Genomic DNA, 144179 nt, shown 5'->3' with positions numbered 1-144179 from the left:
TATGGGTGATAAGCAAACTTCTACTTTATTTGTGACGCAGTTCACTTATATAGGTGTGGTATTTAGCCACGCCTCCTAGGCACAACAGTATTGGTTAGATCCACACAGCTTCCTCCACATTCTCCTCCCACATCCGGTTTCTGGTTACCTGTGAGGCCTACCCCTTGCCTTGCTCGCACAAGGCCTCTAAGGCTCCATGGCTTTGCTCTTAGAGCCATTCTGCAACAATTCCCCCCTTTTTCTTTGTGCGAGCAAGACATTGCGGGTTATTCTGTTCACCTGTTTTATCACACAACTATAAGCAAGTCTACTGAGTACAATGATTAACCTAACAATGATACATAAGCGCAGTACTTCAAACAGCAGTGTTTAAGTCAACCTGTAATGCCCCGTGAGGACAACCATCTAGTTATCCCTAGGTTATTGCTCACTTGCGATTGCTGGGTAAGCTGAGTCAGGGTTCTCAGCTGTGCGTGCATCGAATTAGAATGATCAGAGAGATTCATACAGCACATTCCATCAAACTCTTCACATCCATGTCCCTGTTCCAACAACAAAGGTTCTGCAGTGTTGCATGTCTTACATAGTCAACATTAAACAACAAATCAGAGATTGCCTTCGATGCAGGATTTGTCTGCTTAGCAACTCAGCAACCCAGTCTGTTTAGCTGCGCCAAGGCCCCTGCCGACGCCGTACCTGGCACGAGGAAAGAAACTGTTACAATAGTGTCAGGTGACCAAAACTTACATCAGATCTACAGTTAGCAGTAAGACTAAGTACAAAGTGTTTTAAGCACCTTAAACGGTGCTGTCACTGAAGTGTTAGGGGTCAACAGGGCCAGTCTTCCAGTAACAAGGTCCCCTTTTTTATTTTTTGAGGGAATGCCAGGCCAGGCTGGATAGCTGCAGATCGGAACATTCCGCTGAGCAGCTTCAGGGGATGATCGGTAGAGTGGGAAGTGTTGCGGGAAGCATACCTGAACCACACGCTGGCCTTCCTGTAATCTAAAGGGCTAGAATTTACATTTGTCGCAGTACCATTCACCTTGGCTTAGGCGCTTGTTCAACTAGATATTACACAGGTACCCATTCGCACAGCCCCTAATAATTCTACTCCCGTGGTCCATTTAGGGCAATAGGTGAATATGGTACCCAAGCGTCCCAATTATCTGTTGTGCTGTTGAGGTTGGCAGTGCTACATACGACATGGCAGACGGGCAAGGGCCAGTTGCCTATAAGAATACCAACCAAACATTTTGGAAACGGTTTACCAAGGGAAGGTAAGGCGAGGCAAATGGCGCTCTGCCCCGCAAACTTAACCATCATCGCCCACCCGTTGTTCCTGGGCTGCGGAGGCAGACAGCTGGCCGTTTCTGGAGTCTTCGTTACTTTCAGGAAGAGCAGGGGAAGATAAGGACACAGTTTTGGTCCACTTCGCAGGGACCCATTGTGTACCTGTGGATGTAAGCACACACATATAACCTTGCCCCATGTACTTCACTTCTGCCGGGCCCTGCCATAGGCCCGTGCTGGGATCATGGTACATGACCATCATGGGTGCCTTAGATTCAGACACCGCGGCTCGGCTGTGCACTCGAGCAGGGGGAGAGTCCTGATCTGCAAAAATGCATAAGTAGTTCAGAACAAACAATGCCTTAGACAGTCTTTCTTGCACGTCACGAACGTCACTGAACTTTTCAAGGTACCGTTTCAGGGTCTGATGCGCCCGCTCAACTATGGCCTGTCCCGTTGGTGAATGGGGAATGCCAGCCACATGTTTGACTCCCCATTGTTGACAAAATTGGCACATTCTCTCACCTACATAGGCAGGCCCATTGTCCGTTTTTATTTGCCGAGGCACTCCCATAACGGCAAAACAGCTAGTTAGATGCCGTACTACATGGGAACCCTTTTCTCCTGTCTGGGCTGTGGCCCACAGGAATCTGCTATATGTGACAATTGTGATGTGCACACACTTTAGGCGTCCAAACTGCGGCATGTGTGTGACATCCATCTGCCATACTTCACAAGGGCCCAAACCCCGAGGGTTCACCCCAATTCCCAGCCCTGGTCCATGATGGCTGCAGCTGGGGCAGGCCCTGACAATGCCTCTTGCTTCCTCCATTGTAATCTTAAATTGACGGAATAGTCCCTTGGCATTCTGGTGAAAAGTGTTGTGGGCCTCCCTGGCCTTTACGAAGTCGCTCAGGAGTGCAGCAATGGAAACTAATTGATCTGCTCTGTCATTGCCTTCCCCCAACCCCTGTGACCATTTATGACTCCGTATGTGGATGATGGCGTAAGCACACTCCCGCTGATGAATGGCCGCCTGCAGCTGACGCAGCAGGTCAAACAACTGCCAGTTTCAACACTCTCTGAGCCGAGCATCCTCAATGCGCTGAACCACACCTGTGATGTACATAGAATCAGAGATTACATTTATTTCTGTGTGATGCCAGTTCAAAAAGGTCCAGACGACTGCCGCTAGCTCTAGTCTGCAGTGAGTCCTCTGCTTCCGCAGCCAATATCTGCTGGTGCCATTTCTCATCCTGCATTCAGGTTGCCGCGGCACACCGAGACTTCTTTCCAGCATCTGTAAAAACTGTTACTGCATTGGCCAGCAGGCGCTCACTCCTTTTTGGTATCTTGATCCATTCTTGATGGCTGATCCAGCACAAGGTGGTGGATTGCAGTTGTTCTACCTTAAGCTCCGCAGCCTGAGACAGCAGGCTGACTTGTAACACCTGTGAATGCTGGAGATACCACTCAAGATCCTGCCGTTTTATTGGCAGGTAAATAGTTCCAGGTTCCTGGGCCGTTAATTGCAACACCCTCATTCGGCCCTTTTGGACCAACTCTGCTAAATTTTCTATTTTCTGTTGAATAGTAGTTTTGGGCCGGACAGCAGTAAAAAGCACTCGAATATCCTCACCTCCTCCCCCCTTTTCTTTTTGCACTGTGTCAGTGCACCCAAGAGTTGCTTAGGGCCTTGTAATATTGTAAGGTCTATGGGAAGGTCTGGGTCTCGACGGTCAACCCATCTCTGTACGATTTGTGTGTTGATGCGCTGAATGGTTAGCCGCTGTTCCGGTGTGGGTCGCACCGGCCGTGCTGGGTCGGTGCCTTGCAACAGGGGTCTCAAGGTGTCAATATCATTGTTTGAAATGCCCACGACAGGACGCAGCCATTGTATATCTCCAAGTAAGCGCTGTGCGTCATGTAGGGTCGAAATTTGAATGTGAAGTTGCAGCTTCTGCGGTCGTACCTGGCCCTCTGTAATATGCCAACCTAAATATTTCCAAGCAGGGCCGTACTGATTTTTTTCAGCCACGATAACTAGTCCTTGTTTGCTCAGTTGCTGCTCCAGTAGGGTCTCTTGGTCCATGGTGAAGGGTTGATTTTGGGCGAATAGAATATCGCCCATATAATGATAAATTAATGTTCCTGGCCATATCCGGCGAAGGGGCTGGACCGCATTGGCCACAAACAGTTGACACAGGGCAGGGCTATTTCTCATGCCCTGTGGCAGTACAGTCCATTCAAAATGGCGAAAAAGTGCTGCTTTATTTGGCATTGGCAAGGTGAAGGCGAATTGTGCGGTATCTAGTGGATGCAGCTTAATTGTGAAAAAAGAGTCTTTAAGATCAATAACCAGCAGGTGCCAACCCTCTGGGAGCATAGCAGGGTTGGGCAATCCTGGCTGCAAGGCACCCATCACTTGTATCTGTGCATTCACAGCTCTCAAGTCCTGTAGCAGTCTATATTTTCCTGATTTCTTTTTTATAACAAAAATTGGCGTATTCCAGGGGCTCATGGAAGGTTGTAGATGTCCCTGTTGTAATTGTTCCTGCACTAAAAGCTGCGCTTGCTCTAGACTTTCCTTTTTCAGCGGCCACTGCTCGACCCACACCGGAGTGTTAGTAGTCCATGTGAGCTGGATTGAGAAAGTCCATTGTGCAGCGACCTCTCATAAAAATGCTGGTTAGTCAGCATCAGTCCCAGCTGGTCTAGCACATCTCGGCCGATTAGGGCATTCACCCTAGTGGGCAACGGTATAATGGTTGCATAGATAGAAGCAACCTGACCTTCGACGGCCACCTGTATTAAATCAGAGCTGCATTGCACAGAAGCAGTGCCACCAATGCCTTCAACCCCGCCAAGGGTGGGGTGGCACGGCCACCAGTGTGGCCACTTGTCAGTGTTTATTACGGTGATATCAGTTCCAGTGTCCAGTAATGCTGGTAAATTTAGACACTGGTTCCCTCGAGACCTTGTGGAGTCCACTACGGGTCTGGTGGTCATTGGGACAGTTAGCATAACAAGGCCTCCCGTGGAGCCAAATCCTTGGGACCCACGCTTGGCGAATGAACCAGTATCTTGCATTGCAGCAGTTAATTGTGGCAAGGGGACTAGCTGGGCAATCTTTCTCCCTACAGGGATATGAATCGGAGGAAATGATGTTTGAGCTACAATGCAAACTTCTCCAGTAAAGTCTGCATCAATCAGTCCAGGTAATATGAACAGACCCTTCAGTCCACTGGAGGATCCCCCAAGCAGCAATGCTCCACGGGCTTGTCCATTTATCATTAGTGGTCCTCATACTGCTGTGGGGATCTTACACGGCCGTTGATTAGTGAGGGTCGCATCTACTGCAGTCGCCAGGTCCAAGCCGAGGCTCCCTCTAGTGGCGGGCTGCAGGTCCGCTGCGGGCCGCAGCTCCCGGCTGCTGGTGTCGCACTTGGTGCTGGCCACTGGGCGGCAGCTGATGGTGTCGCACTTGGCGCTGGCCACTGGGTGGCGGCCTGAGCAGGGGCCGCAATTGTTATCTGCGCGAGGCGGCCATTCGCGCTCATCTGTCCGTTTCCCGAACAGCTGTAGGCTTCTGTGCTGTGGCTGTTTCGGTGACAATTAGAACACCAAACAGTCCTTCTGCAGTTTCGTTTCAAATGTCTTCCGCCACATCTGAAGCAACGAAGCTGCGGCTTGCATTCACGTCTTGGTTGTGCCGGCACTACATTGTTGGACCGGAGAGGACCCAGCGCTGCAAAAGCCTGTACCTGAGCCTGCGCTGCCTCCCTCTGTGCCTGAGCTATCTCTTTTCCCATTTCTCTAACAGTTTCTACAAGTAGTGCCTGAGCTCCTACTGGCACCCTGGTCATGAGTACTAGCATAAGTTCTACGGTGGCATCTGCGGGTAGGGTGACTAAAATACCTTTTGTATAGGTGTTGCTATTTTCCATGACACACTGGCGCAGCAGCGGACCCCTCATATAATCTGGAGTATCCGCTAAACTGATGGCTGTGGTTAGTCTGTCCACAAAATCAGCAAATGTTTCATCTTTTCCCTGTTTAATGGACATGTACGAGGGGGTGTGGGGTGCCGTGCGCACTCTCTGCATGGCTTCCCGGGCAGTAGGCATGGATTCCAGACAGATGTCTGGCCCCATTTGCACTTGAATGTCTGTACTAGCAAATCGCCCAGTTCCCATCAATTGTTCTGTTGTAGCGCCAAACAACGGGTCATTTTGGCCTCTGGGCAGGTTTGACGATCTATCACAGAGCTGTTGCCAATGCGCCTGCCACAATAGCTGCTGCGCTTGTGTCATGATCATTCTAATTATTCCCTTAATATCTTCAGGGCATAAAACTGTACCACTCCAAATATAACCTAACATCTGTTTAGTGGGCTCACCGTGCAATCCTGATTCATTCACCGTACTTCATAACTGAGTTAAAAATTTCCAATCTAGGGCATAATGGGTTCCCTGTGTTCCTCTCAGTCCATCTGGTTCGTACCGGACTGGGAAGGCTCGCAAGTCTTCTAGATCTCTCGCTGGGGTGTAGTCTCTATTTTCTACTGCGTGTTTCAAAATGGTGCCCCAATCAATCTGGCGCCGAGGCACCGCCCTCTTTCTTTTGGATTCCTCAACATTTATCATGCGTATGCCTTCTAACACACTCTCTCTGTCCTTTTCAAAGTCCCTACTGCCGGAATCCCTCTGCTTTTCAGAACTCGACTGGGGCGGTGGGGGAGCAGGGAGTTGGGCATCCTCCGCTGCACCTTCTGATGAGGAGGGAGGGGGAGAAAGGGAGGGGGAAAAACCCTGCGCTCTGAGCACAGGGAGTACCCCGCAAGTTGGGGAAAACGAGTTATAATCTTCCCTTGGCCTTAACTGACCGGGGACGTCTGTTCCTAGTTTCTCTGTTGCTACAGCGGCAATTTTCTTTTCCACCTTCTATTTTTTTATGCAATTTATTACTTCTCTCCAAGGCTTACCAAATTTCCTTGCCGTTTTATCATCATCAAGCATCGAGTCAAATAACTCATCACCAAACTTTCTCGACTCACTCTCCTCAAATACTGTATTAGGATCTACAAAAAATCCCTTAGCCTCCCCTACAGCCACTAGACAAGCTAGCTGCTTTAGAGTTTCAGGCTTAATTCCCCACTTTTATAAAAAGCGCTGTAATAAGTCCAGGGCTACCTCTCGGTCCATTTCCATGGCGGCCTTTTCCGGATCGTCTTCTTCTGGATCATCCTGTAATCTCGGTCTCCGGATCGCCCTCCCGACGCAGCAGTGTCTGGTTTGCCCCAGCGGCGGACTCCTTTCGGTTAGTCCAAGCACCCGGGTCCGTCACGCCACCGCAGCAGCATTGCCCGCGCTCCCCGGCTGCTGCCGCCGGTGCCGCTCACTCGCCGTTCTGGGTCCCTGATACTCAGGGCCCTGTATTCTGGGTCCCCGCTAATTGGGGCCCTGTATTCTGGGTCCTTGGCAGCCGGAGCCCTGTAGTCCACGTCCCTGTTTGGGCGCCATTTGTAAGCGGCGAGGAGAAGCAAGACAGGCCAACCTAATATGGGTGATAAGCAAACTTCTACTTTATTTGTGATTCAGTTCACTTATATAGGTGTGGTATTTAGCCACGCCTCCTAGGCACAACAGTATTGGTTAGTTCTACACAGCTTCCTCCACATTCTCCTCCCACATCCGGTTTCCGGTTACCTGTGAGGCCTACCCCTTGCCTTGCTCGCACAAAGCCTCTAAGGCTCCATGGCCTTGCTCTTAGAGCCATTCTGCAACAAACCCTTGAATAATTTGCTTTCATAGCTTGCCCTGAATTATATTGTCATATCCTTTTTGTCAGTTGTCAGGGAAATGTTGTATGATGTTGTGGAAGCAGGGCAAGCTTTATTATTTACTGAAAAGCATACATGTACAGATGCTCAACTGAGCATCTTACTAGGGGAATAACCCAGGTGGTGTCCAGTGTCATAATTTTTCAAGTCATTTTAGATATCCTAACGTACGTATATCACTTGACCTCTAGCTGGATCAACATAGTAACAGTCTTCCATTACTTCTGTGCCATACCTCCCAAGCTGTGTTGATGTTTCTTTTACCCCATGTAGGGTGAAATCGCAACTGCATTGAGTCCTATATCTCTATCAATTGTAATCAGAACATGTACAGTCAGCTCACATGCAGACAGATGCATTAAAGACAAATGTGCAATTGCATCTTCAGGTCATGATCAAACACAATAACAACAGCAAGAGGAATTCAGATAATTCCTTTGGAATGCAAGTATTTGGAAAGAATAGCATAGAAGTGCATACCAAATGAGCAAGGTGATCCAAATGCAGATGCCTGCAGGTTTAAAGCAGGTTGAATGACTTGTGATCAACATGGCTAAGTGTGGCTAACGAGTCTACTAATTTAATTGAGAACAGAACAGTTAGGCCAGTCAACAACTGACTCAGTAAATAGCCAGGGCAATGATAACTGGGGTCTCCACAAACCTTAAAAAAAGTGAATTCATCTCACCCGATTTTAGACAGTGAGTAGACCTCTGTGCCTGAGCTGGGTATTATTATATATCCAACTGAGAGAAATACGAACATCTAGGGCACAGTTCATCTTTTCTAGTTTATTAAACTACATTAGGTTGAAATAAATTTCTTCCTAACAGTGTCTATTTCTCTTCATTGGCAATAAAAAGAACCTAGGGCTACTAGTTTAAATTCAGGCATCTACATTTGATCAGAGGACTCACACCTGGGTGTCTGTAGATAATAGTGTGTCTTAGATCAGAGAGAAGCTCTGCACCATCTGCTCCAGACAGGCTTGTCTAAAGCTCCAACACAACCAGAGGTACTCTTTATCGGCATGCCAATTACAGGAACAGCTGTATTTATCCTTAAATATGCCCTGTAGCTAGAGGTACCTAATCCCATCCAGTTATCTTATTATTATTATTACAAATATTTTAAAATTGTTGCAACCATAAGCAGAAAAAAAATGTAAACAGTCAAAATGAACAAAATTAAACTAATAAATGAATAATCAAGTAATTTGTACCCTTCAGCCATCCCACCAAAATTAACCACTGTAAAAAAGGCCATGTGTGGAAAAAGTACTGTCAAGAGGAGATTTGAGAAAGTATGCCACCAAAGTAAAAGACTTAGATCAGGATTTAGATTTCCCATTAATTACAGCTAATGTTAACACAAAGAAATGGGAAAGAGCATCAGGGGTGGTGAAAAAAGTATGCAAAATATTATCTGATTTTACTATCAGGAAAGAATCCAGCAAAAGGTATTGTTTCTTCTGTCACTGCAGTCAGTGTCTTAGCAGCCTGAAAGTTTAAACCAGCCTGTTGTTTGGCAACACAGGTTGCCAGGGCAACAGAGGCCAGTGTCACTTCTTCCTGATGGATTCTGCCACTAAAATACAGAAATCAGGGTCTTGAACTGACCTGATGGGTCCTTCGAAGACATTATTTTATGCCATGAAATCCCTATCTCACAATACAGCACTGAGGTATTCTGAAATATGAAATGTGTTTCTCTGTTTTGGCAACGCTTATAGATTTGTTGCAGTTCATTTCATTTAATGTGATGTTGTTTGCATGGATGTTTTGAAGGTTGATATACTAGTCAAAAGAATTCTAAAAAGGACATTGCTGTTCCTGAATTAGCCCATTTTCTCCTGGTAAGATCAGGTAACAGATATAAATCATAGAGATTAAAATCTTCCTGTAGCTAGCTATTTAAAATCTATGTATAAAATTTTGCACAACTACGTGCACATACGGAAAACCAGCAACAGGTCTTAGTGTAGAGTTTGCAATGTTTAAATAATAATTTCAAGAGATATTGCTTTTTAATTTTGGGTTGATACAAACAACAACAAAAAAAAATCCACTGAAGCATAGGAAAGGTCTTAAGGGAACATGTGAAAGAGAAAAAATCTGAACTAGACTCCTTCCTCCCAGTGTAATGAAATTCTTGGTTTGTGCAACATCAGGGACCAAATAAAATTCTCACTCCTTTCACTCCTAGGCCTAACTTTGCTCATATTCCCCCTTGTTTAAGCCCACAAGTTTTTTTCTTTGTGAGTCGTTACTCAGTTCGGTGTAGAAATTCTTTTGAATGTCCCCTAAAGCTATTCTCCCATTGATCTGCACAATAACACGCCTCCCATTGCAGATGGTCTTGCTTGTCTCTTAACAAACATCCCAAGTGTTTCCATCTCCTTTTCTGGATAAATTCAGAGATAATAGAATTGTTGAACCTGATTAATTTTGTAATTTGTTATAAATGCTAATATTTTAGTAAGGTATTTACTATTGAAGACATTCCAATGTCTTTGCATACTGAGAGGGAACTCAAGCTTTTACATCTCTGTGTTAATATGTAAATAACATTTGACTTGAAGATTCAAAGTTTTGTTTTCAGGTTTTAAAATTTAAAATTATTATCTTACTTAAGATAATAATTGTGGTTTGTGCATTGCCAGCTTATAACATTATACAATTCTGAAGAAAAATACTCGCATGGGTACATGTGCATGGATATATCCCACATTCTTGACATCAGCTGATTCACTGTGAGCAATGCACAGTGATGAAAGCAGTTTACTGTAATGTGAAGCAAACAAACCTGTCAGCCAACAGCAAGAACTATATATACATTATACCCAAAGCATTTATTCAAAATGGGGCCACAGGCACCATGTGTCCCCTTTGCAGGTCACAAAAAGTGTTCAATTGCAAATAAATTTCTGAGCATATATTATACTATTCATGAAGACATCTTAATGTTCCACATATACGGGACTACTAAGACACAAAGAAAAGTTTAATGTTTTGAAGGAGCTAGATAGGCTAATGCTCTTCACTAGCATATGTTTTATATGTGTCTAAAGGTCTGCTACAAACCTAAAGAAGACATGGGCTTTGAATTGCCTGTGCTCTGTAATACATTTCATATATATCAGAGAAAGATGAAGAGGAAATCATGCTATCTAAATTTATACTTACAGCTGAAGCCTTTGCAATCTGGTCTTTCTGGCCATCTTTCCCCTGGGCTTTTCAAATGAAACATCCATTGAGGGGTTTTATTCTGATAATGCAGTGCTCTTAGGGATTTCAATATATTAACTGTAGGTAGCCCTACTAAAACACTGCATAAATTTAAAAAAAATACCTCTTCAAAATAATTTTTAAAATTTGCACAGCAGAATAGTTCCTCTTCAGCACCACTAGAGACAGTAGCTGAAAGTAAAAACCTATGGGATGAACATTTATTTTTTTATTTTTTTTTTTTAAGTTAGAATCATGGTAATTATGTGTCCATGGGCAAAAGAAAAGGAATAAAAAAGTGGAATCAAGGCAACAGAGTGATCATTTCAAAATAATATAAAATTTGTGTTGTATTAACCCAGGTTGAAAGCCCACAGGGAATGACTAAGTCTGAGATGACCACATTCAGCTGGAGTTTTCTTTCAGTATTAGTTACTGCATTAAAGCTTCTAACTTGCTTGAGTGCTGCTGATCCATGTATTATTTGAGCTACACTAAAACAGTTATTGAAAATTAATTTTAGAAACCAAACTACAAATACACAAATGATAATAACTGCATTTTATTTTCCTGTGAGTTGTATAATAGTATTTTGTGTGAGTGAATTGCCATTCTCAACATGCTAGTTTTGACCTAATGTAAACAAGATAGCTTCTTAATTATAATGTATCTGACTGTACTGAATTTACCATAAATTAATGTGCTGTATTTAACAAATGGCATTAAAACTAATCATGAAAAAAGGATTTGATGCTGGCAAGAATTCAAGATTATTTTTTCTAAATCCTCTGAAAACTGCAAATTGTTACAAGTGCATTTTGAATGAGGGTTTTTATGAAAACCACTTATGAAATAAGTTTATAAGTTGTCCTTAAAGTACATACATAAAATTTAGTAATCCTTTTAAATTGAAGGTTTAACTTATTTTTATATATATCCTGTTGTGTCATCCTTATTTATACAAAGAAAATTCTTGCAATGCGTATGGTGTCATCTGCTTCTTCAATGAGAAATATTTGACTGTTGCCTTTGTTCAAGGAGGGTATAGCATCTCTCCAGTTAGCAGCACAGTATCATTATTACTCCTATATAGATCAGATATTTGCTGCAAATTTTGGAGGGTCTTAGCCACAGAATTTCCTAATTTAAAATTGTATAACCTGTAAAACACCTCTCTGAAACAGAGGACAGTTATGTCACAGTAGATTTCTGTAAAATAATTAACATTATGATCAGATTTTAAGTGCCAAACATGTACTCCACTGGTTTTTCTGACCCTTAATTTGAGCTACCATAGTTCTTTTGAAGATCATGTCATACCTGCTCAGACATCCTAGAGTAGCATAAATGGCACTGGTTGTTATAGAATTTTTTAAGTGTTGATTGAAGTCCCTGCTCAGCAGTCACTAGAGGGCAGGATTTAGTTTCTGAAGGGTAGGTGGCTGGAGCCATTTGAAATGCCCTGAGGTATCTGGGATAGGTATCTGTATCAGATAGATACAATACTTGACTTACTTACAGGAAAAGTGTGGTGCCATACAGCATCGTCTGGAGGCCAGCTGGTACACAGCAGGGTCTCTTAGATGGTACTAGATATTCATGTTCAGCAGCTATAATAGCAGCTTAGGCAGCCAGGTAACACTGATACTGTGTCCTGGGTTCAGCAGTAGCAGTCATTTTTCTCCTTCTTAGTAGCTAGTGCAGCACTGTGTTTTGAATTTCGGCCTGGGAAGAGAGCTGGTAACAATGATGTTTTAGTCTGGCCAAGGACTTTGTGAGCCTCATGCTCTGCCAGGGAGGAGGAGGAAGCAGAGACAGGACACCTGACCCAAACTGACCAAAGAAGTATTCCATACCACAGCACGTCATGCCCAGGATGTAACTGAGAGGGACCCGGAAGCGCTAGGGCACTGTGGGGTTGGAGGAGGTATCGGTCAGTGCTTGGTCAAGCAAGTTATTTCTTTTATCATTATTATTATTGCTGGTAGCAGTAGTGATTTGTGTTATACCTTAGTTACTAAACTGTTCTTATCTCAACCCGTTGGAGTTGCATTCTTTTGATTTTCCTCTTCGTCCCTTCGAGAGTAGGGGGAGGGCAAAAAGGGGAGGAGTGAGTGAACGAGCTGTCTGGCTGGGTTTAAACCATGACATATTTTACTCACATTTAGCTTTCTGTCTCTAGAAATGGGTCCTATCCTACATCTAAAAATATGCTTTTTATATGTAGCATAAGGTCAGAGTTGCTGTTACATCTGAAATCTTTTTCAGCATGTTAATTGAGACCAGCATAATTTTAAAAGCCATATTCTCTCAATTCAAATTCAGTTAAGAATCCAGCACCCTGACTGAGCAGAGTTCTGAAAACTAGTAGTCATGCATTCAAAATATCACAGATCCCTGGGAGATAGGGAGAGACAACTTTTTTTTGGTTTTCCTCAATGACTGTAATTATTAACAGTCTTTTTCACTGACCTGAGAACATTCAGACCCCATATTGGTGATGGCATGTCGGATGTGTCCAACATGCAGCTTTCCCAAGGACAATGCAAATTAAGAAAAAAGGTCTGTTATTTTTATTTTATTTCTTTTCTTTTTTCTTTTCTTTTCTTTTCTTTTCTTTTCTCTTTTCTTTTCTTTTCTTTTCTTTTCTTTTCTTTTCTTTTCTTTTTTTCTTTTCTTTTCTTTTCTTTTCTTTTCTTTCTTTTCTTTTCTTTTCTTTTCTTTTCTTTTCTTTTCTTTTCTTTTCTTTTCTTTTCTTTTCTTTTCTTTTCTTTTCTTTTCTTTTCTTTTCTTTTCTTTTCTTTTCTTTTCTTTTCTTTTCTTTTCTTTTCTTTTCTTTTCTTTTCTTTTCTTTTCTTTTCTCTTTTCTTTTCTTTTTTCTTCTCTTCTCTTCTCTTCTCTTCTCTTCTCTTCTCTTCTCTTCTCTTCTCTTCTCTTCTCTTTTCTCTTTCCTTTCCTTTCCTTTCCTTTCCTTTCCTTTCCTTTCCTTTCCTTTCCTTTCCTTTCCTTTCCTTTCCTTTCCTTTCCTTTCATTTCATTTCATTTCATTTCATTTTATATTATTTATGGTTTGTTCAGAATTAGTAGGATTATCTGATGATTCCTTGATTCACTGTCTCTACTGTAGGAAGAGGGAGTTGCAATGTTTGAAAATAAATTACTATGTCAGAGTCTATTTAGAGCCATATGAATACAATACTTATACATATGTAAGATACATTCATTTTATACAATAATAATTGATTCAATGAAAAAAATCACTTCATGGCCCCTCACTACCATTCAGTCATGGCTCTACCATAACCCCGTAGGAACAGAATGTTACACTGTAATTCAACCACATTTAGCAATCAATTTCCTCCTTTTTTTTCTGCGAAGGACTGATGTTAGTGTAATTAGCATTACACTTTGTGTAGTATGATGAACTCACTTGTTCATTTCCCAATGAAATGCCACAAGCAAAACCCTGCTCATTTCTCCACCCCTCCCTGCCCATTTCTTCCTGCAGCTAACAAGTACTTAAAAATCGTGGTCCTTTGAATATTGTAATTCTTTCTTTTTTTTCTTTTTCCTAAGGCTTGCATGCTCTTAAAAGCTATAACTGTATTTAAATTAATTAATGCTTTGAGTGAAAGCTGGTTGGAGTACTAGTACTGTATTAAAAAAAAAAACAAAACAAAAACCTAACAGATAGTCTATATGAAAATATAACAGTGTGAACTCTTTGGAAGCTGTAAGAGGAGAATTTCTTCCACAGTAAAAGGGAAGTCTGGAAAAAAGGGAATATTTGATGCAAAGTAGAAGAAATTTTCCATATGCTTCCAAAACTACTGTAGCACAAATACTTCAATCCACTTCTGGCACTTAGTATTAGTCCTAACAAATTTCATAATTTCATGCTTTAGTTTGGAAGTCAAAAGTGATGCTAGTTGCTTAGTATTTTTACAATAACTGCTATCACAGGGATCAAACTGAACAAGAACCTGTAAAATTAATATTATTTTTTTATTATTTCTTCTGTTTCCATAAAGCTGCTTTGCCTGCTCTCAGTATATCTTTTGGTCTTCACTCAGTAAATCAGTTCTTATTTATGATAAATTGATGTCCGTCTAACTAAAAGATTGTACTGTAAGTGACCCATCTATCACCTTTTTAAGCTTAAATTTCACATAATTTAAAAATAGAAGATGGAGTAGCATGACTAAAAGATACATGGCACCAGGATTTCACATCTATCAGGCTGCTTCTTCAACAGGAATTTGTATTTTGGAGAAACTAAATTAAATCTCTACATATCTCATTTGTAAACAGAGAGTATTTGCTCTCAAACAATGATATGTGGATTGCCAGAAGCAGGCATCAGGATGTTATTGAAAAATTCCCAACAGAGCTAAAGTTTTACTCAGAGGCTTACACCTCAAAGCAGTCTCTGCAGTTCCAGAAATTGATCTGCTTGTGGCAGAAAGTTAAATGGTTTCTGAAGCCTCATTTAAAATATAAGCAAAATGTGAAAAGAAGGAAAAAGACAGAAATATCAGACAAGCAAAACAAATATGACATAAAGAATTGTCAGGAAGTGTTCCTACTAGCTGTTGAAGTACAATTTTAAAATTATGTAAGGTACAACAAATTGAAGGAAATCACTGTTTTATAAACCTAATTCAACTCCTGTCAAATAATTTGAAATAGTTTTAAACTGTATTACCAAGAGTAAAGTAAAAAGAACTCTTCTTTCAGCACACAGGATAATTCCACTAAGATATAAGGTGTGAGGTGAATTACAATAGATATATTTGGACATCAAAATATAGTCAATTTTGTTAAAAAAGGGTCATGGCCAGATTCTGTGGTTTAGCTAAGGTTTTTCAATAATGGAGTAAAAGAAAAGATGGAAGTAATGCCCTCTCCAAACTAATGTAAATCTGAGGCTGAAGACATTTCTGCTATTAATCAGTATGGTACAAGTAACTCTTAAAGGGAAACAAATTTCTGCTCAGGATAAGTTGAAGAAAGAGATTAGTAACTCCTGTCAGTCAGAATACCTTTCTGTGGGTGAAGTATTGTTTGCAAAGTAATATCTAGCAATCAGGTGGATTTTAAATAAGAAGAACTTCAAATCCCTTGAACACCAGCCAGATCTAAGGACCTTAGATTGTTTAGGGTAAGCAATTCTCTTACGTAATATAGATGTTCATGTATTACAGTTTCAAATCTTGTATCTCATAGGAAAAGTTCATATAAGACAATTATTTTTCTGTTATTTTTCTTTGCATGTGTTTGGTTAAATCATGGACCTGTACAATCATAGAATCATTGAGGTTGGAAAGCGTTTCTGGAAAGAGCAGTGTCCTGGGTTCAGCAGTAGGAGTCATTTTTCTCCTTAGTAGCTGGTGCAGTGCAACTTACATAGCAACGACTAAAACCATCGGTTTTATCAGTGTTGTTCCCAGACTAAAAGTCAAAAACACAGCACTGTACCAGCTACTAAGAAGGAGAAAAATGACTCCTACTGCTGAACCCAGGACAAGCAGGCATGAGTCCTAAATATGATAGCGTTTCTTGTTAGGGAAGAGAAGAGACATTCGCAATTGATCCTCGTGGGTCACCTTTACATCTAACCTATAAGAAAAACTAATTTGTTTTAAATATCATTCCCTTAAGTACTTAAACTTTCCAGACTATGGAGAGACATTTTCTTGCATTTAGAATTTACAATTGCCTTTTGCAGGCATCAAAGACTGAAGCTATAATTTGTAGCAGACAGGAAAACGAAGTCTTACCATGCACTTAGGAATAATCCAAGCTTCACTATCTCACCAGTTTTAGGTGTCTAGCTGTAATAACCTATACTACAAGCTACAGGGCTTTTGGAGTTGGGGCTTGTTCATTGACTACCTGAAGATGATTCCATTTTGATAAATATTTAATCAGCTAAAGGAAATGAGCAAAGATGATTCTGTAGCATAGCAGATACCATACAATAAGGAAAATCTAGTTCTATTAAATTCCCAGACATATTAGACTACGAAATAATGGGACAGCAGGAATGAAAACTAATTGTCCTTCCATTCTGAGTGGATGTTGTATCCACCAGGTACTGTGCAGTCTTGCTTCCTTTCTGACTCAATAAATATGTGAGGATATATTCTGCAATAGATTAGCTCCAGTAAGGCTCTAAAATACCCATCCAATGCACATTTTGTAAATTGTACGTGTTTCTAACCTACCAGCCATAGCCAGAGCTGGGAATCATAGATGTAGCTTCTGTTTCTAGCTCTTGTTGGATTTCTGATTGACTTTGGGCATTTACCAACTTAATTTCTGCTTTTGTCCTCAGTTACCTGTTCTTTAAGTTGCAACATGATGCTGTTATCAGTCAAAAGAGCAAGTTTTGAACCACCTCTTTAGTAAGTTTCCTGCTGAGTACAGAATTACTATTTATACAATTCTTACAGTTTTGGACAATATTATCTTTCAGTGTCTGTTTATCAAGAAATGTATGTTGATTTCATTTGCAATGATAATGATTGGTACAAAACAGTACTCACAAGCAAATGAGGTTCTAGGAGTTCAGTAAGAAGCAGTAGAAGATTCTGGCACCATATGAAGTTGAAAACATTTTTATGTGCCAGAATTAAATAAAGAGAGATTTTGTCTGATGAAACAGTGAAAAATTAATACTCCACTTAGGTGAGTAAACTAGTTCAGGGTCTTTCACTTTATCTGCAGACTGGAGGAAAAATAACTGTAACTTCATCATTTTATATATTTAAAATCATGTCCCCCCAAAAAAAAAAAAAAACAAAAAACCAAAAAAAACCCTATCCCAAAACAAAATTACAAAGTATGATCTGAGAACAGTAACAAGACAGTGAGAGGTTCTAATCCAAACTCCATAATAAGAAAGTGGTAGTACATTAAAAAATGTTTTTATTTTTATCTCTGTAAATTACTATTTGGGTCTTTTATTTCTGTTTGTCTTCAGGAATTGAAGAGATTGTTTAACTGTGGTCTGTACTAACTAGAGCATAAATTGTTCTTTACCTTCAGAAAGTGTAATGTAAGTTAATGCCAGAAAAGTAGATTTGTTATGACAGATGTACAATTTTTGAAACAAGGGAACCTCTCTGCTTTTGAACTTGACAGTATCAGTAAGGCTATGGTACATCAATACCTTATTCACGTACTTGATTGTATGAGTTCCACATATGAGCGTCTCTACATTTTCAGATGGAAAACTCAGTACTCCTTTAAGAAATAAAACAGCATGGAAATGATATGGCTTTGCATTATAGTGCTCCTAACCACCCAGCACTTTATTCAATTTTAAAATATTACCTGACACTTGAGACAAAACAAGTTGCCTGGGACAAAGGGTTTTCAGGACATCCCTGCATAATGGCTAACATTATTGCACTGCAAGTTGCAGTCTACAAATATGAAATTTCAAGAGCTGGGAGAAGCTAGGCATGTAACACCCTTAAAATGCTCATTTTCTTAGGCCTTTTGGAAAACTCAGGTTTAGATGTTAGAGCAATTCAAACAAATATGAGTCATTTTAGTACTCAGGTTAAACTATTTCACTACCTCAAAATAGAAATTTGTTATCAAAAGACTATAATGAAATGAATTCTAGACTCATTCAGTTCTCCTCAGTGATGTCTTTTATTGCTTTACTTATTTCATTCTCATCTTAATTAAAAAAAAAAAACAAAAAAACAAAAAAACAAGGCAGGAAAATCTTTCTTGACTCTTTGTTTTTCTGAGGAGTACTACACAGCTAATAAGAACAGCTTGTTATCTAACCTTTTTGATGCATCCATGGTAACCAAAAAAAAAAAAAAAAAAAAATATCCACAAGCATGGAGTACACTTGAAAGCAGTCCCTGTGATTTTGACCCTAAAAGACTCTCCACAATGTTGGAAGCCTATCATTGCATACCGTTTATTTTTTTGCAGCTTGTGATTTTGCAGTAAACTCAAAGGGCAATCTGTGCTACAGCCTTAACTAGTATAAGTGAGGCTGGTGGTGCTGGATTCTGTATTATTTGAAGCTGAATACTTCAGCTTCTGTAAATTGATCTTTGAGGAAACTTTTTTCTTATATGGAAATGCTTCAGTGACTTTCTTCATGATTTTCAGGCTGCTACATATACATGGCACATGTTTTATGTTCTTTCAATATATATTCCTTCGCACATAGCATCAAAAGCAAATAACTCCACAGGTGATTGATGGGCTTTGGATTTTTTTTTTTATTTAAACATTTCCACTAAGGGCAAAAAAGCACATAAAAGATTTTCTTTAAATTTTGTGAAATAAGTGATGCCTAATCAAATGAATTATTTCCAAAATACAAACTCATATTTTTCAGGGTTTTTTTTTTTACCCGAAACACTAAATGTATATATTTATAATGTGATTGTGGTCCTTGAGAAATTAACTTTCTAACAACTTTGACCTATACAATGACCTTATAAAGGATTATTAAGTATTATTAAGAACTAAGGCTCTGGTATGACAGAGACAAACTAATTATGACTATTTTGGATTGTTTTACCCATGATGTGATTTTCAGTTCACTGACATTTTGATCCATAAAGCATTTTAAAGACCGTTGTTCCTTTACATTCATCGGTTAGGTCCTCTTTAAGCTCAAAATTTGGTATACTTAAAAAAAAAAAAAAGCTGCAGAAGTGCATTACCCCTTCTATCCTCTAGTGAAAAAAAGTTACTGTTTGACTTGCCTGGGGCAGTCAGCAGTCAGGTGATAAGCTAAGCTGGCTGTTTCCATGCAGTATGTTTCTTCTACTGCAGAAATTACTTGCTCTTAGAGGTGGAAAACAGTATGGCCATTCAGATAGACTAGCTCACCTCATCTGAGTCACAGGTTGCAGCTCATAAAAGAGTACAGGAAGAAGCATGAGTGTGACTGGTTATACGGAACTGAAGATAGAATAGTGGTGTAAGTATGAAACGGAGGCTTCTCCTGTGATCATATTTGTGGTGCACTAGGGTATCTTGACAGTGCATATGTGTGCACTCAGCACTCTCAGTCACCAGTTTCCCAGTGGTCCAGCAACTACCCCATTACATAGTTGACTGAATGCCATAACTGCCTTTGTAACAAAGCATTTGTCTAATCCTTGCAAGAGTTTCCAGGTCAGAGTCTCACATTGTCCCAGAGAATCTGCCATGCAGCTTCTGCTCTTCAAAGGTCACTTGACAAGCATCATGTGTACATGCCTGTGAGCTGGTTAACCTCCTAGGCGAGGGATCTGGCTACCTCATTGACTCCCTCAGTCACATTCTTCTGTAGAACTGACCAAGCTTTATATGTGTCTGTGGTGCAGAACCTAGAGTGAGTACAGATGGGTGAGGGAGTGTGGTGATCACTAGTGAGGATCTAGCTGCACTGTCTGGCGAGTAAGTGAAGCGGCTTGGGAACCAGGGGGAGTGTGTGTGAAAGGAACTCCTGAAGAGCTGCTTACTGAAGGGACCAGAAGAGTCTCACCTAGCTGCTGGAGAGACCATAGGCTGGCGTCAGCTGGAACTCTTCTGTATGTGTGTATGGGAATGAAATGGAGCTGGCTACTGAGCCCAGTTATTAAATTATTAATTTATTTAATAACTTATTAAATGAATCAACTGTACATGTGTGTATGTCAGTGTGTACATGTGTGTCAGTGTGCATATATTAGTGTATGCAAAAGAGTCTATACTAGCAGAGAGAATGGGTCTGTGCCCTTGGGGGCTTGTATATCCTGCAGCAGTAGGGGAGCTTGGGGTCCAGAAGCAATTACTGGGGAGCTTGGGTGTCTGAGTCCAGCTGATGTAGGGATCTGCACTGTACATATATATTTTTATTTATGTTCTTATAGATGACAGATAGATAGATAGATAGATTAGATAGATAGATAGATAGATAGATAGATAGATAGATAGATAGATAGATAGATAGATAGACAGATCCCACTAGTAAACACAGAATCATAGAATCATAGAATCGTTAGCGTTGGAAAGGACCTTAAGATCATCTAGTTCCAACCCCCCTGCCATGGGCAGGGACACCTCACACTGAACCATATCACCCAAGGCCTCGTCCAACCTGGTCTTGAACACTGCCAGGGATGGAGCATTCACAACCTCCCTGGGCAACCTATTCCAGTGCCTCACCACCCTAACACGAAAGAATTTCCTCCTTATATACAATCTAAACTTCCCCTGTTTAAGTTATAACCCGTTACCCCTTGTCCTGTCACTACAGTCTCTAATGAAGAGTCCCTCCCCAGCATCCCTGTAGGCCCCCTCCAGATACTGGAAGGCTGCTATGAGGTTTCCATGCAGCCTTCTCTTCTCCAGGCTGCCTTCATACGGGAGGTGCTCCAGTCCCCTGATCATCCTCGTGGCCCTTCTCTGGACTTGTTCCAACAGTTCCATGTCCTTTTTATGTTGAGGACACCAGAACGGCACACAATACTCCAGGTGAGGTCTCACGAGAACAGAGTAGAGGGGTGGGATCACCTCCTTTGGCTTGCTGGTCACACTCCTTTTGATGCAGCCCAGGATACGGTTGGCTTTCTGGGCTGCAAGTACACACTGCCGGCTCATGTTCATTTTCTCATCGACCAGCACCCCCAAGTCCTTCTCTGCATGGCTGCTCTGAATCTCTTCTTTGCCCAACCTGTAGCTGTGCCTGGGATTGCTCCCACCGAGGTGTAGGACCTTGCACTTGGCTTGGTTAAACTTCATGAGGTTGGCATCAGCCCACCTCACAAGCGTGTCAAGGTCCCTCTGCATGGCATTCCTTCCCTCCAGCGTATCGACCGAACCACACAGCTTGGTGTCATCGGCAAACTTGCTGAGGGCGCACTCAATCCCACTGTCCATGTTAGCGACAAAGATGTTGAACAAGACCGGTCCCAACACCGATCCCTGAGGGACACCACTCGTTACTGGTCTACAGCTGGACATTGAGCCATTGACGACAACTCTTTGCATGCGGCCATCCAGCCAGTTCTTTATCCACTGAGTGGTCCACCTATGAAATTGATGTCTCTCCAATTTAGAGACAAGGATGTTGTGTGGGACAGTGTCAAACGCTTTGCACAAGTCCAGGTAGATGACATCAACTGCTCTACCCCTGTCCATCAGTTCTGTAGCCCCATCATAGAAGGCTACCAAATTGGTCAGGCAGGATTTGCCCTTAGTGAAGCCATGCTGGCTGTCACCAAGCACCTTGTTGATTTTCATGTGCCTTAGCATGCCATCCAGGAGAATCTGCTCCAAGATTTTGCCAGGCACAGAGGGGAGACTGACTGCTCTGTAATTCCCCGGGTCATCCATTTTCCCCTTCTTGAAAATGGGGGTTATATTTCCCTTTTTCAAGTCATCGGGAACTTCACCTGACTGCCATGATTTCTCAAATATGATGGCCAGAGGCTTAACAACTTCATTCGCCAGCTCCTTCAGGACACGCAGATGGAGTTCATCAGGTCCCATGGACTTGTGCACGTTCAGATTTTTAAGACTTGGATGGTGTGGTCAGAGCCTTTGCCAGTGAAGACCGAGGCAAAGAAGTCATTCAGAACCTCAGCCTTCTCCAAATCCAGGGTAGCCAGTTCTCCCGAGAGCTTCCTGAGGGGGCCTACATTCTCCCTAGTCTGTTTTTTATTTGCTATATACCTGTAGAATCCCTTCCTGTTATCTTTAATACCTCTAGCTAAGTTTAATTCTAACTGGGCATTAGCTTTCCTAACGTGGTCCCTAGCTTCTTGGACAACATCCCTGTACTCTTCCCATGCCACCTGTCCTTGCTTTCACTTATTATAAGCCTCTTTTTTCAATTGAATTTTCCTCAGCAGCTCCTTCTCCATCCAAGGAGGTCTCCTGGCCCTCCTGCTGCACTTCCCTCTGGTTGGGATGCGACACTCCTGAGCTTGCAGCAGGTGATCCTTGAATATCAACCAACAGTCTTGGGCCCCCCTGCCCTCTAGGGCTATATCCCATGGAACCTTACTAAGCAGGTTCCTGAAGAGGCCAAAGTCTGCTCTTTTGAAGTCCAGGGCAGTGAGCTTGCTGCATGCTCTTCTCACTGTCCTGAGGATCTCAAATTCGAGCATCTCATGATTGCTGCATCCAAGGCTGCCCTGGAGCGTCACATTTTCAACCAGCCCTTCCCTGCTGGTGAGCACGAGGTCAAGCATGGCACCTCTCCTTGTCAGCTGTTCTATTACTTGCAGAAGGAAGTTGTCTTCCACGCAACTTAGGAACCTCCTGGATTGTTTGTGCCGGGCCATACTGTCCTTCCAACAGATGTCAGGGTGGATGAAGTCACCCATGAGAACAAGGGCCTGTGAGCGTAAGGCTTTTCCTATCTGTCTATGGAGTGCTTCATCTGCAGGTTCTCCTTGATCAGGCGGTCTGTAACAGGTCCCCACAGTAATGTCTCCCATAGCTATATTCCCTTTAACCCTGACCCACAAACTCTCTGTGGACTGCTCACCTGTCCCCACACAGAGTTCCATACTCTCCAGCCTATCCCTAACACAAAGAGCAACTCCCCCTCTGCCTGCCGGGCTTGCCTTTCTGAAGAGCCTGTAACCTTCCATTCCAACACTCCAGTCATAGGAGCTATCCCCCATAATATGCCTATTATGTCATACCCCAGTAGATGTGCACACATCTCTAATTCCTCATTTGCTCCCCATGCTACGGGCATTTGTATAGAGGCATCTGAGCTGAGCTCCAAATGAAGCCGGCTGATTGGTTGGAGCGGCTGGGATATCGCTACATTGCTCCAACCATTTATTATAGGTTCTGGCAACTGACTGGCTGTGTTGGGATGGAATGATGCCTCCCTCCCCCAACACATCTAGTTTAAAGCCTCCTTGACCAGTCTGGCAAGCCTCCTATCAAAACTTCTCTTTCCCTTCTTTATCAGACCAGTTCCACCAGCCCCCGCTAGACCTGGCCTACAAACTTGGGTCCCGTGTTCAAGGCACCCAAACCCCTGACTATGACATCACCCTTTTAACCATTGTTTGGCTAATCCTCCTAGCTTTTTTTAGGTCCTCCCCTGTACCCTGGAGAATTGACAAAAAGACTATCTGAGCTCCAGAGCCCCTAACAACCTCCCCCAGGACTCTGTAGTCCTTCCTTATGTTCCCCAGGCTACTACTATCTATATCCCTAGCACCCACATGGATCAGTAGAAGTGGGTAATAGTCCGTGGGACTTACTAGAGCAGGCAGCCTCTCTGCCACATCCCTGATCCTTGCCCCCAGTAGGCAACACACCTCCCTTGAGACGGGGTCTGGACGGCAGACGAGTGCTTCTGTCCCTTTCAGTGTACAGTCCCCTACTACTATGACCCGCTGCATCAGTAGAGATCTTCTTTAGCAGTGCATCAGCTGGCTGTTTCTGGCTCGAGTGCGTTTCCTCATCAGCCCCCTGCAGGACAGCAAAGCGGTTCTGCGTGGGGACAGGGGATTTAGAGGGAAGCCTCTCACTTTTGGTTGTCCTTTTCCTTCTTTTTTTCGTCGTTTTTTTTTGTCACTAATTCCCAGCTTCCCGGGTTAACGGCCTCCTTCTTTCCTTCATGAGGTAGAGGTGAAGCTCGAGGCCCCCGGACAGTTGGGGCTGGGAGCAAGCATTCCTGCTTACTCTCAGCTTCCCTGACATCTCACAGTCTATTATCAGCATCCCGCAGGTCAGCCACCTGCTGCAGGAGGACCTCCACCAGGGAGCACTGAGGGCAGCCCTGCCCATTGTGCACCATTCCCTCACAAGACCAGTGCAGGCAGTCTCTACACCCTAAGAGCTGCACTGCAGCCTCCCCTCTCATCGGCTCTGTCTGGGTGCCTACGTTGGCCACCACCACCAGACCGGGCCCTGATGGTACAACATCATCAGCCATGAAACAGAACAGAATGACTCAACTGCTCCTCTTTCTGTTTCTGTGCTACTGGGTGTACATGCTCAATCTTGCTGCAAGTTGGAACAGGGCCAGGCAGCTGCAACAGCCTCACGGCCAATGGGCTACTAGATTCAACAGGACCCATCAATGTAGGCCCATGGATCAGATGGGTAATGAGAAGAGAGCAGGAGATTAGTTCAGGAATTCTCACCAGCTCCAGCTATGGGTTCAACAGAGACTCTCACTACTATTCAGAAGGCAGCTGACCATCCCATGTGAAAAGTTTGCCTCCCAGGGTGAGTATTACCCTATGCAAAATATGTCAATAAGTCAGTTTTTAACAGCTGTTCTTTGTGCAGTGAGAGTTAAGTGATGCTAATGCTGTATCATGGCACTTGCATAACCAGATGAAATGACTCCAAACCTTCTTTAACTTTTTTCTAAGCAAAAGTAGGTAGAAAGGGTGAGAATGAACAAATTTTTTTGTTTGAGTCCTGACTTGCACAAATGTCCTTTCTCTTCATTTGGACCATTATATGCCATTTATGTATGAATATGTAACTCAATGAGTAAAATGAAACTTTTAATGTTTCTCTAAAAATGTAATGAATGTTTGACAATTTTCCAGATAACCATTCTTCTGTTGACTCATATTACTTGTGATAAATGTTGTTGTCCAGGTATATTACTCATGCATTCCAAAACAAAATACTCCCTGCTGCTTATAAAAAAATTGTGCCTTTAACCTTTGCACGTGTAAAACTTCAATTTTTTTTGAGGATTCACTACTTCTTTTTTTCTGTGTGTGTGCTAAAATCTCATTTATGAAGCCTAAGAATCCATGTTAATTTGTCACCACTGTCTTTTTCTACAAAGAGTCTAATATCTTTCTCCCTTGCAAAGCCTATAATATAGGCTTATCCACCCCTTATTCCATACAATTCACGTCATGCTCAGATCCCACATTTTCAATATACTCTAATCTTAGTGCATGGACCAGTCCCTATAAAGCTGCTGAGTCCATCTGGTCCATGATGGCAGGCTCCAGCTCTTGTAACAGAGCAGAAGAGACTGTGTGCAGTGTTCACACTCGTGAATAACCTGGGCAATAGTGTCCATTGCTAAGTCCACCCCTCGATCATGAGTCCATCTCTGTGTTGCATCTCTGCTCTGATGGCCTGAAGTGCATTGGGCCCACCAGGCTTAAAATAATTCACTGTCCCCTTCAGCAGTTTCTGCAGCTTGTTGCTGGGGACTCCATACAGCTGCCTTCCATCTCCGATGCTTCCAAAGCACTGGAGGGGTCCAGTGGACTAGATAGTTGCCCATACTGTCCCACACACCCTGCCACTCATGACTGTCCAGCCTTGGGGAAAATCTCTTGGTCCCCCTGCATCGTCATCTAACCCCAGACAAGACCCAAACCTGACTCTGCTTAACTTTTGAGATCAGACAAAATGGTTGTGGGTAGAACACAGCCTGTGTGTGTGCCAACATGCTGATCCCCATCACAATCAGCAGGCAGGTCCCAAGGACACCCAAAGGCCATTCAAAACCTTCAGAACTCTCAAACGATGCTGCTGTACTTGTCACTGGGGCTGGTGCAGCTGCTGTGCTTGCCGGCTCTCCCACCGCCAGCTTCTCTTTTTCCGAGTCCAGCTCTTCCTCCTCTGCCTTGCTGGGAAATGCTGCGTGGTCTCCTGCATCCTCCTGGGGCTCGGCGGGCGGCTGCCGGGAAATGCTCTCGGCTGTCGCGGGGCTCGGCTCGGCCGCGGGGCTCGGCTCTTCCGCGGGGCTCGGCTCCTCCACCGCCTTCTCCCGCTGCTCGGCAGCCCCTTCCTTCTGCTCCTCGGCCGCCCCGACCTCCTCCACCGGCAGCCGTCCCCGCACGGCCTCCGGCCCGGCTCCCGCTGCCGCTCGGTCCCCGGGGCCGCTCTCCCGGGCCACTTCGGCTGCCGCCGGCTCCCGGGGCCGCTCTCCCTCGGCTCCCCGCAGCCTCACGAGGAGGGAGGCGAGGTCGAGGGCCAGGCCGGTGAAGAGCAGCCGGACGGCCAGGTACAAGTCCACGGCCACCTCCGTCCCGCCCTGCTGCTGGAGCTCACCCGTGTTACAAGCCACTGCCATAAAGCATAGTGAGACAAGAACCTTAGCCCAAGCCCCACACTTGATAAACACTAACACAGCAAATACCGGCTCTAAGTAAGTTACAACATTCTGAAGCTGTGCGATCAACAAGAACAACTCTGAGAGCCAATAAATCAGCATTGTGACGAGTGACTATTAATCCAGTCAAATCTGTCGTTATCTCAACCCTCCCGGACGAGCCCCACGTTGGGCGCCAAAAAGAACTGTTGTGGTTTAAAGCCAGTCAGGTAATTCGTTCACTCACTTCCCCCCCTTTCTTGCCCTCCCCCTGCTCCCGGAGGGATGGAGAGGATAATCGAAAAGAATGCAACTCCCATGGGTTGAGATAAGAACAGTTTAGTAACTAAGGTATAACACAGATCACTACTGCTACCACCAATGATAATAATGATAAAGGAAATAACAAGGGAAGAGAATACAACACCTCAGCACCAGCCGACCGATAACTTGCCCCCCTCAGCCCGACCAAGCACCGACCGATACCTCCTCCAGCCCTGCAGACTCACAGCCCTTCCGGCTAACTCCCAGTTACCTCCTGGGCATGATGTGCTGTAGTATGGAATACCTCTTTGGTCAGTTTGGGTCAGGTGTCCTGTCTCTGCTTCCTCCCGGCTTCCCCTCCTCCCTGGCAGAGCATGAGGCTCACAAAGTCCTTGGCCAAACCAAAACATCACTATCAGCTCTGTTCCCAGGCTGAAAGTCAAAACCCTGCACTGCACCAGCTACCAAGAAGGAGAAACATGACTGCTACTGCTGAACCCAGGACATATATTCATATTATAACTGAATTGGTTCTGAAATTTGACCTGGCATTGTAGTTGAACTCCTAAATATCTGTTTTATGGACTTGGAGGCTTCTCACCTACCCTTGTTTTTGTTTTTTTTTTTAGGGAGCTTAAAGCTTTCTTTCTAAAAGTTTCTTCAGAAAGGTCTATGTTTCTGGAGCACAAATCAGGACCCTCCTAGTTAAACTAGGAAACAACATATATACATAAACACTTCTACCTTGCTTGTCTACACTTTTACATGAAAGGTTATATAAAGCATGATCCAAAGTAGTCTATGTTTTTTGTGTTTTATGTCAGTATAAATCATTCACCATGTATCCAAATATAAACCTACAGAAGTTCTGAGGTTCTTCTTACACTGCAGTTGAACAGATGTTTGGATGCACAAACATCTCTTTGTACAAAAATATGTAAGGTGTGTGAGTGGGGAGAAGAGGAAGAGAGGGAGAGAGAAATGATTCTATTATTTTTAAAAGGCTGCAGGGTAAATACAAATTCTCTAGCCTCACATTATAAGAAACTTGCTTGATTTTATTGGATCATATTTCTTTCTATGAAAATTAGCAAAATTGAAGGTTCAATTTATTCTATATAGTAAATTAAATTCTGACTTTTTGTATGAATCATCAACATACCTGTAAGCTAGCAGATGAGAGTTGTACATTCAGAAAGGCTACTGTATCTCATCCTACACAGACAGTTGTGTTCAGATAACTAGTAAAATTTGTTTAACTTTCTTCTCATGATCATTAAAGCTGATCTCTCCCCATGTGTGATCTGTAGCATCATGAATACTGCAGTACCTAATTTTATTATAATATAAACATTGAATGCCATTTAAATCAATAATCTCACTATATAGAGAGATGTAAGTGATAAAATTCTTTCATTTCGCAACTTCTTATTGGGCTCTATTAACCTGCACTGCTTGAACCAGTATGAACCTTTAGAAAGTTGCCACTCGATTTTATTTTATTCATTTATTTCTCAATAAAATCTGTAGTAATTTTTCTCTCTTTTTTCAACGTAACTGTCAGGCTGTATATTAAAGTGTGGTAGTTGGAAAGTATAACCATGCCCTAAAAAATGGATGGTGTTGGAAGACACAACAGAGACTGATAATTAAATCTTTAGGAAAGCATGCTATAATGCCTGATAATGGAAAAAAAAGTTAAGATTTGGGACAATGCAAGATCACTAAATATAAGGAAAAGTACCACAGTTTTTTTACTTGTCTTGGTCATTCATTTACTGTGTGACCTTAAGCAATTATGTTTTCCTCACTGCATTTGGTGGGTTTAGTTTGGGGTGTGTTCAGGGCAGAGGTGATTTCCTAAAGCAAGTCACAGTCTCCAGCTCTATTAATATCAGTGGTGGTCTGGAGCCACTAAAAAAGTATATTATAAGTTATATATAATTATATATATATAATTATATATATAATAAGTTACTAAAATAGAAAAAACTGTTCTTAACATTTCATTTACTGAAGAAGTTGCTATCATAGAATCACCTACAGGTAACACTATACTTATTAATTATTTTAACTAAAAAGTGACAGAGTATGGAGGAGGATTCTTGCAAGTTCCATAGTGAGGGTCAGGATATGACTACTATCATCTAGTTTTCATTCCACAGTAGTTTCAGATAATCTTTTCTACATTATATATGGATATACAATAAAATCAGAAATACCTTAAGACCCCAAACCAGAAAAGCAATTTATTTAATAAATAGTCCCATTGGGTTCCATGAAAATATTTAGATTATATTGGTGTAATTCAGTGTTGAAGTGAATTATTGTCTGATGGTACAGACAAATTGTTTGTAGACCAGAAGACTTGAATACAGTAAGAAATCTCCAGAATCTGTTTCCATTGGTATAAAGCTTTTGCTTGTTATAAAAAAGCACAGACTCCCTGAGACCTATTTCCTTAAAATCAGCTATGTAGAAGACCTACATTATTCAAAGAGCAAATGCAACGAAAACGCTATTTTCACTTGCATTTCTTCATTTGTTTTTTTGAAAGAGGAAATCAGTATTATGTTTAAGAAAAAGCTAATTAAATTAAGGAACTGTGACATTTTTGTTAATGATACCAATTAAGCAACAGAGAAAGAATGTGAAGTGAAATGCAGAGCTGCTGTCTAAAATATTCATATGAGACTCCATACTGCTGTGTTTTATTTAGAGCTGTGGTGTTTATGCATACGTGAGCATTTCAAGGGTGAAATTCAGCACAGGACAGGAGAAAGCTTTTTGAGAGCTGTTCCTATTAACAGGACGAGTCTGATTTGAGTATGTCTGAGTTTCATTTGGCATCACTGCTGAGATCTACCTTCATATAACTTCTTCATCTATTCTTTCAGCAGTAGAAAGTCCTGTCTGAGTGCAAGTTTGTACGCACACACACACAGGGACACACAGTAGAATATCAGACACTGCTTATTACTAAGTAAACAACAAAAAAAAATTTATAGCAATTTACCATCAAATCACATATTCCCATCATCAAACATTTAATGGGAATCTCTACTGAAACCACAATGTACTGTGGATGAAGAATGAACTGCAAACTGCTGCCCCTAGTAGCGTGGACCATCAGTAATTTGCAGACCAATTAGACTATAATAACCCAGGGAGAACTGTCTTGGTTTCTGTTATATGAAAGCAAACCAAAAATAATCTCTGCAGACCTATTTTCTCAAATGGCAAAGGGCAAAAAAAAAGGTAGGAATAAAATAACTAGAGTCATAAAGAGTTTGTAAACAATGCAGTATTCGAAACTATTTTTTAGGGTTTAAACTTTTAAACTTTTTGGTCATTAAGTTTCAAGTCAGGTAGAAATTGCAGAATATGAACATTTATTCAAAAATTCAGGTGTGAGTATTTAGAATTGAGTATGTAGGCACCTGTTTGAGATGACTGGTGTAAAACTTTAATCTAGTAGTGGAGTAGCTTAATTTCCCATATATTTACTGTGATAAATAAAAATTAGTTTGCTAGCAGTCTTTGAGATGTGAGAGAGGATAAAACAAACTGTTGGGTGGATTTTTGTTAAATTTCATTATTAAAGTTGCATTTTTCTGTGTTTTAGTACCAGAAGTTACATGTATCTATAGATTTTAAGTTTCTTCAAACCATTGAAGTCTATCTCCATATCCAGATATTTAAGTAAGTTTGCTTTTTCTGTTTGTTTCTTTTGATTTTAGATACACATTATCTAAGAGAACATAATGCCCCATTTTAAGCCATAGTGATATACTCTATTGCACAGATAGCAAGCACTAAAAAAAAAACCTATACAGAAAAATTCGGTTAAATGTTTTTTTAAAGATACTTCTGAAGACTTTTAAATAAAATGTGAATATTTTCATGAATGTGAACATAAAATGTATTTAAATATATAAAATGTGAGTATAGTGTTAAATAAAAAGTATGGGAGGCTGTTCATGCATGCATTCACTTGTAAAGTTAAATGTATGAAGATTTTTGTTTCTTAAAGGTGCTAAAATGTAAAAACATTACAGATAAAGAAGCAAAGTAAATATTATTGGCAAAGGTAAAACCAAAAGAACTTTGAAATGTTTATTACAAAGTAGCTACTGTTCTTCTCAGTGGGGCTCAGACTGTTTCGATATTGATCCTGGAAGTGAAGCTCACCTTTAGTGTGCCCATATGCCCATTGGTTTGTTATTACTGAATTTCATCTAGCCAAAACTGCTGGCTGATGTGTTTGAAAGCTTCAGACAGCTTGTTTCTAAACGGCTACCCTAAATTAGGTTTAACCAGCTAACGAAAATGGCCTTTTATCCTCTTCAACTTTGAATGAATGCTGGGGGGGTGTGGGACAGAGGTGAATGGGGGAGGGAAGAGAGGGAGAGAGAGAGAGTTCACTGTAATCAAGATAAAGGTAAGCACAGTAAGATTTTTAAGTGAATAGTATAATGTAGATAAAACTTTAACATCAACTGGGATAAGACTAGGAAATAGGCTTAATTAAGGTTGAGTACATTATGGTCATGTCAATGAAGTTGACTAATATTTTCTCACATCACAGCCAAGATCACAATTAGGATACAACTGAGACTTCATATGTAAAATGATGGTAACTTGACAAACCGTAAAGCCCAACTCCTTCAGGTGTTAGCTAAGATCAACACTGTCAGTTGCAGCAGCCTGTTGCACTTTGAATTGCAACAATGGAATCATGTGTCTGAGACTGAAATGACTTGGAATAGTGTTGCTCAGAACATTTGGTCATTTTATGACATTGGGTTTACCCTAATAATAAAAAGGTGGATATCTAGTATGTTAGACTTACTAAAGCACTATCCACATGAAATCTGTTAGCAATTTTGCATACAAAAATACGATATTACTTTTAGATATATATTTCCTTAATATACATCCATTTACATTTTTAATATAAATTTGACAAAAACCTCTAGAGTTCTCAATTTGGAGATTTTTTTTTTTTTTTCATTCTAATTTTATTTCCGTTACGCTAAGGGCAACACAATTATGCAAAATTGGTAATATAATATGAATTGATAATACAATTCATAGTATTAGTGACAAATGACCCTCTAAATGAACATAAGAATACATACAAATGAGTAGGAAAAAAGCAGACACATAGGTGATGACCTTAAAATGGATAACTAATATCTTGTCTATAGTATTCCACAGAAGGAAACATTTTTATTTGGAATCACTATAACAATAGGAATAAAAAGTCATTAATGAAAATTTAGTTAAACCTTTAATGAAAAAGAAGTAAACACACTTGCAGGTGTCTGTTAATTTTTTGCTTGTGGTTCAGATAATGTAGCACTCTATTAAAATTCTACTTTGGCTTATGTTGAAATTGGCATAACTTCACTGGGGCCATGCTGAAGTTGCTATTTTTATGCAAAATTCAAGTACTGCTGCTACTCATCTTGGGGGGTCAATGAGGGAAGATTTAAAAATAGCAACAGAAATAGTAACAAACATATTAATGATAAACACTAACAAAAGATGGAATATTTTTTTCCAACTTCTGTTTTTAAATAGTGCCTAGAAGGAACTTAAAAATGTTTGTTGTCTGCCCAGAAAATAAGAGATTTTATTGATTGTCCACTGAATCATTAGAATAAAAAGGCAAAAAAGTGCTTAGTTTCATGTTGGACTGTGACTTTGATGTCATCAATGAGTGTCGAAGGACAGCTATAATTCCCAGGAGGAATCATTTTTTTGTAGACATATTTCTTCTCTGGAAGTCATGGTAATGCATCCACTGCACAAGTTTGTAAGAAGCTGCATGGCAGCAGGAAAGGTGAGGGTGTCTTCATGTGTTTTCTGAGTTACTTGTGTCTCTGGAAGACAGTGGCATCTCAAAATCTCAAAAGATCAGAGTAATTCATATAATTTGTGTTCTTTCAAAGTGTTTCACCCAATTTTATAGGCTTTGGAGACATGTTTTATTATTATAAGAAATTATAAAAATCAATAATTGCTATTACAGTATAAAAGTTAAAGAGGTGCTTATAAAGAATAGCAACAGTCTTACTGTTTGGGGGAATAACTGCAATACTATTAATGCACTGTTATGAGTAATGTTATTATGATAAATGTGTTATATTACATAAAGTTTTTAAAATTTTAATAATAATAGCTACTGAAATAGTGGCTTTTATGATTCTAGTTGTATCTTATGCTGGATGTAGCAAGACCGATGCTTGAGTAAAAAACGAAAAAATAAAAGCTGCTTTCAATTCTCATCTTTCTTTCCTTATTCTGCCTTTCTTCCTCAGAAGATTGAGCTTCCTGGCTGGATACTACATGTTCTTTAGATTTCCAATAGGGTCTTATTAATAGACATAAAGAAATGCAGTCTGACTGACATTACTCATGAGAGATATGAATTGATAATGTCTCATGGGCCTTTCTGGTCATGTCCTTTTGATAGGGTATATCTCATAGTCCCAGGATGAATAAAACCAAGACTTTCATAAATAAGGACAGGGGTAGAGCGGTTGATGTCATCTACCTGGACTTGTGCAGAGAATTTGACACTGTACAACATGACATCCTTCTCTCTAAATTGGAGAGACATCAATTTCATAGGTGGGCCACTCAGTGGATAAAGAACTGGCTGGATGGCCGCATGAAAAGAGTTGTGGGCAATGGCTCAGTGTCTGCCTGGTGACCTGTAATGAATGGTGTCATTAAGGAATCGGTGTTGGGACCTGTCTTGTTCAACATCTCTGTCAGCGACATAAAAATCTGAACATGCACAAGTCCATGGGTCCTGACGAACTCCATCCGTGGGTCCTGAAGGAGCTGGTGAATGAAGTTGCTAAGCTGCTGGCCATCATATTTGAAAAATCATGGCAGTCAGGTGAAGTTCCCAATGACTGGGAAAAGGGAAATATAATCCCCATTTTCAAGAAGGGGAAAACAGAAAACGGATGATGCAGGTAATTACAGACCAGTCAGTCTCACCTCTGTGCCTGGCAAAATCTTGGAGCAGATTCTCCTGGATGGCATGCTAAGGCACATGAAAATCAACAAGGTGCTTGGTGACAGCCAGCATGGCTTCACTAAGGGCAAATCCTGCCTGACCAATTTAGTAGCCTTCTATGATGGGGCTACAGAACTGATGGACAGGGGTAGAGCAGTTGATGTCATCTACCTGGACTTGGCAGAGTGTTCGACACTATCCCACACGACATCCTTGTCTCTAAATTGGAGAGACATTAATTTGATGGATGGACCACTTGGTGGATAAAGAACTGGCTGGATGGACGCATGCAAAGTGTTGTGGTCAATGGCTCAATGTCCAGCTGTAGACCAGTAACGAGTGGTGTCCCTCAGGGATCGGTGTTGGGACCGGTCTTGTTCAACATCTTTGTTGCTAACATGGACAGTGGGATTGAGTGCGCCCTCATCAAGTTTGCCGATGACACCAAGCTGTGTGGTTCGGTCGATACGCTGGAGGGAAGGAATGCCATGCAGAGGGACCTTGACACGCTTGTGAGGTGGGCTGATGCCAACCTCATGAAGTTTAACCAAGCCAAGTGCAAGGTCCTACACTTGGGTCAGAGCAATCCCAGGCACAGCTACAGGTTGGGCAAAGAAGAGATTCAGAGCAGCCCTGCAGAGAAGGACTTGGGGGTGCTGGATTCTATGACATGGACAGTGGGATTGAGTGCACCCTCAGCAAGTTTGCTGATGAGACTGAGCTATGTGGTGCAGCCAACATGCTGGAGGGAAGGGATGCCATTCAGAGATACCTTGACACGCTTGAGAGTTTGGCCAATGTCAACCTCATGAAGTTCAACCAAGCCAAGTGCAGGGTCCTACACCTGGGTCAGGGCAATCCCAGGCACACCTACAGTTTGGGCAGAAAGAGATTCAGAGCAGCCCTGCTGAGAACTTAGGGGTATTGGTCAATGAGGAACTGAACATGAGCCAGCAGTGTGCACTCGCAGCCCTGAAAGCCAATCATATCCTGGGCTGCATCAAAAGGAGCATGACCAGCAGGTCAAAGGAGGTGATCCTCCCCCTCTACTCTGCTCTCTTAAGACCTCACTTGGAGTATTGTGTACAGTTCTGGTGTCCTCAACGTTAAAAGGGCATGGAACTGTTGGAACAAGTCCAGAGGAGGGCCATGAGGATGATAAGGGGCTGGAACACCTCTCATACAGTGACAGGGTAAGAAAATTGGGTCTGTTCAGCCTTGTTAAGGCTGTGTGGAGACCTCACAGCAGCCTTCCAGTATCTGAAGGGGGCCCACAAGGATGCTGGAGAGGTACTCTAGATATAAGGAAGAAGTGCTTTACTGTGAGAGTGGTGAGGCACTGGAACAGGCTGCCTAAGGAAGTCATAAATGCTCTATCCCTGGCAGTGTTCAAGGCAAGACTGGTTGAGGTCTTGGGCAAGCTAGTCTAGTGGAAGGTGTCCTTGCCCATGGCAGGGGGATTGGAACTAGATGATCTTTAAGGTCCTTTCCAACCCTCACAGTTCTGTGATTCTATGATAATCCTTTCCATGCAGGTCTTAATTGTCTCAGTACTCAATATTAGAATGTCTTATTTTTTTATTATTATAATCTCCAGCATAGCAGGTAAAAAACAAGACTCCCATATAGTGTTACAGAAACCTTAAGACACCCATGTTACTTCTATACAAGTAAATAGCCATATCTTATTTCCCACTCAGTAAATAAATGTTTCATCTGCATCCTTTCTTCTCTTTTTGCCAGCTAAACTTGCACAGTTCTGTTGAAGTAATTAATACAAATATAGGTAGCCTGTAAAATAATGACCAAGTAATTTTGTTAGCAAAAAGCAAAGTTTACTTACTGTTTGTAAAGCAAATGTAATACAGAGAGAGATTGGTTACACTACACTTCAGACCTCTAGTGCTGTAAACAAACATGCATATCTACTGAAGACAAAGCCAAAGAAACCTGTATTCTAGTCACATTGCATGTAATACCTAAATCAGGTAAGGAGCAGAGCTCTCATCACTGCCTGAATGGCTATTTCTCATTTCTAAAAGTTTCATTCCCACATATCCTTTAAGCACCGATGAATCTAATGGGAGTGCTTTATGGAAGTGTATCATACCATGTGCTGCAACCGAAACAAACAAAGGAATTTACCATCTGATCATTTACAGTATCACAGTATGCTAGAGATTGGAAGGGACCTTGAAAGATCATCTAGTCCAATCCCCCTGCTGGAGCAGGAACACCTAGATAATGTTACACAGGAATGTGTCCAGGCGGGTTTTGAATGTCTCCAGGGAAGGAGACTCCACAACCTCCCTGGGCAGCCTGTTCCAGTGTTCCGTCACCCTCACTGAGAAGAAGTTTCTTCTCAAGTTTAAGTGGAACCTCTTGTGTTCCAGTTTATACCTATTACCCCTTGTCCTATCATTGTTTGCCACTGAGTAGAGCCTGGCTCCATCCTCGTGACACTCCCCCTTTATATATTTATAGACACTAATAAGGTCACCCCTCAGTCTCCTCTTCTCCAAACTATAGAGACCCAGCTCCCTCAGTCTTTACTCATAAGGGAGATGCTCCACTCCCTTAATCATCTTCGTTGCCCTGCGCTGGACTCTCTCCAGCAGGTCCCTGTCCTTCTTGAACTGAGGGGCCCAGAACTGGACACAATATTCCAGGTGTGGTCTCACCAGGGCAGAGTAGAGGGGAAGGAGGACCTCTCTCGACCTACTAACCACCCCCCTTCTAATACACCCCAGGATGCCATTGGCCTTCTTAGCCACAAGGGCACAGTGTTGGCTCATGGTCATCCTGTCGTCCACTAGGACCCCCAGGTCCCTCTCCCCTACACACCCGTACACAGGATTTAAAGGAAATATGAGCTTCAACTATTTAGGCACCATGAAGGGTTGATGATCATTTTTATGCTTGCTGGAAGAAATATGGTTGCTTAGGAATTCTTCAAGTATAATGTTACATATCCTTAAAGATAAAAGAACAGATTGGTGAGTTTTGTGTATCTCAACAGTGCCCCAAGCACTGAAATTTACTAACTGACATGCCATTTAGGCACACACATAAATCCTTTAATGTTAATACTTCCGATGCTTATATGGTTGTGCAAAGGACAAGAGGAGTATTTTCACAATCATATCAGTCATGATCTGGTCTGTGCTACAGTTATTTTTGAGGTCTGAGAGCCTTTTAAGGCCATTTTGATTTATGCAGAATTCTACTTCACTTTGCAAGCCATTTTTTCCATTAAAAACAGCAAGACTACTTTTTTTTTGTTTAAAAATACATTTGCTACATGGCTTGCAAATTGTCATGAGCTGCTCAGCAAGATGCATCACAGGAACTTTTATTATCTGACCACTCTTAAAAAGACCATTTTTGCATATTATACCAAATGGAATCTATGTCAGTTATAAAAACAAAGAAACATGTGCCTCTAATAATAACAGTAATTATATTTAGCACTTACTTAGCAATTTTCATCTGCAAAGCACTTACTTCCAGCGTTAGCTACTTAATTCTCACAGAACCTCAGCAAGGTAGGCAGCTATGTTCCACCTCCCTGTAAGCAGATGCATTGTTGGCTGACAGATAATTAACCACTGACAAGAAAAGGAAAGGAAAAGGAATAGAAAAGGGGAAAGGAAAAAAGAAAGGAAAGGAGAAAGGGGAGGGACTGAAAGAGAAGGAAAGGAAGGGAGGGGAGGGGAAGGGGAGTGCAATAGATGCTAGTAAGTTCTTAGTTTGTAGACTTATATTTGCATTTTTCTGCAGGATAATTTGTTTTGTTTTTTTTTCACTGAAATTATTGATTCAATAGAACTTGAAAATTACACTAATCAATTTTTATAACATTTTGTTTCTAGGACTGTGTATTTGAAGCATCTGAAAAGATTACTCTTCCATATTGCAATTATATATTTTAATATAATCTGCCACTATGAAGAGACTATAATGTAAATATCTCATAGTTCCTTCCACCTCTGCCTTTTCCTACCAGTGCTGTCTGATTGCCAGTTAAGTTTCTTTATCGTCCATGTTTACTGCTCTGATCTCTATCGGCCTGCATAGCCCCTCATTTTGCTGTGCATTGCTCTTTATCATACTCTTCTATTATCTTTACTTATTCTCATCTTATATGTGCTCTTCTGTCTTATATTTTTGGCCAGTTTATACCCCATCTTGTCTCCCACAAAGTTTCTCTTTCAGTCCCAGCTGCCTGTCATTTATTTCCTACTTTTAGCTTGCTGCAAACAGATACCTTTTAACATTTCTAAGATTTCATATCTCTCCCTCTAGACTCCTTTTCCTTTTGCTTATCATATCAGCATGTTTGGCTCCTGCTCCCTGGATAGGACTTTCCCTCCCACACAACAGAAAATAAAATTCCAAATATGTTCAGTCTATCTATCTGTCTGCTGCTCCACTGAAACTTCCACACTAATGTACAAACCACACTATAGAAGAATTTTGTGGACAAAATCTATCAAATAGCTAGACTGTATATCTAAGCTATGTTCACTATGAGTTATTTCACACAACTGATCATGACTGGTTGTAATCACACAGTAATAAGCAAATAGTCATTATACCAAATAATGAGAGAATAGATGCATACATGAACTCTATTTTCATAAAAATCATAGAATCATAGAATAGTCAGGGTTGGAAAGGACCTTAAGATCATCTAATTCCACCCCCCCCTACTATGGGCAGGGACACCTCACACTAAACCAAGTCATCCAAGGCTCTGTCTGACCTGGCCTTGAATACCACCAGGGATGGAGCATTCACAACTTCCCTGGGCAACCCATTCCAGTGCCTCACCACCCTGACAGTAAAGAACTTGTTCCTTATGACCAATTTAAATGTCCCCTGTTTTAACCCGTTACCCCTTGTCCTACCACTACAGTCCCTAATGAAGAGTGCTTCTCCAAAGTTCTTGTAGGCCCCCTTCAGATACTAGAAGGCTCCTATGAGTTTCTCCAGGCTGAACAGCCCCAACTTTCTCAGCCTATCTTCATACGGGAGGTGCTCCAGTCTCCTGATCACCCTCTTGGCCCTTCTCTGGACTTGTTCCAACAGTTCCATGTCCTTTTTATGTTAAGGACACCAGAACTGTATACAATACTCCAAGTCTCATGAGAGCAGAGCAGAGGGGCAGCCATTGACCACAGTTATTTGTGTGCGGCCATCCAGCCAGTTCTTTATCCACTGAGTGGTCCACCTATGAAATTGATGTCTCCCCAATTTAGAGACAAGGATGTCATGTGGGACACTGTCGAATGCTCTGCCAAGTCCAGGTAGATGTCATCAACTGCTCTACCCCGTCCATCACTTCTGTAGCCCCATCATAGAAGGCTACCAAATTGGTCAGGCAGGATTTGCCCTTAGTGAAGCCATGCTGGCTGTCACCAAGCACCTTGCTGATTTTCATGTGCCTTAGCATGCCATCCAGGAGAATCTGCTCCAAGATTTTGCCAGGCACAGAGGTGAGACTGACTGGTCTGTAATTACCTGCGTCATCCGTTTTCCGTTTTCCCCTTCTTGAAAATGGGGATTATATTTCCTTTTTTCCAGTCATCTGGAACTTCACCTGACTGCCATGATTTCTCAAATATGATGGCCAGTGGCTTAGCAACTTCATTCACCAGCTCCTTCAGGACCTGCATGGCACCTCTCCTTGTCAGCTGTTCTATTACTTGCAGAAGGAAGTTGTCTTCCACGCAATCGAGGAACCTCCTGGATTGTTTGTGCCGGGCCATACCGTCCTTCCAACAGATGTCAGGGTTGTTCTCTCTCCCATGAGAACAAGGGCTTGTGAGCGTTAGGCTGCTCCTATCTGTCTATAGAGTGCTTCATCCACAGATTCCTCTTAGTTAGGCGGTCTGTAACAGGTCCCCACAGTAATGTCCCCCATAGCTGTTCTCCCTTTAACCCTGACCCACAAACTCTCTGTGGACTGCTCACCTGTCCCCACACAGAGTTCCCTACCCTCCAGCCTATCCCTAACTTAAAGAGCATCTCCCCCTCCGTGCCTGCTGGGCCTGCCTTTCTGAAAAGCCTGTAACCCTTTATTCCAAAACTTCAGTCATAGGAGACAACCCACCATGTTTCTCTGATGTCATACCCCTGCAGACGTGCACACAACTTGTTCCCCATGCTACAGGTGTTTGTATAGAGGCATCTGAGCCAAGCTCCAAATGAAGCTGGCTCATTGGCTGGAGTGGCTGGAATATATCTACATTGCTCCAAGCATTTATTATAGGTGCTAGCAACTGACTGGGTGTGTTGGGAATGAATGATACCCCCCTCCTCCAATACATCTAGTTTAAAGCTTCCTTGACCAGTCTGGCAAGCCTCCTACCAAAACTGCTCAGACCAGCTGCACCAGCCCCCAGTAGACCTGGCCTACTAACCTGGGACCCGTGTTCAAGACACCCAAACCCCTCACTATGGCACCACCCTTCTAACCATTTATTAACCTGACCAATCCTCCTAGCTTTTTTTAGGTCCTCCCCTGTACCCTGGAGAATTGACAAAAAGACAGTCTGAGCTCCAGAGCCCCTAACCACCTCTCCAAGGGCTTTATAGTCCTTGTTTATGTTCTCTGGGCTACTGCTATCTATGTGACTAGCACCCACATGGATCACTAGAAGTAGGTAATAGTCAGTGGGACTTACTAGACCAGGCAGCCTCTCTGCAACATCCCTGATCCATGACCCTGGTAGGCAGCACACCTCCCTTGAGACTGGGTCAGGCTGACAGATGGGTGCCTCTGTCCCTTTCAAAGTAGAGTCCCCTACCACTACAACCCGCCACTTTTTCCTGGCAGCACCAGTAGAGACCTTCTTTACCAGTTCAGCAGCATGTTGTTTCTGGTGTGAGTGTGCTTCCTCATCAGCCCCCTGCAGGGCAGCAAAGCGGTTCTGGTGGGGACAGGGGATTTAGGGGGAAGCCCCTCGCTTTTAATTGTCCTCTTCCTTTTTTTTTTGTTGCTGTTTCCCAGCTTCCTGGGTTAGTGGCCTCCTTCTTTTCTCCATGAGCTACAGTGGACGCTTGAGGCCCCTGCACAGTTTGGGCATGGAGCAAGCGTCCTGCTTCCTCTCAGCTTCCCTGACATCTTTCAGCCTATTAACAACATGCCGCAGCTCAGCCCCTGCTGCAGGAGGACCTCCACCAGGGAGCACAGAGTGCAGCCCTGCCCATTGTGCACCCTCCCCTCACCAGACCAGTGCAGGCACTCTCTACACCCCGAGCTCTGCACTGCAGCCTCCCCTCTTATCCGGCTCTGTCTGGATATCTATTCTGGCCACCGCCGGGGCACCCAGAGCGAGGGCTAACCATAAGGCAAACGCTCACCGTCGCACTCCTGCTCTCCCGTGATCCCTGGGGCAGGTTTTTAATCAGTCAGGGCTGGTGCCGCCCCTCCTGGTTCCCCCCCCTGTGAATGAGCTGTCGCGTCAGCTGAGCTGCCAGCTCCTGGGCAAATCTTGTCACAGACTTGAGCCTCCCTCGGTGGCTCTCGCCGCTCTGAGCTGAGGCTCCTGGACGCTGAGCTTCCCCCCACTCCGGTGTTGAAGGCATCCTCTCTCGGGCTACTCACCTCAGCAACTGACCCAAATCTGGAGAGTTCTTTTCAGAAAGACAAGGACTTTTTAGGATTCGTGGATTCATTCAGTGTATACAGCATGTTTTTCCTACAAACATTATAATACAATTTACTTTGAGAAAGTAGATACCTATTCCCAACACACATAACAGAATTAAATAATGCAAGATAAGAACACTATATGAAAAAAAATGTGCCTATACTGGTGTAAAAAAAAGGATGACATGCAATTCAAATTAAAGCATTCAGTCACAAAGTCAATAATGGAGCTAGAGAGTGGGAAAGTGAAGGAATTAAGAGAGGCAAATGAGGTCAAGCTTTTCTTTCTAATTATATCTGGTATGAGATGAAATATAGCTAAAATGGAATTATACCCTTCCCACAAATTTTCCAGATGTTAAAGGATTTTATAAAAGAAGGCTAAGGGGTGCAAAATTTAGAACACAGCAGTTGATTTAGACATAATATTTGAGCAGTTTTAAAGGCCATATCTACTAAATAGCAGAGCTTGGGTGAAACATTCAAAGTCAACAATTTATACTTCTTCTTTAGCAGTGCATCAGCCGGTTGTTTCTGGCTCGAGTGCGTTTCCTCATCAGCCCCCTGCAGGACAGCAAAGCGGTTCTGCTTGGGGATAGGGGATTTAGGGGGAAGCCCCTCGCTTTTGGTTGTCCTTTTCCTTTTTTTTTTTTGTTGGTTTTTTTTGTCACTAATTCACAGCTTCCCGGGTTAACGGCCTCCTTCTTTCCTTCATGAGGCAGAGGTGAAGCTCGAGGCCCCTGGACAGTTTGGGCAGGGAGCAAGCATTCCTGCTTCCTCTCAGCTTCCCTGACATCTTGCAGCCTATTGACAGCATCCCGCAGCTCAGCCCCTGCTGCAGGAGGACTTCCACCAGGGAGCACCGAGTGCAGCCCTGCCCATTGTGCACCCTACCCTCAGGAGACCCGTGCAGGCACCCTCTACACTCCAAGCTCTGCACTGCAGCCTCCCCTCTCATCGGCTCTGTTTGGGTGCCCACGCTGGCCACCGCCAGGGCAGCCAGAGCAGAGCTCCCAGACCGGGCCCTGATCATAGGACGAGCGCTCCCCATGCCGCTCGAACTGCCGCGCAAACTGCCTCACTGCGCTCCCTGGGGCAGGTTTTTAACCAGTCAGGGCTGGTGCTGCTGCTTCAGGCTCCGCCCCCTGTGAGTCAGCTGCTGGCGTCAGCTGAGCTGCCGGCTCCTGGGCAGGTCCTGTCGAGGACTTGAGGCTCCCTCGGTGGCTCTTGTCGCTCTCAGTTGAGGCTCCTGGACACTGACTACAACAAACTTTTTTTTTCTTTTTTCCCTCCCTGTTTGGGAATCTTGCGGGATTAGACCTCGATTTGCATCAAATATTGGTTGAAGATATAAAAACTTTAAAAGTAGCAAAGCCAGTCAAATCTTTCATAATTAAATACAAATCTCTCATTATTTAGACTCAAATAAAACAAGTTTTAATTTTCTCTACAACTGAAAAGCAGCAGCTCACTACCACAACCAGTATGCACTTTTTCCTCTTCTTCTGAAATTTTCTCAATGTATAATTTACAAGAACTAAAATGAGATGCTGTCCATAAACAGCATTTTGGAATTGTTGCTGATCTTATTAATCTTCATCTATTTTTCCTTATGTTTTTGAGGCCTCATCCTTTCCTTTGCAAATGTTTTTACTACGGGAAATCATATACTCTTTCTTGTCACGTTTTGGAGTTTAGAAACAGGCTTCTGCTTCCCCTTTTATTTCTCTGTATGGCTTTTAACTTTTTGTTTCTCATTCTTTTAGCTTTGTGTCTCCTAAACTGTTAGCTCTGCAGAGAGGTTTGGTTTGGGTTTGTTTGGTTTTGGAGATACTTCTGGTCTTTTCCTCAAAAGAAAATTTCTGGGGAGATTGGTAGCAATGGCTTACTTTTATGTTGAGGCTTTGCCACTTCCTTTGGAAACTGCAATCTACTTCTCAATTTTCCTTGGACATTTTCACTCAAATTCCCTGTTACCAGGGAATTAATGCCTCAGAACATTGTCAATGCCCAACAGACTGTCTGACTTCTTCTCTGACTGCAAAACTTTTTCAAAAAGATTGTTGTTCAAAAGGTCTGAAGTTTATAAATTCTTGCATGAGACTTGTGCTATATGCTAAATAAGTTGAGAAAGACATGGAATTAATATTGTATAGTGATTTCAGTGCAAAATGTTAGAGGTTAATTTACCTGTCATTTATGTGTTAGACATCTAAGACTGAGCTGTTCACCTTAGGCTTCATTTATGGTTGTTGAAGATAAATATGCACTTCCAGAGGGTGACTGTTTTGATCTAATTTGGTTGCCTTTCATAGGGTGAGATTAATCTCTCTCTGGAGATGCCTACCTCTTTCCATTGACGATAACACAAGCCTAAGATGACTAGAACAGCACAAGGCATTGAATTTTAAAGCACTGGTGTTCAGGCAAACAAGTCCTACCTGACATTTCTTTTATGACTGTGTGCACTTTGATATAATAACTAGACTTTACAATTCAGGAAGAGTAGACAATGTTAAATGTCTTTGAAGTATTTTGCCATTTTAAAACCAAACAAGTAAAAAAAGCCAGAACAGTATAGAGTCATAGATTCATAGAATCATAGAATCAACTAGGAGGTCATAGCAAGGTGTGTTTTGGTCTCTTCTCCCAAGTAACAAGCAGTAGGACAAGAGGAAATGGCCTCAAGCTGCACCAGGGGAGGTTTAGACTCAGCATTAGGAAAAATTTCCTCATCAAAAGGGTTGCCAAGCATTGGAACAGGCTGCCCGAGGAAATGATTGAGTCATCATACCTGGAGGTATTTAAAAGATGAGTAGAAGTAGTGCTTAGGGACATAGTTTAGTGTTGGACTTGGCAGTGTTAGTTAACAGTAGGACTTCATGATCTTTAAGGTCTTTTCCGACCTAAACAATTCTATGATTTTATGTGGGTACTTTATTAAATTTTCTATTCTTGCAGTGGTTTGTAAACTGCATTTATTAAAAACAAAACCAAAAATCACACACACACAAAAAGAACACACCACCCTCTCCCTAATATTGGCTTGGGAACTTTTCAGGGGAGGTCTAACGCTTCTAAACATTTAATTAATACCTTTATTAAATATTTTATTATTTATTTTTTGTTTGTTTTGTTTATTTTACTTGAAAAGATTTCTTGGGCATGGTATTCCTCAAATTTACAGTTGTCTCTCTTGTCTAGTTAGCCGTCTGATACTTTTAATGTATAAAAGAGACAATATTGTGTCTAGACAATTAATGTAATTTCAATTTGCAAAGAATTTTGAGATCACTAATTATTACTATGAAAAAAATCTGTATTTTGGTGTTTACATATAAACACTTCTGGTTTATAGTCCTAAGGATAACCATAAAAAACTTCAATGAAATCTTTCTTATGCTGAAGAACTTGATTAAGTATGTCACTTCACACACTGTATTACAGAGCTGTATAATAGAAATCTTGGTAAAATAGTTATTTAAGCTTTTTTTTTTTTTTTTGCTACGTGGGAAGTTTAAGGCAAAGAAAAAAGACACAAACGTTCAAATGACAGAAAAATGTTAAAATGCCTCTGTTTCTTTTAATAAATATATAATAGCAGAGCCACAGTAGAGTATGAATTACATCCTCCAATAATGTGCTTCTAGGTAGGATTGAAATGACAGAAAAAAAAAAAAAATCCCTCTCCATTATCAGGGTAATTAGTTCCATAAATTCCTTTATGTCTTCAGTGAAGAAATGGGGTAATTACATCGTGAAATTTCATTTTCCTAAGGGGACACATTAATTTATGGGCACATGTAATATTTGTTTCAGCACAAGGTTTCTGCATTCTGTACATGTACTTCATTATAAAGAAAAGAAATATTTTAAAGCAAACAAGGTTCTATATATGGTACAATGTGTATATATTTATTAATTCAGGCAATTTATTTTTAGGAAATGTCTTGCATTCTGACCTTCATTAAGTACACTTAAAACAGAAACCCAAATAATTTTACCTTTACTCCTTGAGAAAATATTCAATTTCTAGATACTTATTAAAAATCATAAAATATCATTGAAAGCAGCAAGTGTGGTGGCAACTTAATTATTACAAAACACTAGGAGTAGGGTTGAGGCCCATGTTTTATTAAATTTTATTTCATGAGAAATATACTATGGTAATTACTAATACAGCTTTATCTTTCTATTATTCAGACAATAATATCACTTCTTTTAAAGGTTAATAACATTATTATTTAATCCACTATCTTTTATTGAATACTTTGAGCCCTCTGAAGTAGAAACTAGTCAATCTAAGACGTACTGTCCTGTTGTTACACTCAAAATCTTGTGAATGGGCAAATGAAAACATGACTTATAAATAAAGCCTGGAATTTACTTCTGATGTCATTGAAATCTTAACAATCTTATTGACAAATCATTACTAGTCTAGATCTGATTATTACAAAGAAAGAAAAAAAATACTGTAGTTAACATTGTTGGTCACATGCTCCTTACTTCCTCCTCCTTTTCCTGGTGTCATGCTCACCACACTATTCCTTCTCCTTGGTGGTTTCATAATGGCAGTGATGGTGGGCGTGCTACAGTCAGTCATCAGAAGCAGGAGTCTTTTGCTGTAAGGAATGTGGTTCACGGTTTCTTCTTCCTCACTCCAGGGTCCACTTGTGGTCCTTTTCATGTGTTTGTTAACACACTTCTACACTTTTTGTGTTTCTTCAATGCTTTATGGTTCCATGTTGTATCAAAAATTACTGTATATGATGGCCTTAGAAAAAATACCTTTGCTCTCTTTTTACTGTCAAAAGCAGGTTTACTCCAGGTCCATGTTTCTGTAACAGTCCATTACTGAGTTGTTTGTAGTTGTAGAATCTCCAATACCAGCCTGTGTCCCAGCCCTTATAGTCCCATTCCTGTGCTCATCTCACATGTATCCAAAGTTCCTGTGTCTCATGGACATTGTTGTACCAGTCCTCTATTCCTCTGCTCTACAATGTTATGTTAGTCATAAGCTTCTCATTCTACATAGAATAGCTAATAACTCATATATATATAAAATTATGTTTTTAACATACAAAACCAACAAAAGTAAGATAAATAAGCTGCAGATATCTGGTCTATGAGACAAATTGATGCTACAAATGAAACAAGTGAAACAAAGCTCAGGGAAGTCAAGACAATTCAGGCAGAGTAGATCAGACAAACATCAGCCCTGAGACCATGCAAATTCAGTACAGAGCTTATGGCCTGTTAGTAGAAAAGTCAATAGGATATTAGAGAGCTATACAGTTACACTAAAAAGTTAGCTAATAGCTCTTCAGTACTGACTTTCCCTTGGGAAGTAAGTAAGGTGGCTTTATGCCTCTATGTACAATGAGCTCAAGCTTGTGCTATGTAGGGTTCTCTGTGCATGATTCATCATAAGGCTGATTCATCAGATTTGACTCACAGTGGCACCTGGCTGTTAATTTCAACATGGACACCTGGACCCTGAAAGTCCCATTGCTTTCAGTGACTCTTTGGTGCAATGAGTAGTCAGGCTCTGATCACTAGTGGGCTTCCCTTGAAGCAGACTCAAACCTCTGTTGAAGTTCTGCCCTTACTAACACAATGGGCATTAAAAGAGTGTGAATAATACCCCAACAGCAGTTGTAAGGCTGACTAGGACAATTCCTCATCATGAAGTGCACACCAGTAAAACAGATGGGCAGTAGACCCAGGGACCTTTTCTAAGAGACAGAAGATTATTAGGTTTTTCATCATGGAAATGAGTCAGTTGTGGACACATTTCTGGCTGTGTTCCTGCTTCCTAGCTCTTATTCATATAGCTCTGCTGCCACACTACCTTGCTCAGGGTAAGATGCCTCAGCAATATACCTTCTAAGAAAGTTTATTTTATAAGGATTAAGAGACTTCTAAAGGTAGCACCATCTGGTTTTGCACCACCATGTTTTATTACAATATATTATAATGCAAATGGTTTTAGCACTTTCCTCATGTAAGTAGGCAAAATTCACAATTTGTCTTGGTAGGAAATACCAACCTTCTCTCAGGTGTTGACTGTTATAGTCACTGTTGGTTAGCACTAAACTGCTGACTGTCTTGAATAGGTACAATTGAATGCAAGGAAACTTCCTGCTGAGAGCAAACTTGGGTATAGATCTAGAGTACACTGGAGCAATGCACGATTATAGCCTACAGGCTTCTGTGTGTATCAGCACTGCATAATCGCTGTATAACCAACATACTGCTATTGGCCTATGAGGCCAATGATTTTGAAGCAAACGCTCATGCACTTGTATGTCTCCTCTGGGGCAGAACTAATAGGAGGAATTGTGGAATTGTTATTTTTCTGTCTCACCTTGAAACAGCTTGAGGGTATATCTAATGTTATGCATACCCATAACTGTTCTGCTAAGCCTTTTGCTGTTAGGCTACACAGAGAAGAACAAGTGTCAAGGTCAGTCACTTTCAAACTATTATCATGTTGAAATGGTTAATTGCTATCAAACTTCTCCACAAAGACCTAGGAAATCTAAGCAGAGTTTGAATGTTTAATATTTTCACCTAGTGTGATTGTTAGATTGTGTTCGGTGGAAGAGCAAATCACAATAAAAAAACTTGCACCGAGTCAAAGAACAGTGAGTGGAAGTGCTCTAGACTCCTTTTGTTTAAGATTCCATTATGTAAAATGCAAGTAGCACTTTGTCTGTTAGCTGTATTTAGAAAATTAAAACACTATGTTTTTTTTTTGAAAAAGACCAAATTCAGTGAATATACCATGTTCTTACAATAGCATATTGGTCTGGACCATTATCTGTCAGGGAGCCAAACCATCACCCTACTTAGCATCTGTAACCTGCAGGAGTAGAGACCCATACTGAACATTGTATCGGTATCCATTCTAAAAGTGAATGAGGACCACTACTGAAATTTATACACCCTGAGCCTGTCTTTGAGACTATGCAGATCACACAGCTGCTAAAACACTTTCTTTGATTGGTATCAGACCTACATTTTTATTTGGATCTAGCCTTGTGTCCTGGGTTCAGCAGTAGCAGTCATTTTTCTCCTTCTTAGTAGATGGTGCGGTGCTGTGTTTTTTGACTTTTAGCCTGGGAACAATGTTGATAACACCAATGTTTTTAGTTGTTGCTAAGTAATGTTTACTCTGACCAAGGATTTTCTGAGTCTCATGCTCTGCCAGGTAGGAGGGAAAGCCAGAAGGAAGCCAAGACAGGACACCTGACCCAAACTAACCAAAGAGGCATTCCATACCACAGAACGTCATGCTCAGTATATAAACTGGGGACAGTTACCCAGAAGGGCTAGATCACTGCTTGACCAGGCTGGGTATTGGTTGGTGGGTGGTGAGTGGTTGTATTCTCTTCCCTTGTTATTTCTCTTATCATTATTATTATTGGTGGCAGCGTAGTGGTTTTGTGTTATACCTTAGTTACCGGACTGTTCTTATCTCAACCTGTGGGAGTTACATTCTTTCGATTCTCCTCCCCATCCCTCTGGGAGCAGGGGGAGGAAGGGAGGGGGGAGTGAGCGAGTGGCTATGTGGTTCTGAGTTACCGGCTGGGCTAAAACCATGACACCTTGAAGTACTTTTAACTTCTTCTTTTTTTTCTTTTTTTTTTAAAAAAAAAGCCATTTTTTAGTAATTTTTATTTTGTTGTTGCTGTTCTTTGAGTGAAAGACATGAGAAGTACTTTGAGAACAGTAAATTATGAGTAAATTGCTTCAGTGATGGTTTGGTTCCTCACCATGGAATGAGCTAAGCACAGCCCAGACTAAACCTTCCTGAGAATTTGTTAGAGAATGAGACATGCGATTCTATGACTCTATTTCTAGACACTCATGAACTGGAACTGTATTCTCTACAATCTGTGACTATTTATGAATACTTGAGCAATGACTGGTAGACTCATGAGCAATCCACAAAAACTGAAAGTCTGAAAAAATTATACCAGAATGGCTTTATCCATGATTGTTATCTGTTGCAGAACGGCTCCAAGAGCAAGGCCATGGATCCTTAGAGGCCGTATGTGAGCGAGCAAAGCATGGTGTAGTCCTCACAGGTAACTGGATACCGGATGTGGGAGGAGAGTGTGAAGGAAGCTGTGTAGAACTAACCAATACTGTTCTGACTAGTAGGCGTGGCTAAACACCACATGGATATAAGCAAAATGTGCCACAAATAAAGTAGAAGTTTGCTTATCACCCATATTGGGTTGGCCTGTCTTGCTTCTCCTCACCGCTTACAAATGGCGCCTGAACAGGGACCATGGACTACAGGGCCCCAGCTACCGGGGACCCGGATTACAGGGCCCCGGTTAACGGGGACCCGGAATACAGGGCCCCAATTAGTGGGGACCCGGAATACAGGGTCCTGGTTAACAGGGACCCGGAATACAGGGCCCCGGTTAGCGAGGACCCGGAATACAGGGTCCCGCTTAGCGGGGACCCGGAATACAGGGCCCCGGTTAACGGGGACCCGGAATACAGGGCCCTGAGTATCAGGGACCCGGAACGACGAGTGAGCGGCGCTGGCGGCAGCGGCCGGGGAGCGCGGGCAATGCTGCTGCGGTGGCGTGACCGACCTGGGTGCTTGGACTAACCAAAAGGAGTCCACCGCTGGGGCGAACAAGACACTGCTGCATCGGGAGGCCGATCCGGAGACCGAGGTTACAGGACGATCCAGGAGAAGACGATCCGGAAAAGGCTGGCCATGAAAATGGACCGAGAGGTAGCCCTGGACTTATTACAGTGCTTTTCATAAAAGCGGGGAATTGAGCCTGAGACTCTAAAGCAGCTAGCGGGTCTAGTGGCTGTAGGGAAGGCTAAGGGACTTTTTGTAGATCCTAATACAATATTTGAGGAGAGTGAGTGGCGAAAGTTTGGTGATGAACTATTTGACTCAATGCTTAATGATGATAAAATGGCAAAGAAACTTGGTAAACCACGGAGAGAAATAATAAACTGTATAAAAAGATACAAGGCAGAAAAGAAAACTGCCGCGGTAGCAACGGAGAAACTAGGAACAGACGTCCCCGGTCAGTTGAAACAGGGGGAAGATTATAACTCGTTTCCCCCAACTCACGGGAGCACAGGGTTTCCCCCCCCCGCCTTTTCTCCCCCTCCTTCATCAGAAGGTGCAGTGGAGGAGGTGCAACCCCCTGCTTCCCCACCACCCCAGTTCCGAAAGTAGGGACTTTGAAAAGGACAGAGAAAGTATATTAGAAGGGATACGCATGATGAATGTCGAGGAAGCTGAAAGGAAGAGGGTGGTGCCTCGGCGCTGGATCGATTGGGGCGCCATTTTGAAGCACGCAGTAGAAAATAGAGATTATGTGCTAGCGGGAGATTTAAAGGAACTGCGAGCCTTTCCAACCCACTATGCCCTAGAGTGGAAATTTTTAACTCAGTTACAGAGGAGCCAGGTCTGCAGATGGCCACATACCGAACGAGAGACATCTGACAAGAAAGACATAGCTGCGAGCAACGGAGACCCTGAGTTCGGCCCAGGATCAGACCCCGAATCCCCTGAATCCGAGCCAGATTTATATCCTCTGCTTCCAGACTCTGACTCTTCATCTCCCGGGTCAGTCTGCTCAGACTCACTGGCCCTGGAGACGCTCAGCTGTAACAATGGTTAACCAAAGATGCGATCATTACTGGTGAATTTTCTGCAATGGGCATCTCTGCATATCCTGTGTTTACTACACAGCAGGGGGCTAAAGAGTGGGAAGCTCTTGATCTCAAAATAGTTAAGGAGGCCTGACAAACAGTGACCACGTATGCGTTGAAATCCTCTTATACTCAAGCTGTATATGTTATGATTTTTCTTGCAATTGACAGGGGGAGCCCATACAGTTTCTCTGTGATACTCATGTACTAGAAGTTGGTAAAAATAAGTATGTCCAGGTTTCTATCAACCCTTGGAGATCTTTGTAGATACTGCTGGCCACTTCTTCCAGCACAGGCTGGCCACCTGTGTCGGAATGAGTGTGCATTTTGGTCAGTATAAAAGCCCAAGCCTCATACGATGTGGGGGAGGCAGAGCCTCTGCGGGGATACCCGCTAAGGTTGAGCCTGCCACCTCGCACTGCAATGGTGCTTGTCGGAGCTGGTTTGCTATTAGTCTCCACAGGGTCCTTGTGCCATGTTCAGTACGTGGAACTGTAGTGGGAGTAATGATTGTCTGGATTTTGTGCTTCAAATATTGTAGTTGTGTGGCATGTGCTTGTGGGATCCCATACACGTGTGTGTGTGTGTGTGCTGAGGGCAGACGGTGTTCTGTGTATTTTTCTTGTTGGGTTCATGTAAAAGCTTTCAACGGGTAGCTGTTTAACATTTCGGGCATGAAAGGGTTAATGTAAAGGTGCGGTTGCCGGTGGGTATTTATGGTTGCTGCTGAAGCAGGCAGGCCACTATAGCTGCTGCCCAGCAGGCTGGCTTTTGCGGAAAAAAAAAAAAAAGGGGGGGGGGGGGGGAGAGAGAGAGTAATGATGCTGCATTTAACCTGTCTAACCTGTCTACTTCTCAAGAACTGATAACCTGGGGGAGGGGGTATATTTGTGTCCTCCTGCCTACAGGTCCATGGCGACTGCCTGCAAAGTTTGTGAAGCCTTGCCATGAGCTGGACAGACGAATGGAAAAACCTGATGCCTCAGCTACAGGAGCTGACCGTGAATACCCCAAGCAGAATGCGATGGAGGAAGAGAAAGAACGAATAACTGCAAAACATCACTTGGGGGCAACTGAAAAGTAACATCCTGAATATGTGTGCTTGTAAAGTAGCTATTATTAGAGGCTGTGATTTTGTGTATAAAACCACTTGTATTTACTAGCTAGTTGCTAATAAGAAACTGCACCTTGTATTGCATAGATTTGTCACTTGTAAAAGAGATGTTAGAGTATGCAAATTTGCAGTAGCTGCTAGAAAATGCTAAGGCAAAAGCTGGAAAGATTCTAATACAATGGTAGTCTTATAAAGCAGGTGAGGAAACAAATTAAGAGGGTGGGAGAATTGCACTGGTAAGAAATTTCTTTGGCTAGTCCCTCGCTACCATCAGCATCTTCAACATGCTGCTGCACCCTGTAATAGTTACTCTGCTAATGTAAATGTGTGTGTGCCTTGCTGTAGTAGCGACTTGTTACTGGATAAAACAAAAGGGGGGAGATGTGGAGACAGTGTTCTCATGGGAGAATGCATAATTGGTACATAAACTTTGAACAGTCCTGAAAGATACAGCAAGGCCATGAGAGGCCCAAAGAAGCTTAAGCAAGCAAGATAAGAGGCTGGAATTCACCAAGTTAATGAGAACTGTGGACTGTTGGCAAGCTTTCAAGGTTGAGTTCTCACACCTGTGTTTAACCAATTATATGCTAGTCACTAAGGGTCTTCAAGGCACTGTAAGTGCTTCAGGCGGCAGACTGAGTTGCTGAGTTGCTAAGCAGACAAATGCTACATTGAAGGTGATTTCTGATTTGTTGTTTAATGTTGACTCTGTAAGACACTGCAGAACCTTTTGTTGTTGGAACAGGGACATGGATGTGAAAAGTTTGATGGAATGTGTTGTATGAATCTTTCTGGTCATTCTAATTCGATACATGCACAGATGAAAACCCTGGCTCAGCTTACCCAGCAATTGCAAGTAAGCAATGACCTAGGGATAACTAAATGGTTATCCTCATGGGGCATTACAGGTTGACTTAAAACACTGTTATTTGAAGGATTGTGCTTATGTATCATTGTTATTTCAATCATTGTAGTTGTTAGACTTGCTTATAGTTGCGTGATGAAAACAAGTGAACAGAACGACCCACGATGTTTTGCTCACACAAAAGAAAAAGGGGGGACTTGTTGCAGAATGGCTCCAAGAGCAAGGCCATGGATCCTTAGAGGCCTTGTGCAAGCAAAGCAAGGTGTAGGCCTCACAGATAACCGGATACCGGATGTGGGGGGAGAATGTGAAGGAAGCTGTGTAGAATTAACCAATACTGTTCTGACTAGTAGGAGTGGCTAAACACCACGTGGATATAAATGAAGTGCGCCACAAATAAAGTAGAAGTTTGCTTATCACCCATATTGGGTTGGCCTGTCTTGCTTCTCCTTGCCGCTTACAGTTATCTAATTCCTAATTAGAAGATATTTTTATTCTTGTTTTTAGAGGTCTTTTTCTTTTGATGTTCCAGCCATAAGTAATCAAAAAGATAATCACATGATAAGGAAAATCATTTTAGTGCTCAAATTCCAAATAAAATATCTCATGCACTACTAACTCCATGATGAGAAAATAGCTTGTGTTTAACATTCTGTATATATGAAACTTAGGATGCATTCACGAAAAAAAAAAATAGAAAAAAAACAAAAACCAAAAAAACAAAACCAGAAATTGTTTCTGAATGGGTCTCATAACAGTAATTGCCAACATTTGCAAAATCTCACTTTTGTCCCTTATTTACTTAAACTTGTTCCAATCATGAGGAATATCTCTACCTAGCTCTTGTTTCTGACATAGAATTATTCTTAGGAAAATAATGCAAATGTCAACTGCAACAGTGTGACTCCGACGTGTGGGAGGCATCATCTCAGGAAATGTTCCATAGCTGTAAATATTACTCCTGTAAATGATTAACTTGAGACATTACTGTCACCAAGCTTAAGTCCAGACTGCTTCGTTATAGCTTTGGAGCATGATGTTATAGGTGATTTTATTTTTCATTTGTTTGCTTTTTTTTTTTGAGGTGAAGGCAAAGCTACAATGGCAAAAGAAAGAAAAATAAGTCTACATCTGGATTATGGAATCCGTATATTCTTCTTAGTGTTCACGTTAAGAAGATTGATTGCATGATTCTTCAAGATGTTCAAGCTAAATAATGTCAGTATATCCCACTCAGGCACAATTTCAGGGCAAATGCTTTTCCCACATTTCCTTCTCTTTCAGATACTATTAATTTCTCCTTTGACAAATATTTTTACAGGCGCATTAAACGAATAAGAGTAGATTTTTACAGTAAAATAATTTTGTATTTTATAATTATTTTAGATAGGAATAGAAAGAATATTAGAAACTAAACTGCTTCCAGGAAAGTCCTGCTTAGATGTCAAATTAAAACAATATGCAGAATTCTTATTGACCAAGAGGGGTAGTTTTTCTGAAGTTCTGCAAGCATTGGGCTCTGTGTAAGATGAGGCTGAAATTATCATGAATAAAGATAAACCTAAATCTAGTTCATTAATTTCATCCATTGTCCGGTAATAGTTGGAAATGCTGATTTTCCAACTTGTGTTCAGGATCAGAATATAGGTGGAGTAGTAATTGCCACTATCTGTATCTTTAGTATTATTAAATACAGTATGCATTGCAAAAATAGAAAACAAGAATAAGAATGTAGTTTCGGATTTTGATTTTTTTTAGAGACTTTCTAGTGCGTCCCAAGTTAATTTTCAAAAGAAACAATACGTAATAACTGTATGCAAGGCAAATTATACCTTCAGTTCTATAGTTTGTTATGTATGCTCTACCAGATTGGTCAAAATTACTTTATATGTGCTCTAACGAATTGCTCAATTGTGTTTTGGACAACACTGACACTCAGGCAGTGTATTAATATCAACTCAGGCATTAATTAAAGCCATAAAGGTGAAATAAAAAAATTTGCTGAAGCGTTTGACAACTTTACAGTTAAACAGAATTTTTTATTAATAAAAGAGTCAAATGACTGAAAAAAATGCTGACTGTATATAAAAGCACAGTTCTTAAGTTATTTGAATTATATTTTGTTTCTCTATTACTTTCAAATACTTCAGAACAACTACATATGTCATGAACGGTCACAGAAATCATAGCCAGATTTATCCTGATTTTTTTGAAGTGCATGTTGTGCAGAAAATTTTTTTCCTGTATTCTTAAAGGGATTATTAAGTAAACTCAGACAGAATATATTTTAGCTATTCAGGGCTAGACATAACAGAATGCTCAGCACCTTTTGAACAAGGGCCAGGCTTTCCTGTGATAGTGTTGCACTGAATACAAAAGCCATATATATATTCTCCTAAATAAGACTGTGTCAGGGAGTGTTCTGGAACACAGGAACTTTGTTGTTTACACTATTAAGCTGCTAGAACAGTCTCTGTTATGGTTTAGGATGTGTCAACTAGTACTCTTCAGAAAATTACAAGTTGTTTGGGAGTTGGCACAACTTGGAGACTGATCTCAATAGACATTCTTGGAGTGGTCCCAGGGAACTTTATTGTAGAGAGATTGGTGTTCCATGATGATTTGCCTTAGTCTCCTGGAGTTGTCCTGAGTACATTTATCATGTTCCCCAGCTTTCCTCTTAAACGACTGTCAAGAATTACAAACTGAAAAATCACTTGTTTTCATGCCAGCTGAGGAATTGTCGACTTGTGGACAATTGCCTTCAGAGTCAGGTGTCTTAAACCACTGGGGCTGGGTTATTCCAGTGAGAAGCAAAAACATCTTTGGAAAGGGAAGAAGAAAAGAAGGGGAAGGAAAGAAGGGGAGGGAAAGGAGAAGGACAAGGGACAAGTTCATCCAGAAAAATCTTAGTTATGGTTTTAAAAATTAATCCTTTTTTAATGATTATTGACAACATCTGAAGGAAATCTGAGTAGTGCCAAATTTTATTTGAACAAGAATAAATATGTAAATCAGCTAGGCTTCAGGTGAACATCTGAGCTCATAAATCATAACTTGACCAAAGATGAACAGAAAGGTCAAAATCTGCAGCAAACTGAAAGCCAAAAGAAAAATGAAAACGAAGCCATACTGAAACTGTGAGTTTCACAACAGGAATGCTTTCACTGAGAAAGGGTTGAAGTGGCACTTCAATCAAATTCTGTTCATCTTGTTCTCCCTGACAAATAGTTCAACAAGCTTAAATAATTTCAGCAGAATAAATTTATGAGCAGAACTTGCTGCATTTGTGAGATTCAGTTGTATCACATTTTAATATTAAAATACCCCACAGTAAATTGATAAAATTTGTTAAGAGAAAATACCTCATATAAGTGTTTAATCTTAATGAAAATAAAACAATGGAAAGTTTAATTTCTATCAAAAAAATTAAAAAACTTTTTGTCCTGGGTTCAGCAGTAGCAGTCATTTTTCTCCTTCTTGGTAGCTGGTGCGGTGCAGTGCAGTGTTTTGACTTTCAGCTCGGGAATAGAGCTGATAACAATGATGTTTTGGTTTGGCCAAGGACTTTGTGAGCCTCATGCTCTGCCAGGGAGGAGGGGAAGCCGGGAGGAAGCAGAGACAGGGCACCTGACCCAAGCTAGCCAAAGAGGTATTCCATACCACAGCACGTCATGCCCTGGATGTAACTGGGAGTTAGCTGGAAGGGCTGGTAGGCGGCGGGGTTGGAGGAGGTATCGGTCAGAGATTGGTCAGGCTGGGGGGGGGAGTTATGGTTGGCTGGTGGTGAGATGTTGTATTCTCTTCCCTTGTTATTTCCTTTATCATTATTATTATTGGTGGTAGCAGTAGTGATTTGTGTTATACCTTAGTTACTAAACTGTTCTTATCTCAACCCATGGGAGTTGCAGTCTTTTCGATTCTCCTCTCTGTCCCTCCAGGAGTAGAGGGAGGGAAAGAAGGGGGGGAGTGAGTGAACGAGTTACCTGACTTGTTTAAACCACGACACTTTTTCAATCTATTAGGCTCTCAGTTGTCATTATATCTAAGAACACAACACCATTGTCCTCATTACTATTATTAGTTCAATATCTGTAATCCAGAATCAGGCAACAACTTAGATGGTATTTCTGACTTCTTCCTGTGTGTAGATAGTTAACATCTCGGAATAAGAACAGAAGCATAGGGAAAAGAGAGAAACCTAAAATCAGCTTATCCAGGTTGTAGTTGATTAGAAAAAGACCATGACAACAACTGAGGAAAAATAATTTATTTTGTTTTTAAAGTGTTTTACTGCAGTATCTTTTGTCCAGACAGCTAAGGAACACTCATCTACCCAAGTCCGAAAGTACTTTCAATCATATTTTCAAATTAAATGAAGATATTATTTTTGAAAACATTTCCAGAAGAGGAAATTCCATGGATGTTCTTCATGCTGACATTACATTTTATTGAAAATGTGCTTTACACAGCTGTCAGAAATTTTGCCTGAAAGAGACCTGTTTCTAGAAACTGTCATGCTTTTTTCCAAGGTCATTTCAGCCTATGCAATTTTTTTGCCTGCAGTGTGCTCTAACCACCCAGGTTTTGGTTCTTTGTTTGAAGTGAAATTAAAGTTATTAAGAAGATATTTAATGTACAGGAGTGTTACTCTAGTGCTTTGTCTCCACTGGTCCCCATCCTCCCTCAGCAATGATGCAGGTAAGAAAAGTTAGCTCTGTTTTCATTTGTTTGGTTTTTGGTTTTGTTTTTTTTTTTTTCTTTAAGAATACAGATGAATGACAATTTAAAATCAGTGTACAGTTCATGTCCATCTTATTAGGACTGAATCTGGTCACCAGTCAGGAAGTCAAAGACTATAGCTTCCTTTCATCTCACCCTTTGTAACTGTCTTTTTGTCCATTCATCATGCTAAACTCATACCATTTCTGAAAAAAAAAAAAAGAAAATAGTTAGGGTAAAAGGAAAGAGAACATACAGCATAGTATCTATACCTTTATATCTTTTATCCACAGACTGTTTTTATGTTTTACACTAAGGACCAATTTCTAGTAACACCTAGTATGTTTTCTTTCAACTGTCTTTAGAAAAGGAAGTGACCACGCTTGCCATTGGGCCAGTCCAGTCAATATTAGAAATGAGTATTCCTAATTGGACAGAGATTTTTAGAAGGCCTTGGCGTAGAAAGGAAAAATGGCTGAAATACTGAAGAGTTAAGGAAAACCGAGGAAATTATAAAAATGTTTTGAGAGACAAATTTCAGTTTGCTTGTGAGATTTTAAATTCAAAATAAAAGCAAAAGTCTGTTAGGGACAGAAGTGTTTGCAGATGTAGCAAACAGCGGAGTGGGTGCAAGAGCAAGATTTTAATTTTAGACATAAGAGCCAATGTTCAACATAATTTATTCTTCGCAGTGTCTAAGTCATTTTTCTAGGATAAACCTGTATATCTTAAGCCTAAGATATACAGCCCCTATATATTCTTTGACAAGCTCCAGAAGGCTCAATATAAAGGAGTGTTAGAAAATAAAGCACAAAAAAAAATACACATTTCACTTTAAAGTTCCTATATTTAAAGAGTAAATAGAGTAAGGACAAATGATCCTAACTTTCTGTTGACTTAGAAGTCATAAATGACTGCTTTCTTGCAGATCTCATAATAGAAATACACTGAAAGAACATTGCACTGGAAGTTTCTGAGTTACACTATTTAAGAAAAGTGTTGAGGGGGAAACAAAGTTCTTGAAGGCTGAAAAATTATTTTTTTGTAATATGTTTAAAACATATTTATTTAGAGACATATAAAAATATGCTTATATGCATAACATACTGAGTTTACTACCCTTTTTTAATTTATGGTCTCAAAATTGATTGCTTCAGGGCAGGAGAGCCTCCACAAATGACTTGTATATCTGCTAATGTGATGCTCCCTAGAAGCTATTTGCCATGATATTTGATCAAGGACACATCTAGGAAAGCAATTAACCAAATTGTTTCTGAATCTGAAGATTTTTTATTAAAAAAAAAAAATCATGCAATCTTTGAGATTCATGTGTTGCTATTAGATGTAAAGCCAGTTAATACTGTAGTAGGTATTATTACTGTAACAGTGTGTGTGTGTGCAGGGTTTTATGCTTTTCATTCCAATTATGAGGCTGTGCTATATATATTGTACTTGCCTTTTTAATCAAGTGTATACTTCATTAAAGGATAAAAAAAATCATCATTAAATCATGAAAAATCATGATGCCTTCATGAAAAATCAGAAATAACACCAATTAGTCATGACAATTTCCTTGATATGGACTTGTGATGTACAATTTTGCAACTGAAGTCAGTACAGAAAAATGTTGGTTTACTCTCATAAGAAATAACAGCCAAAACATACACTCCTAAACTGGGCCATAGCTGACAAATTAATTTCTTCCACCCTTCCTTGGGTTTAAAATAATATGTACGTATACGGATGTTTTTATTCTAGTTTTTCTATCCGTGTTATTTATTAATTCAGATTTCAGCAGTTTATAACATTTTACTACAAAAATGTTCTTTCTCTATATTAAAAACTGAAAAAAAAGCCTCACCAACCAACCGATAAAAACTAGAAGTCCTCAAAAGCAATTGGAATTGCAATTAATAGTCAAACTGTGTGATCAAGGTAAAACCATAAATAATTTCACTATTTACTTGCCATAAAACACTGATTTTCATTTTTTCCCATGCAAACTCATTGTTTTTAAGTTCAATAGATTAGGATACAATAAATTAGGGTAACTTCTTCAAGAAAAAGAGCAATGTACAATGTGAAGCTCTATTGAGAATGTAGAAAAATATTTGAAAGCAGATCGACAATGGAAGAAACACTGAACATTTCTAGACCTGTAGTAGACTTCTAATTTAACAGTACACCCATTTAAAAAACATTTAATATTTTTAAGAAATGCAATTGTTTTACTAATTTCATCAAATTCTCTATTGAATTACATATTGAAAACATGCACATTAGCTATCTGTCCCCATTCCTGTTGACTGAAACTAGCTATTCAGCTGCATGTTCCATAACTTGTCTGTATTTGCAAACTGTTCATAGAGGCACATTCATGACAAAAGCATAAGTCACCAGTGCCGTGTGTTGAAAAGGTTTCTACTGAGAAGTATGGAGAAGACATCCTTTAGCAGCAAGATGGCCGTGGGTGGAATTCAACAGCCCTAAGTGAAGACTACAGCAAATTAGGTATCTGAGCTGGTCATCTACATGCGAGCAGTAATGTAATACTGAGATATTATGTATAGCAATTTTAAAGAGGCATCTAAGTCAGGATGACTTTCCTTTTGGAGACGGCTATTCCTCATCACTAACAGTATTGTAACCAGTTCAGAAGGCAAGCAGGGGAAGCAGAAAGAAGTTCAGAATCAGAAGTTTAACTTCTGGACAGCAGCAAGTGAGGGCCTCTTTATGTGTGCATGTGCTCTGGTGGGAGGGTGTTTAGGTTTTTACCTGCGTGTGTCTGTGTAGTGTAAGTGGTTTGTTTATTCTCTGAAGTGGTACCACTTCTCCCAGAATGAAGTGATGGGGATAAGTTTAAGTTTCTGGTATTGAAACTACTGTCCAGAATGTTGACGTGGAGACATAGTTATAAACTGTTTTACAAGAGCTGCTGAGCACTGGATGAAAGCAAATCCCAGTAACTGAATACTCCGAAACATCAACAGTGCCAGTCCTGAAGGTAAGCTGTATCTTCTGCTGGTGGTGATGCCTGTTTTCCATGACTCCAGATGCATCTGAATTTTGTGACTTTCTGACTCCCAGTGCAGGGAATTACACTTAATTAAGAGGCTGATTCTATACATATTGATGCAGGGAGAATTATGCAGTAGAAGAAACTGGTTTTTGAGGTACTTGAGTCACCAGTTTGGAATGTAGTCATGGCATTCACTGAAGTACTGGCTGCTCCCAATTCCTCTGGCTGATAAGAAGAGGCACGTTATAACTTTTGGTACTTCTAAGACACTCATTCCCATGATGACAAGTTTTGTTTTAATGATCTAGTTATGACAAACTACATATTGTCTGAGTACAATACCCAGAACTGTACAGTTATTGTAAAGGAGATGCAACAGCTGGAATGACCTTGAAATGCACAAAATCTTAATCCACTTTAAGCAATTAAGAACAGTTTCTCTTTTCATCTTCTTGGGCTGACTAACATAGCTGCTCACAGTCAATGATCTATGTTACAAACAGATATGGCAAGGGAAAAAAAATGTTGCCAGGTCATACACCTTAACACTGTGCTTAACTTACCCAGAGCTCACACACCAGAGGACAGAATTGAAAGCTTGAGAAGGCTAAATATAAATATGTTAAAGCATAAATAATTTATGTTACTAAGGTAAGAACATAATTAAGGTGACATTACCTTTCTTCCAGCCGGGAGACATCTTTATGAAAAGGTAAACAGAAAGTCAAGTGAATTTATCTACGGACAAAACTAACATGATCACTCATAAATATTTGCAAAAGGGTTCCTGAGATTGCTTATTCTGCTTTTATGCTGATAGCCGTATGAGGAAATTGCTAACAATGTTGCAATAAAAAGATTTCATGTGGTTTACAGATCAGAAATTTACTTGTCAATGGATGTGAAGATCATTTTGCATTTTGTTTGATTATTTCTAGTTTTGTTTGTTTTATGTTTATTGAGGTCTCAATTAAAATAATACATTTTAAATTGCTATTAAATCTAATTTTTATTGCCATGGAGCACCTACCTCTCCTGAACTTTGAAAAGCAGTTTAGTAAGTGGAAATTTGTGGACTTTTATAATGTCCTCTGTCTAAACAATTTTACTATAAAAACCAAATCATTTTTCCTATAATTAATACCAATGATGTAAGGTTGCATAAAATTCCGAAGAAGGTGAACCTTAGTAACAGAAGTCAATGGTGTTGCTTCTGGTTACGTGAATCTGCTCATGAAGCTCTTAGCAATGGGTTTATGGTCAAACTATGAGAGCAAAATAAAAGGATTGAGTATACAAACAAGTTCTTCTCCATATTAGGAAAAAAATATTGTAGTAAGACACTACTTTTTCTAAGAAATAAATTAGTTCTTCTTGGTAGGAATAAATTATTTACAGTGAGGATGTTGAGACACTGCAGAAACCAGAACCAGACCCAGCACTTCAGTTGTATCTCACTAGTCCTGAGCAAAGAGGAAGAATAATCTCTCTTGACCTACTGGCAACTCTCTTCTTAATGTAGCCCATTACCCTTTCTTGCTGCATAGGTGTATTGCTGGCTCATAATTGTCTTGTTGTTCACCCCAAGGTCCATCTCTGCTGAGCTGCTTTCAAGACAGTCAGCCCCCAGCCTGTACTGGTGCCTGAGGGGAATTCCTCCCCAGGCACAGGACTTTGTATTTCCCCTTGTGGAACTCAAAGAGATTCCTCAAGCCTAATTTTCCATCCTGTGCAGGTCTCTCTGAATGGCAACACAACCATCTGGTGTACCAGATTATACCAGACAGCTCACTCTATATTCATGGGTGCATTATATCTCATCAGATGCCATAGATTTATGTATCTGTATCAATTTGTATAAATGTTCCCTAATCACCAAAGGAACATCTTTACAGCTTCAAACTTTCACAATGATCATGGATACCTGAGATTCCTGAAGCACATCTCGGGAAAGACCAAGGCAAAGAACGTATTGAGTACTCTGTCTTTTCTGTTTCCTCCATGAAAAAGTCACCTGCCCTATTCAATAGCAGACCCACCCCATTTCCCCCATATCCTTTTTGCTACTGATAAACTTGTAGATAACCTTTCTTGTTGATCTTCACACCTCTTACAAGTTTCAACTACAGATGGGCTTTGGCTTTCCTAACTTCATACCTTGCATTGCATTGACAGTGTCTCTAAATTTGTAGTGGGCTATGTCAGCATGCTTCCACTTCTTGTAGGCTGCTTCTTTCAGTGTAAGCCTATTCTGCAGTTCCTTGTTCATTCATGCAAGCCTCCACCTGCCTTAACTTGATTTTCTACTGTCGGGACTGCCTTCTCTTGAGCTTGGAGGAGGGAATTTTTTGAAAATCTGCCAGACCCAGACTCTTCTTCTCTCCAGGACTGTGTCCAATGAGACTTTTCCAAGCAGTTCTCTGAAGAAGTCAAAGTCTGCTATCCTGAAGGCCGTGGTTGCGATACAGCTTTTGCCTGGCTTCCTTCTCTCAGGATCCTGAAAACCATGATCTCTATAGCCAAGACTCAACTAGGTTGCAAAAGACCTTTAAGATCATCAAGTCTGACTTTTAACCCAGGACTGCCAAGTTCACCACTAAACCATGTCACTGGGAGCCTCATCTACATGGTTTTGAACACTTCCAGGGACAATAACTCCACCACTTCTGTGGGCAGCCTCTTCTAATACCTGATCACCCTTTCAGTGAAATTTTTTTCCTGATATCCAATCTCAAACTCCCCTGGTGCAGCTTGAGGCCATTAGCTCTTGTTCTATCACTTTTTCCTTGGGAAAAGAGACCAGCCACCTCCTCTCTCCATCCTCCTATCAGGTAGGTATACAGAGCAACAAGGTCCTCCCTGACCCTTATTATCCAGACTAAACAATCCCAGTTCCCTCAGCCATTCCTCTAAAGACTTGTGCTCTAGCCTCATCACCAGCTTCGTTTCTTTATTTATACCTTGCTTTATTTACATGTATACACTTGGGAGGGGTCACTTTCAGCCCTGTCTTGCTAATTATTCACTCTCTTGTCTTCCATTTTCCTGTCATTCCGTTCCACTGTCTTCTTATTTGGTCCAATGTGGAGACAGTGTTTTCAGAGGAGAATGGATAATTGGTACATAAACTCTGAATAATCCTGAAAGATACAGTGATTTGGCATATTATGATTGGATACATGTCCTGAAGACCCTTTGCAACTAGCATATAATTGGTTAAGCACAGGTGTGGGAACTTGACCTCGAAAGCTTGCCAACAGTCCACAGTTCTCATTACATCAGTGAATTCTAGCTTCTTCTTATCTTGCTTGCTTAAGTTTCCTTGAGCCTCTCACGGCTTTGCTGTAAGTGCATGTAAGAAATAGTATTTAAGGTGTTAAGGCTTTGTAATAAACGGCTTTTGTCTGATCATATTGATCTCTGACTGAGTCCATGTATTTTCTGCGGCAATCCAAGTCACTTTTTCTGGTTTTTGCTTTTCTCAAAATAGATGGAGTTTTTTTCCAGCTTATTCTGATCATTTCTTTGCAGCCACAGACTTGATAAGGGAAAAAAACAAACAAACAAACAAACCCTCACAAACCCTGACAAATTTTACTCGAGGTTACTCTAAATTATCAGTTACGGTCAGTGTAGTTGAGAAATCAATTTTTCAATCACCATGGTTTAATTCACAGCATTTATAGCAAAATTTTATTTTGCTTTCTACTTGAATAAAGGAATCTAGTCCAAAAAAAAAAAACAAAACAAAACTGAAAACCCCTAATGTCTATTACCTTTTGATTCACTACTCTGTATATCACTAGAATTATAAGGACATCTACTTTTCTTTCTTGAATGTTGCATGGCTCTTCATTCTGTCAAAACTGGAGAAATACACAGTACTAGCATAATTTTTAAGATCTTATATCTCTGCAGAATATGAGCCGCATCTATTATCCACAGATAGTTTACAATAGTGAAACAACATGTGATGGTCTTAGATGGAATAAAGTTAATTTGCTTTATAATAGTATGGGACTAGTATGGGACATACTAGTATTGCACTATGTTTTGGATTTGTGATGGAAACAGTGTTGATAACACGTGAATGTTTTCATTATTGCTGAGCAGTGCATACACAGAGGCAAGGCCTTTTCTGCTCTTCACACCATCCCACGAGTTAGTAGGCTGTGGTTGCACAAGAGTCTGGGAAGGGACCTGGCCAGGACAGTTGACCCCAACTGACCAAAGGGATATTTCATACCATATGGCATCATGCCCAGCGTATAAAGCTGGTGGAAGATAGATGTTTGTAGTGATGGCATTTGTCTTCCTGAGCGACTGTTAAGTGCAATAGAGCCCTGCTTTCCTGAAGATGGCTGAACACCTGCTTGCCGATGGGAAATGGTGAGTGAATTCCTTGTTTTGCTTTGCTTTCTTGTGTGGCTTTTTCTTATTAAACTGTCTTTATCTTAATCCATGTGTTATCTCATTTTTACTCTTCCAATTCTCTTACCCATCCCAATGTAGGAGGAGTCAACAAGCAGCTGGGTGGTGCTTAGCTGCTGGCCGGGTTAAGCCATGACACTGAAGGATGGTAGAAGCAGTTAACTGTACCCAGGGATATGAATAATTCATAATTATTGATATCCTTTGTGAACCTATAAGGCTTTAGCGAACTGAGGTAATATATATTAAAGTGATGTTTCAGCTAACAACTCTCTCACTGCACAACACAAATAGAAAATTAGAGTGCTGAAGTGTCTCAGTCCTTTCTGCTCTCTTAAATGAAAAGAAAATGCATTTCCTGCTCACAAGCTTTCCTGGAAACCAGGTGCTACATATGAACTTCTTTGCAGTAGAAGTTGCACAGGAACTATTATATTGATTCTATATCATCAGAAAAAATCCCACATTTAAATGATACATTCAAGGAGTATGCAGCACAGGGAAGCATGCTACTTACCTAAAGATGAGCTGGGTTGTATGAAATAGCAAGTCTAACACTTTCTTCACAGTCTTTCAGACAGTTTCCCTAGATTCTCTTGGTCTTTGAGATCCTACTTGATTGCAATTAAAAATATATTTTATGCTTACAAGAGATACTTAGGAAATCCATTCAGTTTTACATGCTTCTGAAAGATCAAGTGTTTAGTTTGTGGATTTCAGACTGTTCTTGCCATTCCAAATACAAAATGCTAGTTAATTTCAGTAAGGAATGCACCTCAATTTGCTTTGTTGTAATGTAGAAGTGAATGAAGAAGAAAACAAACTTAACTGCTACATTGTGACTCCTAGGAGAATTTAAGAATTATTTCAAAATTAGATTTATAAAAAATGTTTATTCGATTATAGATTATTTTTTTACTTCTTCAATTAAGAAAATCATGTAGAATAAACAGTAATTAATTAGTAATTAATTCAGAAATAACTAAAAAAATACTTTTCATTGAAAATATTCAAATATAATGAACAGAAATAAAGAAAAAAAAAACAACCAAACCCTGGTGTGTATGCACAGCTTTGCCTAATAATTTCAGATCTATTATATGGGTAGGTAGTTTTAGATGTCAGTGAAAATAAATCTTTAAGTAACACTTAATACAATTTATAAAGGAATGAGTGAAACGTAATAAATAAGAAGACAATATTCATTTAATTGCCATGGAACAAACAGATGAAGAAAGTATTGGCTTGTTTTGGGAAAATACAAGTTTCCATGGTTGCTGGCTTGTAGGATTTTTAGAAGGTGTGTAAACTGAAGCAACTGACCATTGAAAGCATCCATTTTCATAGCAGCTAAATTGTGCTAGGAGGACCATGTGCTTTGATTCTAGCTTCTTATAAACTGCATGATATTTGAGCTCCCAATATGTAGCATTAGTCCCAGGCTTTCAGATAGGAGTGACAGCCATTTAAAATCAAATCTGTGTTTGCCTGTGATCTGTCCCTTTGAAAAGGATGTCACATTAACTTATTTCTTTGTAAAGACTAACAGCAGCTAATATCCAAGTGCTTTATTACGCTTGTATCTGAACATTCATTCATTTGCTGTTTTACTAAAATGTGAGAGATTATCGACAGCATAACCATGTCAGGTGGTCATAAGGAAACTGTTGGAAGTTCACAGACTGTTCTGTAGTGCTGGATCTATTAGATCCTCGTTCTTTTCTAAGCAAAGAATTATAGTTTATCTTAAACATTTAAGCTTGTTTCCTAGAAAACAAGGCAAAGGAAAAATGCAACACTGCATTCAGAAGTTTAGTTCCTAAAACCTATGTAGGCATTTTGACAGTAACAGAGGTTGGATAAAAGACACTTGAGAAGACTAGAACTTGTTTGTGCTGCCAGGTATTTATTATTCAGGCGAAACATTTCATCAGTGCCCTAAATTCCTCTTAATCAAATGGATGAAATTACTTAAGCCTGTTACCTGAAAACAGATTTTAAAAATACAAGGGATCATTTCCAAATACAAGTAGATCTGCAGATCAACTGTAGTCTTTACATTCTGTCATAGCAAAAGCTGCATTGCCAGCAGAGGTCTTCAGGTTATCCCCTCAAGGTACCCAAATAATCTGACTGACTCTAGTTGTCTTATGTATATATATTCTGTTGTAACTCTACTAAATACTCTTTTGACATAATTTCAAAGAAGGAATTCACACAATTAATCATCACGTAAGATAGGTTCTCTTTCCAAACAAGATAGAGAGCAGCTACAAAAGGTAACTTGAGAGCTTGCTCAAATAAAAGAGTAAGTTTTAAAATAAGAGGTATTATTATCTCCTAGTCATGTTTAAAAAAACAAACAAAAAAAAAATACAAAACCAAAATAACCAAACCGAACAAAAAAAAAAAAAAAACACACAGGAGACAAATACTGCTGCACATTTAAAAAATTACCTGGAAGAACTTAACCTCATTTTTAATTGGTTCTAAATTATTTCTGTAAGTGGTAGCTTTGTTTTCCTGAATGTATTTAAACAGAAATGGGCATATTAATATATGATCAATAATAGTCTGTTATGGTTTAACCCCACATGGTAACTCACTATCACACAGCTGCTCACTCACCTCCTCCTTTCCCCCCAACCCAAGATGGGATGTGAAGGAAAATTGAAAGAATTTAAAACCCACAGGTTGAGGTAAAAACAGTTTAATAACTAGAGTACAATATAATATTACTACTACTAATAACAGTAAGTGAAATAACAAAGGGAGAAAATGTAAAACTAAGAGGGGGAAAGGGAGGAGGAAAACCACAATAAACACCAGTGATATACAGTACTCTTGATCACAACCAACTGATCAATCCCCAGCCAGACCTAAGTAGCGATTGGTCTTTTCTGGGTAACTCCCCCCAGTTTGTATACCGAGCATAACATACCGTAGTATATAGTTCGGATAGTTTGGGTCAGGTGTTCCGCCTCTGCTGCCTCCCAGCTTCTTGTGCCCTTCCTCACTGGCAGAGCATGAGAGACCGAAAAATCCTTAATCAGGGTAAGTGCTACTTAGCAACAACTAAAACATCAGTGTTTTATCATCATTGTTCTGACTAAAGCCGAAACACAACACTGCAACAGCTACTAGGAAAAAAAATAATTAACTCTATCATAGCTAAAACCAGGACAAAGTCTCACTTCACACACAGTAATTAGACCATCTACAATGAGATGTTTTGCTTTTCTTTATCATTACATATATTGTTAAAACAAACCAAAAAATAGGTAGCTAATGAGTGGCAAATGGAACGTGCCTCTGAAGACTTGTTTCATTATGGATATAAAATTGGCAATACATGGCATGAATTGTATTACACTTTTTATATTTTTCAAAATTGCATTTTGACATATAAATTCAGTGCATGTTAACAAAACCGCTTTAATACCAAGTGATATTTTATTAACATGCAAAAGACTACTCAATATTAAATTGCAGAACTTTCATAGTCAAGAGATAGTATATATTGTTTGCTTAATTACCAAAAGGGGAGGAGAAAAAAAGCATATTTCTCAGCCAATGTTTTGTTGTCCGTCTCAACTGGGTGCTATCTTCAGGTACTGAATATTACAGTATGTGTATTGTGTCTATCCAATGCAGAATTAATATTTTATTCTGCTATCCTTTACTTTCTAATGAAGTTCATACTGACTTGTGTGGCTTGTCTCTCAAGTATTAATGTATCATTTCTTCTCATGGTCTGTGTGCTAAAAGACAGAAGGCTGCTAAGTGCTCAGCTTGCTAAATAATAAATAAATTTTAAAAAATATATAAATAAATAATTAATAATAATATTTAAATAAATAATAAAGACATAAAAAATGAAAAAATAACAGAAAGTTAAATTAAATGCCAGGGTTTTGAAAATGAAGCCACATTCCCAAATTGCATATGTGAATTCCTTCCTACATCATCCTGGGCAATATGGGCAAGCAGTCTTAATCTGCTCTTGTCCAGATAAATTCTAGAACTGGTGTCAGTATCATTCATCAAGAATGCCGTGAAATTACAGGTTAATAATCCATGCCAAGTAAAGTTCATGAACCTGTATAATTTTACAGTATCTCTGTAGGTTACTGCCCTGTCATGTAACTAAAATGTTATTTCTGAAGCAGCCCATAGAAGATTTGGATCCTATGGTATTATGTAGGGAAAACACACACTTGGATCTCTCTTCTGTAAAGAGGCCCTGTGAGCTGATTTTCTTGGAAGGAGTATATTCTGTACAAGAAAATGCCTAAGTCAACCAGTAAGAAATGGCATAAAGAAGATGTGCCCCATTAGAGTTCATTCATCTCCGAGCTACAGAATTCTATTTTTTTTTTTTTAATATATTTTCTTTTCTAATTCATTTAGGATATAGTAATAGAATAAGGTACATGGAATTCTACTTATGCAAGTTCACAAGCATGAGATAAGGTTTAGGTGTTCAGATCTCTCATTTTTTTGTCAAGTTTATAAATGTAATGTTCTAAGTAGGTTCTGTGCTGACAACAGATTGGCATACAAACTTGCAGAATTCTAAGACGTGAAGTGAATGTTCACTAGGTAACTCAGTTTGGATTTCAGATCTCAGCTGAGTTATATGTCAGACACGTTAGCTCTTTGTATTTCATCTTTAGGTACTAACAAGAAACTCTTTGAGAGACAAATTTTTACTACTAACTTACCAATGTAAATGCCATGCCTACTTTAGGAAACTAAATATCACCCATGACTCTAAGTTTGGTTCCTTAAAGTTAGAATTGAGATTTTGTGCAGTATTGATCATTAGCTAGAGGACTCTGCTCCCTCTTGACTATACAGGGAGCTTAACTTTATAGTTCCTAAATTAGGAATGCCTAAAGAGAGGTGTCATGTTTCTAGCTTTCTGTCTGCTAATGTGTTTGGAGTTAAAATGATTTACCTTCTTGAGAGGTAAATGAAGGAAATGCGGTGATGTTTCTAGGAACCACCAAATGCCTGCTTTCTCTTGCTTCTATCAGTGTTTCTTCTCAGGTAGCCTTATACTGATTTGGAGTACAGAGCTTGAAATTCAACAGAGAAGTTACAATTGAGCACAAATAGAATGTTGCTATTGTAGCTTATATGCAACATTTTCAACTGTTCATTCTTTGCTTTATGTCTGATGTCTCTTTTCATACCTACAAAAATGAACAGATTTCATAAGAAAAATAATATATTTTACAACTACTCCCTCAAATATTTCAGTGACTATTCTTGGGGAACTGAATTATAAACCAAGAGCTGGTTATAAACACAGGATCATTACCATATATTTTCCTTTTCTGGGGGACAGATTATGGCTTTTGTATTGGGAGAAAGGTTTTGGTGTCAATAGAATCCCATAATCTTTTCTCTCATATGAAGCTACAGATTTAAAAGCTCAATAAAGTGTGGGAAAATAAAACAGAAAAAAAAACAACCCACCAAAACTGCAGACTTCTTTAAAAACAAAAAGTTTGAAAGTGAAAAGAAATTTAAAAAAGTTTTTTGTGTAAAAGAATGTGTTACAACAGAATGTGTCAACTTCAAACATAAATGTTCAATATTGGTAATTATACAGGGTTTACTCTTTGAAATATTCATTAGAAGTGAGGGTAGGCATAAATATACCCTAGACAGTATTTTCTGATCTTTCTACTGGAAAGACAAGGTGATAAAGAGCCTCAGGATCATTCTTGAAATTCCTGAAGTTCCATAGTTGCTGTATGGTACTATAGGTGCTACAGAAAAAAAAGAAAGTCTATGTTCAGTCTTGTCTTATGAAGGCATATATAAGTATTCTGATTTCCTGCCAGTAATAATAATAATAATAACAAATAATAATAATAATATAATCATCGTCGTCGTCATCATCATCTGCAAAAGCATGCTTGCCAAAGATAGTGATGTGTAACTGAATGGACACCAGTAAAGGAACTGAAAGTGTTGTCTGTGTAAATACTGAAAGACTGGTCCCCAGAAAATGTCCAAAATTACTTTTTTCTTGGGATAAATTTAAATACACTAGAAGATGTGTAGCAGAGCTATGTAGCATAAAGTTGTATATTTTCATGACATTCATCTAAATCTTTGTCTGAATCATTTTTTTCCAGAAGCTTTCTATAGTCTATAAATATAGTTTGCAGCTGAGCTGTACAAACCTATTGTCCTGACAGGTGTCTAAAGGTAGGCAAACAGAACTTCTCTTTAGGTACCCATTTATCGCTAATTACGGTACTAATCTGGTGACCTGTATCCTATCCAATAAGGCATTATTGCAGGATCAATTCTGGCCTCCAAATGCAGAACGGTTTGCATGTAGGGCTAATCCCTTCTACATTGACCATACATATGATATGTAGGACACACTTCAGCTCTTTTCCACATTCCTGTGTCTCTACAAATTAATCATTATTTAGGTGTTTGGTTGTTTACTTTGGGGGATTTTGTTTGCTTGTTTTAACTATTTGACATCCCTGAGATAACATGAGCTGTGCCACAGCTTGCCAGGGGTTTTCTATAGAATAAATAAAAGTAAACCTCTGTCAGACTAAGATTAGTGAAAAATTCTAAAGGAGTAAATCTGGTAAAGAAACAATTTGTTGTGCACACAAATTAATTAGAACTTTCTGAGAGGTACCGTCTAAGGTCTCTGAGCCTTGGAAGAGATATGTCTACTGTTTAGTCATTTACATCTAAGCTTTCACACTAGGCTTCTGTAATAATCAACAGAAAAATAGTAACTTCAAAGGCACAGTTTATCTTAATGTTGGTGTCAAAAATAGAATCCAACTTTTGCTCCCTAGAAGTGTTTATTCCTCTCCCTTTCTAAGTAGGAAAGGAGTTTATTGGGAAAAAATCAGTCAAATATATCTGTATGGTAGGTATATAAGGCTGAACAAGAAGAATCCTACCCTGGCTTTTGCCTCTTAAATGTTCTTCTGCATTGGAACTTTAAGCTACAGGCACTCTGCAGGGTACTCATGTGAACTCATTCAAAACACTATGTCATCCTAATACAATTAATTTTGCATGTGCTTTTCTTGAAAACTTCAAACATCCTTGTTCCAAAAATATGTTTTCTTACTTATAAATTTTGGATTGGGATCTAAGCAAACAGTCAAGAAATTGCATTACCGCACTATTTTTATGCTCTTATCTCCACCTCAATCTCAGCAGAACTATAATAGCATATTTTAACACCTTGAAGAGCGTGGAAAATAACACGAGTCAGTCTTGTTTGCTTATTCACAGTGGTCACTGAGTACTGTGAATTGTTTTACATTTTTATTGACATGTGTAGAAAATAAGTGCACTTTAAAAGTAACAAAATAGGGGCAAATAAAATAAACTTACATATCTAAATAATAAAATTAAAGTCTCCTGATTTTATATTGTAATGCAAAGAATTACATGTTACGTTTAATTTTTGATAGTTGCTTTGAAAAGCTGAATAATTTTAGTGTCTTTAACATCTCATACATACTGAAAATTCAAATCAATATTAAAAAGAAGGTTGTTGGAACATGGCCATCAAATACAGTTACTTAAAACGAAGAAAGGGAAGTAAATACAAGGTAGATAAAATTTTCCATAAGAATACCCAGATGATGATGTTATTCTGTGGACTAAAAGCTCTGCTAAGCTGAAAGGTTTGCATCCAAATACATATGTTGAATTAGACTGCTAATTTTTGTAGTATTAATTCAACCTGTGTATAGAACAACAGATAAATCATGTGCAACAGAATGAGATGCAAGGATTTCTGGGGGTTTCAAAAGTAACAGTTTCATGTCTAATAAGTACATATTAGAAAAAACAGATTTAAAATTTGCATTTGTTGTATCTGTTTTCTTTGTGAAAAAATAGTTAAGAAACCCAATTCTGAAAGCTCTTTTTTTGAACAAGAGCTGCTTTTTAACTGAAATGTTACTCAGGGCCATGTAAAATGCAGCACTGGATTTTCATACCTTTATGGGAAGTGAGTCTTATTCATCTTCTTGATGCAAGAATGATATACAGATATATGTAAAAATCTAACTCATTAGTGTGAATCTCAAAGTAAATATACTTTTGAAAACCAATGCTTGGATGAAAATATTAAAGAACAGTAACTATTAAAAACATATCCTTAGAAATTTAAGAAATTATTTATCAACACACAAACATTTTAGTAGTGAAAGAAGTATCTTTCACTACTAGGGATATATTTAGGGAGAGTTGGCTACATGAATATTGACTACAGCTTTGAAATTATGAGTAGGGCTTTGACAAAACACTGAGGAATAAATCATTAGTCACACTTTTATCTTGGGATTTGCAATATAATTTTATTTAATTACTTCTGATGTTCCTGTATCATGCTAAGAGCTACAAGAGGGGCCATGCTCTTTTCAGACTTGCTCTCCAATGGAAAATACTATCTATTAGAACTCATAAACAAAAGTTTATATTCTTGGCATTTCTACACAAAGGAGATCAGGATTGAGCTAGCATAAAAAAACTCTTGAGAAAGTGGTCATGCTAGTTCAGTGTTAAAAGACTTCGTGAAATAACTTATATTGTTACAGTTCTGTGCACCACATATTATTCAGGCGTGAATAATATAAACAGAATTCTGGCTTTGCTTCATACCAGAATTTGTGGGATACTATCCTGCATAACTACCTTTTCTCAAAAGGTAATGTATGTCAAAGGCAATAGGTTTGTTCTGTTGTATAGCAAGATATATCAAGCTCTTTATTAATAAATTAAAATCTCTAGTTAAATTTTGAACATAAGAAAAATAATTAAGACAATGTGGTTTCCTTTTATGAAAAATGCTTAATTCAATTAGCTTCTTAAGCTTGGTTGTTGGGGCTTTTTTGTTGTATTTTTTTTATAAAAGAAGATTGTTCATAATGATAAATTAATTTGATCCAAAACTTTGGGTTTTTTTGCTTACTCAGTTCCCATATACAATTACTTTTGTAACCTGAGGGAAAAAAACAAAAAGACAGTTTTAAAATATGCATGGATGAGAACTTCTCAGTTCAAATCTATTAATCATCATTAAATAAGTAAATGTAGACTATAAAAACTGTAAAACAAAAGGTTTGAAAAATTTGGTACGTAACCAAATTTATTTTTTGTTAAACTCCTGATTTATGCTTTCAGCTTTACATGTAATGATGTTAAAAACATTACAGCTTTTAATTTCTCTAAAATTGCCAGTGTTGTGGTAATTCATGTTGCTACCTTGAGAAGAAAAGACCAAATAAAGGTTTGAAAATTGAAGAAAAATTTTTTGACAAGAAACTAGAAAAAGACAAAGTTCCTCATAGAAGACCAAACTAAAATTATATACATGATAAAGCAGTTACAATATAGCAACTTGACTAGCAAAACAACAACAGAGGAGGACGAACTGTGGAAGATGAGCAAAAGATGGACAACATAGAAGAAAATGTAGAGAAGTTGATAAGTAGTTTTTAGAAGAGGGATAAGTGTGTTCATTATGGTTATGTGAAGTTTTTGGTACCATTTTGGATAAACCTTAACAGTGTGTGTAACCTGAAGGTCTTTTTTTTTTACACTATGGTGGTGAAGATTCCCTAGGGATCTAAGTAAGAAAGGCACAGACGTGCAAGGCTGGCTAATGATTTATCCTGTAAAACCAGAATTGGTAGAGAAGTGATAGAAACCTTACATTTCTTCTGATGCACCTGTAGCATCTAACACAACCTGATGAGGGCTTGCTTTGCATCCACTGTGATAGCACAGGTCAGACAAGAAGATCCGATGATCTTCTTGGCCCTGCATTTCTGAATTTCTATACAGTGTCTGGCCCTGTATTTCTGAGTACATGCATAATGTACTTTTTATATGTACAATGAATTTTATATATTCAAGTCAAGCTTGTTGGCCAACAAACCAAAACTATTTACTAGTCTTGTCTAGATGGATGATGGAAGAAAAATGATCAGCAAGAACTTAGTAAAAATAAATTGCCCAATCTCCCTAACACCTATATTCCCTTCCTTTCTTTCTGTATCATGGTGAAAAGCTCTTCCTTCGGCCTAAATCAATAATATACCTAAGGTACCTCTAACACATTTTTAGAGAATAACAAAAAATATTTGTAAAGTCTCAAAAACTGAAACTGTAACTCAGACACAACTTGTATGGCTAGCAACAGGACCTGGATAAATACACCTATACTGTCTCCAGTGATAGAAGTTCCTATCTCAGTAAACATTCACTAAGAACTGATGTGTTTTAAACATTTGGTGGGAGCAGTGTAAATACCAAGGAAAACCTATGTTTCCTGAAATAAAGATTGATCTTTCATTGTTCATTTTTTGTGATCTATCTCTGTGGAAGCATTTTTCAAGATGAGGGCTTCTTAACACTATAATTTACAAATAACATACTTACAGTATTAGCTGGCATACACTCTTCAATCAGAGAAAGCCGAAAAAAATGACTGAAGCATTAGTGTCAAAGGGTTAGCCTACCTAGTCATGATCAGGCTCTTTAGTTCTGTAGTGACTGGCAAATTAGATAATCATAAAGACAGCATCATCAGGCTTAGAGATGAATTCCCAAGAAGCTAACTTTTTAAAGATGCTGTTACTTTTGTTAATTTCTATAAAAAATCTTTCCTTCATTTGTAGTCTCTTTTCATGCTGTCCTTACTGTAGCAGTGCAATGCTCTTCAGGTGGCCATATTGTGAGCTGGGAGAAAAAGCACAAACCACCTCAAGCATTGTGATTAGAGGTTAAGCACAATTACAGACAGTAAGGATTTCCAAGAGGTTTGAATCAGAAGGATCAAGGACAATTAATGATGTGGTGTAAATGCTCCAGGGAGTAATGCAGTAACTCTCAGTATAAGGAAAGTGTGTTTGCTTCTCACTTAATGTTAGCAGATCAATATAGTCACCCAAACAGTCTCATTAGAGATACCCTAGGTATACCAGCTAACATCCAGCTGATTGTCCAGAGAAGAACAGATACTGTGTAGGCTCATGGTTGTCTTTCCCATTCAGAATTCCCTTGATGAGCTTGCATGGCATTTTGCACCCCTGTGTAAGATAATTAAATTAAACCCACAGTGTGAAGGTCCCACACAGACATGACCACATGAGGCTTATTGTTTTGAGCTTTCTTATAGTCAGACGAAGCTATAAGGAAAGATTCATCTGATCTATTTTACATAAATACTTTATGGTGGGATGATTGGTGACCTAAAAGTGTCATTTTTCCTACAGTGATATCCATATTCCTAGTTGAGATGTAAACACATTTCAGAACCTGTTTGGAAAAATTGCCACCCAGAACATTACAGGTACTCTCCCTAGAAAATGATAGTTCTCTGCCATCCAAACTGCTTAGCTATACTTATGTGACAAAACATTATTAAGCAAGTCTTTGCAGGATTCAGAATTAATTTTCAGGGCACACTGAGTTTTATTGAGCTGCTAACTCCTCCACTCTGTGATAAAAGGATTCCTGGAACTGGCCCAGAATTGGTCCTTCATTTTTAGTAATTAATAGGAAATTTGGCTATGAGATGCAATATAATTAGACAATTTATATACTAAAATAACACTCTGTAGATTAGATTCATTTCTTTATCAAGAGGATTTTTCTTCCTAACTTTCTAAAAGCTTTGCTTATCTTTGCGCTATAGCTCAATTACTTACATCCACTTGCGAAGCTCTTGACCTTAAGGGAATAGACTAAGCCACTCCCTTGAGATCCTTTTTTAGCAGTTTAAGTAATGAGGAGTCAGCAAGTGTAATCATGAAAGGAAAATTATTTTCATCAAGAAAGTGTATGTTTATGCTTGTCAAAATGATCACTGCATGGAGTATAGAGATATGCAAAAAGTTGATCATAATTAAAAAGACTGAATTTTGGTTTTCTTACAAAAGCATACGAATTCTGTTCCCACAAAACTTGTACAGAATTATAAAACTTACTTTAATATATTTCTTACTGTTTCTAGATAACCAGCATTTGAATCCTGCTGCCTTCTTTAGTCTTCCCAAAGGGAATTAGTTAATTAGCTCACTGAGCCACTGTTAATAATTATTCTGAAAAGTCATGGACATTGGGGCAGGTATCTGAGGATTAAAAAAAAAAAAAAAAACTGGAAAAAAACTCGAGGTATGACACTAGTCTTTTAAAAATGACAAAATAATCGTAAAAATTCCTACCAAAACCCTCTGATCCTCATTACTTTGGGAATCAAAATACGTAAGTCACGAAATACATGCTAAAGAGAAAGAAAAATCCTCAAAGATTTAATATTGTCTAAACATAAGCATTAATTAGTATGGCTTTATAAACAGCACTGATCACCTACGGTTTTGGGCTTTAGAAACTAATAGGAAAGCTCCCACTGATTCAGAGAAGGATGCATAACACATCATGTTTCCAAATGCCTCACAGAACTACTATTTGATTGCGGAAGTGACAGGCAGACTTTATCTCTGCTGGAAGACATTTATAATTCTTAGTCAAAAGCAAGGGCAGCTCTTGCTTTGGGGTGTTAGGATCCATTCCCATCAGAATTTTATAACCCTCAGTAAAAATCATTGTGAGCTTTTCTTCCCTCCAGTGCTAAGCACAGACAGTGAGCATGAAAGCACAAAGCCAGACACTGTCACATACCAGACAGAGGTATGCACAGGGATGGGAAGGATGCTGCGCCTTCGCCTGCATAGTAGCCCTCAGCAAGGAGGATCTCCACTGCCTGTAAATCCTTACAGTTTTTACTGCTCTAAAAAAAGGGAAATCAAGACAAGATATAATGTTTTGTTAGTGACAGAATCCATCACAAAGAAATGTTAAAAATCAGAACTGATATCCTGCTCCTTCTGAAGTCAGAAAGACCAGTCAACACATTTCATATTATGCAATAAACACCACGGTGTGTGGCTCCTTGACCTGGACACAGAAACCTAGATGGCTTTTTTCTTTTTCTTTTCTTTTTTTTTTTTTTCCCTCACAGAACACATCTTTGTGGAATAAAATTGTAAAAAAGAAAAAAGGTTCTTTAAGCAGACTTTTAATTTGGTTTGATTTTTTATATTTAATATTTTGAAAAAAAAATTTGAATAATTTTAAACCTCTTTTTGGACACCACCAATACATACCTTTTCTTGGAAGATTTTGATGGGAGCCAAAATCTGCCTGACAGTAAAAATTTGTTTGAATTATTAAAAAGCTGCACTCTCACAATAAGTTTCTGTCTTCACACTATGAAAAATAAATTGCAGAATTTTTTTTTTCCCCTTTGACATATGGCTGTTTGGAAGACTATTTACACATTTTGAAATGTATAATAACTCTCTCACAGATCATAGATTTGAAATCAATATTGAACAAAAGTTTAGTAAATGAAACTGCAATATGAACCTGGTTTTGCCAGGAAGCATACAGACAGACAATAAAAACTTTACTTGGGTTAAGAAACGACAAAAAAGAAAAGGTAAATAATTCACTCTAACTATTCTGTCTTATGCCCTTTGGACAAAAGTAATAGTTAGCCAGAAAGATGTGCAAAAAATATTTACACTCAAAGGCTTAAGTGCACTTTCACACACTGTGGCTTTCTTCATGTGGCCACTATTAGCCAAGAGAAGCAGTGCCTGGAAAAGAAGATCCTGTAGACTTATGACAGAAGTTAAACTTGATTTGAACTGCGTAAGAGTTCATAATGCTTGAATTATAAAGTTGGTTTTGAAGCTTAGAAGCAGGGCTGGCCAAATGTATCAAGCTGCTTAAACAACGACTTTTGGTTTGTTGGGTTTTTTGGATAGCAGCCCTACAATACCTATGTACAGAGCAAATACCTGGCTTATAATCAGTGCAAAGTAAAGGCAGTTTTCCACAAGGAGTGAACAATTTATCATGTCAGACCATAAGGTCATTATATCATGTAATACACCATAATGTCACAGTGTTCCAGAATGATGAAATGCCATCTCCCAGCCAAGTATTTAAAGTCATATGATTTGTTCTTGTACAAAGACATTAAGTAGATATGGATAAAAAAAAAAAAGAAACACAAAAAACCCCACACAAATAAAACCGAAAACCCAACAAAAACCTTATCAAAGTTATCCAATGTAAATGTTATTTTAATTAATTCATTGTGACTATGTGTAGCCTAAAAGTAGCCAAAACAAAGGCTTCCAGGAAATCTTAAGAAAGAGGATCAAGGCCATGAGAGTAGATTTGACTAACACATACACAAAAAAAATAGTACTTGTCAGAAAGTCCAGTTTGTCTTCATTCATCTCCCTGTTAGATTTGTACTTTTTTCCACCTCCACCCCCCACACCTTCCCAGTCTAGTATGGAAGTATTACTAGCTTTTTCTTCATAATTTTCTGCCCACTTTTCTCCTACAAACTTTTGTAGATAATTCTTCCAAATTATGTCCTCCCCATGGGTGAGCTTCTTGCTTTCACTGTCAACTGTTATTGTCATATCCATCTGTAAATGCCAGCTTTCACGTCAGGGAACCAAGACAATTAGTGTAGGATCGATAAATGCCTTATCTGGATTTATGAAAACAATCTGTTATAAATTTATGCTTTGGAACTTAATTCTAAATGGCTTAGTTTAAATATATAATATCTGAATGGAAATAAGAAATAAAATCAAAAGAAAAAAATGCAAAAAAAAATTAGCCACTACAAAAGACTCAACATTATTTACTTCCCTCTAAACAGTAAGGTCTTCATCCATAGCTTTTCTATTTAGCATGATTCTCAGGTAGCAATACAGAAAGCTGACTATTTCAACACTTCAAGAGTTTATGCCACATTAGCATCCAAACTGGCTAGGCTTTAAACAGCTCACAGAGAGTCATGGGTAACTTTTTTTCACTGACTGAAATGGTCTTAGAAATAAGAGTATTAAAAGCACTGATATAAAAAAAAGAAAAATCAAAGCCCCTCAAAAATCTCATGTCTAACTTACTATCTCAAAGCATTTTAGAAATAAAGCAGAAATATTAGTTAAAAAAATCCATAAAGATTTTTAACAAATCATTATATAACAATATAGTTGTAAAAGACTGTAACAATTTATCGGTTAAATGATAGAGATGTAGCATTCTGACAGTGAAACAAGTATGAAGGCAAAAAGAGGGAAACAAAAGAATTCTCCAAGGTAAGTTATCTTAGATGTTTTAATATTCCAAAAGGTGCCTTAGATTTTTAAGGAGCTTTTCTAATTAAATTATGGATGAAAGTAATCATCATATTTCTATTCTATTTTCCTTTCTATGTTACACCTGAAGTTTTATATTAGTCCCAAAGAGTCTTTATGAAGTATGCACAAGACAAGAGAAAAACATGAAAGAGGCCTGACACCCTCCCCCCCCAAAAAAAAACAAAACAACAAAAAGCAACAAAACCCAAAACCCACCTTTCAGGAAATATACTTTTTTTTTTTACCTTTGGAAATCCAAATCATATCAGAAGTTACTTACGTGCCTTTTAACTTCTGTAGAAAATGATTATATTTTGACTTCCAAAGGTTAAAAAAAAACCAAATCCTGAAATGTAAATATGATTGTAATTAATTCATTGTGACTATGAGTAGTCCTAACAAAGGCTGTCAGGAAAGCTTAAGAAAGAGGATCTAGGCCAAGAAACTAGATTTAACTAGGTTAATACATACACAATAATAAATGCAGTGGTTGTTAATTCATGAAACTCAGAGACCCTTGTATTTTGGTCAAAATAGTCTTTGGCTTCATGCTATATAGAACTTTTTTCTACTGTCATTTAAATTAAAAGTTAGCCAAAGCTGATGGCCAATAGGTTGCACATGCTTTGGGAGGACATAAGTAAGTTCCTGGTTGTAGAATCCTAGAGATGGACTAAAGAAAGATATGAAATCAGACCCTTCACATAGCATGTAATTTCTACTCTATCAGTTTCACTACTGGAAATAAGTTCCAGCTTATGTGTAACCGTCACATCTGAAAATTATGGGGTTTTGTTTCATGTATTTTTATGCCTTTCCTATTTGTCAAGTCGTGGGAAGGGTATTTTCACTTGTTTTACGACATTCACCTTGCCAGTGACACCTTCAGACACTGCTAGAATGATCAGCTGCTTAGGAGATCACATTGCTGGAGATGGACAAACAAGACATTTCTGTCCTCTGCCTGTGTCAAGCTGGTTTCTTCTACCAAAGATATGGTAGGGAAACAGAAGGTGGCAGATGCTCTGTGGTTTAAATGTCATTTGTTGTCTTTATCTTTCCCTGGCAATAGCGGGAAAACTATGACAGGAATTTGGCACTTCTTCTTGTCCCTCCTCCTTCTTCTGTGTTTCTTTCACATCTTCCATCTTTTTCTTTCTCCTTTTATTCTGGAGAGAAGCATACCAGTTTTGTCTTACCCTCACCCTGAAAATTCAGGGTAGCAAAATTCAACTATTTTGCCGAGAAGCCTTGGAATAATTTCATGCTTTGCAGTACACCAGTAAAAGTCTAGATTTGCTGAAAATTAAAACATAGACAATCTCTGAATCTTTCATTTTGGAAAAAGGTTTTCATTACAATGTTATATATATGTGTATATGTAAGTCCACTGATGATGCAATCACACTGTCACTTAAGTCACACTCTGATTGTGCTAGTAAGCCTGAGGTACTAACTTAATTCTTTCCTCTTGGTAGTGCCATGTGCTAGCAGGCAAGTCACCAGACCAGTTTTAACTAAAGTGTTGGAACCATGTGTTGCTATCAGATAATCACTTTCAGTAAAAAAATTAATCATTTCATGTGATACTTTGAAATATCCTGAGATATCTTTTCAGTCTAAGCTAACATAAAGATGTTTCATTTATAACACAGAGAACACAAAGCAGTGATTTTTTTTTTTTTTTTTTTTACAGAAATTTAATTACAGGGGTCTTAAAGCACATAAAACAGCAATATAGTGCAATAAGTGTGAGCATTGTAGAAAAAGTGTGACAAAAATTAGGAGAAAAAGTAATTTCAGAATCCTTGCTTGATATTAATGACCTGTTAACAACTTTCAGCATGTAAACCTATCAGAAAGAAAAAAAAACTTACTTGAATGGATGCACAGTACACATCCCTGTCTATTGCTGATGTCCCTGAAGATGAAGATGTACTATTGCATTGTTTTATAGTATGATTGCTCATGAATATTTTATTAACCACACATTATATTTTAAACATGTGAATAAACAGTAGTATGGAAAAGCTTCCTCCTTCCTTTGTGTAATGGAACACAGAATTTGTCTTGCCTCAAAGCTTCCTATTACTTAGTTGAGAGGTCTGTTACCTTTTTTTTTCTGAATATAAAATGTGCATTAAAACTGAGCTCATATCTTAACTGGTTGAGTTACCCATCCTACCAGAACTTTAATTAATGCATAACTTCTTGTCATTTCACTAGGGTATCATTTCATGATGAAGTGATGGATTTTGATACCATTCTCTGCCCTGCCATCTGTAAAGCAGTTTGAAGTTGTGTGCTTAGAGCAATCTGCACATGGCTGTCTGTGCATTAGAGAGAAGAAAGGCAGTAAAAATTCAGCCTCCTCCTTGGTCCATTTTCTGACCTTGAAATGGCCATAAAATTGTATGGTTTTACATTACTGCTATAATATTTATATATTTTTACATTATCTTTTCTACTGCCATTGGGGGCAATTTTCCTGGGTCTGAAAGACAGCCATAATATCCTAGCACAGCAGAAAAAAATGAAATATGAGATTTCTCACCACATAATATCTCTTCTCAGAGATTAATTTGATTATTCATCAATTCTCCTCCTCCTCCATTTAGAGTCCTAATACTTTTCTTCAAACTCCTGACCCTTCTCTCAGTTCAGTATGCTAAGTAAAGCTTATCATTTATTCACGCTTATCTCAGTATAATAAAACATTAATTATGGTATCAGTAGGTTACACAACTTAACACATTGCTTAGGTTTCTCCATCACATTCTTCAATACAATATTTGCCTTTATTGACCTCAATATGCAGGCTGAAATCCTCTAATTCACAAAGTGAGAAGCTGTAGAAATATTTACTTAGATATGAAGACCAATACTTCTAACTGTCAGAAATATTATTATGACTCATAGTAATAGGATACTGTATCTGGCAACAATTTACTGTGTGTAAAATAATCCCCTGAAAACAGTATTAGGTGACAGTCATAGGAAGTAATCCTGCTATTGATGCTGAGCAGCAGCATCCTAATTCATGGCTCTCACTGGTACGATTTGGCAGATTTAGATGTAGAAAGAAAACCCCACCAAACAAGAAGAAAAAAAAAAAAAAAGAAAAATATCCAATAGTTGGGGTAACTGACACTTTTATAAGAAAATTTTAGTTTCTGTGTTAAAAGAGATATATTTATACAACAAAATGTAAAGAGTTAAAGGAAGGGTAGGTGACACCAAAAATGCCTGTGTTTGAGAAACTGAATCCCTCCTTGAAGATATACTCAATACAATGAGTGGAGTCTAAGGAATTTTACATCCCCTTGCAAGCAGACAGCTGTTTAGCAAAATCCCTCTCCAGATGTTACTGACTGTAATGCTTAAAGTATTAGCTACCTGCCTTTCATGCAGCTTCCTCTGTGAGACACCTAAATTTTGTTACATAGTTTTGGAAATTAATTCTTCTGTCAACCTTTGTTTTAAGATTTCAAAGGGGGAAAAAGTATATTTTTTATTTTGTATCAATGGTAAATGAACTTTCCAGTTTAATTTGAAAGACACATCTACACCATATGCTTACTTAAATGACATGAGTCCCTGACATGAATTTATTATAGAAAAAAAAAAAAAGGGGGGGGGTGAGGAAATAAGAAAACAAAGTAAAAATGTGTTGAATTTCAGTTTTCAGAATTGCTCTGGTTACATAAAAATACACATTTGTGTCTTATTCTTTGGTCTTCAAAACTGCCCGTTTTAATCAGCTATTTGAGTTCACAGTAGCTGTATTTTTTTTTTTATTTTTTTTTTCTTTCCTAATCTTAAATATACTAAGGATCAGTTTACTCTGTGACAAGCCTGCCTGGAACTAGGGGAATTTTTAATGGATGAAGTTGTTTCCATGTGTGAGGAAGGATGGCAGAACAGTGTGCTGTATTGTCAGTACTCCATTCAAAATGTTTAGATAGATAATATTCACAAAACCTGACAGCCACTAAGCTAACAGCTTGAATTTATCCTCAGGGTTTTTTTTTAAAGAATGGTATTTATAATCAGCACTGAATGACAAGCAAATACCAATATATAGTATGAACACTTCAAGTACCAAATAACTTTGAAAGAATTAAAATCTAAAAGTAGATTTTAAAATGAGTTTAGAAAAATTGGATCTGTTACAATTCTTCTACAATTAAGTACATGATTATAGGGCCTTTTTCTTTTCATTGTTTGTTGCATTTATCCCATATATTTCCTTTTATTGTTACTGTACTCATCTAAAAAAGACAGTTTTATTTATTTATTTGCCTTGTTACATGGCTGTTTTCTAATCGTTATTATGCTGATAAATTTTGATTTCTTGTTACTTCATATGAATTTTAATGACATCATAAAACTTCAGTTTCATGGCATAATGAGTCATAAATTGAGCAACATGTCATGGTCCCATATGATAAAAGTATTTCTTCATTGATTTGTTCTGTATGATTTAAAAAATCAGTTTTATTCATAAATTTACGCACATTTTTTTTGTCAAAGCCACAAAAAACCATTTGGGTATTTGGGAATATTCCAAAGCTTTACAAATTTCTGTAAATCTGCCTAGATGAGCAAATTCCTTCTAATTCAGGAAAATACGTATGAAACAAAATTAAGTATCTGTAGCACTTCAGTGTGAAAGGAAGAGTGAAACTAAAAAAAGTATGCAAAACCCTGACACTCTTAATGGAAATGGGAATTTTGGCATTAATTAAAAAGGAAACAGGGACCAGAACACAGTCTGGGAAAAGTCTAACTAACTCATTAACAGTGTTGACAGATTTTAATTTTCTGGATGTACAGATTTTCTACTTTCAGCCCTCCCCAAAACGTGATAGAGAAAGTAACTTTATTTCTGTTCTCGTCTTCCTCTAAGGAAGCAAATTACTTCTATTCAAGACTACCTAATGATTACTACCATTTCCTTATTAACCCCAGCACATAGGATTATGGGGAAACCATAGAGCCTGGCCTCTTCTCACTCCTCACTCTATTTCTTCATGAGCTCAAGATGAGTTGATATGAGGAATATCATTGATTTAAATATTTATATTCTGATCATGAACTGTTGCCTATTGGGATATTTAAAGGGGGTTCTAATGGTGTCTTTATTCCCTGCACATTTGTGCAGTCCAAGTAAAAACAAATTTAGACTAAAGATCAGAGCCTTAGACTTCTGACATGTTGATATACTCAGATGATTTTTTTTCTCTTGAACTTCACTGGAGTAATTCCCAGATTTCTAGCAACGTCAAGCTGTTACAAGATCTGGTCTCCCTCTTACATGGATCAGTGGTCATATACAACTCCTTTTTTCATTCTTTTTATGTTTAATTCCAGAACATTCTGAACAGAATCAGTGAAAAGGCTTCAGGATGAAAAAAAAAAAAAAAGAATTTGACCCAATTTTCTGTGTGTTGTTTTAACTACTTCCTTCTTACTGTTAGTGTATTTGTGTCTGTCGGTATTCAAGTCTGAACAAATTTACTTTATGCTTTGATTAAGATGTGAGCCTTCCTTACCCATTGTGGTAGGATACACATTTTTGTTCATAAAACATTTGTCAGTAAATAAATCTATAACTGACCTTTACCTAGTCCTCTTCTACTCAGAAACTCCAAGGCTTTTAAGTGATGATACTATACTCTGGGAGGAGTCATGATCAGAGAATTTCTCTTGCCTTAGCAGTCGTTCATGCTGAGCTGACATTAGCCACTCATCTGACATCAGTGCTGGGAACCGTATTTGTATTTATACTAGAAATGATACAAATTCTCATATTTACCTTTAAGAATATGAGCATTCCTACATTCTCATTACCTAGGCTTGCTTATTTGTTAGTATAATATACCCAGCTGCACAAAAAATACATTCTGAATAAACATTGCAAAGAGGACACCTTAAATACCTGACAGCAGTTTTATTCAAGAAAGGCTATATATAGATTGGATCTCATCTCTACTCTCCTATGTGCACCTGTGACTCTTAACTTCAGAGGGAGAGAGACCTGCAAGCTTACTGGAAAACAGAATTTGTCTCCTAACATTTTGGAGGTTTTGTTTTGTGTTTTTTTTTTTTGTTGTTGGGAATTTTTTTTTTGCTTATTTTGAGGTTTGTTTTTTTTTCTTTGTTACCTATCAAGAGACAATAGGTAAGACACAGCTTTTCTCTGAAGCTATTATGGTCCTCATTACAAAGCTCTGATTAAACTGAACAATGTTTGGGCATGATGATGATGGGCAGAAACACAAAGCTATAGTTAGACACAGGTAAATAATTTTTATTAATGGCAAGGACTTCTCTGGTGGTATCACCAAGAATAGAACTTATCTATTTCCCACTCTCTTGACTAAAGAGAACAGCAAATGGGACTACAAAAGGATTTCTTTAGTTATATTTTTCCCTGCTGGTTACTCTCACTGTCCTTCAGAGAGGGGCCCTCTCTGTGAGTATAACTGATCTGACATGCCTTTTTTTGCATTATCACTGCTAACTCTTTCTAGTGTGACAGAGATCATTCTTCATGTCCACAGAAATATGAAGTTAGATGGTTTGAAAATGAGGCTATGAAGAGGATTTCCAAAGAAAATTTAACACAGCCTCCAGGCTTCATTGGCTAGGTCTACATTAGCAAGTAATTACTTGCTAATGGTACAATAGGAGGAGTGAATAAACTGAAGCTCTGTCCTTACAGCACACTCTATGTGGTCTGGGGTTTTACTTCAGTATAGATTAGTTCTATTTCCTAGACTTAACAGTTCCATCTTACATGAGATACAAAGCTATAAAAAGTAAAGGTATTCCACAAACCCTCACCACACTACAAAGTGTCATACTGGCCTTTTTTCTGTGTCAGGCAAATGATAGTAGTGTACCATAGCCCACTCCAACATGGCTCAAATAAAACTTCACAAATGGAAACAAACTTAGTTTCTGTTCCTGCCTGTGTTCTTACCTGTTTCTATCCCTGCTCATATCCGATTGACACATTTAATTGTCTTGGGAATATAGGATGAATAGCAGTGAATGCAATACTCTTTTTGCGGAGGCAGTGTAGGCTCTCTTCTGCTGAGTTGACAGCACTGTAAGCTACTCCTACTTCTCTATCATGGCTTAACATTTTAGAAAATCATACCTATGTTAAAAGGAGTAACTATCTCTTCCTCTGTTTTGTGAAGCCCAGAAACACTGAACACTTAACAATCAGTGGCCTGACCAGTTTAAGCAAATCCACTACTGTAGGCAAAGCAATGGTCAAGACTTCAGATGTCATTCTCCAAACCTGCTTGTTTAAATAATGGGCCTAACATAATGAAAAATTTCCAGGCTTTGGTTTCCATAGGTTTTAAATTCTGTGGGAACTATCTATTGATTTGGGAACCATCTATTGATTCATTCCCTGATAAATTTGTGGATAATTTAAATGTGGTTAATTACACATTGCTACCTCAAATTTGTGGGGATTTTAGTACTTCCTTTAAAAGTCTGGACACAATAATACACCATAATTTGTTTCTGCTGTTTCACTGGAAAATGCTACTGAGTCCCTTCTCTAAGAGATTGTAAGGTTGTATCTGGGTGAGGAAGATGTAAGCCTTAACAGGACGGAAAGGGAGTGTACATATTGTTGTGTACATCTAAGGTAGTTGGGACCATATGACAAACTGGGAGGTGGAACAGGATACTGCAAGTGCCTTCAAAAATATGGTGCTTTCTGTAAAAAAGTTAATGTCCACAGTAAAACTAATCTCTTACTTTTCTTTTTTTACCTTGCTATATGAGTACACACACACAAAAAGTAAAATAAAAACAGGAATCTCTTTCTATGACCACTCCCAAGTATAGTACTTGAGATCTTAGAGGTAGTAGGGTCACCCAGTCTCTGTTTCTGTGACTCCGCTCCATACCCTGTAATTGGCCATCCAAGTCTGGGATGTGTGCCACAAAGACTGCAAAACATCATAGTGTTGCCCTTTTCAGAATTGACAGCTTGCAGTTCTTACTGGTAATAAAATTTCTGATTTCAAACCAAGTAACAATATATTATGCAGTCAGACTGTTCCATCAGAAGTGACAGTGCATCTGCAAATACGGCAAAACATGCCTTTCTCTTCACCCAACCACAAAGAAGCTCACACCCGCAGCTAAGCCTCTACCTGCAGACTGCCTACTAAAACTAAAGATGAAAACCTGCACCTAATGTTATTCCTGGAAACCATTAGCCACCTCAGCCTGAAGTGGCTGCTCAAAACCACATGAAGAGAAATCCATGACTTGGTGAAGTCCTAAGAGCAGGTATACTGCCACTGTATACTCTCAGTAGCCCACTGAGGGCTGGAGTGTCCTAGGAGACCTTGTGAAAGGTGAAAAAGGGGGAGGGGGGAATATTACAACCATCAGACATTAACTCTACCACTAACTAGTCTGTACCCTGAACAAAAAGACCATGTCCCTTGCTTGTCTTTCTAGTTTGTAGGCAAAGATTCAAAAGGCTGTATGACAAAATCATCCTATGGGTGCCTCTTTGATCATATTATCCCCTCATAATCCACTGCTTTTGAAAAAGGGAAAGAATGATGTGCTTAGGTCTTTATAGGAGCCTGTGGTGATGCAGTACTGTGGCTTGATTAGTACTGGGGATGAATTAGACACACACAGGACACAGGCTGGGCAGGCATTTTTTGACATACCTAAATGTCAGGCAGATTCCCTCACAGCTCAGAGCCTCAGTTCAACTTTCAAAGACAAAGCAGCCTTTATGATTCAGTGCTATGTGTCATCTCTCTGCAACTCTGAGACCACAGCTGTCATTCCTCCTTCCTTCTGCACAGGTAATAGTGACAGGTACAGAAGAATATCACAATTCTGGGGGCTTTGGAAACCACAATGGCCACACAGGGGGTTGATGATACAATCCGTGCCAGGAACAAGCTAAAAAACTATCTGTAGATGTGCTCTTGTCCTTGTCCATTTGCCTTTCCATGACAAATGGAAATGATAAAGCAATGCTTGATAGGCTCATAAACCTTTACTATACAGTGATCCCAGGACCTCAGGTGTGAACATGCAGTCAAACAGTAGTCCTGGTGGTACATTCTCACCTGAAGATCAGTTCAAGAGGCTTAAAATCAATGAATATCTTCTGCATTGCACCCAAAGTATGCAAATTGTGGTGGGTGTCCTGAGTCTTCATAAATAGAATCTTCATTTCTTCATTTCACACAGTCATATCCTTAGGAATGAGCTTCATCATTTCCTTGGGAATCCAGCTGGGATCTTGCTGTATCTTTCTGTTTGTAAAAAAACAATCATAAAGGAGAAATTATAAGAAAGAGAGAGACAAAATATGCAAGGCATTAGTGAATAGCAAATAGAAGAAGACAACAAAAATTAATTTGAGCCAAGTGAATTATGGATGAATAATGTCCACTGTCAGTGACATGGACAGTGGGATTCAGTGCACCCTCAGGAAGTTTGCCAATGACACCAAGCTGTGTAGTTCAGTTGATACACTGGAGGGAAGGAATGCCATCCAGAGGGACCTTGACATGCTTGTGAGGTGGGCTGATGCCAACCTTATGAAGTTTAACCATGCCAAGTGCAAGGTCCTACACCTGGGTGGGAGCAATCCCAGGCACAGTTACAGATTGGGCAGAGAAGAGATTCAGAGCAGCCCTGTGGAGAAGGACTTGGGGGTGCTCGTTGACAAGAAAATGAACATGAGCCAGCAGTGTGCACTCACAGCCCAGAAAGCCAACCGTATCCTGGGCTGCATCAAAAGGAGCATGACCAGAAGGTTGAAGGAGGTGGTCCTGCCCCTCTACTCTCATAAGACCTCACCTGGAGTATTGTGTACAGTTCTGGTGTCCTCAACATAAAAAGGACATGGAAGTGTTGGAACAAGTCCAGAGAAGGTCCATGAGGATGATCAGGGGACTGGAGCACCTCCCAGATGAAGACAGGCTGAGAAAGTTGGGTCTGTTCAGCCTGGAGAAGAGAAGGCTGCGTGGAGACCTCATAGCAGACTTCCAGTATCTAAAGGGGGCCTATAGGGATGCTGGGGAGGGACTCTTCATTAGGGACTGTAGTGACAGAACATGGGGTAATGCGTTAAAACTTAAACAGGGGAGGTTTAGATTGGGTATAAGGAGGAAGTTCTTTCCTGTGAGGGTGGTGAGGCACTGAAATGGGTTGCCCAGGGAAGTTGTGAATGCTCCATCCCTGGTGGTGTTCAAGGCCAGGTTGGACAGAGCCTTGGGTGACATGGTGACATGGTTAATGTGAGGTGTCCCTGCCCACGGGAGAGGGATTGGAACTCGATGATCTTAAGGTCCTTTCCAACCCTAACTATTCTGTGAATCTATGAATGAGTAAGGTGCATTAGTCAAAGAGCTGAAAGGCAGTGGGCACTAATATATGCAAAAGTAAAAATACTTCTAATGGAACATGGGTGTTGAAGAAACTCATGGTATTGTGAGCAGTTTGTTCAGACTGTTATGAAACTGTGGTACACATTTGGTGAGCAACTGAAATGGAGATCCTAATTTACTTTACTCCAAAGGAATCTTAGTTACATTCACTATAAAATACTCCTTGTGTGGATCAGAGAAAGCCTCTTTCTCTGGTATGACTCACTTCAGAACTGCTGTAATGTTCTGAATCAAAATGTTGATGTCGTTTTGTTTGAATCCTCCAGATAGCCCGAATAGAAATCAACAAGCAGTGAAGTAGTATTTTCAGTGGTTACAGTATAGGAGGAAGCCCACAGATAGCTGCAGGTATGCATGGGATGGAAAAGTTAGTTTTCCTCTTTACTGAACCTTGAACTAAATCTGACACCTAGAAGCTATGTTACGAAGTAAATCTCACTGGTGCTGCTGCTGAGATGGTGATACAGCATTGAAAAGTATATTGTTATATCAGCATTTCTTTGAAACATTGATCTCACAGTGTCATCAAGACATACAGCATGCATTCTGTTAGTACATCCTTGTCTCAGATTATCTGCTTTTTTCAATTTTAATTTTTGCTGTGTTATTTTATCTAAAAAAAACCTTGAATGGCCTTTCTTTATAGTGTGATCCCAAAAATCACAAATATGCAGTAGCATCCTCTCCTCAAAGATTATCACATCTAACAGCACAATGATTTTATTATTGCTCTGTGCTCAAATATAAGTTGTTTCTTTTGCTGCTTTTAGGCAGAAAAAACAAAACAAGTATTTGAGAAGAAAGAACATATTTGAAAGCATACCCATGTGCCTCAGCACAGTACTCTGAAAAGGCATAGGGTAAGAAAAAAATGACAAACACATAAACTGAAGAGAAGTGAATAAACTCATGAGTAACACTATTCAGATGCTTTTCCTGACATAATACTTTCAATTTTTGAAAGAAACAATGTCTCTGAAAAGAACCTGCCATAAATTATTCCTCAGCTGGTGAAAGCTACATCAAGAGTTTAATATTCACTATGCATCATCAGTAAAGACCTGTTATTTCCATATTCGTTCTTCAGCCTTTTAAAAAACACAACTTCCTAACACTCCCCACCCCAAATACCTTGCTGAAATTCTTTTTCATTCATTTGGACATCCAAGGAACAATCCTGTTGTATCACAGCTAGAGTGAAAATAAATACTTTTAGCCCATGTCTTTGCCCTAATTCTGTCTTTTAGAAATGCTTTAGAAATGGAGATGTAAGCATTACTTTTCCATTTCTCCTGTCTTCCTTTCTCTGCTCTTTTCCAGGTAAAGATACCTGGTCCATGCAGTGTATTCACAAAAGAGAATTCACAAGATAACTGGCCTTCATTTTGGTGTTTTTCTATATATTGTGAAGATAATGGAATGTAAGATGGAATTTAAATTGGCAAACCTAGCTCTGTTATTTTGTTCGTAAAAATATTCAGATAAACTGACAAAACTCTCAGTTCTTTGGGATCACAGACAACAAGTTTCTTGCAAGAAATGCAGAATGTGAGTCATTGGGTGCCTCTTATCTTCATTACAGCTTTTTACCTTTTCCCTTTACAGGTTTTTCCAGCTTTCAGATCACAAATGACTTCAGAGAGATCTAGTGTGATCATTAAGGACTGTATTCAGCAAATGTCAGACTTACGTAGCTTCATGTGTAGAGCCTCTGCAGGCTCCCACAGCATGAGAGCTTTAGAGCTGAAAAGTCTCAGTGCACCATTCCAATAAGACTCAGGCACCATCATCCCATCTGACTAAATTGAAGAAGGAGGCACTCTTGATATACATTTAATTCATGACAACTATGTTCTCAGGAATAAGATTCACAGGACCACTAAAAGGGGCCCTATTCTATTTTCTGCTACCCAGTGACATACCTCTGCATTTTCTCCATCAGACACACAAGGCCTGAACATCTGTCGCTGCCGGTTAGACCTAAATTCACCAGTGAAGTGGTATGCTAGAAGGATCATATTTGCCCCCAAAACCTTCCAGTAAATGATCAGCCTAAGACGTATGGCTTATTGGCTGAAGCAGCACTCAGAGATTCAACATCTAACAAAGAAATCTTCATTCTGACAGTTCTTCACCTGTAAGTTAGTTGTTACAATAAAATGTTCTTTTATGCATTTGTGTGTGTTTATTTTATAAAATAACAAGCAAAATAATAATGACCTGTCCTGATGTAAGATGGATCTTTTACATCCACTGAATAAAGAATCTGGAGCATTGCTTGCTCTGTATGTACAGCATAGTGGCAGTTAAATAAGCAATAATGAACCATTTTGATCTCCAGAGAACTTCATCCAACTTCTGTTAGCAAGTGAAATGCATGCTGTTTCTGCTGGAGATGGTTCCAGACATAAAACCAATTATATGTTCTGCAGTTATTTTTGTACTGTGTGATAGTACTGCACCAGACTCATAGGGTGAAGAATCACCCAAGATAAGGTGCTTTCTGGCATTCAAATGCACTAGTGATTGTAATGATCTTAACAACTTTAGAGCAGCAATGAATAATTGTTTATTTTTGTCTTGAGCAAAACTCAAGTTCTTGAAAACCCATTTTTTAACAAAAAAGATAGTTTTGCAGATGCTCAAGACAGCAGAAACAGAAATTTATTAAGTAACCATTCAGACAACTTACAAATATTTTGTTCTATAAGGACTCAGCAGTTGCAACATCCACATTAATTTTTTTGTTTGTTTATTTGTTTATTATTTTTTTAGAACTGGATGCAAGCCATAGGCATTATGTAATTGCCTAAATACCATTCTTCTACAGTTTAAAAAAATGTTCTTGCTTGGGTTTAGAAAGAAGAACCTGAGAGGTATGGTACAGAACTGCAAATATCAATATAGACTTAACAAGGTGAATTGTATGTCTGCCAATTTACTGGTATTGATGCAGTAGAAATAACTTAAACTCAAATTAAAGCAAAACTATAGGTACAAACATCTGAGCTGTATAAAAGTCTACATTAGATATATAGGAGTGTACATATTTCTAGCTGTAGATGTTCTCTCAGAATGCTATTATGTGAACAACACTGAATCACAATAACACTGCACAGATTTGTGTCTGTTTGTGTCTGCTTTGTCGATAGGGAAAAGAGAGACATCTGCAATAGATCACAGAACTGGAAAACCTGTCTATACTTCTATCCATCTGGGTGAACTAACTTTTAAGGGAGGAATATGCTCCAGTTGTAATCTTGTTACATCATTCAGTCAGTGGTGAGTCCAGTGTCCATTGAGAAAGGTCCCATCTTGTATGCTACATGGAAAAGAAGTAATTTGGCTTATCCTCTAGCAGAAAGAAAAGTGGATAACCTCGTTCCTGTTTTCTTGCTTGTTTTAATCATCCTTAGAAAACAGGAAACAAACAGAGAAACTGGGTGACATACACCTGATTTTCAATGGTGAATGTACTGATAACCAAAAAAAAAAAAAAAAAGTTGTGGAAAATCAAAGTCTAGAAGAAAGTTTAAGACTGAAGGTGGTCTGGGATATCTCAGCAGTATGGAAAATATCACAAAGGTGTTCTAAATGAGAAAAATGCAGTTGTCTCATTAACGTCAGCTAAGCTTGAATGGCAGGTCTCCAGCGTAACTGCCAGCCTTACTCAGCAGGGTGGAGAAAATCTGTTGCAAGACTAGAAAATCTCTGAAGGTAATCTCACACTGAAAGGCTGGTAGATATTGGCTATTCTGTCCATCTCATAGCTTATTAAAACTGTAGGAAGAATTAACTGGAGGTAGTCCTGATTTCAGCATAAAGTAAACTCTTTTTAGTTTAGAGACCAGCTGTGTCTCTGCTCATGTTTCTTAGTAGAGACATAATTCCAGAAGGTAAGTACTTTGCCCAAGGCAAAAGGAAGACCTAGGCTAAGCTGTCACCCTCGTGAAAGTTACATGTACCCTGTGTCAATTGAAGAACAGTATCTTGCATTTGAATTACCATGGATATATATTTGCAACCTAACAATATGTGTCCACTTTGCTGTACAAGTGCCACAAGCTGTGATCATGAGTGCTCTCACTGTGGCCTTTAACTATGGCTGTTTTGAGATCGTTATTTTCAGAGGTCCCATTCAAGACTGCACTTGGATTCCTCATTGCAGCAATGCTAAGGCAGACAGATTTTACTTCTTTCATCCTATTTCCTACACATCTTAAGCTCTAAAATGACAATTTAAAGGCAGTAAAATTCTTTATAAACAAACAAGACACCATAAGGCAAGCTGTAGACCTCTGAATCACAAACAGAGGTCTTTGGTACTAGATATTGCCTCTTATTCAGTGCTTGATAAATAAATTGACTAATTAAAAAGTAATGGGCATAGCAATGTTTCCCTTGGTGATCTACCAATGTTTTCCTATTTTTTTTTATAAAGTTCCTTTCTTTCTCTTCTAACAGCCCCTAAATCATTGAAATGTAAGAATTATTTAATTCTGGACTGTTCAGGTATTTTAATTAATCTCTTATCAAATTGGTCGTACTTACCTTAAGGGTCCATCAATGGGGCCTGTTGTCTTGTAATGATTGAATGAAGCACATGCTCTGTGCCATGTTTCTCTGTACACTTTCACATTAATAATAGACACACATCTCTAGTAACAATTATGTCTGGTTTAAGCTTCCAGTGCAGTTATCTACCTCACTGTCTATTCTGTAAAAAGTACTTCAATACTCTGACCTCTTCATCTTGCATATCCATATGCAAAGATCAGTATCTCTTTAAAAAACCCTGTTTATTGTAAGATTTCATTGAAACTTCTATAGGTCATGTAGTTCATAGTTCACTCAAGAGTCTCATCTTTAGCTTTATTCTTATTGGGTATCCTAGGATTTTCTCTTCCTTTGAATAACTTCATTTATTTGAACTTCAGTCCTTTTAAAGGCATGCTATAGTGTATAAAATTAGCAAGTTGGGATTCAGAAGAGAGAGTCCTGGTCATCAGGTAAGAGTCTTGCTACTCTCCCAGTGACATGATAAACCACTTTATGTGTTAGCACAACTTCAGCATGATATAGTGTAATCACATAATACTTTCATAAGTGGGCCTTTGAGTAAGACATGAGTCCTGTTATAAGAGTTGACGGAAGCAAATAAACTAATTTAGACTACGTACCTCACAACCAGCTCTTTAGCCACTAAATTTCTTGAGCCACCAAAAAAGATCCACTTTTCCAACCATCCACTTTTTCCTCTTTCTCAGATTTGATCTCAAATGAAGTTAAAACCAATTATGCATGCACTAATCCAAGATAAAATTCACAGGAAAATGTCTGAGGTAAAGAAGATATGTAATTCTGAGAGGAATGATGTGTTGGCCTACATGTTTTGCAAAAGGTTTATTAGGCAGACTCCTAAAGAGAATACTAGTTTCCGTAAAGCTGGTTTTTATATGCCTAATTCTTTATATGTATTGGATAGAGAACCTGTAAATTTGGCTTGGGCCTCTGGATTCCACTGTTTAGTTTGAAGGCAAAAAATTAGGTTTTCCGCAATAGTCAGCATTGTGATACTTAAGTCTTTTTATGGATCCAGACTTCTGAAAACCTATGGTTAGATTCGTAGGTGTAAAAATAGATGCTGACTATACCAGAAACTGAGAATAACTGTTGAATTTCAACAGCTACATAACTGTGAAAAGCTTGAACCAATAACTATAAGCAGGTCAAATGTGAACCCTCAAAGTCCACAGATCCATTAGTTTTAGATCATTTCCTAATGCATATACTAAAAAATGGCAGTTTCTACCACCTTCACCTCCTACTCATCTCTACTGGAAAAAAAAAAAAAAGGTAGTTGCTGAATATACTGTTATTTGACGGGCTGAGTAGACCCAACATAGTAAAAGTGTTAACTCATTCTGGTTTAGGACAAAATAAAGATAATATAAAAATAAAATAAAATAAAATAAAATAAAATAAAATAAAATAAAATAAAATAAAATAAAATAAAATGTATTTAATCTGGAGTAGATACTGAACACATGCATTGTAAAAAGTACCAGACTTTTTTCAGAGAATGGAACTCAGTTCCTCTTATTTTATTAAACCCTTTTACCACTCCACTGAATATGTATATATTATTTTGAGGGATATTTTTTGTTTTTAAAAAGGAAACAATAGGAAAAAAAAGAATGAGAAAGATTAAAAAAAATGCATTTTCTATTTACTCTCGACTGTGGTCACTGTAGATCAGATGATATATGTGCAAACCTGGAGAAGGCAGGTTGGCATAATAGGTACAGCTCTGGGTCCTGGCCTGCTTCCCTGACCTGGGATACCATCTGGATGAGTTTGGCAGGTTCCTTTCTCTTCCTGGTTCTCTTCAGTTTGGTCAGGGGTTGATGACCTGTCTCATCTCAATGTGTTAGTGCCATATGCTGCAAGATACAATTGATTTCAGTCTTAGGTCAGAAGCGAAGAGGTAAAGGGAATGAAAAAAACTAGCGAATGGGAAGAGGCATATAGGGAAATAAAATCAGAGAAACAATCTCAAAAATGCTAAAATAAAGTTTTTCCTACTACAACTATGCAACCACAGACATGGCATGATATTTTTCAAAGCTTGTTGGGATTAAGCCATCTCTGGAATACAAGAAGTCCAAAGATACTGTCTAAATATTTGCAGTGTTGCAGAAGCCCTTCAGATTATGGAAGGTTACTTCCCCAGAGACCTTGATCACCAAAGTCTAATTTTAAAAAATAGGAAAAACACCCATAAGATGTGATGACTAAAAAAATATAATTTAAAAATCTGCCGATATTTGTAGTCTTTTCACTTTCTCATCACTTAAAACCCCTATTGTTTATAATTTTCAGTCTTGTCAAAGTAGTAGTTAGCTTAATTAGTCATGTACATTCAGAGTGCTATTTTTCCATGTCACACTTAGATTTTTTTCTTCCCTGGCCTTGAATTGCTAGAAATTAGTGTGATTATTTTTGTCCTCCCAAAAATCTTTCATTTGCTTTCTAATAAAGACACTATTCAAAAAGATGGAATTTGTTGTGTTTCAATTGAAACAACAGATTTCCTTTTTAAAAAACAAAACAAAAAAAAAAAAAAAGAAAAACTCATAACTTTGTATATAGGGCTACTGCAATCCACTTCTTTATGAAAAAACTTGGATATGAAAGTAGAGTGAACATTTTATTAGCAGTCACAACTCACGGTCACAGCTCCTCTAGCTAGTCCTACAAGAATAAAATTATCTGATTTACATGCTCAGGTTAGCTGAGTGCTCATGAAAGGGGAAGAAGAAATTTCATTTAGAGTAGGAATTAATTCTTGTCATCTTCTTGACTTTCTGCTGACTACCTTAGTTCCGGTTTTTCTCACATTTTTCACAGTGTACTGTTCCAATAACTTCAGGTTACAAATTCCCAGGCTATATCAATCTAGTGTCTCAGTGCTCTGCCTGTAAAACTCAAGCCTCTTCAGATTTCTATCGTTTAATAGTTATAACAATAATTAAACGAACTTCAGAGTTAAATTGACATGGATATCAAATCTAATAAAACAAATATAATTTTTAAAATAAAAGATTGGACAAGGTCTAAATTTTATGTGTCCTCTTGTCTGTTTCTTGTCTCTGCTCCTGAGAAATAACATCCTAGTTTTTGTGCAAAACCACGTAGTACTTCTAAATTTTCTGCATATGCCTTTATAAACTTTCACTTTTCTGGCATCAAAATTCTCATTAGAGATTCTGGTAATCCAAGAAAGTCTCTTGTCCAGTTTCAGATCTATCATGTCTAAATAACACCGATTCATTTTAAAGTTGAAGCGCCCAATTAAATACTTCAATGCAATTATAAATTAAGTTTCCGTAAGTCTCCTTGTTAGTTCATTGGAAGTATTTTTTTCCATGTAAATATCAGCATTAGAGCAGAATAATTTATTTCCTGCAAATGTCAATGTGCAAATGCCGCTTTCATTTTATAATGTTTGTTGTTTTATGCAATTTAGACTGGTTTTATGTTGTTAGAAGATAGAACAGAGTAGTAGTAATACATTTCTTCTATACTAGTAGTGTCACCAAATGTTATGTCTGCTATGCACAGACATACAGTTTATACAACTTTCATATTGAACTGTTACCCATGTGACTTTTGTCTAGAAATCAGTGTGCTCTCTAGTTATAACTTACTGAATTGAAAAATATTTTGAAGTGCTTCTGGATATATATTTTATATTTCAATACAGATTTATACAAGAAGAATTTTTAAACTTTATTTAAAATGAAAAATAAAACTTTTTTTCCCCTGTCTTTCATTTCAATATCTCTGATGTCAAAACAGGGGATATTTTTCAGATCACTTGTTACAGTAGAATAACTTGTTATAGTGTTGACTACTACAACTAGGTGAGAAGGTGTCATGCATGTGACTCTTGTTATTCACAGATAAAAGTACTAATTTTATTTTTCAAATATATGTACCTTTTGTCATTAAGGATATTAAGAAAAATCTATTTCAACATTATATTTCACATAACCATGTAACATTCACTTTATTGTTTTCCAGAAAGCATATTGGAGAAACATTTAAAGCAGTTCTAACAGTGGATAAACAAGTGTATTGGTCTATTTAGAAATCTTTTTGATAGTAATCTATCCCAGAAGGGGCATAGTAAATAGAGGACTTTTTTGTTATAGTACTAGTTTTCAAAAATAAATCAATATTTTACACATAGTAAAAATACACAATGATTTATTTTTTGGCACTTTAGTATCATAAAGGTGTGCTTCGGATTTCTTTCAGACACCAAAGAGTCTGGTTTAGATTTTCTGTTTTGAAGACACATATTATGTGTGGGAATTCATTCAAATAGGTTTGGATGGTAGAGGCAGAACAGACTCCTTTCTAATGTTCCAAAACCATTAAATATCATGAGTAATTTCCTGTAACCCTGATAACATGTAGGTAAAAGTGAATGAAAAACTAGCAACAATTTATGATGTGATCCCAAAAGACACCTTAAGAACCTAAAAAGCAGCTTCTGTAGAATTTGTCTATTGTAAATGGGAGATCCAGAAAACCTTTGCTGAAGTTGCAGAAAAGGCCTTGATGCTGTGTAAGTACTGTTCATCGATAACTAAAACATCACAGTGTTATCAACACTGTTTTGATCACATATCCAAAACATAGCACCATATAGTCTGCTATGAAGAAAAATTGCTCTATCCTAGCCAGAACCAGTACATTATACTATAGCCTTTTGCGAAGGCTAGGACTCCAGCAGCCACAGTCTCTTTCCATGGAGAGGCCTTAAAACTGCACAGAATGACAGACTGGTTGGGGCTGGAAAGGGACTCCTGAGATCATCTAGTCCAGCTCCCTCACTCAGAGGAACATCTGCTAGGGCAGGTTGCTCAATGCTGTGTCAAGTCAGTATTTGAATACTACCAGGGATGGAAACGCCACAACTTTTCTAAGAACCTTTTGCTATGTTTTTGATTATCCTCAGGATAAAGAAATACTTTCTTCTGTTTAAATGGAATTTAAAGTAGGAATTAAGTCAGGTGTAGTAGCCCAACTCATAGAAGATAGTGGCTTGTTTGTAGCTCTAGTATGCCTCAGTCTCTTCTCACCAGGATCAAGACATTGACCCTGCCTATAATTTAAATGTGTCCAATTGCCCCCTTCCCTGTTGCTACCACTGACTTGCCTAAACTATCTTCAATGGATGTTCTACCTTCAAATAGTATTTTTGTATTACCTTCATCATTTCCAACTTACTTGATTTTTTTGTGAGGTTTTGGGTTGGCTCTTGTGCTGTTGTAGAGGGGTTTGTTTGTTGTAATTTTTGTTTTTCAATAAGTAGAGCAGGGGAATGGACGATAACTCATGACATTTTCAACTTTAACGTCAGCTTTCCATCTATTGTTAAGACTTTTCTAATTGAGAACTTGATTCTTCTGACATCTGCATGAGGCATATGGGATTTCAAGACATTTACAATTATAGCTGTGTTTTTTATGTTATTATTATTATTTTAAATTTATTGTTAGTCTGCATATGGCATAGAAATTAACAATTCATTAATAATTGGATTTTTAGTTTGAACTGATAGTTTGGATGGTAATAATTAAACTTATATCCGTAACTTCTGTTTTGAAGTACTTCATAAATACTAAGGATCATACTTGCTCTCCATATACTAAGTATTCAGCCTTGTAGGAGCTAGAGACATAAGTAAAGTACTTATTAAACTTAAGAAGCAGGGGCATTTTGAAGGGAATGTCATTTTACAGTTAAATGTATTTCTTAAATCAGTGAGAAAACATGGTTTACTTTTGATGCTATCCAAAAACCAAATTGACTACCTGAATGTAGAAATTGATTTTTATTTATTCAACCTTAGATCTGGAAATTTGCCTTCCACTGGATAGTGCAGGAAAGCAAAATTTTTTTTTTTTAGGTACTATTCCTTACCAGTAACATCCTATGTTACTTAGAAGAATTAGAGTCCAAAACTTGCTCTTACACTTTGTGAATAAAGGGAGAGTGAACACAGTCAAAAATGAGAAGAAAAAAACAAGAAAACCTGAACCTGCCAAAGCACAATTTTGATGCATTTATATTTTGCTTTTAGTTCATATTCTACCATGAAGAAATGATCCTAAAATAAAATTTTATAAATTAGTAAAAATTTCTGATAATCATGTATGCAAAAACAAAGAAGAAGACAAACCCAAATATTTTAGCCTTGAACTCAGTTCAGGAGTTTGCACTTACTGTTAAAAATAGATCTTCTGACATTTTTCTCTCTGAATCTGTGTTTGTCATTGTGTTCACCCAAAACTGGTGCACAGAAAGCCATTTATATTACTCTAGACTCTTCTGCAAAAGTATAAAATGAAGCATACTATCTGTTTCTTCATGTAAAAATGCTTCTTTATTTTCATTGGCCAAAAGTATATCCTCCCCTCCCTTTTTTTTTTTTTCAGTAAATCAAGTAAGTGTCATTTTACAATTATTTTCATAGTTCTGGATATGATCAGAATGAACATACTGTTTTCCTAACTGTTTTTCTGTCCTCTTCCTGTTCAGCCAAAGAAAAGGGCAAACACTGAGAAATACTCACTAAAGGATGGCCAACCATAAAAAAAAAAAAAAGACAACAAAAATAAAAAAAAAAGACAACAAAAATAAAAAAAAATCCATTTCATTTTGAATCATGACATTGTTATTTTTATTTTAATTAATTACTTGAAATAGTATATCGTTTTTTAATCAGACGGAAGTTTATGACAACTCATCTGAATTTGTTAAGTACTGAAAATGTATGCAAGTTAAAATTGATCTTTCATTGTCAATGTCCTGATTTTGTCTGGGATAGGGTTAATTTTCTTCCTAGTAGCTGGTGCTTAGGCCTCAGTCTAATCAGAACAATGCTGATAACACACTGAACTTTAGTTGTTGCTAAGTAGTGCTTACCCTGATTGACTTTTCAGTCCCTCACTGCTCTGCCAGTGAGGAGGGGCACAAGAAGCCAGGACAGAGACAGGACACCTGACCCAAACTAGCCAAAGGGATTTCCATACCACAGCATGTGTGCTAGGTATATAAACTGGTGGGAGTTACCTGGAAGGGACCAATCGCTGCTTGGGTAAGGCTGGGTATCAGTCAGCAGGTGATGAACAATTGTATTGTGCATCATTTGTTTTTACTGTTTCATTTTTGTCATAGTTTAAACCCTAGCCAGACAGCTTGTTCACTCACTCCCAGTGAGTGGTGCCGGGCTGGAAGCAATTGAGGTCCCCCCACCCCCCGGGGGGCTCTTCCTTTCCCCGCTCCCGAAGGGATGGGGAGGAGAATCAAAACAGTGCAACTCCCATGGGTTGAGACAAGAATAGTCCAGCAAACAATGTACAACACAAATCACCACCCCTACCACCAGCGACAACAATGATAAGAGAAAATAACAAGGGAAGAGAATACAATACCAGCCACCGAGAAACGAGTCCGACCCAGAAGAGCCCATGTCCTTCTGGGTAACTCCCAGTTACCCCCCCCCCAGCCATGACGTGCTGTAGTATGGAATACCTCCTCTGGCTAGTTTGGGTCAGGTGTCCTGTCTCTGCTTCCTCCCGGCTTCCCCTCCTCCCTGGCAGAGCATGAGCCTCACAAAGTCCTTGGTTAGGGTAAACATTAGTTAGCAACAACTGAAAACATCGGTATTATCAGCACTGTTCCCAGGCTGAAAGTCAAAACACAATGCTGCACCAGCTACCAAGAAGGAGAAAAATTGACTGCTACTGCTAAACCCAGGACAGATTTCTTTCCCCTTTTTTGTTTTATATTATCTCCCCTTGTTATTCCCCTTATCATTATTGTCATTACTCGTGTTCTTGTGTCGCTGTTGTTATTGTATCATCATCATCATCATCATAATCATCATTATATTTTACCTTAGTTATTGGACCGTTCTTATCTCAACCCACAGGTTTTACATTCTTTCGATTCTCCTCCCCATCCAGTCTGGGGGGAGAGAGGGGCGAAGGTAGGGGTGAGCGAGCTGCCACCTGGGTTTAAACCATAACAGTTAAACAACAGTTTAGCCGTGTTAAACAGTTTGACCATGCCACGTGCAAGGTCCTATACCTGGGTCAGAGCAATCCCAGGCACAGCTACAGGTTGGGCAGAGAAGAGATTCAGAGCAGCCTTATGGAGAAGGACTTGGGGGTGTTGGTCGATGAGAAAATGAACATGAGCCTGCTTCAGTGTGCGCTCACAGGCCAGAAAGCCAACCGCATCCTGGGCTGCATCAAAAGGAGCGTGACCAGAAGGTCGAAGGAGGTGATCCTGCCTCTCTGCTCTCGTGAGACCTCACCTGGAGTATTGTGTGCAGTTCTGGTGTCCTCAACATAAAAAGGATATGGAGCTGTTGGAACAAGTCCAGAGGAGGGCCATGAGGATGAGCAGGGGGTGGAGTACCTCCCGTATGAAGACAGGCTGAGAAAGTTGGGGCTGTTCAGCCTGGAGAAGAGAAGATTGCGTGGAGACCTCATAGCAGACTTCCAGTATCTGAAGGGAGCCTGTAAGGATGCTGGAGAGGGACTCTTCATTAGGGACTGCAGTGACAGGACAAGGGGTAACAGGTTCAAACTTAACAGGGGAAGTTTAGATTGGATATAAGGAAGAAATTCTTTCCTGTGAGGGTGGTGAGGCACTGGAATGGGTTGCCCAGGGAAGTTGTGAATCTTCCATCCCTGGTGGTGTTCAAAGCAAGGTTGGACAGAGCCTTGGTTGACATGGTTTAGTGTGAGGTGTCCCTGCCCATGGCAGGGAGGTTGGAACTAGATGATCTTAAAAGTCCTTTCCAACCCTAACTATTCTATGATTCTATGATTCTATGAAACAAATTGATACCCATGTTTTTAGACAATTTCTTGTCTTCCCTTAGTTATTTTGCTGAGATATCTCAAGATTCCCTCTTAACTTGATTGGTATATGTCTAATATTTACTTATCAACCTGTGTTGACATTATACAGAGAACTGCAGGGTGCGCATGCTGCAAAATAAAAAAAAATAAATAATAAAATTAAAAATCACGTATCTGAACATGTTTTTTGAATGTAGAGAACAAAGTTGTAAAACTTTTATTTTTCTCCATTTATTTACATAGTTGTTTCACAACCCCATTTGTTTCCTCATCTTGTTTTAACATTTCTCAACTTCACCTACAAAATCAAAATTAGTATCATACTGATAGCTATACACCATGAGTTATGAATATTTAATTATGAAGGAAAAATTAAGACATAGTCAAAGCAAACATGCCGACTATAACACTTCCACAGAGACTGAACAATCAGATTATTTTTAATAAGTTTTGTTGTAATGTAATAAAAGTTAGACTGTCAAGTAATTCTAAAACAAGGGGAAAAAATATTTAAAATACTAAATGAGTGAAAAAATGAAGTGAAATTCTTCCAGTAAATTATTTACTATGAATGGTTCACCAAAATTAGCCAAAAAATATAAGAATAACCACAATAAAATTTACACCGCTATGGAAAGGTGGTGATGGTTGGGTTTTTTCAGCTGAATTCTAAAAAAGATGGTCATCACAAAGTCTTCCTCACCAGGAAAATCCATTGGTCTTATCTGTCTTGCTTTTTAAAGATTTAATTTTATCTTGAGAGATTAAATCCTGCTTAGTTATCGGAAAAATTCCCATGAAAAGGGTCTTCTACAAAGGGGAGTATGAATTATCCTAAAGAAACATTTTTTTAGATCTCAGTACATATTTTTCTCATTTTTTTGAATGCATCTGGCTTTTTCAAGAAGTAACAAATATATAGAAAAAGGCAGAATATATTAAAAATGACAACAGAAAAGCAGAACATATATTCAGTTACTATTAAAATAGATACAGTTCAATATAAAGCAAGTGTCATATTTGATTCTCAATTATAGCTGATGTTCATATCCATAATGCTGTTAATGTTTCTTTAGCTGACTTAATTTTACTTCAATTTTATAATTTTGTCTTATCAGCTCAATCAGAATGAGTTGTTTAGGCTTATGTCATTGCAAAAATTAATTATTGTAAAACCTTATTTGTTGTCATTTCATAATTCTTTCCTGGCAATTTCTTTCCACTACAATAATTTGCATCCAAAGCAAAATAATGGAACACTAAGGAAACAAATATTAAAGAAAACTAAATTAAAAACCAGAGAGTCTAATGTATTCAGCAGAATATTTTCCTGTAAATGTTAGGGTGGCATAAACCCACAGGCTAGTCCTGGAAATTTACATTTTTATAGCATCATTACTTGAATGATCTATTTGATACCAGTGAAACTATTAATTTGTTCACAGACCTTTACTCTAATAGTTCTCTAAGTGCTGGCTGTAGCCAATAGTGTATACACACTACTTTCCCTCCTCAAAAGATACTTAAAAGAAATTGAACAACAAAAAAGGAAACAACCCAAAACTTGCCCTAGATATGAAATAGGCTACTATAGCTATCAGTTCTTTACCATTTATAAAATTGGCTACAATTCTTGAAGTTACTTTTTGCTATTTTTTTGTTTTAATTCTGTTTTTTCTAGTTTTATGGTATATATTCCAAAAACCGTCTTTATTTTCCCCCCTAAAACAGGTAACTGGGATTTCCCTTTGAAACTGTATATCTCTTCACTGGTATTTTGATAATATCTTGGAAACTGTTGGTAAACAATTCATTCCTAAAACTAGTGCATAGAATTTCATTAGCAGACATTACAGCATTATATAGCATACTCTGCAAAATGGTCGAATACTATCACCTTGCCAATGTTTCCTTACCATTTTTGTAAATATCCGGGTCAATGCACTATGGAGAGTGAGATCAGTAGGATATTCCAAAAGTGCACAGCTGCCTTTGCCTCAGTTTCCCTGCCTGCACATTAACACTAAAATGATTTTGTTAGCACCTGAAGATGTTTAAACAGTAATTATTCAATGTTTGTGAAGTGCTATATACTCTAAATGTCAAGTATTGCTAAGGACTACTAAATATCCACAATTCATAAGTCTGATTAACAAATATTCCTAAGGTCCTATTAATTTGCTTAGTTTAGCGTTACTGAAACATAAAACTGTCTTAACCATGCATCAAAGAGTGTGTTTGGAGAGTAGATTCCCAAACTGAACAGACTTTTTATCATATTGAGAAATAAAGGAAATTCGCATTTAACTCCAGGAAGTCAGCAAATTCTTTAAAATCTAGCTATCTAAATTTAGCTAATCTGATTAAATCTCCCAAAAGGATTACATAGATGAAAGGAATCTACTTGCTGTGCAAGTTCCTGTTTCAGACATTTTTTATTCTATTTTTTCCCCACAATGAATATTACCCTGCTACAAAGATGTCTGATACTTACCAGTGCTGACTGCAGTAATTCATTGTCAGTCACCAGTCTGCTAGTACAGCAACCAGTTAAAACAAGAGACAGCCATGACTCTCATGCAGCACTGCTACAAAATGCAGTTCAGGGCTGAAAAAAACCCTGTCAGTTCTTTCTATAGTTTGGGTTATGATCTAGGTCACTTACTGTAGTCTTAGCACACTTTATATGAAGTCTGAATTCTTTTTCAAAAATATTTTGAAGTCATCTTGCAAAATGCCCCAAAAGAAGGCAAAGATAAGAGTCAAGTAATTTGGTCTAGGTTGGAAGGTCTGAAGAAATGCAAAGAGAGACAGAACAATCACTACAGTGGACTGCCGTTGCTTTTTGTGGATATGGAAAATTCAAGATAGAGGGAAAAGGTTCAAACACCATCTTCAGTGATTCTCTTTGATGATTAGTTTAACTTTTTGAGGAGTTGTGAAAATTAACGTAATTTTAAGGTATGCACAAATTAATAGGTTATTCTTGTTGTGGTATTTGTTTCTTTAAAACAAAAACACTGCATTAAATTAAAGGACAAAAGGACATTAGTATCCTTTCAAGATTATAAGGTCTGTTGGCTTAGTCTATCATTCATAAGCAATTAACCTAAGGGCTAAATAATAATAAGAGGAAGTGTATGTGTTATTTTTCAATTCTGAAATAATTGTATGATGACATTATCAAATTGCACTTGTGATTAACTGTAGTAATAAGTTTAGAGACAAGATGTATATGGGAAAGACCTTATTTGACACAGAACGCAAAAATATTTGCATATTTTAGACTTGTACTTCGAATTCTCGATAGATTATTGTTTCTCCTTTTGAGCTAGGCTTCTGAGTAAGACAGGTTGTAAGTTAGCCTCTGTCCTAAAAAGGTTACATTCAACGAAGACTGAGAGAGGATATGGAGAAAAATACTTCATTATAGTTTTTTTTTACATGTAAGAACTGGGAAGATTCTGATTGTCCATACTTGAAAGTTTTGCTGCTTTAACTGTCCCTAAAGAGTTACAGCAAGAACCAATATAAGATAGTATAAACATTTATTTTAGCTTACTGTAATCCCAGTAGCTAAAGAAACAGTTTCTGACATCATAGAATGCTCCATGTCAACTCATTGTGCTAATAAATATAGTTTTGTTTTGTTTTGTTTTTTTCCGAGAAGAGTCTTCTCTGATTTTTGTTTAGCCCAAAGGTTCCAAAATCAGGGCTCATGACCATAAACAGGGTCCTACTAGTTAGAAGTAGACCAAAGAGTAGAAGAAATCTCACTGTATGCATGTTCTCTAAAATTCATACTCAACAACCAACAGAAAGATGCTGTCAGAGTAGAGCTGAAAGAGAAAAACAGTGCAACATGCACTTCTCAAACTGGGTTTATAGGGTAGGCCAACAGAGCACTGTTAGGAGCATAGCAAGAGCCACTTTAGTCCAGGAGAAAGATCCCTAACAGTAGTCACTGGGACAGCCCAGAGGAGAGTAAAAAAAAAGAGCATATTCCAGAAGAGCAGGATTGCAAAGCTGCATAGAACTGAAGCAGAGGTTTGGGTGATAGTCCTTGGCTGCTCTGACTCAGTTGACGATACACAGCTATGTATAACTGTGCTCTGTAGCAGCTTGCACTCCCCAGACAGGAGCCAGCCATGGTTCACAGGATATACTGGCCAGGTGCTCGTCCTAACATGTAGTATGACTGACCCTACCTGCTAGGTGGGAAGAAAGATTAGCTGTACATAGCAACTCTTTCTCTACCATCTCTACTCACAGACAAAGAAAGGGCCTGGACCATTCTATTTTCTTATATTAAAGATAGTCAAAGTGGTTAGGCAAGGAGCTATTTAGGAGTAGCTGTTGTGGTTATAATGCATATTATATTTTAATCTGCATTAATATTAAGTGTAGAAAAAAACATGTTAAATCAGTAAGAAACATTCTAAACCACATGTATGATATGCAGTCCATTGATAAAAGTACAGTGTAAAAAAAAAAACAACAAACCAAACAAAAACCAAACACCTAAAAAAAATCTCTGCTTTCTGTGCTTTATGTTCAGAATAGTTTACAGGTTAGACATGGTAACTTTTTAAAAAGTGCCTATAGCAAATCAACAAATAAATCCATTGAATCCCAGTTATGTCCCTATATACATAAGGGCAGTCACTAATTTTGCAAACACTGAACTAGATTTAAACATAATTCTATAAAGAGTGGCCAAACTCCTGTAAGTCTTTGAGCTTTCTTACAGACCAACTTCCTTTCTCTGGGATGCTAAGGCTGCCCTACATTAGATAACCAGGTGAATGACATAGCCACAGAATGAGGGTGAATTTAAGGTGGAATAGGAAAAAAAAAGGCATTCCAGCATGTTATCTCAACATGCAATTTGTCTTGTGACTTCCCTTGAGAGAAAGCTTGTCAAGAAATAGCCTCAAGACAATGACAATAACAGCAAAAGTGGTTGCATTAATTTATGGGGAGGAGGACAACGAAACATTTCATGAATTACTTTAACTGTCTTTCTCCAAATAATGTTTCAGCAGGGGATTGATGGTTGACAGCTGTGTTCACTGATAGGTAACCTCGTTGCAAGTTTCTGAAGAAAGATGTTCTTCTTCATTGGACTTGTCTCCGCTTTGTAATTTTTTTTCCTCTCCTTAGAGCCTACACAGCTATTGTCACATTTTAAAATATTTCTATCATGTATTTCTTCTTTGAAATAATTAATTTTTTCTTTGCACTACTCAGCTGATAACATGTCATAATGTAGGCTGCCAAGTGCCAAATGACACTCAGATTCATTCAAGGATTCAAAGAAAGAAAAAACATTCATCTAGATAAGATCTTATCTGACAAGTCAAGCTCAAGAAATCTCAGTATAGTGTTAATGAAGGCCATGTACATAGGCAGTTCTCAATATTAACCTCACTGTTAGTCTATGAACAGTTACGTGAATTAGACAGAACAAGTAGATTTTTTTAACCAGCTAAACAACCATCTCCCACAGAAACGCATTCTATGAGAAGTTTTTATCTTTTGCAAGGGCTCTCTAAGTCATACTTTCCACAGAAGTATCATCACCCTATGACTACTATTCTTCTGAACAAGTGCTTGTTTAGAAACCAATAAACGGGCAGTTTTTAATATATGAGGACTACTGCTTGATATAGCATAGTGAAATATAACGTTTTTTGTCACTTGTATTTTAAAAAAAAACACCTGAATTTATGAAAGGTATGATTGCACTTTATCGTCATTAACGGTCATATGTTGGAAAATATTCTTAATGACAAGTGTGGCAAGTGTAGTGCTGCATGACTTTCACATATGATGATAATGTTTACTGCTTGGTGTCCTGGGTTCAGCTATAACAGTCATTTTTCTCCTCCTTAGTAGCTGGTGCAGTGCTGTATTTTCCACTTTAGTCTGAGAACAATGATGGCAACACACTTGTGGTTTTGCTAAGTAATGTTTACTCCGATCAAGGACTTTTCAGGCTTATGCTCTGCCAGTGGGGAGGGATACAAGAAGCTTGGAGAGACCAGAGAGAGGATACCTAACCCAAAATAGCCAAAGGGGTATTCCATACCACAGCACGTCATGCCCAGCATATAAAAAGGGGGGAGTTACCCAGAAGGCCCAGACAGACTGCTGCTTGGGTTGGGCTGGGTATCAGTCGGCAGGTGGTGAGCAATTGTATTGTGCATCACTTGTGTTTATTAGTTTTTTTTCCCCTTTCCCCTTTTAGTTTTATATTCTCTCCCTGTATATTCCCCTTATCATTATTATCACTGATGGTAGCAGTAGTGGTTTTGTGTTATACCTTAGTTACTGGACTGTTCTTATCTCAGCCTGTGGGATTTACATTCTTTCAGTTCTCCTCCCCATCCCTCTGGGAGCAGGAGGGAAGAAGGGGAGAATGAGTGAGTGGTTGTGTGGTTCTGAGTTACCAGCTGGGCTTAAATCATGACACTCAGTCTCAGATTTATGCAAAATGTTATTATTTATACATTAAATCTCAATACTATTTATTTTTAAAAAGTAACTACAATAAGCCAAAAATAATTCAGTCAAGCAGTGATGGTTTGCTTGTTTTGGAAAAGACTGAATTACTTAAAAAAAGAAACATTTAAAAATATTATTTGCATTGCAATAATTTAATAAAAAAAATGCTTTTTAGGCATAAGCCTCTGCCTCCTGAAATACAGACATTTTCACTGGAATGTCCAATAATGTGTAATGTGAAGATTACAGAACAGATTCCAAAGAAATGCGTTCATTTCCCTGTAAGGCGGTAGATGATACAGTATGCAAATTTCCTGTTAACAAAATTGTAGTTACAATTATCAAAGTGTGCATACATGTTTCTCCCTAACTTTGTTCCCAGAGTTTGTAGGTTTTCCCTAAAACCCCAACATTTTCTTTCAACAAAATGATCACCGATAGTGCTTTCTTTCATTTGTTTTTACTAATTTTTTGTTACTGAAGAAATACAAAACAAAAAAAATTAGATATGACTGTTTATGTTTATCTTTCTGGTCAGAACAAGACTTTTATGAAATGCACTTGAATTTGAAATGGAAAACTGCAGAATAACTTGAGGAAGGTTTTGGTGTCTCTGTGAGATCGTATGAAAAATGCATTATTAAAGCTTTAAAACTTCACTAAATGGCATCAATAAATACTGAATCATAATGGAGAATAATCACAGTTGGTATTGCAAATGTATTTATGTATGTATATATATAGATATGTATGTTGGTATGTAAGTAGATCAATCAATCAATCAATCAATCACCTTTTACTAAAATCTAATGTATCAATAGAAAACAAATAGCATTTGTCAATTAGGCAAAGGTTTGCATACCTTGGCCATGAAAACTGTTTGGTCCCAGTCTTCTACAGAAAGCAGCCCAATGCTCATACAAAGCAGTATCAAAATCAATCTTCTGTCATGATCAGAGGAACTTCATATCAACACAACACTGCTTAGGCATGAGTCTTATTCTTCCCTCTATGATAGCTCTGTGATTTTATTTTTCTATGTGTGAGCCAAGAACCAAAGAAGACAGCAAGGGAAGCAGGGGCAGTAGCTTCACAAAGGGGGGTCATCCCACTGTACCTAAACAGGCTGAGCAGAGAAGGTAGTAATTAACTAGCTTCAGCCACTACTGATAAGCAAGACCAAACTTTAAACCAGGACCATAATCAAGCATGCTGGTCAGGTTAGTGGGTCAGCACTAGTAGGGCACATGGCCAGGTGCAGGTACACCTGCAAAGCAGATCAGTCAAGGGCAAGACTGTGAACTTAAATGCAATTCTGAAGCAAAGGATGGGGGAGTGTATTTAATGTTTCTCATGGCTCTTTCTCATGTAGCTCTTTTCTCAGTAGTCTGACCTAAGGTTGCAGCAGCAACATATCAGAGCTGGGTTGGAGCAGTGAAAGCCATAGGTGAGGGGAAGAAGTTGCAAAGTCTGTTGGTGTCTTTGGGTCATGAGAAGTGAGTACAAATTTCCTTCTTTTAAAACAAAAACTTTTTTTTTCTCATTGTGTTATTGGTTATTCTTTCTCCAAATATTTTAAGTTGGCTTTTTTTTTTTTATTTTTATTTAACACCTCTTTAGCTCTCTAAGGCTTTCTTTTTTTACCAGGTATGTATTATAAACCCATACGTCCCTTCCTCCCCCCCCCCCCCCCCCCCCCCCCCCCATTGGAGAATCCTAATTTATTGAATCTCTCTTCACATCTAAGCTTTTCTGTAATTATGGACATCCTACATTTTCTCCCTGAACTATTTTTTTTTTTTTTTATTATTCTGTATACTCTTTTTTTTTTTTTTTTTTTTTTTTAGGTACCAAAGTCTTTGTTATAGTTGGTAGAAAAAATGTGACTCCACCTTATATTTATGCAGTGAGGTAATTATGATTTCTGGTTTGTTCCTTTCCTTATGATTCATAGCATTCTAATTTTATTTTTGCCACTACTCAGCTTCAAGCTGATATGTTTTGGGATTTTTTTGTTGTTGTTGTTGTTTTGTTTTTTTTTAATTTTTTTACAAAGACTGCAAGATCTGTTTCATAATTGCTAATGGCTAATTTAAAGAAAATAATTGTGTACATTTGGTTTCTGTTGTTCTTCCTCATGTGTACTTTTTCCACCTGCCAACACAGAATTTTGTCTGCCATTTTATTTCACTTTGCAGCCTAAGTTCCTTCTGTAACTCTTTGCGCAGACATTTTTTTATTGCTCTCAGTAACAGTGTATCAGCAATAAGCTTTATCACCTAACTATTCATCCTCTGAATATATTGACCAGCACAAGTCTTAGCAGAAATTACTCAGAAATTTCACTCTTAATTCTCCTACAGTGGGATTCAGCAGGGGAAAGAATATATCTAACCCTTTGTTGCCTCTTTTATGGAGTTATTAATCCATCTGTACAATGACCCTTTGTTACTATGAAACACAGTAGACTTTTTCAAGAACTTTTTCCCAAAAGTTTTCTGGAGTTCCATATACAGAAAATAACCTGATAACACAAAGCCAGATGTTATTTGACTCATTAATGTAATTTAATAGATTTAGTAGTCATTACTTGCACCTGCAAACATGTTTTTCTCCAGTATTTTGTATCTAACTGTTCCAAGGTGTTGATAAATACATCCCTTCTGATATTCTATTTGAGCACAGGATTTCAATAAAATAAAATTTTATGTTCTTTGTCAGTAGTTAATTTGCTTTGTATATTCCCCTATTTCAATCTAATCTTTTTTTTTTAAACATACAGTACCAATGTTCCACACATACAACTTTGTCATTCCTAATATAAATTGTATGCTAGCATCCAAGCTATGGTGTTGCACTGGTTCTCAGGTTTTAACCATATTTCTTCAATACTCACTATGACAATAATCTTATTTAAAATAAGGACTTTCATCTTTGCCATCTAATTCTTTACATTTCTGAAATTTGTGTAGAACCACTTGTATATTTGGCCTTGTTCTAGTTGTTAGTTTTTTGAGTCCTCTGCTTCAATAGAATTTTATTTATAGATATTGATTCTATCTATTACCTTTCTGAATGTTATTGACTTCTGTCAGGTTTTGTAATACTGCAGATTTTATTATTTCACCCTTATACACCCCTTGGCTTTCCCTCAATCTTCAGTTTAAAACTTTTCCATAAACTTTATTTTAGGTTAGATTTTTATTTGCTTTACATGACACTCATCCTTCCCTTATAGGCTACTTCAAAGGTTTTCCTAGTTCCTAATACTCTGAAATTTTACCTCCCTAGTTGGTTTCAAATGTGGCATAAAGTACATTTCAGATGTTGGAGTGTGAGTTTACCTTCCCTTTAGAATTTTTTTCACACATTTCTCTCTATATTGTTCATCTGCCCAAGTATGATTTGCCTCCCAGGACATATTGGGAAGCAGACGTCTTGTATTTTCCACCCACTGGCAATTTACAATTACACCCTCTTTGGCATCATTAGTTTAGCACACCTAATGGTGGACAATGTAATTTATTTATTGTTGCATCTTTGCTGGATATCCAGTGGAATCCTGGTTTGCAAAGGGATCTGTACAACATATGTGGTAATTTTCTAGCTGAGGTAGAAAGAGAATTCCAACCATTGGCTTGCCTTACCTGCAGGTACTAAGGCATAAGTTAAACATATTAGCAATTGCAAAAATACTGAGAAATGGAAATTTAGCTGCTAGACTTTGCTTGCCTTTAGTTGTATTAATAGGCTGTTATTCTACTGTGAATGTGCAGATTAGGTGCGAAAGCACAGCAGAATAAATCAACTCGTATGCGTATGTAGGATTATAGTTTTATATTTGTACATCTGTATAAAAGTTGTAGATCTGCTACAAATATTTTCAGAATGGAATATTAGTGAAAACAAAATAGGTAACTTTGTTTTTAAGCATCATAAGCCAACAGGTGCATAAGGGTGAAGTAATAAAATCTTTCATATTTATCGTATGTAACATTTTAAGTACCCTCTTCCTCCACTCAGAGAGGTGCCGTATCTATAGTATAAGAGTCATATGTACTACGCATGTGCATGTTGACATATTCTTTGTCAGTATGGTCCTGATGTTTGGTATTTTTCTTGAAACCTGAAGCCTTAGAGTGAGCTTCAGGTCAAGAGAACGGACACTTACAGATCAACTGAATTGTCTAGAGCTGGATGTCTAGTGCTATTATTTAACTACCCTAGGCTGTCACAGACATGATATATCATAATAGCTGTCAGAGTTAACATAGCCCATACAGAAGATTCAAGTCCCTGAGCCTCAGCTGGACGCTGGATAGCCTTCCACAGGTCATCTGAAATAGCACTAGACGCCTATGTTGAGGGCACTCAATCAAGTCTTTAGAATTTATCTGTTATACTAACTAAATCTCCACAGACTATAATGACACTTAGCCAGACAAATGTTCACACTCCAGAAGTGAATACCACTCTTGCAGTCACATAAGTATTATAGTACTCTAAGTTTTCTTTTTATTTCTTTCCCTTCTCTCCTCCCCCAAAATTTGTGTTTATAGAGAAGTGGCATGATGTAAGCATGACTTAATGTGGACTGATTTCTGAGATAATTTGAAAAGCCACCTCATAAAATGTATTAAAATCCCAAAGGTGTCCTTATTATTGTTAATAAAAGGTAATTTTGTAATTCAGGAGAAACTCGAGTATATGATTCAGATAAGGATGTGTATTTGTATTTTTAGAAATACTTATATTTGGCATTACAGTATTTGGTAGGGCACATATCCCTGTATCTGGTTGACAGTTACATTAAGAGTACTGGATGTGATCATTTAATAGCCCTTGTCCAGTTCCTTTTTCCTATTTATGTCAAATAAATTCAAAGGTTTTCTTTTCCTTTTATTTATTAGAAAAGATAGTAGGTTTCTCTATAGTTTGGATTCTTTTGCATGGTATTTAATGATGGATAATATTAATATGATTCAGAAAAAACAGAAGGAGGAATTTTGTCTTACATCTTCTATGGTGATATGGAATGTTTTCCATCAATCTGGGGGGTTGGCTATGATGATTAATGCATTTAATCAACCATGATATGAACTTAATTGCATTTTTTTTGGTATAACATATAGTTTGACATAGCACCAGTTCTGTCTCCTGCTTTATAGATTTGTTTAAAAGACTGTATGAATGAAAATTGTGGAGAGGTAGCAAAGAACTTTTCCAGAGAAAAAGAACTAAAGTTTTATCCATTAGATTTCACTATTGCTACTGTCTTTTACCTGATAATTCAGGTCACTGTTTTGAACATGAAAAAGATGTAACAGTGAACTTTTACTGAATTTGTATGATAATTACTCTACAAGGTAGAGTGTCTTCAGGACATATGAATCATATCTTCCAAAGGAGTAAATTCACCGTGTTGTTCAAGAAATAAAGCCTTGTAGCATGTACAGATCATACATATTACAAAGGCCCAACTCATTCATTTTCCAATTGAAGTAATCTAAAGCTTAAAGACCTCTTATCAGGAATAGATTATGCAATAAGAACATGTTCATACCAACTGTCATTTGTTTTAAGTTTATAATCAATGTAGTAGAAGAAAAATGCTGTAAATGGATGCAAAAGTTGCTGTCTTTCATGTAAATTTGTCAGTCATTGTGATTGCCTCAAGCCTACTTTAATTTTAAAAATTGCTGCTAAACTGTGTTACTGTTGTAGATTTTTCTTCTTTTTTCTTTTTTGCCTATTCATGACATAGTCAAGATAGATAAACCAAGATGTTAACATATGCTGCAGAAGAACTTCTAATTTCCTGAAAGGCAAATTGTCATCCCCACTATGGTAAAACAAACATATTAAATAAGTCAAATAAGGCCATTAAAGGAACATAGGAACAGTCAGTGAAACACTACAAGACCTTTAATTTGGTGTTTTCTCTAAATTCCAGTATTTTAACTGAATCCTAGCTTACTTTACCTCTTTCCATGTGCTACTCAGAACTTTCATAGATGCCAAAAAAAAAATATACATAAATAAACAGACAAATGCCAGTGTTCATTTTTTTTGTTGTAGCCATCTATTCTGTGATTTTTTTTTTTTTTTGATTTTTGTTTTAATTTCTTCTTTCTCCAGGTAATGATGTTGTTTATTTAGTAGTTTCATTATTTTAAAGATCAATTTCCATAAAGGCTGCTTGTAACAGTTCCCTGTCTTTCCTGCGCTTCACAACCAAAGGGTGTTTTATCTCTCATCCAGCAAGCTGCAGTCACTATTTTTCAATTCATCAAATGCTGCTAGGTGAATCTCAAAACTCAGCCATTCAATTTGGCAAAGGAGAACAATGGGTAATCACGTATCAGAAAGGCACTCTACCAATTTGCAACACAAGGCCTAGACAACGGTAATCATTTCTCACCTTAAATTCTATACCACAGTTTTGGCCTTTTGGCTGAGGCAGTTGGGATTACTGGAACTGTGGAAGTGGTCAAAATTTTGGAAAGCTGAGCTGTAGCTATGTTAACATATATAACTGAGAAGACTAGAAAAGAGAGATTAAGAACATGCTGCTATGCAACATCTTCTTCCCATTTCTAAGAGTACTGGATATAGAGAAAATATTTTTTATTAAAATAAATACTAATATTTCATTTTACAGCATCCTTTGGGTTTTTATATTTTGTTGTGACTGATCCTTTTCTTGACCAGATTTATACAAGCACCTCTCCCCCCCAAAAAGATAAAAAAAAATAAAGATTGAAATTAATGCAATTTTTCTAGGAGAGCTACATCCTTTTACTGTATTCAAGGAAGACTTACAGGGTTTTTGTTTAGGGTTCTGTTTTGTTTTTTGTTGTTGTTGTTTTTTTCGTGTCAGTCAAAATAAGACAAAACTTGCCTTTCATTTTTGATGGGCTAAGGTAATAAATGTGTTCCCCACACAATGATAAAAATTTTACATTTTTTGTTTGTATATTGTGTACAATACAAATCAATACTTTTATTTATTCCTATTATATGAGCACCCGGATATTCTGGTTATAGGCACTTTATATACTGAATTCTTATCCAGAAAGACTTTTTTTTCTCCTTTTTAATTTACATAGTAATGTATTATTTCTAAATAAAGTCAATTTTTGTATGAATTCTTTTATAATTTATTATTTTAAGTTCATGGTTTAATTTTCATAATAGGAATAATTTTTCCTGCAACAGATTGGAGTTATTCTCAGTATGAAGGAATAATTCTGGAAAGAGACTTAGGAATTTAAAAGATAGTTGGTACAATAACTAACTTTTGTTTTAGTCATTTAATCAGTGAAAAACAGCATTCCAAGCGAGCCATATACCAAGAAAGCAGCCACAAGCTAGTTCTGATCCAAAACTTCTTTAGCCATGCAGGTGCTTCTCTAAACAACAGCTACTAAATCTTGCTAAAAGATGGCAATGTGGGCTACTATTCCAGTGCTACTGCAGAAAGGGCTGTCTTTTTAAGATGTCACTGCCCCCCAGTTACTTATTGCCACCTCTCATCTGGATGCTATTATCTCACATAACAGCCAGCTGGTTTCATGTAAAGTCTCTGAATAGACTTTTAAGAGGATCAATCTGCCATTTTCTCACTGAAATTAAGGCCATAGGAATTTCCATTGTAGAGAACATCTTCAGAACCTTCAGAGAAAATAGTATATCAGTATTTAGGAACCAAAATAATCTTTCTTTTCTCTCTCTATTTTTTTTAAGTTACAAGAGGAAGTAAATCTGGTTCAGTGACTCACTACTGATAAAGTGATTTTTACCCCTTTTAAATTTTTAGATGAGTGAACTTATATATGATGTATAGAAACTTTGTTGTCCATGTTTGCTCTTATACTAAAGAAAGTGAAAACAAATATATATAAAATACAACAAAAATGCTCAACATGAACGCTTTGCCACTTGAGGATAGAAAATTTAAATACAGTCTTTCACACAAGCTGTCCTTCTAAAATTCCATATGACAAGGTGGTGGTATTAATCTAAGAAGGACTGAGCCCCTTTTATGGATTTTTCATAGCTCTGGTAAGGTTTTAGATTCTGCTGCTGTAACTTTGTACTTTTACTAACACATTAATCAGCAGCAGAATGCGACAATTATTTATTTATGATCAATATCTACCACAATCCAGGGAATTGATGGCATGACACAGAGCTCTGGGTCCTTTTGTGCATTTTATTAATATTGCACCTGCTTGTCGTTACTTACATACTAACTGATCTGCTAGGTGCTGGCTCGCTCTTGTCACCAAAACCTTGTGACTACTTTCATAAAAGAAGAGCCTCAGTAAAAAGGTGAAAGGGCCTGGCATTTTTTTAATCTCATTTGGACATTAATTACAGACCCACTATATCAATTGGTGAAGTTTTGCTTTAGCAAAATGAAGCACAGTTAACCGCTCAGGTTTTAGAATGGTATAGCAGAACTCTCTTCTTTCCGCTTTCTACAAATCTGGAATCATATATTTGGAAGAAGTGGAAAAGCAAAATGAGGAACTGGACATCCTCTGTACTTGCTTGTCTACGAAGTATTAATGTGAGAAACATTTAGGGTCAGTGCCTTCTAGGGGATGTCTATTTCCAATTCGTTGTATTCCTTCCCTACATAATGCTTCCTCAGGCAGAATTCTGCTATTTTGCCCAGTTGACTTGGTTTTAGTCAAGGTTGCTTTACATTTTATATTTTAGTCTGTAAATTAGAGAGACATCAATTTGATAGGTGGAACACTCAGTGGATAAAGAACTGGCTGGATTGCTGCATGCAAAGAGTTGTGGGCAATGGCTCAACATGCAGCTGAAGACCAGAAAGAAGTGGTGTCGCTCAGGGATTGGTGTTGGAACTGGTCTTGTTCAACATCTTTGCCACTGACATGGACAGTGGGATTGAGTGTGCTCTCAGCAAGTTTGCTGATGACACCAAGCTGTGTGGTTTGGTTGATACGCTGGAGGGGAGAAATGCCATCCAGAGGGACCTTGACACGCTTGTGAGGTGGGCTGATGCCAACCTCATGAAGTTTAACCATGCACGTGCAAGGTCCTACACCTGGGTGGCAGCAATCCCAGGCACAGCTACAGTTTGGGCAGAGAAGAGGTTCAGAGCAGCCCTGCGGAGAAGGACTTGGGGGTGCTCGTTGACAAGAAAATGAACATGAACCAGCAGTGTGCACTTGCAGCCCAGAAAGCCATCCATATCCTGGGCTGCATCAAAAGGAGAATGACCAGAAGGTCGAAGGAGGTGATCCTGCCCCTCTGCTCTGCTCTTGTGAGACCTCACCTGGAGTATTGTGTGCAGTTCTGGTGTCCTTAACATAAAAAGGACATGCAACTGTTGGAACAAGTCCAGAGGAGGGCCATGAGGGTGATCAGGGGACTGGAGCACCTCCCGTATGAAGACAGGCTGAGAAACTTGGGGCTGTTCAGCCTGGAGAAGAAAAGGCTGCATGGAGACCTCATAGCAGCCTTCCAGTATCTGAAGGGGCCCTATAAGGATGCTGGGGAGGGACTCTTCATTAGGGACTGCAGTGATAGGACAGGGGGTAACAGGTTAAAACTTAAACACGGGAAGTTTAGATTGGATATAAGGAAGAAATTCTTTCCTGTGAGGGTGGTGAGGCACTGGAATGGGTTGCCCAGGGAAGTTGTGAATGCTCCATCCCTGGTGGTGTTCAAGGCCATGTTGGACAGAGTCTTGGGTGACATAGTTTAATGTGAGGTGTCCCTGCCCATGGCAGGGGGGATTGGAACTCAATGATCTTAAGGTCCTTTCCAACCCTAACTATTCTGTGATTCTATATTACATTTTCAGATTCAGTGAAAACAGGACTTTCTGCCTTGTGAGAAGTTGGGAACTGTGATGAAGGAGTACTAGGAGTGATAAGCATAGGCTTCCATTTTAGCTGTCCTTTTAAACAGAAATTAGAGGCAAAAGTAGAATTACATTGGCAGAAATCTTCTGAATTAAGATATAATGTTTTCTGTAAAAATAAAAGATAATTTTCTAGTTATGTGAGTATAAGATTGGTAACCTCATCAGTAACACGTAATTGAACATTCTTTGTCTGTGACTAGTCTAAAAAAAAAAATACAAAAATTTATTTGTAAACTTGGCCTTTTGCCTGCCATACAGCTATGATGCATTTTTTTGCTCTTGCTCATGAATGCAACATTCAAGAGTTGTTACACAACTTTCAACTCCACTGTGATGTTTTCTTTATTTTATAACAAACAAAGCTCCTGATTTCAATTAACAAGGATTCACATCTACCTGATCCTCCGGAGCTATTCTCTATTTACAAGTGCTTTTCCACTGACTTACGTCCTTGGAAAAGCTGACAGAAACTACTTCAGCAAATATCTCTATGACTATGAGAACTTTATAGGCCTATCTCCAGCATGTGTTCAAGACCAGGTTGGACGAGGCCTTGGGTGATATGATTTAGCGTAAGGTGTCCCTGCCCACGGCAGGGGGGTTGGAACTAGATGATCTTAAGGTCCTTTCCAACCCTAACGATTCTATGACTCTATGATTCTATGTTTCCTTCAGGTAGAAACAAATAATCTGTTAGGGAAATAGCTTAGATTCAACAGCACAAGAGAGGCAAGCCTGCCATAACTCCATGTCCCCAAATCCAAACAGTAGTGAGGATGAGCATATTTTTCCCAGTAAGCACAAACACGTGTATACTGCAGATAGATAGACATATATACATGACCAGTAACACAGATCAACACAGACACACACATTCAGCCCTCACCCAAACACAGACAAGCCCAATGACTCCCCTCACTGGTTGAGCAGTATGAAGGACCACAAGTGAGAATATATACATATATATACATTTGCAGCATAAATTCCTCCAGCAGCTGAGCTCAGAACCTGTCTGCCCAGTTGCTGTCCCTGGACGTGGGTCTCCCTGTTTCTGGCACTCGGGCATATACATGCCAGAGACTGCTAGTAGTCTGTCTCATTCAACACACACATGCACACACACACAGAGCTCACTGTGTCACTTGCTGTTGGCCTCAGTAACAAACCCCTATTGTTCTCACACACATACATCTCACTCCTGGAAGCCCTCTGGCCCTGTCTCTTTGGCCAGGACTCCTCTGGTCCCACTTGTGTGGGGTGAAGGCAATAAGATTTGCATGAACAGTTTGGGAATGAGGTCTGAGGCCTTGGTGCTTGACTAGCCCTGGGGCGATGAGTTGGGGCATTGAAGGACAGGGAAGGTCTAAAAACAAGCCTTGAGGGGATGGGCCAGGATGTAGTTCTGGCAGGAATCTCAGTTGGAGGCCAGAGGATGTGGGGGTTTTGGGAGGGTCTGAAGCAACAAGGTGAAATTGTTGCTGTGTGGACAACGTGTGCTCAGCACTGTGACTGGAATGTTTACCTGGAGAGTTTTGCAGGGGCCAATGAGACTGAATGCGGCATGTTTGGGAAAGTACTGAACAGGGGGATAAAAAGGGCTTGGTTGTAATAAAGTTGGATTTGAGTCTCCTCCTCAACTTGAGTCCATGTCATGAAATGCCACACCTGCTGACAACCTGATCCTCCCTGCTTGCCAGATAGTATGACTTGATCTTCCCTAGCTGGAATTGGTTTGGCACAGCCCATGTGGTGTCATGCTTTGTGCTTGTGGCCAAAACAGTGTTTATAACACACCTATGTTTTGGCAATTGCTGAGGAGTACTTGCACAATCATAGAATAATTTTGGTGGAAAGGACCTTTAAAGGGCATCTAGTCCAACCCCCCTGAAGTAAGCAGGGATATCTTCAGCTAGATCAGTTTGCTCAAAGCTCCATCCAATCTGACCTTGAATGTTTCCAGGGATGAAGCATCTACCACCTCTGTGGGCAAACTGTGCCTTTTACCACCAACATTGGAAAAAAAGCTTCCATACATCTAGTCAGAATCTATTTTAGTTTAAAACCATTATCCCTTGTCCTATCATCACAAGCCCTGTTAAAAAAGTCCATTCAGAGTTCAGGGCTGAAAACAGTACTCTAGATGAGATCTTACCAGAACAAAAAACAATCACCTCCCTCAGCCTGTTGGCCATGATTCTTTTTATATAGCTTTAGATAGAAAAAATACAGCTGGCTTTCCAGGCTTCAAGCCATCCACCTGTACCCCCACCTCCTGTGCCAGACTGCTCTCAATCCCTTCATCCCGCAGCTGGTATTGACAGCAAGGGTTGTCCTGGCCCAGGTGAAGGATGTCAAAGCTTTCTGTCCCTCTCCTCACCAAACACTAACAGGCTGGGTGTGTGCAAGAAGTTGGGTGGGGACACAACTAGAACAGCTGACCCAAACTGACCAGAGAGATACTCTACATCATCGCACTATGTTCAGCAGCAAAGACCTCAAAGAAAGAAGGAAAGGGAGGACATTTGACTTCCCAAGTAACCTTTAGGTGTGCTGAGGCCCTGCTTTCCAGGAACTAGCTGGACATCTGTCTGCTGATGGGAAGCAATGAATTAATTCGTCTTGTTTTGCTTATACACACAGTTGTTGCTTTTCTTGTTAAACTTTCATTATCAATGTCCGCAAGTCTTCTTACCTTCCTTCCATTTTCTCCCCGTCCTGTGGGGCAGAAGAGTGACAGAGAAAGAGGGTCTCTGAGATTTTTTTTTGATGGACTTGTAGCTCCTGTGATGGGCCTGGGAGTAGTCTGGCAGGGTATTATTTGGGTGCCCACCTGCCACTGTGTCTCTCTGCTCATTTGTGGGTGTGCAGATGAGTTTTTATTACATAACCTAACACAATCCAATTGTAGCAAATGGATTTGGTCTTTTGGGGTTCATTCCTTTTTTATTGTCCCTAGGGCACTCTTTCTATTATGACACAATTAAGGAAAATGAGTTTCAGGGGGCTTTATCAACATCAAAGCAGAAAAAGAACGATTAGATTAAGTAACACAGCCCCTGCCCAAAGCAGCACCTGAGTGAATTGCAGACTACTGCCAATCCTCTTAACTAAATATGATCAATTGGAAAGGGAAAGTGTTCCACTGGAATACATTTCCTTCTGGATTACTGTTCAGTTAATTAACCTGCCAGATACTTCTTACCCCTCAGGCTATAAAATCTGTGTATTTTTATTAATATTTTGTAGTGAAATGGGTCACGCATATAGCATCTGTACAAAATCATTGTGTGTACACAGTTACAGTCTTTACACTACAGACTTCAACAATTGTACAAAAATGCACACTAAAATTTTTAAAATAATAAGCCACCATTTTTCAGGGTGTTCTAGATAATGTTTGTTAAAGGCATAGGGAAACATTTAAAGCATTTTCTCTGAGATATTTTGATCTATTTTTTTGACACCACTTGTGAAAGCAGATATAGGTTACACACACAAAACAGAAATCTCCTGTAGCATTAATAATACTGAAGCACTCAAAGAGACCATCAAGAGTCAGCATCCAATACTCATCACTGGAAGTTTGTGTGAGCAGACTGATAAAAAAACCCATCCAGAACAACACTGGCACAGTCACTGCTGACTTTAGGCAGAAATAAGCTAGTCAACCTGTCAAGATCTTTTCCCATCCTCTTTTTGTCAGAAAATGGTATTTCTGTGAGTCTTACAGTTATATTATAATTTCACCAAATAGTGCCTGTAACAAGATATTGGAAACTGACACCTTAAAATCCTTATAAAGGGAAGCAACAGAAGTTTGGATGGTCCCTGAGATTTATTTCCACATGATATGGCAAACAAGCTAGACTGGTCCAACAATAAATTAATTAGCCTTAGAAATTACAATCCATCAATCGAGTCTTGGTCCTCAATAGGAGTTCAACTTCAGCAATTGAATTTAGATAACGAGTTATATTGGGTACTCCTTTTGTGCAGATACATTTTCTTTTTCATAGAACTAAGAGATCACAACTTTTACACCATCATTATATGGTGATATTTACCACACAATAATAGTAAAAGAAGAACCAAAATAACCAAAACCACAATATTTCTATTTTCATGTTGAACTTTTGTGCTAGATGATTAAGAATTAGTCTCAAGTTACAGACTGCATGTGTGGAAATGCCTCTGTTTGTGGCTGGATCACCATTTAGGTGGTTATTTCTGAGAGTGCTATCAAGTCTGAAGGTGTGGGAATAGATATTTACATATGTAATCTTATTTCTTAATAACAGACACAGAAGCTTTCACAAATGTTAAATAGTTACAAAAAGGCACTGGTGTCTCAAAATTAATAAATACGTTGATTAATATTGATGATTCCTCTCCCTCCCTCGAAGGAATAACAGAAGCAGAATTGCATTTACTAAACTAAATATAGTTTCATTCAGGGAGGCTTAGTATAATAAGGACTGCAGCTCAGTATGGAGCTGTCATGCTGCTGTTGTGCATAGTGTAAAATCACTTTTCAACTGTTGATATTTTATCATCTACATAAAAGGGAATAATATCACCCCAGGAAAAGCTCTGTTTCTTTGTAGATGCAATGTTCCTGGAAACCAAGCTGATATTGTGTCTTGATGAAACATGCAGGTATCTCTCTGTAGGATCAGTTTCTGAATCCTGAATATAGGGAAACAGGTTTTGATAAAAAAGCATCTAATGTCTATAGAGGAAGGGACTTCAATCAGAACTGTTCCAAACATTTCTCTATTGGGTATATTTGGGATGACCTCTTGCTGTTCTGAAAGGTGCTCCTTAGGCAGTGGATATGGAAAACAGATGTATATTTTAAAGCTGGCGACTGTGCTCCAAGGGGTGATTGTGAACTTCTGCCACTAGTGCAGCAACATCCAGTCTTCGTTGAACTTGGGACACTGAAAGAAGAGAGCAAAAGGCTAAATGAAATGTAAGGGGAAGTATACAAACCAGAAATAGATATAATATATAGCACACAGCATACAATACACAGTATATAGTACATAGTGTGCAACATGTAGTAAATACGTAATGCATATAATAACATGGAAATGAAGCATACCAGGAGAATGCTGGATTCACCTTAATTAACAATGGCTTCCTTTTTCCTTTCCTGTTCTGTGGCTCCATGTAGTGCCTTTGAAAATTAAGGCCATAATTTTCCTACATTTCCTCAGAATATACCAGCTGATTAAAAAAAAATAATAATAAATCCTGCTTTGGGATTTGTGCTTTGCATGCATGGGAAATCCTTAAATGAGGTGATTCAAGCTGTGTTTGTTTTTCTCAGCTTACAAACAGGTGTTTAGTTACTTGTGTTTGGCCAGCAGGGACTAAAATCCTTTTGTGCAAATGCATCCTTATATACGCAGACGAAGGTATGTTTACGATAGGCCTCTATTCCTCCTGTGACTTTTGTCTGACTTGTTTGAAAGCATGTACATCGTTTCTCTTACTTGTCTTTCTTGCTTTCAAAAAATGAACGTTTTAGAAAATACAATCCCACCAAAACCAGTATGTTTAAATCAGTCCATCATTAAAAAATCATGTCTTCTAATTAATTATTAATTATTGAGAGGGAAGACAACATGTAGTGGCCTCAGGCTTGACAAGCTGTCAAGAATGCCTGCCAAGGCTGCCAGGCTCACCAAGCTCCTGGGTAGTCACCACATTAAACACAGAAAGTTAAATGACATTTCCTAGAACCTGGAGAATGGCAACTGGACATAAAAGAATCTCTTTTTTTGTTTGGTGGTTTTTTTTTTGGGGGGGGTTCTGTTTTTTTTTTTTGTCTTATTCTTTGCAAATGATGGAAGACAACAAAAAATCTGTTAAGCAGACAGCAGCACAGAATTGGTGGAGCAGCTAGTAGATTTCTACAACAGCACCTGGAGAAAACCATTTGGAAAGCCAGTTATCACAAACAGATAAACTCCTTCCTCATCAATATATTTTCTTTAAGTGTAAAAGATAGAGTGACTGAGTACAAATAAGAACAGAAATCACAGAACATGCAGAATGGCATGCAGAACTGTCTTCACTGTAGTTTACAGTGCAAGGTAAATTTAGCTGGCTATTTACTGTACAAATAGGTTTTATTAACCACCTGAACAAGGAATAAGGCTGTATCACGGAAGTCTTTGACTTGTTGTAGAGTTTGATGCACTCTTTCAAAATGGACTTAAAACTTTACAAGATTGTGGATGGTAGGGGAAAGAGAGACCACAAACAATCCTTGTGAAGAAAAAGATATGTTCTATGATCCTCTTTGAAAAGAAAGGCATGTTAAAGGAGAAGGAAGCACCATGTTTATTTCCAATTTTAAATATCCTTAGTGGAAAAGAATTTAGTAAACCTTCAAAAAATGTATTGGTCATAGGGAGTTGTCAGGCTAACTACTGAAAAACTATTACTAGTAGAAGTAGGCAAACCTATTGTAATTAAAAGATTGTTTTTCAGTTAAAAACACATGTTAAAACAATCTTTTAATGTACCATGTTATCGAGAAATTAATGCTAAAACATACAGATATTTTGAAATTTTCAAATACTACTTGGAACTCTTGAAATCATTACAAGTAAAAACTATTTTCTTAAAATAGACCTTATAGATTCCTGGAATTTCTCTGGCAGAGATCTCAGACTTGTAAACCCTTTCCTGAACAAAAAGCAGAAAGTGAATTTTTTTTTACCCTACCTATACATATACATATAGTCAAAGAAAGAGCTTTAAAACCTATTTCTGATGTACAATGTCAGTATAAACTGGATTATAACCTAATTTCCCATAGTCTGAACAGAAGTTAAAATGTTTCAACAGCAAGTGATGAAAGATCAGAGGTGATTATTTTTATATGATCAATTTTACCTGAGATAATTATATTCAGAAAGACCTATTGTGGAGGTTACAGTACATTACCATGGTTAAAAGTTTGTTAGGAAATTATGCTTACTGATGAACTAATATAGAATAAACTTTTCCTATTCAAGGGCCTAACATAATTAAAATTTATGTTCTTATTTCAGTAGGATCAAGTCTTTAATTTCTGCACTGAGAAATTGGGGGGGGGGGGGGGGAAGAATTTCGGAGATATTGTAATAGACATCAATATCTGTCAACCTCTTTGGTCTAGAAATTTCTACCTGTACCAAGGTTGTATCTCAAAACTGAAATTATTCTAACCCATAAAAAGCAAGTTTTCTCCTTTATTTCTTTAATACACTCCAACAATATAATGAACAGAAACAAAAAAGAATCCCACCAAAACCCAAACAATCACAAAACCAAAAAAGCACAAAAGTAAAACTGACAATAAACATACCATGTTTATTTTATGTGCAATGTTATAAAAAAATATTAAGATAAGCCAGTTAATCTCAGTAAAAACTATTATAGACATAGAATCATAGAATCGTTAGGGTTGGAAAGGACCTTAAGATCATAGAGTTCCAACCCCCTTGCCGTGGGCAGGGACACGCTACACTAAATCATATCACCCAAGGCCTCTTCCAACCTGGCCTTGAACACTGCCAGGGATGGAGCATTCACAACCTCACTGGGCAACCTATTCCAGTGCCTCACCACTCTAACAGGAAACAATTTCCTTCTTATATTCAACCTAAACTTCCCCTGTTTAAGTTTTAACCCGTTACCCCTTGTCCTGTCACTACAGTCTGTAATGAAGAGTCCCTCTCGAGCATCCCTATAGGCCCCCTTCAGATACTGGAAGGCTGCTATGAGGTCTCCATGCAGCCTTCTCTTCTCCAGGTTGAACAGCCCCAAGTTTCTCAGCCTGTCTTCATACGGGAGGTGCTCCAGTCCCCTGATCACCCTCATGGCCCTTCTCTGGACTTGTTCCAACAGTTCCATGTCATTTTTATGTTGAGGACACCAGAACTGCACACAATACTCCAGGTGAGTCTCACAAGAGCAGAGTAGAGGGGCAGGATCACCTCCTTCGAATTGCTGGTCATGCTCCTTTTGATGCAGCCCAGGATACGGTTGGCTTTCTGGGCTGCAAGCGCACACTGAAGCTGGCTCATGTTCATTTTCTCACCAACCAACACCCCCAAGTCCTTCTCCGCAGGGCTGCTCTGAATCTTTTCTCTGCCCAAACTGTAGCTGTGCCTGGGATTGCTTCGACCCAGGTGTAGGACCTTGCACGTGCATGGTTAAACCTCATGAGGTTGGCATCAGCCCACCTCACAAGCGTGTCAAGGTCCCTCTGGATGGCATTCCTTCCCTCCAGCGTATCGACCGAACCACACAGCTTGGTGTCATTGGCAAACTTGCTGAGGGCACACTCAATCCCACTGTCCATGTCACCGACAAAGATGTTGAACAAGACCGGTCCCAACACCAATCATTGAGGGACGCCACTCGTTACTGGTCTCCAGCCGGACATTGAGCAAGTGACCACAACTCTTTGTGTGCGTCCATCCAGCCAGTTCTTTATCCACCGAGTGGTCCATCCATCAAATTGATGTTGCTCCAATTTGGAGACAAGGATGTCGTGTGGGACACTGTCGAACACATTGCAGAAGTCCAGGTAGATGACATCATCTGCTCTACCCCTGTCCATCAGTTCCGAAGCCCCATCATAGAAGGCCACCAAATTGGTCAGGCAGGATTCCCCCTTAGTGAAGCCATGCTGGCTGTCACCAAGTACCTTGTTGATTTTCATGTGCCTTAGCATGCCTTCCAGGAGAATCTGCTCCAAAATTTTGCCAGGCACAGAGGTGAGACTGACTGGTCTGTAATTCCCCGGGTCATGCATTTTCCCCTTCTTGAAAAAGGGTGTTATATTTCCCTTTTTCAAGTCATCGGGAACTTCACCTGACTGCCATGATTTCTCAAATATGATGGCCAGTGGCTTCGCAACTTCATTCGCCAGCTCCTTCAGGACCCGCGGATGGATCTCATCAGGTCCCATGGACTTGTGCACGTTCAGATTTTTAAGATGGTCTCGAACCAGATCCTCTCCTACAGTGGGCCCAAGGTCTTCATTCTCACAGTCCCTGAATCTGCCTTCCAAGACTTGGGTGGTTTTGTCAGAGCCTTTGGCAGTGAAGACTGAGGCAAAGAAGTCATTCAGAACCTCAGCCTTCTCCAAATCCTGTGTAGCCAGTTCTCCTGAGAGCTTCCTGAGGGGGCCTACATTCTCCCTAGTCTGTTTTTTATTTGCTATATACCTGTAGAATCCCTTCCTGTTATCTCTAATACCTCTAGCTAAGTTTAATTCTAACTGAGCCTTAGCTTTCCTAACCTGGTCCCTAGCTTCTTGGACAACATCCCTGTACTCTTCCCATGCCACCTGTCCTTGCTTCCACTTATTATAAGCCTTTTTTTTTCAATTGAATTTTCCTCAGGAGCTCCTTATCCATCCAAGGAGGTCTCCTGGCCCTCCTGCTGCACTTCCTTCTGGTTGGGATGCAACACTCCTGAGCTTGCAGCAGGTGATACTTGAATATCAACCAACAGCCTTGGGCCCCTCTGCCCTCTAGGGCTGTATCCAAACCCAATTTTCACTTCATCATACAGTAAATGAAGAAAAGCGTTTCATATAAGCCCTAGAAATATCATAGAAATGCATATTCTTCAGGCAACTTCAACGGTAAAACCCAACATTTTTTAAGGACTGTATTAGGATTTAAAATTAAGAGAACAAAAATCAGACCACCATGGTCTGTATTTTTTATTAAGGGAGACATACATGGGTGATACAGATTGTTATTAGGTATGTTTTCTATATTGTACAGTAACATATGTGCCCAAAATCATCTCTTTCAATAGAGGCCAGATTCAGCAGTGCCAATAATTTTGGTTCAGTAGGATTCTGACATTCACAGTACTGTGTGGTATTCACCCCCACCCCTGTCATTGCCAAGGTATTTCATCACTTTTCAGTGCCCTCCTGAAAGGCACATACACTTTCATTATTATTGCCAAAAAACTGTAAGCTAACAGATGATCACTTCAAATTAAATCATGAATTTGAGTGGATCTGTACTTTGCCCTGAAAGATTTACTATGGGATGCACATGATTTTTCCCAGTCTGTCCTTCTCTCATTCCTGGAAATGTGATGAATTTTCTGTTCCTTGGGGAATCCATGTTTTGGTTTGAAGGCAGCCCTGAACCTTCAGCTCTGCTTCTCAACCTCTCACAGAGCCATTCAGACTACCTCTATGAATCATATGCAGGGCTACACTTTCTGGCACCTGGCTTGAAACAGCCTATGTCCCCAGTAATAAACTCTTCCACACTCCAGAACAAGGTGCCTGTATCCAAACTACTTCCTGGGAATGATCCTACTTCCATGAAAACTCACAACCCATGGCCAAGAATCCTTTGGCACAGGACAAAATCACGCCAGAGACTAAGTTAAAAATTTATTAATGATTATGTTTCAGTACCTGGGAATGTTGCCTGGCATTATTTAATTTTCTACTATGATTATAACTTCAGGGTTTTCATAGGACATAATCAGACAAGGCTGAGTCCTCAAAGGTATTTATGCATCTCGATTCTATTTCTTTCAATGAATTTAGGCCCCAAGACTTCCTTTGGGAAGTGGGCCAAAGTGCACAGAATAAGCGCGTAAACCTCTGCAGAGTCCTGTTTGGTGCAGAAGCAGCTTCCTGAAATTCTGCACTATGGCACATACACAATATTCACTCCTGTAAATCAACTAGATATTACTCCTCGCTCATTTTTATTTGCTTTTTATAGTCTCCACTCGGACAAATGAAAACATCTCACCCCTTGCTCTTGAAAGCTCTTGTCAAACAAATGGTGGTAACTTATGTCACCAGATGGAATGTTAGTTTTATTTACCATTTGTAAAATATTGCAAGTAACTAAAGCACCTGTGTTTGAAAGCACAGTCCTCCCCTTCTGGAAGATTTTAAGTGTATAAAGATGGCTGGCTACTGTTTAGATACAAGTATAAATGACATGAGGAAAAACTATTGCTGCCATGCATAGGCATTTGACAGAAGCAGTAACAGAGGGTTGTGCTTTGAACTGCATAATGCCTACCCTGTCTTCTTGTGGATAGCAGTGTCCTGAAAATCTCTCTCAACAAATTTCTACCCTATCACTCTATTGTGGCTGGCTGGGCCTGCCAACTGAGATTACTTCTCATGTTCTGTCTTTGTCTCACCTTCTGGCTGTTCTTCCTCTCCCTAGGCATTTCTGTTTGGATTCTTTGTTTTTTTGTTTTGTTGGTTTGGGTTTTTTTAAGAACCTTTATCAGTAACACTAGCAGATTCATCTACAAAAAAACCCTGTGCTCTGCATACACTAAGGGTTTGAATAAAATCCACAAAATCCAGCAGACTCAGCACCACAAGACTTCACTGTATGTCTACATGAAATTAACTACAAGGTGACAATTAATGTTGTGCATGCATAAGACTTATTACTATACTACATAGCATTCATGCACAGTTGTATTCATAGGCACATACCTAGCAGGCCACTCCTGGCATTTCTGATGTAAAGGAGACACTGCACGTGTTTCTCCCGGTTGATTTACTGTTACTGACAGGCCACTGATGTTGTTGTTGGTATTATTGAGTCTGGGCAAGTCGCATAAACTCTTTAGTGTAGTAACTTTAGCCAAATTGACAATGATTTTACCCTTGACAAGTATTTTGGGATGCATGGATAAAAATTATGATAATGTAAAGCAGTTTGTCCCATCTGATATCTCAGGGACTGTTCAGATAAAATACTGCTCAGCATGAACAAAAATGTGAGATGCAAATAAAGTTACACCACATTATTACCAGAGCATATTTATTTATTAGTCTTTCACTGAATGTGACAAAGGCTAATAAACCCAATAAGCCTAAGATGTGTGCAGAAAACATGATCAGTCATCAAATATACCTGGTATTACTACAGAAAGAGAATATGTGAAGGTTTATATGGCTATGACATTTCTGCTTCTAAAGTTTGTGCTAAAAGTTTTCTGTCATTGAAAACATTGGTTTAGATCTCTCCTCCAACAGATGCTTCCTTTCTTAAAACCTGTAGGAACTTCAGGTCTATACTTGTAATTAATAAAAGGGTTCTGGGAATAAATTAGAGTATTAGATCCCCAATTAGTTAAATATTAGCTTTCCCAAATACTCTGGTTCGCATTGTTTCCACTAGATCACCCTGCTATACAGATCTGTTCTTGATGAGGTTAGCTATAAACCCTGTACACGTGAGTCATGACCACTTGGTCTTATAGCAAGGGATTGAATTCTATGTAATTTTTAAACCTAGCTACATAAATAAAAGAGACCAACATCATCAGATTTGTCCTAAATTGATAATCTAATTAAAAACCTTACTACAGACGACTGAAAGACAAATACAGAAATGTATGCAGTCAAAGATCTAGGCAATTGTTTTGTGCCACCATTAAATTATACAACCAGGACAAAAGCTGATTCCTGAATGAGCAGTATTATTAGTATTGATATTGCTGTCACATCCAAAACATCTTAAATTTGTGGGAGAGATGTGATCCCAGAAGAAAGCTTTGAGAGGACATGGTAGAAAAAGAAAAATCTTATTTTTTCATGACTCTTTAAGAAAAGCAGCATATTTCTTTTCAAAGGCATTTTCTGAAGATTTTGTTGTTTTCCCTTAGTGATTATCTGATTAATCCATTAATTCACTTTATGTGCAGAGGGGGAGGGCAAAATTCCTATTCTTTTAGTTATTTAATCTAGGATTCATCTCACTAACTTTAGAGAATCTAAAAGTCATGTGTTGTAGTCTACAGTCATCACACTGTTTCTAGAGTTAATGGAGAGGAATTGGCATCATTGCAGAGTGATAAATCTGCTCTAACATCAGTGTCTAAAACAAATGAAAGAATCACCCTCTGGAGATGCCTCTGTAACAATAGACATCTAACTTTGAAATACTTACATTTAAATCTGATCAATTCCATCTCAACTGATTTTTCTAGTAACAAACCATGATTGCTTGAATGCTATTTCCACTGGTGACTGGGGTAAACTGTTCTTGGTTTCAGCATTACAAATAGTTCAGATTTCTATTCTGCCATTCTGACCTACAAAGAATCATACTTTTTTGTATAGGAGAATGACACTCAGCACTGAGGAAGGATAGAAGAGCTTGATGTGAGGTTACTAAGTTCTTATAGAGAAGGCTGAAGCACTTACCTGCCAGAAGTTCTTTTTCACTGTTCAACTGCACTTTACTGATTGGTAAGTACTTTCATTTCCTGATTGCTTTTGATTCAGATTGCCACACAGAGGATGATTTTTCCCTTTTTCTTTCCTGATACTACTCACGGAGGTTCTTTATACAATATTCTGCCTGGCCTTTTTTGCCTTTTTTTGGCTTCAGTTTTGTAAGTTCACCTACAACATCCCCAGATTGCATACATGATACTATCTACCCTGTGTTAGACAAAATACCCTATATTCAGGTTTCTTTCCAACATTCTTCTCTATGTTACACTGTCAGTTTCTATACTACTCTTCTATGGTTGCAGCCTTTGGGACACTGGCTTAAACTCTGTCTCTGAGATTTTTGCTAGTAACACAAGCACTTATTTACCCCTTTACAATACATAAGAAATTCCTCACATACAGGCATTATTCTGAGGGTTGAAAGTAAAAAAGTGCCTGTCTGATTACAAAAATCCTTCAATAGCTCTCACCCTTGTTCAAGATGTGGCAAGCGTACCTACTGCTTTCTCTTAGCACTCTGCTCACCAGAGATTATCTCTGTTTATCTCATTTCACTTGGGATCTTTCTGATCTGATACCATGGTGTCCTGGGTTTAGCAGTAGCAGTCAATTTTTCTCCTTCTTGGTAGCTGGTGCAGCGTTGTGTTTTGACTTTCAGCCTGGGAACAGTGCTGATAATACCAATGTTTTCAGTTGTCGCTAAGTAATGTTTACCCTAACCAAGGACTTTGTGAGGCTCATGCTCTGCCAGGGAGGAGGGGAAGCCGGGAGGAAGCAGAGACAGGACACCTGACCCAAACTAGCCAGAGGAGGTATTCCATACTACAGCACATCATGGCTGGGGGGGGGTAACTGGGAGTTACCCAGAAGGACACGGGGTCTTCTGGGTCGGACTCTTTTCCGGGCCGGTGGTATCGTATTCTCTTCCCTTGTTATTTTCTCTTATCATTGTTGTCGTTGGTGGCAGGGGTGGTGATTTGTGTTGTACATTGTTTGCTGGACTGTTCTTGTCTCAACCCGTGGGAGTTGCACTCTTTCGATTCTCCTCCCCACGACTCCAGGAGCGGGGAAGGGGAGGAGTGTCCGGGGGGGGGGTGGGGGGGGTGGGGCTCGATTGCTTCCAGCCCGGCACCACACACTGGGAGTGAGTGAACAAGCTGTCTGACTAGGGTTTAAACCATAACACGTGAGCAGTTTGCTTCATCTTTCCAGCCATGTATATGGTTTGCAGTTCATACTCAAGACCTTTGTAAATTATTTCTAAACTTGTTTATCAGTTTATGGTAAATTATACCAAATTAGCTTGTGGTGAGTGCTAAATAGAGTTTTATATATTTACATATTTGATGCTGTGGAGTTCATCTAGTATTAAAGATTTTACTGCTTTGGAGTTCATATAGTATTAAAGCTTTTACTGCTTTGGAAGGCTTTCTTTTTTAATGGAGTCATTAGAGTCTGCAGTCCTTTTAAACTCATCCAGATTTTCTTTTCAGCTGCTTTGTGATCAGCCTACTTGTAATAACACTGTGGTTTCATTTTTTCTAGAAATAAGGGTCAGTTTCATAGCCCTGGGTCCCATCCTCCATGGGATACAGCTGGCTGGGCTCTGTACTAAATTAGAGTCAATGTTGCTGGTAGCCTTGAAATCGAGTTAGAAGGTGCTTTCCTTCCCCAAATATCTCTGCTCAGGAGCCTCAGAGGGGCTTCCCTCTCCTTCCTTGGGAGATGCTTTTAATCTGAGGCTCCTGTGCTCAGCATCTACCTGAGCTCCCACCCCTGCTATGTCACAGCCACTTTTTTGCCCAGCCATGGGCCTGATCCCCCACCATCAGACCCATGTCTGGACTGGTATCATTCTGTCCTCATCGCCACAGAGGTGCTCGATGCACATGGCTGGGGCTACCCCAGGACCCCTAGCTGCCCTGGCTCCTGGCTCCTCCCTGACAGACCTCATGGAGACCTCCTCTCCCTCAGGGAGCTGCCACTCCCCATACTGCTACAGCAGTCAGCTCCATAAAGTGAAAGAAGCCATGTCCTGGCCTATCTCATTTGTTATGATAATCAAGATAATCTGTTTTGCACCACTACACGCATCAAAACAGTGCAGACACCCTGTAACAGGCTTTGGAGCGAGTCCTAAATACCCGAGCCTTCTAAAAGTTTAAAATCTGAAGATAAGGAAAAAGTGTCAGAAAGTGTGGAAAAACGATCTGCTGTTAGTCAAAGGCATCACAAAAGAGAGGACTTTTAGAAAAATTAAATAAAAATCCCTCAGCCTAAACATCTTTTCATTTTTTTTACTAATTTCAGGATTTTATAGTTCAACTCACTTTGCTTCAGTGATTCACTTCATTCTCAATGGTTCAATGAGCTGGGACAATAACAGACTGCGCAATAAATGTTCCTCAGTGTTGTACCAGTTTCTTGTGTGGGGATGATTTTGATGAAATGTACTGCTTATGAAAGGAATCAATTGGTAGTAATAGCCTTAGCTGGGCCAGGTACATGGAAGAAAGAAGATGTACAGGATTTCCCAAATAGGTCTGCCAATACATCTCTATTACTTGCAGCAACTTGACTCTTCCAGTCCAGAACATGCTGGAAAGAGTGTTAGGGACCAATTTCTGATTGCTAAGCTGCCAAATACAATCTAAACCTTAGAAATCTGAATAAACCTGACCCTTACGATCTTTTAAGAGCCTGCTCAACTAGGTAATAGAGCTGCACTTTTCATATTTTAAGAAACTATTTATTAAAGCTACACTAGTCTACAAGGTTTACTTTCTGGTTTGGGGTTGTTTTTTCTGATTATTTTGAATATTTCTAATTAGTATGTATACAGATATGTACATGTTTGTGTTTGTGTGTATGCATATTTGTATAAATATATATACACAGCTTTTATATGCTGTTGTGGTTTAAACCCAGTCAGCCACAGTTTCTACTCCCCCGTCTCCGCCATTTCTTTCCTTCCACACCTCCCCCCACCCCGGCTCCCAGAGGGATGGGACGGAGATTCAAAAGAATGTAACTCCCATGGGTTGAGATAAGAACAGTTCAGTAACTAAGGTATAACACAAATCACCAGTGACAACAATGATAAGAGAAGATAACAAGGAAAGAGAATACGATACTACTCGCTGACACGAGCCCGACCGAGAAGAGAGGGTGCCCTTCTGGGTAACTCCCAGTTACCTCCCTGGGCATGACATGCTGTGGTATGGAATATCTCTTTGTCTAGTTTGGGTCTGGTGTCCTGTCTCTGCTTCCTCCTGGCCTCCCCTCCTCCCTGGCAGAGCATGAGCCTCACAAAGTCCTTGGTCAGAGTAAACATCACTTAGCAACAACTAAAAACATCAGTGTTATCAGCTCTGTTCCTAGGCTGAAAGTCAAAACACACCACTGCACCAGCTACTAAGAAGGAGAAAAATTGACTGCTACAGCTAAACCCAGGACATATGTATACATAGCTTTTTCTGGGGGAAAAAAGTTGCCAGAAACAGTGCGAAATGAGGCTGACGCTTGGTAGATGTATACCATTGTAATCATACCAGACCATTGAATTCACGTTTTCGAACTTGAAAAATATTTTGGAACAAATGTTACATCACAAACACTAGTAGAAATGTTACATCACAATCAATAGTGACTCTCTAGTGAAATATGGACAGAAGAACATCTCTTTCTATTCTGACTGGTGAGAACATGGTAATTTTTTTTCAGCACTTAGTTTTGCAGTAGCCGAACTGTTTCTAGTGAAGAGAGAGAGCTTGAAAATAGAAATGAATGAAAATCCTTAAAAAGAAGAAATGTGCTACATTCTATTTTCTTATATTTCTCTTTTATACTTGGTTACATTGCGAGAGGGAGGCGCTTTGACTTCAAGAGATTTCAATCAGACAGCTTTGTGGTAAGTCCAATGGCTTAACCTACGTCCTTGCATTGTGTGAGAGGAAAAGAAAACCAATTATTAACAGGCTGGTCTGAGGCGCAAAGAAAACCAAGCAGAATGAGGTGTATATAGATACGATAAGGCTTGCCCTTCTCATTCCAGCCACTTGTATTTTGGAATAATTTTTAATACACTGTCAATCAGAAAGGTATCTGTCTGTTAACCTTTGTTAAGAACCACTAATGAACTACATACATTGTGCCAATTTCTATATATGCCTGTTTGGAATAAATAATTCCAAAATTGTTTGTTGGTAAATCACAAACAGCTATGCAATGAACCTTGTCTGTATTCAGAACGAAGCTGAATCCCAACTTTATCAAATTATGTAACCTAAAAGTTTACTAACCGAAGGAAATAAATGGAAAAAAAAACTTGTCTGTAAATTAAAATCACAGCCAGAATGATCTATGTTATGCTATCATTTCCATCTGTCTACTTCAAAATATAGCATCAGCTTTAATATGCTATAAATTTTACTACAATAAAGTTTCTGGGGTTTGGCTTGGGTTTTGGAGGGTTTTTTAACTTTTTAAGTTTTTTTTAAAGCTAAGAAAGATGTAAAAATTTTTTTTAGGCAAATCACAGGCCTTTCATTTCATGTGGAGAAGTAATGCAAAATGAGGCACTTATCTGACAGAAAGCTTATATGCAGAATCACAGTATCATAAAATGGTTAGGGTTGGAAAGGACCTTAAAGATGATCTAATTTCAACCCCCCTGCCATGGGCAGAGACACCTCCTACTAGACCATGCTTCCCAAAGCCCCATCCAACCTGTCCTTCAGCAGTTCCAGGGACAGGGCGTCCACAACTTCTCTGGGCAACCTGTGCCAGTGTCTCACTCCCCTCATAGTAAAGAATTTTTTCCTGATAATCTCATCTAGATTTACCCTCTTTCAGTTTAAATAATTCCCCCTCATTCTGTCACTACATGCCCTGAGAAAAAGCCCTTCCCATGTTTCCTATTCTGTTCCTATTCTATTATTCTATGATTCTATGATTCTGTAAAGCCAAAGTCAGAGTGACACTAAATGGTGTAATCTGGAGAAGGGAAAATAAGATAAAGGATTCTGGTTTGTCATCGTATTGCCAACAGGCAACATCAGGGTAGATTTGAGATGTAAGCTCCATTAAGTAGTCACCCATAAGACAGAACAACTGCATTTTCTTGACTGCAATGTTGAAAATTTGGGGTTAAGACTATATATTGTTGGTATGCATATTAGACAAACCTGACAGTGCAAAATTCGGGAGGAAAAATCTCCCTGAAATAAAGAAACCTGCAATTTCAAAACAACTCTATGTGGGGGACCTTCCTGGGAGCAGCCGAGAATCAGTAATAGTCTAGATAGATCAGTTACAGAGAAGATGCATTCATCTCTAAACTTCAGCTCTCACCAATGTTAGGAGTTAACTCTTCACTTGTGATCCAGCTTTATGACCTGCAGGCCTCTCCATTTGGATGTGCAGGAAGGATGAACTATTACTGCTGCAGATGTACCTGTATCATCAAAAGGTTTTCTTACTGATCAGAACTCCTTGCCTTTTTTTCTTTTTCTGTATACTTCTTTTAATGTACCTGATTTTTTTTAAGGTATCTGTTATTAGTGACATGACAGGATGTGTTTCAAAAAACTAAAAGCAATCCTCAATCTTCAGAACATTCAAGTGTTAACTCAGATGCCTAGTAGTAACCATTTTAATGCAAAGTCAGTGTTTATCTGTTTGGTCTGTTTGTGTGGCAGCGGGATTTTTCACGATTTACCTTTAGAGTAGTCACATAAGATAAAGTGTACTCACGTAATGCTAACAAAAAAAAAAAATTCACTGAAAAGGAGATCTTGGTCCTACATTCCACCACATCTCCTCCCAGGGCCTAATCCTATGATCATGAATTTTTCCACTTCCGTGAGCTTCTGCTGCTTATCAGTCTCTTCTCAGAAAGATCTCATTTCCTTACAAGAGAAAAAAAAGAACAACAAAAAAAAAAACAACCCATGTAGAAAACTAGTAGATAAGTTGTTTGCCATTTTGATGTCATATAAAATGAAATATTTTGGGGGGATAAAAGATGTAAGATCACTACTCCAGTTTTCCTCATATATAGTTTTTTGTGAGATATCAGCTTTCAAGACCTATAGAACTGACAGTTCTGCAAACGAAGTGGTAGCCCAAAATTGTGTGTTATGCGTGTTGTAAATTGTTCTGTATGAAAAGTGAAGCATGTGGAGAGGATGGCTGAACTGGTGACCCTTTTTTGTTTCATGCGTATTTGCAACAGATTTATTTTGGGTATTTTGCTTAGTATTGTGATCTTGTTCAAATACATTTATAATCTTGTATTTACAAACCTCACATTTTCTATTGGTTTTACTGGTGTATCACAATATTACTAGTGTAAAATGTTCTATTTTCAGTCACTTGCAGGATTCACATTCATAGGAATTATTAAAATGTTCTGTTAGACACCTGTCTGCTACTGAAATAAAATAATGCTCATGCATATAAATGTAATGCCCAAAGGGAGATGTTTTTGTAGAAACCCAGATCATACTCCTTCTTTCATAATATCACAAATCTGTCGTTGCTGCCACCAGCACTTTCATTTTGAATCTCTCATAAGCTAGTTCTCCCTGTCTCATTTTGATTTCTCATCTTTAAATTGGGGTTGGGCTTTTTTGTTTGTTTGTTTTGTTTTAGCTGGGGAACAAATAAAGCATTTCTGTATTCAACAGTATTGAAGGTCAATTCCTAGTTCAGTCTGCAGTTGATAGACTCAGTCTGTGAATCATATTATCAATCCTGAAGCTGTAGTAGCAACTCCAGACTCATACCAAATCACTAACACAAACTGTTCCTTCTGAAACAAACTGTATGGGATATAAGACATTATGGTGCACAAATTAGGGATCATTATGCATGTCTGCTGCCCTTTAAGGAGAATTTATATTTCAAGGTCACTAGTCTGTGGCTGAAAGTGATCTGTGGTGGCCTTTAATACTGGAAATGAGGCACTTCTGAACTCTTAGTTTTGATTGTCTCTATTCAACCCCAGGGCAAGTCCAGTGCTACAGCAGCACCCTCCCTTCACTGCATATCATGATACCTGAAGTAAGAAAACAGTAAGCATGAGATGGAAGACATTCTTTTGCACTTGCCTCTGTTCCTCAATCTGGATGAATAAATACTTGTGTTACAAGGGCACATTTTACAGCAAATCTGTTTACCTCTTTAATACTAAGATAAGTCTGAGAGAACAATCCTGATGACTGCTTGTGACTGCGAAAGGTATTTACAGAGCAGACCAGTCTAGACTAGACATTTCTTATAGAAAAAATGGTTTTACTTTTCCCTTTAAAAAAATACCAATGAACTATCAATCATTGTGGGTCTGATGTATCATTCTCTTTCAATCTCAAATAAAACACACACGGGAAAAAAAACAATTATCTCCAGAGAATTGAGAAAAAAGGAGGAGATAAAGTCAAATAAATTATTTTTATGTTTATTTAAAAATAGTCTTCCTTTAAATAAACAGGTCTATAGCTACAGGATCAATATTAGGATGTGAATATTATTCCGCTGAGGCTTCCAAAAAGAAAAATCTGTATTTTGATCTTGAAGTGCCAAGGTCAAAAGGAAGTTAATGCCCCTCACACTCCCGTTCTGTAACTACACTGTCAACAGCAGCTTGCCTCTCTAGCCAGGACTATATGTGAGATTCTTCTGCCTAAATTTGGTACATCAATGGAAGTGCCATAGTAGCTGCTGGAGGATCAGTTTCCTGATCTCCTGATACAGCTGTCATTTATTTCTCAAGATCTTGCAATTAAGATGAGAATTGTAGTACAGATGCAGTTCAATGACAAAACTGGCAGCTTTGCTGTAAAAGTGGAAGATTATTTTGGAAGCCAAGAATGCTGAAAGTATACTAATAGATCTCTTTGTGAACTCTGAAACAATCAATGCATGTCTACATTTTTTGCCCCAGAATATCTTTCCAAATATATTGGGGCAGGGGATGGGGGGGAATAAATCCAATTATCATGAATGAATGGGACAGTTATTACTGAAATACTGACTAATATATGCAGTATTCTAACAGTCTAAGGAAGAAGGTTTGGGGAGTATAATAGGAAATGTAATATGTCGGTGTTGTCACAGAGTATTTAGGTACATTGATGTTTGACTGCCTGTGAGGATGGAGGCACAGACCCAGAGGTAGAGTGCAAGGTGGATTGTTTATTGCAAAGATTACACAATATTTATATGCTTCCAAGCAATTAGACAAGCACATCTGTGTTTGCCTTGTGGTTACATCAGGTGAGAGGTCTATCTGATTTTCTTATTGACATCCTCTTTCCAGTTCCGATGTCCTTGTTCCTTGCGAGTTCCAACATCTTCCAAGTACCAGTCAGGGACAGGTCACTCTTAATTGCCTGCTGTAGTTCCTCCTTCCCATGGTCACTCTTAATTGCCAGCTTTGATACATTCCAACCCCCACAGCTGCCAAAGTCTGTTCTGCGACCAATACTCTTGCCTCTACTTTTCAAGAGGAAAGATTTCCAGGATAATACTGAATAGACTCAGTTTACCAAGTCTTGGGAAACGGGAGAGGTGCCTGAGGACTGGAGGAAGGCGAATGTCACTCCGGTCTTCAAAAAGGGCAAGAAGGAGGACCCGGGTAACTATAGACCGGCCAGCCTCACCTCCATCTCTGGGAAAGTGATGGAACACCTTGTCCTTGGTGCCATCTTAAGGCATATCAAGGATAAGAGGGTTATGAGGGGCAGTCAACATGGCTTCACCAGGGGGAAATCATGTTTGACCAATCTCTTAGCCTTTTATGAGGAAATAACGCGGTGGATGGATGATGGCAGAGAGGTGGATGTGGTCTACCTTGACTTCAGCAAAGCATTTGACACAGTCTCCCACAGCATCCTCACGGCTAAATTGAGGAAGTGTGGACTGGATGATCAGGTAGTGAGGTGGACTGTGAACTGGCTGAAGGAGAGAAGCCAGAGAGTTGTAGTCTATGGGGCGGAGTCTAGTTGGAGGCCTGTAACGAGTGGAGTGCCTCAAGGGTCAGTACTGGGACCGGTATTATTTAATATATTCATCAATGATTTAGATGAGGGAATTGAGTGTACTATCAGCAAGTCTGCTGATGACACTAAGCTGGGAGGAGTGGCTGACGCGCCAGAAGACTGTGCTGCCATCCAGCGAGACCTGGACAGGCTGGAGAGTTGGGCAGGGAACAACTGGATGAAATATAACAAGGGGAAGTGTAGAGTCCTGCATCTGGGCAGGAAAAACCCCAGGTTCCAGTATAGGTTGGGAAACGACCTGTTAGAGAGCAGTGTAGGGGAGAGGGACCTGGGGGTCCTAGTGGATGACAGGATGACCATGAGCCAACACTGTGCCCTTGTGGCTAAGAAGGCCAATGGCATCCTGGGGTGTATTAGAAGGGCGGTGGTTAGTAGGTCGAGAGAGGTCCTCCTTCCCCTCTACTCTGCCCTGGTGAGACCCCATCTGGAATATTGTGTCCAGTTCTGGGCCCCTCAGTTCAAGAAGGACAGGGACTGCTGGAGAGAGTCCAGCGCAGGGCAACGAAGATGATTAAGGGAGTGGAGCATCTCCCTTATGAGGAAAGACTGAGGGAGCTGGGTCTCTATAGTTTGGAGAAGAGGAGACTGAGGGGTGACCTTATTAGTGTCTATAAATATATAAAGGGGGAGTGTCACGAGGATGGAGCCAGGCTCTACTCAGTGGCAAACAATGATAGGACAAGGGGTAATGGGTGCAAACTGGAACACAAGAGGTTCCACTTAAACTTGAGAAGAAACTTCTTCTCAGTGAGGGTGACGGAACACTGGAACAGGCTGCCCAGGGAGGTTGTGGAGTCTCCTTCCCTGGAGACATTCAAAACCCGCCTGGACACATTCCTGTGTAACATTATCTAGGTGTTCCTGCTCCGGCAGGGGGATTGGACTAGATGATCTTTTGAGGTCCCTTCCAATCTCTAGCATACTGTGATACTGTGATACTTTTTGGTTGTTTCTTTTTTACTTTTAGAAGAAGATTAAATTTTTAAAGAGAGTAGCTTGTCAGTAGAGGTTGCTTATTTGAACAATTATCGTAGACTGTTAAA

This window comes from Pezoporus occidentalis, unplaced genomic scaffold (genome assembly GCF_034315485.1).
Source record: "Pezoporus occidentalis ecotype Australia unplaced genomic scaffold, CSIRO_AGI_Poc_V1 ctg5, whole genome shotgun sequence".
Lineage (NCBI taxonomy): Eukaryota > Metazoa > Chordata > Aves > Psittaciformes > Psittacidae > Pezoporus > Pezoporus occidentalis.
The sequence above is the reverse complement of the archived record's forward strand: the minus strand, read 5'-3'. Positions refer to the sequence as shown.